Raw genomic sequence first — 143353 nt, forward strand, 5'->3', positions numbered from 1 at the left:
CTCTCGGCTACAAACGCAAACAGAGGAAAATTCTTCTCTGTCTGTTTTCAAAGGTGAGGAGCTTATTAATTATTATTATTTTTTTTTTTTTACTTTACAGCAGTAATTTCGTTAGTATGCGCTCACGCGAGTGTGACTAGCAATGTTCCTTGCTAATTGTTAAATGGTTTTAAAAACGGTCTCTGCATTAATGTGTGTGTGCATGTGTGCACGCACATTACACACACACACACACACACACAGCTGCTTCTGTTACTTGCTCCCATTCTACCATCTTTCTTTTTTTTGAAATGCCCGCAGAGAGCCCACCAAATAAAACTTTTTTTCGGCCCTCCACCTCAGACAGCAGTACCTCCATCTCGCAGTCGGTGAAGTTTCTTTTTTTTGCTTTTCGTTTCTGTTCTTCCATTTTTAGCCAAACAGATCAATGACAATTATCGGTCGTATTAATATCCATGGAGATCATACATATTCAAAATAGGCGGTCTTAACCTCCAAATATGGTTATTTCGGAAGGAGATTGGGGTAAGCTATAAGCACGTGCACCTGCGCACAATATTCAGATAATTGTGATTTATAAAGCGAACCTTGCGCAGGTTCTGGCGTACGTACGGTTTTATAAATCTGAAAACTTTTGTGCGTACGCAAATTCTGCCTTATGTGCGTACGCATACTTTAAGGATGAAATCTACGCAAAGTTTTATACATGAGGCCCCTGAAGTTTAAATGCCATCCTGAATTAATATTTCCTAATCAAAAGCAAAAGACAAGAAACTTTTCAGTGTCAACCAGATATGAAGCCGATTGAGATGCACATTTTTAAAACTGAAAACAGAGATTTTGAAATAGTTTATGCAAGAATATCATTACACACCTAATATGCATAGGCCACAAAAAGCTAAGACATTTTAACCTAAAAAATGGGAAATTAACATTGCTTGGCCAGAATACACATGTAGTACTACAAAAGAAAAGCAAAAATGCTAAATCACAAACTTGTCCCAGTCAGAAATCATTTCAAAGTAACCACCTTCACACATTTAATGGAGTAAGCTGCCAAAGGGTAAGAATCTAATAAATCAGCAACTTCAACCAAGGTGGGATTTATTCTTGTGGGATTTATTTTAAAGGAACGGGTTTTGTTCTCTGTACCATGATGACAGCCTCTTCACAATGAAGCACAATCTTTCCTGGACCATGCAGATTTGAAGGATCTCACAAAAGTCTGGCAGCCCACTTGTGGAGCCATATGAAACTATCATTCCATTTCTGAACTCAACACCCCTTAATGATCACACATTTGGTCAGGTGTACTTCAGTTGTATTAGGATACTTCAATTAAAGCTAATTCTCAGCAGCTGCCTGACTCAAAACATCAACTGAAACTGTTGATACATCATGAGCTTCAAAGCCAAGCGTCAGTAGGGAACAAGGCCTTGTGTAGTAGGAAATTGTCAGCTGGTGTTTCACTGCTAATGGCATTGGAACATTCTTGAACCATTTTGTATGCTTTGAGACCTTGTTGAAGAAGCTGTGCTTAGCTTCAAAATGCATTGTCCACTGCCTTACAAGTGGACCATATAACTTTATGAGCTCAGGGTAGTGTTCAACAAAATGATGTTTGGGTTAAAAAATAATTACTGGAAAAAACTCTGTGTACTTTTGTCTATGCTCAGTAATTGTGCATTCAAGATATGCAGTTGTGTGATCTGTGTGAAACCTAGCAACAGAAAGCTCTACAATGTCCTTCAAATCCAAAAGAACATGCCATGCCCATACAATTTTCATGTCCATTGACCCCAGTGGTGTTTCTTTTGGAAAAGTTCACTTGTGGTTATCACGTGTGGTTTGTTTTTCTTATCTGTTCCTGTATAAGGGAATTTTACAATGATTTTGTTGAGATGTCCAACAGTGACATATTTTTTAGACACAAGAACTGCAAGACACTGTGCAAGCTTGATTGGCACGATTCCCTCCAAAAGATCATTTAAAATATTTGGTGAATAACCAGAGGCACCTGAGTGTGTAAGATGCTTTGTGAACACACACTCTTTTTTAACACAGAAGGATGCAATCTTTGTCTGCTTAGCCAGCTTCACATGAGATTCATGACCTTCTTTTGACTTGCATATACAGTGGTGTGAAAAACTATTTGCCCCCTTCCTGATTTCTTATTCTTTTGCATGTTTGTCACACTTAAATGTTTCTGCTCATCAAAAACCGTTAACTATTAGTCAAAGATAACATAATTGAACACAAAATGCAGTTTTTAAATGAAGATTATGTTATTAAGGGAGAAAAAAAACTCCAAATCTACATGGCCCTGTGTGAAAAAGTAATTGCCCCCCCCTTGTTAAAAAATAACAACTGTGGTTTATCACAGTTAAAAGTTCAATTTCTGTAGTCACCCCCAGGCCTGATTACTGCCACACCTGTTTCAATCAAAAAATCACTTAAATAGGAGCTACCTGACACAGAGAAGTAGACCAAAAGCACCTCAAAAGCTAGACATTATGCCAAGATCCAAAGAAATTCAGAAAAAAATGAGAACAAAAGTAATTGAGATCTATCAGGCTGGTAAAGGTTATAAAGCCATTTCCAAAGCCTTGGGACTCCAGCGAACCACAGTGAGAGCCATCATCCACAAATGGCAAAAACATGGAACAGTGGTGAACCTTCCCAGGAGTGGCCAGCCGACCAAAATTACCCCAAGAGCGCAGAGACAACTCATCCGAGAGGCCACAAAAGACCCCAGGACAACATCTAAAGAACTGCAGGCCTCACTTGCCTCAATTAAGGTCAGTGTTCACGACTCCACCAAAAGAAAGAGACTGGGCAAAAACGGCCTGCATGGCAGATTTCCAAGGCGCAAACCACTTAAGCAAAAAGAACATCAAGGCTCGTCTCAATTTTGCTAAAAAACATCTCAATGATTGCCAAGACTTTTGGGAAAATACCTTGTGGACCGACGAGACAAAAGTTTAACTTTTTGGAAGGTGCATGTCCCGTTACATCTGGCGTAAAAGTAACACAGCATTTCAGAAAAAGAACACCATACTAACAGTAAAATATGGGGGTGGTAGTGTGATGGTTTGGGGTTGTTTTGCTGCTTCAGGACCTGGATGGCTTGTTGTGATAGATGGAACCATGAATTCTACTGTCTACCAAAAAATCCTGAAGGAGAATGTCCGGCCATCTGTTCGTCAACTCAAGCTGAAGCGATCTTGGGTGCTGCAGCAGGACAATGACCCAAAACACACCAGCAAATCCACCTCTGAATGGCTGAAGAAAAACAAAATGAAGACTTTGGAGTGGCCTAGTCAAAGTCCTGACCTGAATCCTATTGAGATGTTGTGGCATGACCTTAAAAAGGCGGTTCATGCTAGAAAACTCTCAAATAAAGCTGAATTACAACAATTCTGCAAAGATGAGTGGGCCAAAATTCCTCCAGAGCTCTGTAAAAGACTCGTTGCAAGTTATCGCAAACACTTGATTGCAGTTATTGCTGCTAAGGGTGGCCCAATCAGTTATTAGGTTCAGGGGGCAATTACTTTTTCACACAGGGCCATGTAAGTTTGGATTTTTTTTCTCCCTAAATAATAAAAACCATCATTTAAAAAATGCATTTTGTGTTTACTTGTGTTATCTTTGACTAATAGTTAAATGTGTTTGATGATCAGAAACATTTAAGTGTGACAAACATGCAAAAGAATAAGAAATCAGGAAGGGGGCAAATAGTTTTTCACACCACTGTATATATTTTTCTCAAAGCTACAACCAATAAATACACACTGGACTGTCTTATTACTCCTTAAATGTGTAGTATGATGCAGGAAAAAATACCCTTTCAGATGAAAGATGACTACATGCACATACATGGCGACTAAACATTGACAAAGGGATTTGTTTTTGTGGTGTGTGTGTTCTGTGGACTCTACTTAAATGTATACAAAGGCTATTCCATGTTTTAAAGGTACAACGACAAGTCAAGAATGAACATGGATAAGCCTGCTACAAGTATAATGTCTATGCTTTAGTCTGTAATGTTTAAGCAACCTAGATCTACTGGATTCCACAACAGTATACTCTTTACACTTCCACATGCACTGTGGGACAAAAATTAAGAAAACAATTAGGGAGGGGATGTAGAATTTCTGGACCAATATTACATAATTCATTTGCACCCTCTAGTCCATTACAGTAAAAGCAATTCCTTTAAATGATGACAGTGTACTAAAGCCTAAAATGAGAACAGGATATAAGTTATAACCAAACCTAAATATAAAAACAGATTGATAACACTAGGTTGTAAGAGTATTACACAAATCCTAAAACATTTAAATGTAAAACTTAATATAATGAAATGTAATATTTTGCAATGATAATGTACAGAGTATTTCTGACACCATGCTATTGTATAACTTAAGAGTGAGAAATAGATTCGTTTTAACAGCCTTCCTGCTAATGTAAAGACCTGATTATGAAATTTGTTTTATAATTATTTAAATACAAATCGTTCCTTACATGAAAAGCTTTTAAACGCCATATTATTTCTTTACAAAAAAGTGGACAAGGAGACTTGGTGGTGGAATGAGGAAGTCCAGGAGTGTATACAGGGAAAGAGGCTAGCTAAGAAAAAGTGGGACTCTGAGAGGACTGAAGAGAGTACACAGGAGTACAGGGAGATGCAGCGTAAGGTGAAGGTAGAGGTGTCAAAGGCCAAACAAAGAGCATATGAGGACTTGTATGCTAGATTAGATAGTAAGGAGGGTGAGGTGGATCTGTACAGGTTGGTGAGGCAGAAAGATAGAGATGGGAAGGATGTGCAGCAGGTTAGAGTGATTAAAGATAGAGATGGAAATATACTGTCAGATGCCAGGAGGTTAATGGGAAAATGGAAGGAGTACTTTAAAGAGCTGATGAATGAGGAAAACGAAAGAGAACAAAGAGTAAAAGAGGTGACTGTTGTGGAGCAGGAAGTAGCAAGTATTAGTAAAAGTGAGGTGAGAAGGGCGTTGAAGAGCATGAAGAGTGGAAAGGCAGTTGGTCCTGATGACATACCTGTGGAGGTATGGAAGTGCTTAGGAGAGGTGGCAGTAGAGTTTCTAACTAGTTTGTTTAACAAGATCTTGGAGAGTAAGAGGATTCCAGAAGAATGGAGAAGAAGTGTATTGGTACCGAGTTTTAAGAACAAGGGAGATGTGCAATTACAGAGGCATAAAGCTAATAAGCCATACAATGAAGCTGTGGGAAAGAGTAGTGGAAGCTAGGTTAAGGGCAGAGGTGAGCATTTGTGAGCAGCAATATGGTTTCATGCCTAGAAAGACTACATCAGATGCAGTATTTGCTTTAAGAATGCTGATGGAGAAGTACAGAGAAGGTAATAAAGAGTTGCATTGTGTCTTTGTAGATTTAGAGAAGGCGTACGACAGGGTGCCGAGAGGAGCTGTGGTGTTGTATGAGGAAGTCTGGAGTGGCAGAGAAGTATGTTAGAGTGGTGCAGGACATGTATGAGAGCTGTAAGACAGTGGTGAGATGTGCTGTAGGTGTGACAGAAGAGTTCAAGGTGGAGGTGGGTCTGCAACAAGGATCGGCTCTAAGCCCCTTTTTGTTTGCTCTGGTGATGGACAGGATGACATATGAGGTTAGACAGGAGTCTCCATGGACTATGATGTTTGCAGATGACATTGTGCTTTGTAGCGAGAGCAGGGAACAGGTGAAAGAAAATTTGGAGAGGTGGAGGTATGCTCTGGAAAGCAGAGGAATGAAGGTTAGCCGCAGTAAGATGGAATACATGTGTGTAAATAAGAGGAACCCAAGAGGAACGGTGAGGATACAGGGAGCAGAGGTAAAGAAGGTGCAGGACTTTAAATACTTGGGGTCAACAGTCCAGAGCAACGGAGAGTGTGGGAAGGAGGTAAAGAGGCGGACACAGGCAGGTTTGAATGGGTGGAGAAAAGTTGCAGGTGTGTTGTGCGATAAAAGAGTATCAGCGAGAATGAAAGGAAAGGTGTACAGGACAGTGGTGAGACCAGCGATGCTCTACGGCTTAGAGACAGTGGCACTGAAGAAAAGACAGGAGGCAGAGTTGGAGGTAGCAGAGCTGAAGATGTTGAGGTTCTCCTTGGGAGTGACAAGGATGGATAGGATCAAGAATGAGTTAATCAGAGGGACAACCCATGTTAGATGTTTTGGAGATAAAACAATTTCTCACCATTTAACACCTTTTTAAACATAATTTCCAAAATAAGTCCTAAAAACTCTCGTTACCGCAACTCTTTTAGAAAAGTAAATAAAATTTTAGATTTTTAAAAATTGATTATTAATATTTAATTCACTTTCAATTCAAATTTATTTGTATAGCACTTTTAACAATTGTCATTGTTGCAAAGCAGCTTTACACAATGAAAAGAATTATTTAAGTTTATATGGAATGTGAATGTGTATGAATCAAAATAAGCAGATCGTCCCTGGTGAGCAAGCCGAGGGCTACAGTGGCATGGAAAAACTCCCTGAGATGGCAATAGGAAGAAACCTTAAGAGGAACCAGACTCAACAGGAAACCCATCCTCATTTGGGTGAAACAGAAAGCAGCAATTGATCTGCATTAATACTGTGTGTTAGGTGGCAGGCAGTTCAGCATAACAGTTGATGTTAATTTATGTTAATATGCCGTCCAGGTCGTTATTGGAGGCTCAGGTAGATTTGTAGGAAATTCCAGTCCTAAACTATCGAGCGACTACAACCAAGTCAAGTCCTCAGATGTCAACATCAGTCGAGGCCAGAACCTTCCCAAGACACAAGATGCATTCCAAAGAGACACACGGGGCATCCATGTGACGAGATCTCCAACCAAAAGCGGGGCACCAGGATGGGTCAGACAGGTCCAGATGGCAGAGGGAGTCTGGATCACTGGCAGCTCAGGAACGAAATGTGTAGCTCGACAGAGAGAGGGAAAGAAAGAGAGGGGGAGAGAGGGAAGAGCAGAAGAGGAGAGATTGAGTTAGGTATGGTCACAGTCATAAAATGTATAAGATGAATGTATATATGATGTAGAGTGCAAACAGGGACTCCGGCAGGACTAACTATAACAGCATAACTAAAAGAGAAAGCCAGAAGGAAACACAGACATGAGGGCTCCCTGAGATGTAAAGCAAACAATCACCTCACCGTCAACAAACCTGAGTGATCAATGAGAGTGGGGAAGACAGCATCAAAACATACAGATGGAGCCACGTCAAATAGCCGCGACTGTGTGAATGGCTCCGTGTGAATGGCTCCGCGTGAATGACGCTGTAATCTCCCCTCCTTTTCCTTCCAGAAAGTCGTGTCAAGATTTCACAGTAAACACGCCCATTTAAGCCCTATTTATTTATTTACCTGGTTCCACCACTAGATGGTGCTTCGTTCTCAAGAACACGTTAACACAAGCCAGCAATTTAGCTAAGCTGAGTTGCAATCACGTGATTTTAACAACCCACCGCCTCCCCTGCTGAACTGACCCTACCAAACTGCACTACAGAGATGAAGATGGCGGCTTAATGGACTATTCGCGGTAAGTGGTGTTTTATTTTATAAAATTTGTTTGGGATTAGTTTACAGTTTATTTCCCAGTTTAGTTTTTTATTTGCCGTTTTGAAAATCACTGGCAGCACCAGCAGCGGTCAGATGTAACTTTAGATAACTTGATGATCTGTTTACTAAGTCTGGAGTTAATATTACAGCTTACTGTCAGTGTCACAAACTCACAGTGTCACTGTCTGCAGGTTATTTCTGTGGCTGGAATATAATGTGATGCAGTTCATGAAGGACACAAGCTGAGGGTAGATGTACAGAAGCTAGCTAGCTAAACCCCTTATAACCGGGTTTATATTTTTCTGAACTTGGCAGTGACTTTGCGCGGTAGCGCGAGCGCTTAGTTAACAAGCTGGATAAAAACTCTGAAGTGTCTATCAGTTAAGGAGTGGGGGGGCGGAGGTGTGTGTGTGGGGGGGGGGGGGGGGGTCTTTAATACTCGGTAAGTTATAGTTTGGCTTCAGAGGTGAACTAATGCTCATATACAAGTGTTATATCGCTTAACTTGTATGAAAAGCACATTAAGTAAATTTTCGGTTAATGTGATGCAGACGATAATACAGACAGACAGTGGTTAACACTAAAAACTTCAATGGTTAACATTAGCACAGGCAGTTTATTTACATTCCAGAGTTCCTAAAACAGTATTTCACACACTCTGCCATGTAGGTTTACTAATATCTTTTATATTTATTACAACTAAATATTCTGTTTAGATATTCTAGTTTATTTATCTTTGTCTTTACTGAATTCTCCTGTTGTCTTTAAGCAGAGCTCCGCTGTGGAGGATTCGGGGGGGTCAGACGGGTGACTCCTGGCCTTTTGGTGATACTGGAGGAGCCTGAACAAGCTGTTGAGGGAGCTGTAGGAGAGATGACGTCACAGTGCAACAGCTTTAGAATAATGTTTGGTCTACTGTATATTCTGAACATAGAATTGCAAAACGTCTACTTTAGGGGAAAAACAAAGAATTAAACTGTTCCATCTTTAATATTTTTTAAAATTGATATTTTAGTATAAAAGAACTAGATAGAGACTGATAAGCAGCTGGTGTTATCCGGGTATTTTAATGACCTTTAAGCAAAAATACAACATGTATTCACCTGTTTCATACAAATTACTGTTTTAACTTTGACTAGTTTTGGAAGAATAAATTTTATTTTTAAAGTCATGTGTGCGTGTTTTAATTGTTAGGGGATTGTTTGGGTATTTAAAAATACATTTACTTGAACCAACAACTTCAATGGGCAAAAAATTGGAGATGACGTTGTTTTAAATAGTCAAAGAGTTGGGCTAATAATACAAACCGGATTCCAAAAAAGTTGGGACACTATACAAATCGTGAAAAAAACCAAATGCAATGATGTGGAGGTGCCAACTTCTAATATTTTATTCAGAATAGAACATAAATCACGGAACAAAAGTTTAAACTGAGAAAATGTATCATTTTAAGGGAAAAATATGTTGATTCAAAATTTTATGGTGTCAACAAATCCCAAAAAAGTTGGGACAAGTAGCAATTAGAGGCTAAAAAAGGTAAATTTGAGCATAACGAGGAGCTGGAAGACCAATAAACACTAATTAGGTCAATTGGCAAAATGATTGGGTATAAAAAGAGCTTCTCAGAGTGGCAGTGTCTCTCAGAAGCCAAGATGGGTAGAGGATCACCAATTCCCACAATGTTGCGCAGAAAGGTGTTACCCAGCGAAAAATTGCAAAGACTTTGCAGTTATCATCATCAACTGTGCATAACATCATCCAAAGATTCAGAGAATCTGGAACAATCTTTGTGCGTAAGGGTCAAGGGCGTAAAACCATACTGGATGTCCGTGATCCCCGGGCCCTTAAACGACACTGCACCATAAACAGGAATGCTACTGTAAAGGAAATCACAGAATGGGCTCAGGAATACTTCCAGAAACCATTGTCAGTGAACACAATCCACCGTGCCATCCGCCGTTGCCAGCTGAAACTCTACAGCAAAGAAGAACCCATTTCTAAGCAAGATCCACAAGCTCAGGCGTTTTCATTGGGCCAGGGATCATTTAAAATGGAGTGTGGCAAAATAGAAGACAGTTCTGTGGTCAGACGAGTCGAAGTTCTTTTTGGAAATCTGGGACGCCATGTCATCCGGACCAAAGAGGACAAGGACAACCCAAGTTGGTATCAACGCTCAGTTCAGAAGCCTGCATCTCTGATGGTATGGGGTTGCATGAGTGCGTGTGGCATGGGCAGCTTGCATGTCTGGAAAGGCACCATCAATGCAGACAACATATGCTCCCATCCAGATGTCTTTTCTTTCAGGGAAGACCCTGCATTTTTCAACAAGATAATGCCAGACCACATTCTGCATCAATCACAACATCATGGCTGCGTAGGAGAAGGATCCGGGTACTGAAATGGCCAGTCTACAGTCCAGATCATTCACCTATAGAGAACATTTGGCGCATCATAAAGAGGAAGGTGCGACAAAGAAGGCCCAAGACGATGGAACAGTTAGAGGCCTGTATTAGACAAGCATGGGAGAGCATTCCTATTTCTAAACTTGAGAAACTGAGTCTCCTCTGTCCCCAGACGCCTGTTTAGTGTTGTAAGAAGAAGGGGAGATGCCACACAGTGATGAAAATGGCCTTGTCCCAACTTTTTTGGGATTTGTTGACACCATGAAATTTTGAATCAACATATTTTTCCCTTTAAATGATACATTTTCTCAGTTTAAACTTTTGTTCCGTGATTTATGTTCTATTCTGAATAAAATATTAGAAGTTGGCACCTCCACATCATTGCATTCAGTTTTTATTCACGATTTGTATAGTGTCCCAACTTTATAATAATGCACTCTAAAATCGTCACTATCAAACTTGGAAATGATAAAACATCCAATCAAACATCACAATATTAATCAATACGTTAATAATTTACACCACGATAACATTAGTGCAGAAGGATCTATCTAAGGATATCTTCGAACCGTAGGCAGTGTTTATTTTGCTAAACATTACAAAACAACCATGTCCAATAAAACAGTGCATCTTTAATAAGCCACATTGGTTTCGAGTTAAAAGTAAAATTACCGAAAGACTAAGAAGCCCCGTAAACCTGACCCTGACAATAATAGTCAATTGTTTTTATATTTATGTTTTTTAAATATATTTTTAAATGTTCAAATGAATGTTTCAGACTATATAATTTGTCATGTCATTTGTTTACAACGTTGGCTGATTTTGTGATTGAGACCCATGGGTTACATTAAAATAATTTTTATTAGTAGTAGTAAGCCAGGCTTTAGTAACCTTGGATAAATCACATTATAAGCCCTCTCTCGTGCACGCACTCTCTCTGTCTCTCTCTCACTCTCTTACACACACACATATACACACACACGGAAATAACACATGAAATCGCGTAAAACCAAATGAAACTATGGCAAAAATATATAAGCAGTGAAAAATACAGTAGTACCCTGTAGGTGATCCCTGTCCTGATAACAGGCGCTAACCCTCTGGAACTGTTTAGTTCTGTTAGTATTGTTTTCAAGTGTGAATGTTTACGGGGAATCAATCTGTCTTTGCTGCTGCATCTATTCACCGTTGTGATAAATGATTAATGTCCCATCAGATCTTTGATGGGGAACGTTATGCTGGTTAAATGACTAAAGACATACTGATCCGTATGGACAGATATTTGTTCCAGATATTATGCGTTATTAATCGATTTGTTATGCCAATTTTTGACTATAAGCGGAAAAAAAAACATCAGCGAAAACATCGAAAATATATAACGAAAACAAACCCAAGCAGAAGTTAAATTTTAAGCTTTACTTTGCAGCAAAATATTATCTACCAGTGTATTAAACGGAAATAGATAAAATACACCGTAATGTAAAATACTGTACATACTCCGCATCTGTATTCTGTACGTACAACGACTGGTATAAATCAATTAAAGATGTTATCGTGTTTTTAAGGATTATTAAGTATGGCTTGAAAAATATTGCAGTAAATAGTTTAATTAACCACACAGCGTTGAACACCAAGACCAGAAAGGGGTGGGAGCATCTGAGAGTGACATCAGCCCTTTATAAACTCACCGGTGACTCTATCAATATCCTGTCATCAATACAGGGAGTATCTAACTACCCTGCCACAACTTCATTGTCCAGGATGTGCTGTCTCATTTCTGTAAGGTGAAGGACATCTCTGTTCCGGATCTAAGTGACAACAGCCCGCTCTTGTTTGTTAGTCGGGTCTACCTCTGCCTCCACTATTTGGTTTAGTCTGAATTCCATAGAAAAACTTACAAGAGAAACAGGACTTCACACTGTAGAAAACATTTCCATAGTCACATACAGTAACATGCTTTGTGTGTCACATTGACATGGAGTATACTCCAGAGTCATCTGACAATTACAATGTCAGTAGCCTACAGTAATGTAATGTTCACTGGAGTGTATGCTGAACACTTGCCAGGTTTTATTGTGGAAAGTTGAGACAATTAAGGCCACAGTTGATCTTCTGAGGGTTGGTTGAATCATTCCAACTGCCTCAGCCATTGTCATACAATGATTTATGAAATGATCTACAATAGTGATGTGTCGGTTTAAACGATACGGCTCTTAGAGCACGTTCTTTGAAGTAAACTACCGGAGTTGGCTCATGGCTGGGAGCCGCTTTCGCTTTTTTTTTTTTTTTTTTTTTACCCTCTTCTTTTTTCAGTTCAAGCCGCACATGATTGGTCAACCACATTTTATGTGGTGTGGTGTTGGGTGTGTTTGTGTCCACATTAAGCAGGAGAGAAGGGGCCGGGTTAGACAGAGAAATGGTGAAACAGGAGAGAGGGAGACGAGATACCGTAAAAGGTGTAAAAGTAAGTGACAGCAGGATACGCAACAAAGTTTGAATGCTTTTCAAGTCGTCAAGTCAAGAAGGCTTTTATTGTCATTTCAAACATATACACTTTAGTACACAGTAATGTTCCTCCAGGACCACGGTGCTACATACAACATAAATTAACAACATAAATTAACAAAACTAACTAGCTAACTAAGAAACCTCATTTTCTGACTAACTGAGACGAGACAGATTGTCATATTTAAGTCCTATTTAATAGAAAAATGTCTAAGTCCTATAAAGAGCGACAAAGTGACAACATAACAACATGACGCATTTCAATACTTCGTGCTAATGAGGTAATGAGTTGAGGTAGCAGGAGGAGAAACAGTAAACATTACTTGTAAATAGTAAACATTTCATTTCATTGTAAATAGTTTATAAAGTTTATAAATAAATTACATACAGTACAGTACAATCAGAGATTGGCCTTTTTTGTCTAAACTTGTCTTATTTTTTGAAGAACTCTGCTCCATGTTGAGTAAAATATGCCATATAAATAATAATACTGTATATTATAATATATAAGAAATAATGTATTTTTCACATTAGTAATTAATTTTTTTTTACACATAATTAATTTATGATTAATTTAAGCAGCAAAAAATATGTGGAGCCACTTGGGAGCTGAAAGAGCCTGCTCTTTTTAGTGACCAGAGGCAGGAGAACCAACTCTAAAAAAAAGAGCCAGAATTTCCATTACTAATCTACAACTGTTGCTCTGATCTTGTGGGATACTCTTTGCTGTTGCTTCCACTCTCTCAGTCTGTGGCCTTGTCTTTGACTATGTTTTATTAGACCTATTCCACCGGGCCCATGGTCACCTCTCTAGTGGTGCCCAAGCCTTCTTCTAAGACAAGGCCCATGGCCATCTCTTAGAGATGGTGCTTGTCCCCTTTCATTTCAGTGACTACTTGTTTAAACTCATACCACAGTTTCCATAAAACAATGCTTTACAAAGAATGCAACAGCTTCTTTAGTCTGAAGTTGGTAATTTCACCTTATTTAATTCCTAAAAGGTCAGATGATCCTCCTCTCTCTGAAAAGAGTTGCTACTTGAGCAATGGAGAAGGTGAGAGTAGGATGAAGATTCATTCTGTGTTGTAAGTTTTGACTGTATTGGTCTGTGGCATTTCATAGACTTCTGTTTTTGGTTTCCCTATGAAACTAAACGTATGGGTAAGATATGTAGATCAAACCTGGGTGAAGTTTAAGATTCAGGAAATACACAGAGCAAATTAACACAATTGACACAAATATACTTGACCTTTCTGGACTATACAGTGCTCATAGGAAATGATGGGGAAACTAAAAAAGAAAAGTCGATAGAAAAGTCACACATCCCTTAAATTTAAACAAATGAGCATAATTATCTAAAGGCAGCACTCAAGACCTGTGGATATCCTGATTGTGTCTTCAACAAAATAGCAGTTATAGAACCAGCCTCTGCAGAATCAGCCTCTTTATACTTTTATATAATGTAACTTTATTCTTTCTGTTTTTGTCAAAGTATGTTTTGGTGAACAGAGTGTAAAAGTTATTTCCAGTAATGTAATCTTGTCAGACCTGTTAGTATTTATTTAAGCCAACTCCCTGTCACAGAACAAGCCAGATAAGCACAGATTTTGATCTCACGCTTCTCTGTACTTTAGAATCTCTCTGGCAGGCATAAGATGTCATACTGTCATGAAGCATAACCTGCTCTAACGTTGCAGTTATTTCACTCTATTTATACTCTAAATATATATTTATGTAAATATTTTTTACTACACAAATGTCCATATTTCATATCCAGATTGTATAGTATACATTTATACTGTTAGTATTTTTATTTTATTTTATTTTACTTTATTCTGTTGTTTCTTAATTTTTAACTTTGTACTGTCCACTTGCTGCCGTGGCAAAACAAATTTCCCACTTGTGGGACTAATAAAGGTTTATCTTATCTTATCTTATCTTTTCTTATCTCTTGTTCCCCCACATTCCATCCATGTCATACTGTGACCATCATGAAACTGATAATAACATTCCAAACTGCATAGACATACAACTGTAAAAAACACATTCCACAGATGTTTTTACCTTTGCCAGCACCAATCAGACAATGAGGTGAATTATTTTCTTTTCCCCAGTATTTATGATAATCATTCAATGCTTTTACACTGCGTGTTTTTAACCACTCAATCTTATATTTATCTTCAGACTATTTGGTTTTCAACAAAATACATGGCAACAAAAACATTTCTTGTAATTTGCTAGGTTGATGTTTAAACAGTTTTCTTGGCAGAACTAATCCGTCTGCTCAGATAATACCTCAGTAATTTTACACACATTTTGCCTCTTACTTTGCTATTGTAGTCTGACCCTACTCATTCAATGATGGCGAAGGGTACCTGCCATTGTGCTGGGAACTAGCAGGAGCACTTGATTTCCCAGTTGGAACTTGAGCAGCTGAGGCGGATGGTCCTAGACTTTACAATGTTAAATTTGTACTTGCTCCATGGGCTCTTTAAGTAAAGGAAAGTAAACGGCTAATTTCTCCGTGCATGTCTTGCCTTTACTACGCTATAAAATGGAATGGGGAGGGGTTGCTTTTCCCAGATATCCTTCACCACATCAAGCAGGTCTCCTTTTAAACATTAATTCAAACTCAATGAAAGCTTAAGGGGTTCCTCTGAGTGTGACACAAAAATCCTTGACCTTCCTGTACTGTACAGTACTCATAGGGAATGATGGGAAACTAAAAAAATTAAAGTCTATGGAAAAGCCACACACAGACCAGTATATGCAGAGGCACAGATGCGGTGAATTACGTGCACATTTATTAACAGAACTGATGAATCACACACGTGTTACTATGCCTACGACTGCCAATTCTTGGACAGATAGGAAGGGAGTAGATCCAGCCTGCAGGCGGCGAACGGCCTGGGTCGAAGAGGAGGCACGGTGTAGCGAAGCGGCAGGTTCACGCGAGCATAGCTCCCTAAAAACCGTATAAATGACGTAAATTATACCCTTTACTTACCAACACGCGCCGCCCTTCATCAGGAGCGATCAACAGGTGGAGGGTAGATTCCTTCCTGTGGCCGATGCTGGTGAATGGTGGCGCCCCACCCCTTTTTGGGCATGCGCATGGTTCCTGCTGGCTTTTGTTGTGTATTGGGGATGGTTTTTCTTAGGCAAGTGAGAAAGCTTTTTTCTTATTGTGTGCACTGGGCGTAGTTACACTAAAGATGCATTAATGAACACTGTTAACAATTTAAAGTACATTAATGAGATGAAAATTGTGTCAAGTTTAGGGAGTTGCATTAAAGAGGTAGAAAAATGCTATTGAATAATATATTAATATGACACTACTGCTTTTATGTACACATGCATGATGATTTATATAAACATGGGAATGAAACTGTACATAAGGTTCACCAGAAAATGTTAATGGAGAGAATGAACCAGCAAGTATATATGCAAAAATGAAAAAGCGGATGCAATGAATGAAGGATGTGACCATTGTACATTAAAGACAGAATGTATATGAGCATATGTATTGTGCTGTCAAAAAAGGAGATCCCTCTTTAAAAAGTGTAATTGCAGTTTGTAGCCTTTTTTGTCACATGCGGAGCTGAAGCATTCTCCTACTGAAAGTTCTCTGCTGTTTAGCAAGTTGTGAAGGGGATGTGAGGTTTTGGGCATGACGAGGGTTCTTCTAAACAGTAATTCAAAGGGGTGAAGCCAAATGAAGCTTAAGGGGTTCTTCTGAGTGTGATGGGAAAATAATGTATTGAATGTAAAGATCCTTGAAAATTGGAATATACATAAATAAACTTGTTTTTAGCAAAAAATATAATATGTGTTTCTTGAAACAAACATGAGACGTCAGCTGGCAATGATTTCTTAGGGCTTTGCTTTCTTAGTAGGCCTCCAGTCTGTTTTCCTTTCCCCAGTGTCCACAGTGTTAAAACCCAAAAACATGAGTTCTTGTGTAGCGCTCAGTTAAAATAAAATTAAATTATGTTACAAAAAACAAGAGATCTTTGTCTTCGTGTCGGAGTGCTTTTTTTTGTGTTGCGTGTGCGCACAATAGCCAAGGAGGACTCAGACCTAGCTCTGGGAAGCTGACTCCTGAGGAAGCTGAGGACCTGTGAGCCCGGAGTAGCATGAACATCCAAACTATAGAATCTAACAAATGTGTGCGGAGAGTACCAACCTGCCGCATCACACACTTGCTGCAAGGGGACACCCCTTTGCCAGCGCAATAGATGAGGCAATCCCCCTGGTCGAATGAGCCCTGAATCCTAGTGGCAAAGCGTGACCACGCGCCTCGTACGCTAGGGCAATAGCATCTCTCACCCGATGTGACAGCGTTTGGCATAAAAAAGGCTGCTTTGACTTACGCCACTGGCTAGTGCGGTGGACGTAAATCTGAATAGTGCGTACTGAACACAGTAAGTGTTAAAAACCCAAAAACATTAGTTCATGAATGCACCCACAAACTGTCACAAGCCAGCCAGATCGGCAAGCTCTTCCAGGTCAGACTCCACTTCAGATTTTCCCCTGGTGCTCCACTGCGCACCTGAGCTGGATCAAAAAGCAGAGAGGTTAATTACTTGAATTAAGCTTCATGAAATAAATCTTCATTCAAGTAATCAACCATTTTTCAAAGCTGAAAAGACAGCAGTATCTTGCTTGTGTGCCCCGCATTTCCTTTGTCATTTTTCATTGTATTCTCGATTTAGTGATTGATTAATAACAGGCTAAATTTTAAAATATAAAGTACTGCAACATAAAGAAAGAGATTACAGGAAGGGACACACCGTAAAATAAATCTTGTTACAGTAAACAGCTGGCAGCTAGATTTTCCGGCTTTTAGCTGTAATTTTACAGTGCATGTACTGTAATATGGAATGACAGTTTATCACTGTAAAATATAGTACAGTACTGAACTGTAAAAATATATGATGTATAGTATAACACTGTCATTTATTGGTTAGCATTATACTGTTTTAGTATGTATTAGGTTATGTGGTAAAATTATTTTTATTTATGTTATATTAATGTTATTTATGATTTAAATTCAATTTCTTAATTTCTTAAACAAATTGCTTGGACAAAAGATGGCCTTAAAACATTAGACTTTTATTAAATCCAGCATATAAAATACATTAACATAGTTTCCTCTTTAAAAATATGTGGACATTAAAATAATGGACAAAATACAAAATATATGTTCTCAACATGTAAAATAGCAGCATACTGAAATCCTGTGAATTTAAACAAATATGTTATTGCAAAAAGTGCTGTAATTTCAGATTTCACATGCAGAACACTGTACTGACTTTGCATGAACAACACTTCCAAAGACTTCGCATGAACACTCAATTGCAGAAAACTGCACTGACTTCAAATAAACACTCTATTGCAGACCACCACACTGACTTTGCATCAAAACACCATTAGGCAGAGCACAGCACTGACTTCAGATCCAAAACAGGATGTTGAACATGTGCTGTACTGACTTTTTACATTTTACTGGGCTGTACCTGACTTTTTACTTTATTACTGAACAGAGCCCCACTCAAAGTACAAAAGATTTTTTTTTTATCAGGGTGGCTACATGGGCATTTACAGTTGCAGTCTTTTTATGGACAAGTTCCCCCGCCTTTCACCTTCACCTGGCTGCCCTTTGTCCCTCTCTCAGGATTCAAACCAACATTGCTAAAAAGTAATGTAGGAATAACATACATTAGGTTTGGTAAGTCAAGACTATTCAAAGATGTTTACTCATGATAATAACCCCTGTGTATATTCATTATGAAAGAATTATCTCATTTCAGTGTCCTGACTGACACGTGTGACGGATGTAAAATGCCACCTTGGAATCAAATGAAACTGCCATATTTTTTTCTCAACTGTAATGTAAATACCAATTTAATGTCTTCATTATTTTACATTAAGTGAACACAATATGTGCATGAACTAACTGCATGATTTGTATGGCATTTCTGCCATATGAATAGTGTAACAATTGTAAAAAGTGTATTAATAAAGCACTACATAAAAAAATAGGCTTGTATTAAATATGGATAATATATTTTTTCAAACTTAATAATGTGTATGAGAACAAACTTTACATTATGGAGGTGCGTGGTTTGTCATTGACAGTTCTCTGCTTCCTGTTGCACAATTTATATTAAATGACAAGTTTTTAAAACTGACCAAACACACACACAGCTGAAAAATATTACAGCAAATACCTTTTTTTGTTATTCTGTTAAAAAAATGTTTAAAAAAATATCAGAAGAAAATTGTTGTAATGTCAGTACATACAGTCAGTACAGCAGTAAAAGTCTATGACGGAGGTCACTCATGAGATAGTTATCAGTGTTTCGAGTAGCTGCTTGAGAGAAAATATTGAAACACAAACACCCAGAATTAAACTTTAATACATATTTAAGACACTTTTATAGTGATGTTAGTTCATTTCAAGTTACTGTGAAAATATGATTTATGATTTATATCAACTTAATAAAATTTATTCATCTTCATAAAGTGACACTCAGAGCCTGGAAAGGCATTTTCAATAATAAAGCACTACCACAATAAGATTTAGAGAATTAGCAGTTCGAAGATTCAGTCTGTCTAAACCCCTCCTTTCCGTGAGCCCTCACTGCTGTGATTGGTCAGATGGCACGGTCCTTTATGATTGGTCTACCGCTACAGCGTGTGAACTGAATGACGGCTCTGGAGATCCATCAATACATAGAAAAGATGGCGTCGGTTTTATCGTATCAATTCAAGCCGGAGTCTGAGGATGAAACGGTTGAAGTGGCACATCGACAAGAAACTGTTTTGCTAGCACCACATGATAGGGGCACTTTAAACACTATTTATTAGTGATCTGCTCATAATTGACAAAAAAAGTAAAACCTTTTTTTTATAATCAGGTCAAGAACAAATCTCTTGAAATTAAGTTGTATAATAATAATGCTAATAATAACACTGGTGAGAAAGAAAAAGCAAGATTATCACTGGGTTTGTGTTTAATATGAGGCACATTAGCAGTGTATGAGGAGTGTGTTCATTTATAATTTACACACAAACAGTTTAGTCTTCACTCTTGTAACATTAATATGTTTTGTGAAATAAACTGTAAGAACTATGATGGAGGCGGGGACATAGGGACACAGAGACCAGTGGAACAGAGAAACATGAGCTCTTTAATTAACCAACGCTTGAAATGTGGAGAATCCAGTGCAGTTAGTCCAAGTACTGGAGAAACAGATGCGTCTTGAGTCGTCATTTAAAGATAGTCAAAGTCTCTGCTGTACGGACATCTAGAGGAAGTTCATTTCACCACCTAGGTGCCAGAACAGTGTCAAGAACTAACCTGAGATGACCAGAAGACGTAGCTTTAGCGGTTAGCCCTTTGTAGCGTGAATGGTAAACCCAAACGCGGAAGAGCACGAGTAGGCAGGATAATCACGCTTTTAATCTAAGGACTCTCACAAATGGGGAGCAAGGGAAAGACACAATCTAACCCGCGTCCTATAAATACACACTCGATCAGGAATTGAAACCAAAAGGGTGAGTACTCACAGTTAGATGGAGGAATCCGACGTGGCATCGGCAAAACTCAATGACTGAGCGAGGTGCTATGGTTTGTTTACCTCTTTTATACTTCCTGGTTTGCGACCGCTTAACCTCCGGGTCCTAGTGCCGGTCGCGTTCCGAGTGTGCATGACAGTACCCCCCTGTCCAGGACCGGCTCCAGACGGTCCTGAGGTGGAGGATACCCTGTGACGGTAGTCCCGGATGAGCTCAGGGTCGAGGATGAACCGTGCTGGAACCCAAGATCGCTCCTCGGGGCCGTAGCCTTCCCAATCGACCAGGTACTGGGTGCCCCTGCCCCGAGGGCGCGAATCAAGGATTCGTCGCACGGTGTAGGCGGGACCGCCGTCAATGATTCGGGGAGGAGGAGCAGGGGGGGTGGGTGGAACCAGAGGTGACGTGATGAAGGGTTTTAGTTGTGAAGTATGGAAGACTGGATGTATCCGGAGCGCCGCAGGCAGCTGGAGCCGGTAGGTGACAGGGTTAATCCGTAAAGTGATGCGGTATGGTCCGATGAACCTTGGTGATAATTTTCTTGACTCAGTGTGCAGATGGAGGTTTTTAGTTGATAACCATACCTTGTCACCTACGTGGTACAAACGTCCCGGCGGGTGTCGGCGGCGATGCTGAGCGACGTAGCTGGTGTTGGCTCGCTGGATGGCGTGATTAGCTTGGTTCCATATCCGCCGACACCTACGGACCAACTGTTGGGCCGATGGTACATCAACCTCCGGTTCTTGATGGTTGAACATGGGAGGATGGAAACCATGGCACACCTCAAATGGGCTTAGGTTGGTGGCTGAGGAGACGTGGAGGTTGTGGGACAGTTCGGCCCATTTGAGGTAGCGGGCCCAGGAGCGCTGGCGATCGGAAACGAAACATCTTAGGTAGCGCTCCAGTTGTTGGTTGGTCCGTTCCGTCTGACCATTAGTCTGGGGGTGGTAGCCGGATGACAGACTACAGGTGGAATTGATCAGACGGCAGAAGGCCTTCCAGAACCGGGCTGTGAACTGGGGCCCTCTGTCCGAGACGATGTCCTTTGGGAACCCATGCAGTCGGACTACGTGTTCCAAAATCAATTCTGCTGTGTCCTTTGCTGAGGGGAGTCCGGCTAGGGCCACCAGGTGCACGGCCTTGGAGAACCGATCAACGATGGTTAATATGGTGTCCTTACCCTCAGAAACCGGCAGGCCCGTGATGAAATCCAGGGCGATGTGCGTCCAGGGCCGTCGAGAAACAGGGAGTGGTTGAAGTTCTCCTGGAGCTGGTTGATTTGTGTCCTTTGCCCTGGCGCACACCGGGCACGCCTGAACGAACTCGCGGACGTCTCTCCTCAAGGAGGGCCACCAGAATGCCCGTTGAATAAACGATAGGGTTCGTCGGGCCCCAGAATGTCCGGCGATGATGGACGAATGTCCCCATTGAAGAACCTCCGCTCGTAGATGTTGGGGCACGTGGAGTCGTCCAGGCGGCACACCTGCCGGTTCGGTCTCCGCCGCCTGTGCCTGGCGGACCCTGGTCTCCAAATCCCAGCGGAGGGGTGCGAGGATTCGAGATGGATGGATGACAGGCACGGGTTCCGCCCGGGGGAGATCGTCCTCATGCTGGCGTGATAGGGCGTCGGCTTTGGTGTTCTTCGACCCCGGGCGGTAAGAAAGATGAAAATTATATTGTTCAAAAAATAGTGCCCACCGTGCCTGCCGTGGATTGAGCTGTTTGAGGTTCTTGATGGTGATCAGGTTTTGGTGATCGGTCCAGACGATGAATGGCTCACTGGCGCCCTGGAGCCAGTGACGCCACTCCTCCAAAGCCCACTTTATGCCCAACAGCTCGCGGTCCCCTACCCCGTATCGCTGCTGAGTGGGGTCAAATTTTTTGGAGAAGAAACTGCAGGGGTGCAGTTTCTGGTCTGGACCTCGCTGGGAGAGAACTGCGCCGGCGCCCACATCCGACGCGTCCACCTCCACAACGAAGGGTTTGTTGGCATCGGGATGAAGAAGAATCGGTGCGGTGGTGAAGCGATGGCAGAGTTCTTTAAAGGCTGAGATGGCAGTTGGATTGAGCTGAAATGGGTGAGATGAGGGCCTGGTCAAGGTGGTTAATGGTGCTGCAACTGTACTGTAGCCCCGGATAAAGCGACGATAGAAATTCGCAAACCCGAAAAACCGCTGAAGCTGTTTGAGTGTCCTGGGTAGGGGCCAGTGACGTACAGCTTCTAGCTTCTGCGGGTCCATGGCCACACCCTGGGGCGAGATGACAAAACCCAGGAACGTGGTGGAGTGCTGGTGAAAAGCACATTTTTCCAGCTTGCAGTACAGTTGGTGAGCGAGCAATCTCTTTAAAACAGCACGTACGTGTTGGACGTGTTCTTCCAGGTGGCGGGAGTAAATGAGAATGTCGTCCAGGTAGACGAACACCCATCGGCCCAGCATGTCTCGGAGGACGTCATTTATGAATTGTTGGAAGGCCGAGGGTGCGTTGCAGAGTCCAAATGGTATGACCAGGCTCTCATAATGTCCGGTGGGTGTGATGAATGCAGTCTTCCACTCATCACCCTCTCTGATGCGCACCAAGTTGTAGGCGCTCCGGAGGTCCAACTTGGAGAACACGGTGGCACCAGAGAGGGCGTCCAGGGCGGAGTTGGTCAGTGGCAGTGGATGTCTGTTCTTGATGGTGATGTTGTTTAGCCCCCGATAGTCGACACATGGGCGAAGTTCGCCCCCTTTTTTCTTGACGAAGAAGAACCCCGCGGCGGCAGGCGAGGTGGAGGGCCGGATGGTTCCCTGACGGAGGGCGTTGGTGACGTATTCCTCCATCGCCTGCGTCTCCGAGGTGGATAAGGAGTAGAGATGGCCGCGGGGAGGGACGGAACCCGGCTGAAGTTCTATCGCCAGGTCGTAAGGGCGATGAGGTGGGAGGTGGGTAGCTCGTCTCTTGCAGAAAACTTCAGCCAAGTCCCGATAGGCGACTGGAATGGCGTTGGTGTCGACGTCGGGGGCCTCGGACTCCCTGGAACACGTCCCAGTCCGTGCCTGTAGGCAGAGTTCGGCGCAGGTCGGCCCCCACTGGAGAATCCGGTTCTGGGTCCATGAGATGATTGGGTCGTGTTGTAGCAGCCAGGGATAGCCGAGGATGATGGGTGGTGATGAGATGGGTGTAAGGTGAAATTGGATCTGCTCCTGGTGCTGGTCTATGGCGAGCGTGATGGGTTGGGTCTGATGGGTGATAGGGCTGGAGGATAAGGGCCGACCGTCGACCGAAGTGATTTTTACCGGCTGGGATAACGCCTCAGTCCTCACCCCCAAATCTTTGGCATAATTAGAGTCAATGAAGTTACCCGCGGCACCGGAGTCGATGAACGCGGTGCTTCGAACTCGTTTGTGGCCAATTTGGAGGTTTACCTGAACCGTGAAGCGTGAGATGGTGGCGTCGATTGTGGAGGAGAGGTGGAGGGGGCCCGGTGAGTCTCCTCTTTCACTCACCGGGGCTGCGCGTTTCCCGGCCGAATCGGACAGATAGCTCGGTGGTGCGCCGCCGACCCACAGTAGGCACACAGCCCCTCTCGATACCGTCGTTCGCGTTCCGCCACGGTCAGGGAGGCGCGTCCTACTTGCATGGGTTCCCCGGCTCCGGTGTCAACCACGGCAGGAGGTGGAGATCCGACCGGTCCAGTAGTGGAGGTGGTGAAAGCAGTAGGTGGTCGTGGTGAGGTGTAGGAGAAGGTGGGTGCAGGCGGCAGGGTCCTAGGGGCTGGCTTCGGGCGAGAGAGGATGCGTTGATCAATACGGAGGGCGAGCTGGATCAACCCCTCCAGGGTAGCAGGAAGCTCTCGCCCGGCGAGCTCGTCTTTGATGCGTGGAGCCAGTCCCTCGTAGAAGGATGTCCGGAGCGCGGCATCTCCCCAGTCGGTCTGTACAGCGAGGGTCCGGAACTCAGCAGCGTACCGGCTCACGGACAATCCTCCCTGCCGCAGATGATAGAGTTTGGTGTCGGTCTCCACCTCGCCCGCTGGGTGTTCGAACGTGAGTCTGAGTTGGCGGGTGAACTCATTGTAGGAGTGCGCGGTATCTGAATCCGCCCGGAGAACTGCCGTGGCCCACTCAGCTGCCTGCCCGGATAGCAATGAGACCAGAAGCGCGATGCGTAGCCGATCGGTGGAGTACCTGGTGGCATTAAACTCAAACACCAGATCAAGCGCTGTTAAAAACACATTACACTTCCCGTCTGTGCCGTCCCATTTATCCGGGAGTGCCAAGAATACATCAGAAGGAGGGGGGGGGGGTTGGTGCGGCGCCGCGGCCGCCGCGACGGGAGACCGGCTAGCCGCGCTATCTACAGCCGCCCGGAGATCCGCGTTCTCCTGCCGGAGCTCCGCGACCTCGCGGCGCAAGGCCGCAACGTCTTGGAGGTCCCGGCGCAGATTAGCGATCTCCCCGGTTAGCGTGTTGATAAGCTTGGCATGCTGATCAACCACATCGCAGAGGTGCGCGTAATCCGCTGGGTTCACCGCGGTTGGCTCAGTCATTCTGTCAAGAACTAACCTGAGATGACCAGAAGACGTAGCTTTAGCGGTTAGCCCTTTGTAGCGTGAATGGTAAACCCAAACGCGGAAGAGCACGAGTAGGCAGGATAATCACGCTTTTAATCTAAGGACTCTCACAAATGGGGAGCAAGGGAAAGACACAATCTAACCCGCGTCCTATAAATACACACTCGATCAGGAATTGAAACCAAAAGGGTGAGTACTCACAGTTAGATGGAGGAATCCGACGTGGCATCGGCAAAACTCAATGACTGAGCGAGGTGCTATGGTTTGTTTACCTCTTTTATACTTCCTGGTTTGCGACCGCTTAACCTCCGGGTCCTAGTGCCGGTCGCGTTCCGAGTGTGCATGACAAACAGAAAAAAACCTGGATGAATGCCGCCCTCGAACCCTGAGAGATGGTGGGATAAGGCGAGCAGCACTTTTAAAAAAATTAAAGTTTATAGATTAAAAAGAAATATGATAGAAAATAAATTTAACTAGGATAAAAATAAAATTATACTGGACAAATAAGGGACATTCACAACATAGCAAAATATATAAAATATAGAAGAAAAAATTGAAATTTACAAAAATTTTGAAATTTAGAGTAAATAAAGAATAAAATGAAGTAAACCGCAACAGAGAGCAAAGTCCATTGTTGGGATGGCTGAGGTCGTTCACGATCTTCCTGGCCTTGGTCCAGCACCGCTTGCTATAGATTAAGTGCAGGTCAGGGAGCTCAGTGCGGATGATGTGCTCAGCTGATCGCACCACCCTCTGTAGAGCTTGTCTGTCCTCCATGGTGCTGTTTCCAAACCAGGTCGTGATGTTTCCCGCCAGGATGCTCACTTCATGCTTCTTATAGATAAAAAATATATTGTCGCTAAATGATGCAGAAAAACTAGTTCATGCTTTTATCACCTCTAGGTTGGATTATTGTAATGCCCTACTGTCTAGTTGTTCAACTAGGTGCATACACAAGCTTCAGTTAGTCCAGAATGCAGCAGCGAGAGTCCTCACTAGAACCAGAAGATACGAGCACATCACACCTGTCTTATCTTCACTTCATTGGCTCCCTGTGAAATTTTGCATTGATTTTAAAATACTACTTTTGACATATAAAGCATTAAATGGTCTCACGCCGCAGTATCTGAGTGAACTGCTAGTGTCTTACGATCCGCCACGCCTACTTCGATCAAAGGATGCAGGCTGCTTGTCAGTACCGCGTATTATGAAAACTACAGCTGGGGGCAGAGCTTTTTCTTACAAAGCCCCAAAGTTATGAAATAGTCTTCCAAATAGTGTTCGGGACTCAGACACAGTCTCAGTGTTTAAATCCAGGCTAAAAACCTATTTATTTAATCAAGCATTTTTATAAATAGATTTGCCTTAGGTAAAGGAGCAGATCTGGGGGACTCATGGACGTAGAGTATTATGGTGAACTGGTATGTTTAGATGTTGTCTTCCCCACTCTCATTGATCACTCAGGTTTGTTGATGGTGAGGTGATTGTTTGCTTTACATCTCAGGGAGCCCTCATGTTTGTGTTTCCTTCTCGCTCTCCCTTTTAGTTATGCTGTCATAGTTAGTCCTGCCGGAGTCTCTGCTTGCACTCTACAGTAAATATACATATACATTATACATTATGTGACTGTGACCAGACCTAACTGTTATCTCTCCTCTTCTGCTCTCTCTCCCGCTCTTTCTCTTCCCTCTCTCCCCCTCTCTCTGTCGAGCTACACATGTCGTTCCTGAGCTGCCAGTGCTCCAGACTCCCTCTGCCCTCTGGACTTGTCTGACCCGTCCTGGTGTCCCGCTTCTGGTTGAGATCTCGTCACATGGATGCCCCGTGTGTCTCTTTGGGATGCGTCTCGTATTTGGTGATGGTTCTCTCTACCTAGAAGACGGTTCTGGCATCGACTGGTGTTGGCAGCTGTTTCTCTGAGGACTTGACAGTTCAATAATTTATACAAGTCTACCTGAGTTTTCAATTACTAACTGGACTCCATATTAACATCAATTAACATCAACTGTTATGCTGAACTGCCTGCCAACCAACACACAGTATGAATGCAGATCAATTCCTGCTCTCTGTTTCACCCAGATGAGGATGGGTTCCCTGTTGAGTCTGGTTCCTCTCAAGCTTTCTTCCTACTACCATCTCAGGGAGTTTTTCCTTGCCACTGTCGCCCTCGGCTTGCTCACCAGGGACAATCTGACCATTTTGATTCATACACATTCAAATTCCATACAAACTTAAATAATTCTTTTGATTGTGTAAAGCTGCTTTGGGACAATGCCAATTGTTAAAAGCGCTATACAAATAAAATTGAATTGAATTGAACTATGGTGCAGGAGTAGAAATTCCTGAGCACCTTGGAGGGCAGTCTGAAGTCTCTCAAGCATCTGAGGTGGTAGAGATGCTACCGGGCCTTTTTTACCACAGTGTTGATGTGACAAGATCATGACAGGTCCTGCGTGATGTGAACACTGAGGTATCAGAAGCTGTCCACTCTCTCCACTGGGCTCCTGTTGGTGATGGGGGTGTGGTAGTTCCTCTCCTGCTTTGTACTAAAGTTCACTATCAGCTCCTTTGTCTTACTGACGTTCAGGAGGAGATTGTTCCTCTGGCTCCAGTTCTCCAGATTTCCAATCTCTTCTAGGTAGGCCGTCTCATCATTGTTGCTCACGCAGTCGTGAGCGTACAGCAGGGGGCTCAGAACACAGCCCTGGGGGGCTCCAGTGCTGAGAGTGAGGGAGGCTGAGCCATGTCCGCCCATCCTTACTGACTGTGGTTTGCCAGTTAGAAAGTTTGAGATCCACTGACACATAGATGAGCTGAGTCCCGGGTGCTCCAGCTTGGTGGTGAGTTTGGAGGAAATTATGGTATTAAATGCTGAACTGTAGTCGATGAAGAGCATTTTAACATAATTCCCTTTCCGAGTGTCCAGATGTCTGAGTGATGTGATGTAGGAGTCTCTGACCAGCCGCTCAAAGCACTTCATCACTACTGAGGTGATGAAGGGCTACAGGGCGATAGTCATTGAGGGAAGCAGGATGGGGTTTCTTCGGGACAGGAACAATGAAGGACTCCTTAAAGCATGTGGGATTCACCAACTGAGATAAAAAGAGGTTGAATATCTCTGTGAACACAGGTGCTAGCTGGTCTGCGCAGGCTCTGAGGATATGACCTGAGATGCCATCTCGTCCTGCTACTTTCCTGGTGTTCATTCTCCTGAAGGCTCTCCTCACATCTTGCTCGGAGGTGATGAACGCATTTCCGGTGCTGGCAGTGTCTTCCTGCATTAGCATCACTAGCGTCTTTAGCTGCATCCTCGAACGAGCATAGTTTCTCTAGTTTTCTGCCGTAGTGCTGCTTCGCCCCTTTTTATGACGCTGCCTTGTATGGTTCATGTCCCCCGACGTAAGCCCCGCGTTATAGGCAGCGGTGCGAGATCTCAGAGCGTCGCGGATGGTTTTATCCACTCCCAGTTGGGAAACGTTTTGATGCTCGTTTTTTTTCACAGTATCATCCGCTAGTTTCCGTATACATGTTGATGTCATCGGAGCTGTTTCGGAACACGTCCCAGTCTGCCTCATCAAGTGCGTCCCCTGTAACGCGACCACAGATTGGTCCGTTCAGCGCGCGACTTCACTCTGAACCGGAACTTCCTGTTTGAGCCATGAGGAAGATGGCGGCATGGACAGATTTCCCAAACGGATGGCGAGATTGATGATCCTGATGGGGAAACCAACTTTGACACAACACCAGTGAAAAAAATCGCTGAAAATTTACTTAAAAAACAAAAACAAAGAAAAGGGGGTCGTGATGGCAGCCGACCTCACCGGCGCCATCTTGCATCTCTGTGGTCTGGTGTAGTGAAAGAATTTTCCAGTGTAACTGCAGAAAGAACACAACATGAGTGAAGCTCCAAGAACATCACTCACATCACTCACCCATCTGACAAACGAGGGTGAAGCAACGACCACAAGGTAGTACTTCAGCTCTTCTAAAACCCACTTGATCAGCTACATACACCCGCCTCGGCTAACTGGTAGAGGAGTAGGCGTCGCAGTTATTTACAATGATAATCTGTCTATCGTACAAAAACACGGACACAAATTTAATGCATTTAAAGTTCTCTATAGTAACATAACAAGTGTAGATACAAATATTAAGTCTGCTCAGTCACGCTTTCAGTGCTTTCAAGCTGATCAAAGACCACTTCCGCTTCTTGACATTTCTGTTCCCACGCTGTCACGCTCCTCATCACACGCCCTTGTTTTCCCATGCTGTTTCCCCATGTCATCCAGCACAGATTTCTTTGAGTTATAAGGAAGCGCAATATGCCACATACTGTATATATATATATATATATATATATATATATAGCATGCATATTTATACATTTGGAATCTGCATCTACATTTTCTGTTACATGTATAGAATTAGTTTCAGCTGAATCAATGATCAATGGTGTTAGGGTACTTATGTTGTGATAATTAGTTTATTAATAATAATAATAATAATAATAATAATAATAATAATGATAAAAAAAAAACTAACCTGGATGTTCTAATTCTCAAAAAACGTTGAAAAAATTCTCAAAAAGTTAAGTTGTTCAGCTGTTTACTGTTACTATGTCATAAACAGTGAAACTTAAATAAGTAAAACAAAATAAAATATCCGTAATCCAGATTTTATCAATCAATGACATAACATTTATCTTAGCTGGATGTTCTAATTCTCAAAAACGTTTAACCTAAAGTAAGACCACACTGTAACTAGAATATTTACAAAACTAAAAGGTTAGCTTATGAATAAAAAAAAATCTAAGTTAAAGCAGATGGGCTATAGAACAGATCATATTAAGTTTTTTTTTTTTTTTTTTTTATATACTATATATATATACAGTCGTTTTGAGAATGACAAATATTGGTTTTCACAAGGTTTGCTGCTAAACTGCTTTTAGATCTTTGTTTCAGTTGTTTCTATGATGTACTGAAATATAATTACAAGCACTTCATATGTTTTAAAGGCTTTTATCGACAATTACATGACATTTATGCAAAGAGTCAGTATTTGCAGTGTTGGCCCTTCTTTTTCAGGACCTCTGCAATTCGACTGGGCATGCTCTCAATCAACTTCTGGGCCAAATCCTGACTGATAGCAACCCATTCTTTCATAATCACTTCTTGGAGTTTGTCAGAATTAGTGGGTTTTTGTTTGTCCACCCGCCTCTTGAGGATTGACCACAAGTTCTCAATGGGATTAAGATCTGGGTAGTTTCCAGGCCATGGACCCAAAATTTCAACGTTTTGGTCTCCGAGCCACTTAGTTATCACTTTTGCCTTATGGCACAGTGCTCCATCATGCTGGAAAATGCATTGTTCTTCACCAAACTGTTGTTGGATTTTTGGAAGAAGTTGCTGTTGGAGGGTGTTTTGGTACCATTCTTTATTCATGGCTGTGTTTTTGGCCAAAACTGTGAGTGAGCCCACTCCCTTGGATGAGAAGGAACCCCACACATGAATGGTCTCAGGATGCTTTACTGTTGGCATGACACAGGACTGATGGTAGCGCTCACCTTTTCTTCTCCAGACAAGCCTTTTTTCAGATGCTCCAAACAATCGGAAAGGGGCTTCATCGGAGAATATGACTTTGCCCCGGTCCTCAGCAGTCCATTCACCATACTTTCTGCAGAAGAACAATCTGTCCCTGATGTTTTTTTTTGGAGAGAGGTGGCTTCTATGCTGGCCTTCTTGACACCAGGCCGTCTTCCAAAAGTCTTCGACTCACTGTGTGTGCAGATGCGCTCACACCTGCCTGCTGCCATTCCTGAGCAAGCTCTGCACTGGTGGCACTCTGATCCTGCAGCTGAATCCTCTTTGGAAAACGATCCTGGCGCTTGCTGGACTTTCTTGGACGGCCTGAAGCCTTATTAACAAGAATTGAACCTCTTTCCTTGAAGTTCTTGATGAATCTATAAATTGTTGATTTTTTTTTTAATCGTAAATGAACAGCTCTAAGTAGATGAATATAGTCAAATTTACTATAGTCTTTTACTATAGTGGATTCCTGCCAACAGGACAAGAACTTAAAAATGTAACGCTTAGCTTAGATTTGGTTTATGATAATCTTATAGTAGAAAACACGAGGGAAATTTGACTATATTCATTTACTTAGGCTTTTGTAGGCTTGTAAGTTCACTAACAAGGTATAACTACTATTACTGGGGCAGCAGAAAGGTTTTTCTAGTTAAAATTGGTTACAATTTTTGCTCATTATCTTGTATTTTAATAGCTAGTACTGAAAATAATGTGTGATGTTAATACATGGACCATGTAGTGTTATCTTTAAATGCATTTACATACAAGAGACAGCAATAATCAATTTATTAAAAACATGTAAATTTTCCATTTATTAAATATCTGCTGTGTTGTATAAAAACACAACATATTTTTTCCTATAATTGCACTGACAATAAATGCATATTTAAAAAAAAAATAAACAATTGAAATCATTTAAAACAGAAAAAAACAGCATAAGCTTGACCATCAATTACACCAGCATACAGTATGTTTTCTTTTGGTGCTGGTATGCAGGGGACCAACATCAGTAAGATGACAAAGCACCAGCATCATGGAATTGGCGCTTCCGACGGCGGACTTGCATTTTTTCTGGTAACCATGAAAATAACTTAAAATGCTCCATAAGTTTTAATCATACACATAAGTGTAATAGATCATTTGCATCTGTCAAGGGTCTACGTTTGTTAGTGATCACTCACATATCACTTATCATACGTAATAAATATTTCTATGTTCTGTATCAATCTGTGCTGTTGCCTTTTTTTTTCTGCTGAGAATATAAATGAGCCTTTAAATCTCCTTTGTTAAATGCTTTACAAAACATCAGTAGTCCTCACTTTAGATTAGCTGACAAAAATATTAACTAGCAAATACTAAATGATTTTTTTTTTTAAACTTGAATAAATCATGATTTATAAGCAGTGATCTGTGTTTATAAAGTACTTGTTAACAGAGTATCAGTATGTCTAAACAATTAGGTGTATATTTAAATAGTTTATTAATCTTTTACTTAAACTTTCTAAACAATCTTATGAACCACTTACAACCTCTCAATAACAGGTTTATATTTAATTTAATGCTTCTTAAAAATATATTAATTGATCAATAATAAAGCATCATGAATGCAATTCTTAAAGACATTATAGATATGCTTTGTAATCAGTACTAAAGCATTTATAACAGCTTTTATGAAGTGCTTGCTAATGTAAACTAATGTTGAAGGAATGATTTCTAAATGATGAACTAAGTATTTACTCATGCTTAACTAATGCTTCATACTGCGCAGTTCTTAGAAAGTGTTAACAAAGTGAAATGATTTTATTGAATACATGTATAAAGAGTCTACTTGTATGACTCTACTTTGTGACTGTGTAATTCAGAATAAAGTGTGTAGTGTTTTGTGTAAAATTCCTGCACATTTCTCAGCCATCTGTCTCACTAACACACAATCCAGCTGCAACAACACAGATCAATTTAACACCAGTCATATTAAATATCAAACATGATCTCTTTAACTGTAGTATTATAAAGTTCTATCTGTGAGAAATATAAAATAATTTTCACTGTATAGTTCTACTACTTAGTCTGTAAGAAATAACTTTAGTGCTTTGAATATGATATTTGTCTTTTCCTCATGTCTTTCCACATGAAGTTTTCTTTAACACTGCTGTATGGAATTAAAACAATTTAATGTGAGTTTCATTAAAAATAAAACTAAATAAATAAATTGATAAATTACTATGACCAAATTCTCTCCAGGTCATGACAAAATGTAAACTTGAAGAGTTCACAATTACTGAATGCTTTCTGCGTGTTTTATAAGAACAGACAATAGAGGTTATCAAGCGCCCTCTGGTGGAACAGTGTGAGCTAGGGTTAGTAGTTCATAGACCTATTTATATATTTTTTATTCGTTAACAAACAGCTTTAAAATAATGTTACTTTGATCACTGGAATACGGTGGCCCAGAAGGGCAAATCATCTTTCCCGTATATGTTTTTTTTTTTTCCCCTTGTAAATGTGTGCTTTTTCTCTTTTGTGCGCAACTACTTTTTTTTTTTCCGTGTGATAACTCTCTTTCTCCCATATTTTGTAAGCTAAAAGCTAAAGCTAATGCGCAAAGGACTATGGGAGTGGGGTCAATACGCAACTGAACACAGAACCTTTCCGGATATCAGCTCCAGGACTCAACATCATGGAGTATACAGTGAATTATAGCGTGATATCGTTATCATTTTCACTAAATTATATATATATAAATATAATTGTGTATTTGGACACATATACGTGATGTAAACAGTTAGCTCCATTGTTTCTGTAAAATGCCTGTCCAAATATGGATCTATAAGCAAGTTAATATAATTATGCTAAGCGCTAGGTTACTAAAAGAGCTTAGATAGCAGACTATTAACTGTTACCTAACTATTGGTAATTATCCCTGAGCTGCTCCTGTTATGGGTTAAATGTTACAGATGGTTAATGAATTGTTGTATGTAGTTTATTGGATCTCCTTGTCATGAACGGGGTGTTGTGGCAGGTGTTGAACGCCGTGGGCGGAAGGAGCAGGCATAGAGGCAGAGGGGTGGTGTAACCAAAAAAAGAGTCTTTTTAATAATGAGTAAACACAAAGTATAAATAAAGATACAAACAAAGGAACAAACAAACTCAAACCATACTTAACTTTGTGCTAACAGGGGCTCTCTGGCAAGACACAGACAGGGGAACAAACACACGCCCTGTGGCGAGACACAGGCAGGGGGTTACACAAAACACGTCCTGTGGCGAGACACAGGCAGGAGGAGACACAAAACACGTCCTGTGGCGAGACACAGGCAGGGGGAGACACAAAACACGTCCTGTGGCGAGACACAGGCAGGGGGAGACACAAAACACGTCCTGTGGCGAGACACAGGCAGGGGGTTACACGAAACACGTCCTGTGACAAGACACAGGCAGGGGGACAAACACATAACTGGACACAAACGAGGCGTGGAGCTGAAACTGGACACTAGAGAAGAACGGGAGACACTAGAGAAGAACGGGAGACACGTAAAGACTAGAGACAAGAGAGGGACGGGACGAGGGCTAAAGACATGGCAATCAGCTAGGCATGGCTTTTAGCTAAACATGGCTAAGCAGTGCTTAACCATGGCAGTTAGCTACACATACACCTAGCTAAGCATGTCTTTAACACTCAAAGGCCAGGCCAGGCGACACTCAAAGGCCAGGCCAGGCGACACTCAAAGGCCAGGCCAGGCGACACTCAAAGGCCAGGCCAGGCGACACTCAAAGGCCAGGCCAGGGGACACTCAAAGGCCAGGCCAGGGGACACTCAAAGGCTAGGCTCACTGGGCAACTAGGGAGGTAGGAAACACAGGACAGCTAGAGACACAGAGGGGCTATGGCTAGAAGCATGCTAGTACTGTAACTGTACTATAACTCAACATAGAATTTAGCTAATCATGCTCCTAGCCACACACACACCTAACTGCTTACCTGCTCTAGCTAACCACAAGAACACAGGAGGACAGGACTGAATCAGCTCCACAAACACAGACACACAAAACATACACAGAGACATTGCCAATAAGAGAGCCCAAGTCAACACAACTAAAATCAAAGTACAAATTAAACAGATAACAAAACAAACCAAAATGCCCACATAACTGACAGTGGTATTACCAAAAATGCTCGACCCAGTTTCCCAGTCTAAACAGCTATTTATAGATTGATGGCTACCTCGGTTCAGGTGTGCACTGCATCACCTGACCGAGGTGCCTGCTGGGAAACTGAGTCGGCCAACAAAAACTACAAAATAAAAACAGTGACCTCTAGTGGAGGACCCTTACAGTACCCCCCCCCCCCCTTAAACCGCTCCTCCGGAGCGCTATTGGTGGTCCCAAGGCACTTCCCTGGTGTCCCTTCACCCGACCTCGACTGGCTAGCTCCCGTAGTCAACTGTGTGGCGGAGGCAGCACCGGATCGCTGTTGTAGGCCGGGCGGAGGGGGCAGCACTGTATTGCTCTGAGAAGTAGAGCCCCTGAAGACAGTGCTGTGTTGTCCCCCAATCCGGGCGGCCGATGCAGTACTGGCTTTTCCTCCGCCGTGCAGCGGTGGGTGCCCGACATCGAAGCCGGGTGCTGGACGCTGTGCTGGGGTGTCGCTCCGAAGGCGGCGAGCCTTGAATAAGGGCTACTGGACGAAGGTGGGGACCTCCACATGAGGCCTGCTGGTGTTGCTGGGACCTCCTCGAGGCGCTCGGCGGCTGCTGCAGCGGTGGCCTCCACGTGAGGCGCGAAGCGTGCTGCAGCGGTGGCCTCCCCGTGAGGCGCGAAGCGTGCTGCAGCGGTGGCCTCCCCGTGAGGCGCGAAGGGTGCTGCAGCTGTGGCCTCCCCGTGAGGCTGCCGCTTTAAAGTCCCAGCCCCCTCTGCTATGCCTTGGTGGGTCGAGCATTCTGTCATGAACGGGGTGTTGTGGCAGGTGTTGAACGCCGTGGGCGGAAGGAGCAGGCATAGAGGCAGAGGGGTGGTGTAACCAAAAAAGAGTCTTTTTAATAATGAGTAAACACAAAGTATAAATAAAGATACAAACAAAGGAACAAACAAACTCAAACCATACTTAACTTTGTGCTAACAGGGGCTCTCTGGCAAGACACAGACAGGGGAACAAACACACGCCCTGTGGCGAGACACAGGCAGGGGGTTACACAAAACACGTCCTGTGGCGAGACACAGGCAGGGGGAGACACAAAACACGTCCTGTGGCGAGACACAGGCAGGAGGAGACACAAAACACGTCCTGTGGCGAGACACAGGCAGGGGGTTACACGAAACACGTCCTGTGGCGAGACACAGGCAGGGGGACAAACACATAACTGGACACAAACGAGGCGTGGAGCTGAAACTGGACACTAGAGAAGAACGGGAGACACTAGAGAAGAACGGGAGACACTAGAGAAGAACGGGAGACACTAGAGAAGAACGGGAGACACGTAAAGACTAGAGACAAGAGAGGGACTGGACGAGGGCTAAAGACATGGCAATCAGCTAGGCATGGCTTTTAGCTAAACATGGCTAAGCAGTGCTTAACCATGGCAGTTAGCTACACATACACCTAGCTAAGCATGTCTTTAGCCCCAACATGCACTAAGCTACACTTACCTAATAGCTTAACACACACTAGGGAATGGGTCACAGAAACACAGACAAGGGATACCCAGTGGCTAGGCGAGGCAGCCCTCCAAGACTAAGCGAGGCGGCACTCACAAGCTAGTCGTTACTCCCCAGCCAGGAGGGACAGCACTCTAAAACTAGGCGCACTGGGACAATAGGGGGAGAGGAAACACAGGACAAGGGATACCCAGTGGCTAGGCCAGGCGACACGCAAAGGCTAGGCCAGGCGACACGCAAAGGCTAGGCCAGGCGACACGCAAAGGCTAGGCCAGGCGACACGCAAAGGCTAGGCCAGGGGACACTCAAAGGCCAGGCCAGGGGACACTCAAAGGCCAGGCTAGGGGACACTCAAAGGCCAGGCTAGGGGACACTCAAAGGCCAGGCTAGGGGACACTCAAAGGCCAGGCTAGGGGACACTCAAAGGCTAGGCTCACTGGGATCTAGGGAGGTAGGAAACACAGGACAGCTAGAGACACAGAGGGGCTATGGCTAGAAGCATGCTAGTACTGTAACTGTACTATAACTCAACATAGAATTTAGCTAATCATGCTCCTAGCCACACACACACCTAACTGCTTACCTGCTCTAGCTAACCACAAGAACACAGGAGGACAGGACTGAATCAGCTCCACAAACACAGACACACAAAACATACACAGAGACATTGCCAATAAGAGAGCCCAAGTCAACACAACTAAAATCAAAGTACAAATTAAACAGATAACAAAACAAACCAAAATGCCCACATAACTGACAGTGGTATTACCAAAAATGCTCGACCCAGTTTCCCAGTCTAAACAGTTATTTATAGATTGATGGCTACCTCGGTTCAGGTGTGCACTGCATCACCTGACCGAGGTGCCTGCTGGGAAACTGAGTCGGCCAACAAAAACTACAAAATAAAAACAGTGACCTCTAGTGGAGGACCCTTACACTCCTGAGTGACATATAATGTACACTGCTGTATAATGTAGTGGTTTTATCATAGCTAGAGATCTTCTGAGTAGTTATATATGAGCTTACACAATGTATGTAACAGTCAGAGGCTTCTGTTCAGGTTCTATCTATTCTATTATAAAGTCATTAAATATATGTTTATACTCCTTATAATATGCATGATTGTGTTTTTCTTCTCACAGTGAACTGTGTGTAAATCATCAACTGCCTGTGTATCAGCTGATTTCTACACCAGCTTTACATCCTGAGCAGAAGGTGAGTGCTCTGAAGTATTTACCTCTCTTTTCAAAAACACCACTGAGCACATCTTAATTAGGGGACAGGGACACATTTCTCTTCATGGACATGATGTGTGTGTTAATGAATGGTGGAGATGGGGCCAAATTTTTTTAGCAATCCTTAATAGCAAAACTAAATAATTGGTTTTAATACACAGCATTACTAAAAGCTTTTTAAAAATTTTGTGTGCGTGCCTGCCTGCGTGTGTCAAACTGATGTCATATGATGTCAAACATCATGAAGTGATATTAACTTGCTTATAAACCCATATGTGAATGTATATTACAGAGATGCCATGGAGCTGCATAGTAACACCATGAAGTCTTTTTACTAGACACTTATAATAACATGTCTTTATTTCTCCCCTGTTGTAGATTGTCGTGGAGAGGTCGGACCCTTGATGCTCTGCCTTTTTTCACCACCAATACATACATGTATTTTATTAATTTGTAAATAAAGTCTTTAATGTAATTTACGTATAGTTGAGTATTTATTTCTAGTTTACTTATTATTTAGCAAAACAGTTAAAGTGCATGTAAAGCATTGCTGTAAATGACACTGAATAGAATCAGATGTTACTCCACTCTGTGTGAGGGTACAGGCTTATATACAGTATGTGATTTTAGCATCATTAATGTTTTTTTCTGCTAACTAAAGCAAGCTGCCTTGGAGATATTAGTGACATCCTTGTTTCAGTTCGAACAACATATTCCATAATATTTATGAATACATTAATCCCATATGTTCAGCAGTTAAAACAGAAGTTCTTAAACATTTTACAGCGAAGGACTCCTTTAACTGTAAAACAAACACCTCTGCATACATTTACTTATAGTGCATTTCCAAAAAAATATTTTTGTTATTCAAAAAGTAAAACTTTTTGTTTTCATTTAAATGATTACTGCTTACACCTCTATGAAAATCAAAAATCTATTATGTCAAAATATTAGACTATTTAATTATTGGGGAAATATTGGGGAAGACTGCTGACCTAACAAGTTGTCCAGAAGATGATCATCTACACCTTCCAGAAGGAGTGTAAGCCCCCCAAGGTCAAACTTTACCACCAACTATTTACTATAGTAGCAACTTATATATATATATATATATATATATGTACTGTGAATGGAATGTTCAAGAATAAGAGTATGATAAATTGGCAAATAATTAAAATACACATGTAAACAATGAGTGTGACATTTACAAGGAAAAAAAACACATTTATAAGGGAAAAAGCACACATTTATAAGGGGAAAAACACATTTTCAAGGGAAAAAACACATTTATAAGTGAAAAAGGACATTTATAAGGGAAAAAACATACACATATACGGGAAAGATGATTTACCCTTCTGAGCCACCGTACTGGAATTACAAAACAGAGGAACAATAGTTAATAATGCTTAATGACTCCACAGTATTCATTAGTGTGTCACCAAAAATAAGGTCATTTATCATATCGTTAACACCTTCGCAATAGTTCTTTATAATCAGTAGCGTCATATTAATTTCTCTTTATGACGGTACTGTTGTTACTGGTTTCATTATCATTTATTTAGGTCTCAGTAGATGATTGTTAAATCCCTTAATGGCTGGATATTAAAATGTTATGTCCATAACCCGCTTTTATTTCTCATACTGCTCATGTCAAAATGTGCTGTAGAGTCATTTTCATGTCCTTACTAATTTGTTTCCATTGTTAATGGCTCGACCGGAGGTCGCTTAACTTGAAAAATTAACCGAACCGATAGAGACCGCAAGGACTTCGGGACATCAGAAGAGGTCGTTAGCTAATTCAGTTCAGTGGAATGGGGGCCTCATTGTGTAAAAACTTAGAGATACTGGCAAAATCACCCTTTTTACATCAATCTCTGATCATTGTAAACATCCTGAATCTGTGGAATACTCATTACTGTCTCCTACCTGTTACAAGCTCTACAGTCTAGGGTTAGGAAGGACCAGCAGCATTTTTAGAGTCATGCCATGGAAGTAAGAGATCCCAACCATTCATCTCCAAAAAGGCTTATCAAATACTTAAAATTAATCTAGTAATGTTAAATTTACTAAAATGTGATTTTACACACAATTAGGAATTGTGGTATAATACAAAGACAGACCAGAAAAATCTGACAGAGAGGCTGGACAATGGATGGTGCTGAAGGAACGAACTAATGAAAACTAAAGCTCAGCTTCACTTGATTTAAACAAACATGATTTAAACACATGCTTAATCCATGCTAATCATTCTTTCTACATTAAAAACTAACAGCAGTGTTGTAACCAGTCAGTCTTATTTTATTTACATAAGTGTTTGTGAGCTGGTAATGTAATGAAATGCATTTACCATATGAATATTCAACTCTAACACTGAGTTAATTGTAGTTGATCTTTGTGATGTAAAAACTGTATACACAAACTATACCAGCAGTTCCCAGCCATAGACTGTATAAGAACTGGAAAAACACTCGATGATGTCACCCACAGGTTTTAATGAAAAACGGTTTTGACGCTCTGGTTGTCACCATCATGAAGGTGCTCATCATCAGGAGCTGACCCAGCCTAAACCCTAGTTAATCCCTAAAAGGGCAAATGGTTAAAAAAAATTTGCATGGCATGTTTGGAACAATCCTACATCCTGCAGTTACTACAAGCTTGCTAGGTTTAGCTTACGTCTTAACCAAAATGCTAAGAGAGCTAACATTAATTTATGCTTATCTTACTTTGCATTGATGAAACTCCTTCATCCATACTGTATATGTGCAGAGCAGGGAACCTCCAGGACCAGGTTAGTAAACACTGAACTGTACATCAGAATCACACAGACGTGCATCCTGTTCTTGGTTTGAGTCGGTAAAACTTGATTTCCGTTGTAATTAACTCAGACTGCGCAAAAGGTGTGCAAAGCTGAGCTACTCGAGCCCTCCTGCAGGGCTGTAATTTGTTGAATGGTGAGGTCGCATTTGTTTGGCTAATGAGTACAAGTGACATTTTTTTGAGACTTTGCTGGTAGGCTGGAGCCGGGAAAGTCTCAAAAATACACACACAAATCCAGCGAATATTCACACAAGTAAATCGATTTTCACGTGCACAGCCCATGATGCACTCGTAAATTTTAAACATTCAAAATTTTTTACACAGTTGTACCTACAGTATGTGAATTGTATATTATGAATATGTATATTTTTTATGCACGTGAATGTGTTTTTTTGTGAATAATTTTTTTTTTCGTGCACGTGAATTGCGTTTTACGCGAATTATTTATGAGACCGATCTGCCTCCATACTTAAGGGGGTTACACGTGCACAACCTCTCGAGGGTGAGGCTTTCTCTGAAAAACCTTTTATTTCGGGTAATGTGGCAACTTTCAGTAGAGCCTCTGTTTTACTGAATAATCCTCAGCTTTTCATGAATATGTAAGACCTATTGACACTTCTCAACTTTCAGATGACACCGCACACACACACACACACACACACACACACACACACACACACACACACACACACACAGAAAGCAGACCAAACATCATCAACACGTCCCTCCTCCAAACAGTGCAGCAATGAGCATTTACTTATCTGAACAAAGTTATTTACATAAATCACTGATCAATAGCTCATGATACATATACTCAGCAAAAAAAAAACGTCCTCTGACTTTCAACTGTTTTTACTTTCAGTAAACTTAATGTGTAAATATTTGTATGAACACTAAAAGAGTCAACATCATAAGACATAAACTAAAAATGTTTCCCAATGTGTCCCTGAATGAAGAGAGGCTCAAAATCAAAAGTACCAGTCAGTATCTGGTGTGGCCACCAGCTGCTTGAAGTACTGCAGTGCATCTCCTCCTCATGGACTGCCTATTGCGGACAGTCTGAGCACTGATGGAGGGATTGTGTGTTCCTGGTGTGACTCGGGCAGTTGTTGTGGCCATCCTGTACCTGTCACGCAGGTGTGATATTCGGATGTACTGATCCTGTGCAGGTGTTGTTACACGTGGTCTTCCACTGCGAGGATGATCAGCTGTCCTTCCCGTCTCCCTGTAGCGTTGTCTTAGGCGTCTCACGGTGCGGACATGGCGATTTATCGCCTTAGCCACATCAGCGGTCCTCATGCCTCCCTGCAGCATGCCTAATGCACGTTCACACAGATGAGCAGGGACCCTGGGCGTCTTTCTTTGGGTGTTTTTCACAGTCGGTAGATAAGTCTCTTTAGTGTCCTGCGTTTTTAGAACTGTGACCTTAAATGCCTCCTTTCTGTAAGCTGTTAAGGTCTTAACGACCATTCCACATGTGCATGTTAATTAATTGATTATGGTTAATTGAACATGCATGGAAAACATTGTTTAAACCCTTTACAATGAAGATCTGTAAAGTTATTTGGATTTTTACAACATTTTTGTTGAAATACACAGTCCTGAAAAAGGGACGTTTCTTTTTTTGCTGAGTATACATTTAAACAATTTATTTATACACATGTATGTGTTTTACATGGAAATTTACAGGCTTGTCACTAAACGATTTACCCTGACGAAGGGCCGTATAAGAACAGTGTCAGCTGGCACACCTAAAATAGATGCAGGATTATTTTTATAGTCTAAATAAAAATGCTTTTCTAAACATGGGCTTTTGTTATTTATTGTTATTTACAATATTTGTTCATTTAAATGAGGTCTGTTTATTATTATTATTATTATTATTATTATTATTATTATTATATACATATATATGTATATTATTATTTATTATTTAAATGAGATGTTGAGCATCGTGATCTTTAATTTCCTCCTCTTTAATTTTAACCGCACGCATAAAGTTTTCCAGAGTGGACCGGCAGAAGTGGACTAATGTGTCAGGGAAAAACAGCAAGGAGACTGAGTCTGAGCATTTTAATAATTTATTGATAAATTAGTGATGCCTTTGGTTTCGGCTGTGATGAAGGTAATCATGTCATCTTATCATCTCCACAGCAGTGGACGCACCTGTAATTCACTTTTCATTCGACTTACATAATCTGAAATTTCTTTTCCATTAGTTTATATAAAAGCAGGCATTTCGCTCTCTATAACTATATATTTTTCATGTCTATGAGGCGAGTATACACAGAGATTCGGGGTCCTTTTTCTGATGCGCTCAAGTTCACTGAAACCAGAATAGCGCACCCTGTTTACCTTCATTATTTAACAAAATCATAAGGTTTTGTCGTCATTGTGAGTGTACTTAAATAAAAGTAGAGTCTTATAAAGGCTATGTATGCTGTTAGTTTTTATCGTGTTTCACATGATAAAATTTAAAGGCTCACTGTGTTAACGTTCACTTTGCTTAAGTTCGATCCAAATAAGATTTAATTTCATTTAAATTCTAAATTTGGACTGTAATTTTAGTACTGTGATTATAAATTCGTTTAACTACAACGTTTCACTTGACTTTATCCGCTAGTACGTGGAGCTCTAAAGGAGCTGCGGCTCATTATTTCTTAAGAGAATGATCTAATGCCTGAGGCGTCAGTCTGTAGTTATGTAGCGCATTATATGCATATATATATATATATATATATATATAATTGCAGCGTTTACGCGAATGTATGAGAAGAAAATCAAGTCAGCCGACCTGCTACACTGCTACGGCTTTGTTTCAGCATTAAGCAATTTTGTTGGCCCAACTTCATGTTCTTACGTTCAGTCAAATTAATTTTATTAGGTTCATTTAACTTATTTACTACAGCTGCGTCCAACATAATTTAATACTGTTAAGCCAGCATATTTTAAGGTTCATCCAACATAAATGAATAGGTTTGGTACAACAAATTGTTCAGTTGTAAATAAAGTTGATCCAACAAGTAAATTTAGTTGGTACAACAGAATTGCTTAATGCTGAAAGAAAGCAGCTGAATCACGTGGAAATTCTTTTCATGATTTAATTAAGTTCATTCAACGCGTTATTTTTGAGTAATATCGAATTTTAGTAAAAATATCGGCAGCAGAGATCTTTAAAATATAGACAGGCCAGCTACCTTAAGTTACTACCAGCTACAGTGGGTGGATTAAGAAGCTGGTGAATTAAAGACTTTGCTGGACACTGGCCAGCCATGAAGAGCCCTGGTCAACAGAATTATTTAAAGAAAGCATAAGACAAACGGGATAAACACCAACAGAAACGTTTGGTACTTTAACTGTTCGTTATGACTTTTAAATATGACCGTTAGAGACGGTTGGTCAGGAAACTCCTGAAGTCAGATGCAGACAGGACACTTTCACTCACAAACTCCTGTGAAAAAATACAGAGATAGATTCAATAAAAATTCATGATACTTAATTTAGCAAATAAACAATATTTATACTTTGTTCCTCTCGCTTCACAACTCATGAGAACAGACTGGAACCAGAACCGAACCGCAGATTAAGCACGCGCATATAACCGTCCGTATTTTAAGCGTGATTAAAAATACAAGAAATAAAAAAAAGCATAAACCAAAATAATGTGACTAAACATCGTTAAACAGCAGGTGACATTTATGTTCAGTATTTCGTTTCTATTTAGAAAGATGGGAATTAATTCCTGCTTACCCTATCCACACGCCCGCCAAACGTTTGTCTTCTCAACAAGCTGTGTTCTCTTCTCGCGATGTTTGCTTTGATATTTCCGGTTTTCATAGTGCCAAGATCTATTTGGTTTATCTCAACATGATTGAATCTAATACATGTTAAGATGTTGAGTTTCATGCAAATACAACATGATTTAATCATTTTCATCTTGGAAACATGAAATTATTGTGTACAAAACACATATTACATTTTAGTACATGTAACAGGTAGCCAAGTTAATTTTTTTGAGTGTATATCTAACTGATTCCGAACAAACTCGTCTTTGAGATGAACGTTTTCTAACGCATTTTTAGTCAATAAAATGTTAATACAATAGTACATAATTTGACCGTTAATTTTGTGACATTATAGGGGAAGCTGAGCTTCCCTTGCAGTCTTAAAGAAATCGCCACTGCAGTACATGATTGCTTTCTTAAGTTCAGACTCCTTTTTCAAATCCAAAATTCATACAAGTGCTGTTAACTTGGTTTCTGTTTCAGCTCTTCCAGGCGTTGCCAAGATTTATATTTTTTAAAAAAAAATAATTTTCAGCACTTTCAAGGTCACAGTTGATGGTACAGATTATGTTAATAGCATGTTTGTATAAGTGGGAAAAAGTTCCCCAAAACATTACTGACCTACTTACTGAATAATGAGGTTTCATTCCTCTCTACTGACTATGACCGGTGGTATGTGGAACAGCTTCTTTGCTATGAACTGTCCTCTACTAAATTAGGACATCATCTCTTTTACTTCTCTTTTACATTACTTTTATGACAATTCGGATTATTCTATTTTTCAATATCATAAGACTTGGGTCACTATAAAAATTTATACCTCGTATGCTGAATAACAATACTATAAGTACAGAATAAAACAACTATGTACACTTACACTTCAAAGTCACAACAGTATTTGCTATCCATCAACAATAATAAACAATAACTAAGCCTATTTAGAAAAATATATATTTAAGTTTAATTCAACAATAAAACAAATTATTTTGTTGGTTCAGTTACAGAATACTGTTTGACAGTGATACATGTATCTTACATGTACCACCATAAAATGACACATTTATTGGTAGATAAGGCCTATTGTGTAGATCCATGTACATTCTCTGTATATAAAATGTGTATCAAATCGTAAAACATTTGCAAAACCTGGACAATTAATTTTTGATGATTTCTATAAAACGGGGCATAACACACCCCTGGTTTTTATTTATTTTTAAAATAGGGTGATGTGAAGTAACCCCTATTTTTTTGAGTAACATATATACATGCAGACCTTGGGTTCTGGGGGGTCGAAAAGGGGTACCCCCCAAAAATGTTTTTTTCAAAAATATCTCCATAACCGCAGCAGATAGCCAAATTCTGATTGCAGAATCTGAATCTACATAAAAGAATACATAAATATACCCAGTTTCATCTTCATATGGCATATAGCAAGTGAGTTATCAAGGAAAAGAGGATTTCAAAAAGGGGCGTGGCATGTCTTGAAGCACTTTGAGGCCAAAAATTAAGATGGCTGCCATTTTTTAACGAGTGGGAGTTGGGACAAAAAAAATGGGGGTTTTTATTTTCATGGCAATACCAACAATTGGTGAAAAAATCAGCAAAATCTGTGATCATGTGGTGGAACCCACTGGTTGATTTGAGATGGAATCACCCATGAGTAAATAAATAAATATATAAAAATATCGAAACTCAGACGGTCTCTCTCTCTTTCTCTCTCTCTCTCTTTCTCTCTGTGACTTCAGGAAAATGGCTGAGGCCAGTATTTCAGTAGATCAGTTTTCAGTGGACCAGTTCATCTGTCCAGTGTGTCTGGATCTCCTGAAGGATCCTGTGACTCTCCCCTGTGGTCACAGTTTCTGTAAGGTGTGTATTAATGGTCACTGGAATCAGGAGGATCAGAAGGACGTCTACAGCTGTCCTCAGTGCAGAGACACTTTCACTCCACGGCCTGTTCTACGCAGAAACAACATGCTGGCTGAAGTGGTGGAGAAACTAAAGAAGTAGAGGGAAGTCCAAGCTGCTTCTCCTGCTCACTGTTACACTGAACCTGGAGATGTGGAGTGTGATTCCTGCACAGGAAGAGAAAACAAAGCCATCAAGTACTGTCTGATGTGTTTAGCTTCATTTTGTGAAACTCATTTGGAATCTCACCTGGAAGTTCCTGCTTTGAAAAAACACACATTAATTGAAGCTTCAGCAAAACTCCAAGAGAAGATCTGCTCTGAACATAACGAACTGATGAAGATCTACTGCCGTACTGATCAAACCTGCATCTGTTATTTGTGTACGATGGATAATCACAAAGGACACGACACCGTCACAGCCGCAGCAGAAAGAGCTGAGAAACAGGTGAGAATGAGAAAGATTTTCAGGATGAGGTTCTTAATTATAGTTTATATCTATTAAAATAAAGGTGATTTAATTCAGTAATTCAGTTTTAAAAGTAAAACTCATATTATATACATTGATTACACACAGACTGATATATTTCAAGTTTTTGTTCCTTTTCATTTTGATAATTATGGCTTACAGCTGATAAAAACCCAAAATTCTGTACCTTAGTAAATTAGAATATCACTTCAGATCAATAAAAAAAAGAAAAGATTTTGAACACAGAAATGTTGGAGTACTGAAAAGTATGAACATGTACAGCACTCAGTACCTGGTCAGGGCTCCCTTTGCATGAATTCCTGCAGCAATGAGGCGTGGCATGAAGGTGATCAGTCTGTGGCACTGCTGAGGTGTTACTGTAACTGTATGGAAGCCCAGGTTGCTCTGAAAGCGGTGTTGGGTATCTGGTGTCTCACATCTTCTTTTTTACAGTATTCCATAGATTCTCTATGGGGTTTAGCTTGGGTGAGTTTGTGGGCCAATCAAACACAGGTATACCAACTGGGCATCTGACATGGATTTTACATTTTCTTATCTTATCATTTTTTTAACTGGCTCATCTCAGGACAAACCATTTCATCATAGGAGTGTGTAGACTGGTTTTATATTATTTTATTTTTTTTACTAATTTTACACAAACTAGAATCAGGGCACCAACCATACGGTGGCATGAAAAATGTAACCTGCATTGAAGGAACAGTAAACTGATCACACAAATGTCACCACCATTACAATTTATTTATTATTGTTTCACGTCTGCATTGTGCTGCTTCACCAACATGCTGTTCTGTGTGGCTGCCCATGGCACCGATATCTAAATCTGACTGTCAGCTTCTTATGGTTCCACATTTTGACCGAACTTACCACAAGCGTAACGTGTCACTCCACATTTGAATATGTCACATGATATAAACATTCCTCTACATTCTGATAGGCGTATGTGTCACGGTCACCATCACTGCATGTGCTCTAGTGAATTACAGTGGTGTAAAAAACTATTTGCCCCCTTCCTGATTTCTTATTCTTTTGCATATTTGTTACACAAAATGTTTCTGATCATCAAACACATTTAACTATAAGTCAAAGATAACACAAGTAAACACAAAATGCAGTTTTTAAATGATGGTTTTTATTATTTTGGGAGAAAAAAAATCCAAACCTACATGGCCCTGTGTGAAAAAGTAATTGCCCCCTAAACCTAATAACTGGTTGGGCCACCCTTAGCAGCAATAACTGCAATCAAGCGTTTGCGATAACTTGCAACGAGTCTTTTACAGCGCTCAGGAGGAATTTTGGCCCACTCATCTTTGCAGAATTGTTGTAATTCAGCTTTATTTGAGGGTTTTCTAGCATGAACCGCCTTTTTAAGGTCATGCCACAACATCTCAATAGGATTCAGGTCAGGACTTTGACTAAGCCACTCACAGTCTTTATTTTGTTTTTCTTCAGCCATTCAGAGGTGGATTTGCTGGTGTGTTTTGGGTCATTGTCCTGCTGCAGCACCCAAGATCGCTTCAGCTTGAGTTGACAAACAGATGGCCGGACATTCTCCTTCAGGATTTTTTGGTAGACAGTAGAATTCATGGTTCCATCTATCACAGCAAGCCATCCAGGTCCTGAAGCAGCAAAACAACCCCAGACCATCACACTACCACCACCATATTTTACTGTTGGTATGATGTTCTTTTTCTGAAATGCTGTGTTACTTTTATACCAGATGTAACGGGACACGCACCTTCCAAAAAGTTCAACTTTTGTCTCGTCGGTCCACAAGGTATTTTCCTAAAAGTCTTGGCAATCATTGGGATGTTTTTTTAGCAAAATTGAGACGAGCCTTAATGTTCGTTTTGCTTAAAAGTGATTTTTGCCTTGGAAATCTGCCATGCAGGCCGTTTTTGCCCAGTCTCTTTCTTATGGTGGAGTCATGAACACTGACCTTAATTGAGGCAAGTGAGGCATGCAGTTCTTTAGATGTTGTCCTGGGGTCTTTTGTGGCCTCTCGGATGAGTTGTCTCTGCCCTCTTGGGGTAATTTTGGTAGTTTTTGAGGTGCTTTTGGTCTACTTCTCTGTGTCAGGTAGCTCCTATTTAGGTGATTTCTTGATTGAAACAGGTGTGGCAGTAATCAGGCCTGGGGGTGACTACAGAAATTATACTCAGGTGTGATAAACCACAGTTAAGTTCTTTTTTAACAAGGGGGGCAATCACTTTTTCACACAGGGCCATGTAGGTTTGGATTTTTTTCCCCCTAAATAATAAAAACCATAATTTAAAAACTGCATTTTGTGTTAAATTATGTTATCTTTGACTAATAGTTAACGGTTTTTGATGAGCAGAAACATTTAAGTGTGACAAACATGCAAAAGAATAAGAAATCAGGAAGGGGGCAAATAGTTTTTCACACCACTGTATATGATTTAAACATCAATTTCAAATTTAAATAGAGAGAGAGAGAGAATAAACATAAACATAAACAAAGCAGATATAATGTGCTCCAGTCCACTCTTGTCATCATGCTGGATAAGGGTTTGTGTTTTTTAGATCCAGTTAAGGAAAACTGTAACACTAAAGCGCACACACACACACGCAAAACTTTAATGGCTATGAGAAATATGAAAGTTTGTATGTAATGAATTATCTTACTATGTAAGTACTTTATAAAAAGCTGAATGTAACTGTTCTGTCCTCAGAGTGAGTTAAAGGAGGAGCAGATGAAATCCCAGCAGAGAATCCAGGAGAAGCAGAAGAAGGTGCAGGAGCTGAAACAGGCTGTGAACACTATAAAGGTGAGCAGTGAGCAGAGACAGAGCTGCTCCTAGAAACACACACAACATGGACAACATGGAGTCATTTAGAGTCGCAGTAAGAGAGGGAATGATAGATGAGCTTTAAATCCTGTGTGTGTGTGTGTGTGTGTGTGTGTGTGTGTAACAGCTGAGTGCACAGACAGCAGTGGAGGACAGTGAGAGGATCTTTACTGAGCTGATCAGCTCCATGGAGAAAAAGCGCTCGGAGGTGACGGAGCTGATCAGAGCTCAGGAGAAGACTGAACTGAGTCGAGCTGAACGACTCCTGGAGCAACTGGAGCAGGAGATTGCTGATCTTCAGAGGAGAGACACTGAGCTGGAGCAGCTTTCACACACACACGATCACATCCAGTTCCTCCAGGTAACACTCACTGTCTGATCTACACACACAGCTGTTCCTCACACACTCTCTAAAACACCTTCTGTTAATGGAACAGTGAATGTCCTCTGATGTCACAAGTGTGTTTTACATTTAATCTGCTTTCTGTAGGCTTTAGCTTCTGGACGTCAGTCTCCTCCAATGGACAGACCAGACTTTCAGACATCCAGCATCAGTGTCCATCAACATCTCTTATTTGATGGAGTGAGGAATTCTCTCTCAGATCTGAAGAAGAGACTCGAGGAATTCTGTGAGGAGGAATTCAACAAAATCCCTCTACATGGTAAGAGGAGCTGTTCCTGCTGGAGAAACACAATGATGGACGTCTTTACTCGCTCGGTGAAGTCTTATTTCTTAGCAATGCTCCTGCTGACCTTCCTGCAGACAGTTTGAACTAAAATACTGATTTAAAATGAATAAACTGACTATCACTTTAAACTGTTTCCATCTTTTACAACCTGATGATGCTTTTCGTCTTCATTTCCATTTTCCTTTCCGCAGTAGTTCAGATCTTTTCACCACCAGAACCACAGAGGAGAAAAGATTTTCTAAAATGTAGGTCTCCTTATCTTTCTCTCTTTCTCACTCACTCTTTACATGAATATACAGTATTCTGTGAATTAAACCCAACATGTTCACATTATTCAGTTTGTTTTTCTCTTTTATTTTAGATTTCTGTTATCTGACTCTGGATCCCAACACGACACATCGTAACCTCATTCTGTCTGAGAAGAACAGAGCGGTGAGATACATTGAGAGAGAGCAGCAGTACTCTGATCATCTAGAGAAATTTGATTACTGGTGTCAGGTGTTGTGTAAGGAGAGTGTGTGTGGACGCTGTTACTGGGAGGTGGAGTGGAGCCATGAGAGTGTGTCCATATCAGTCTCATATAAAGACATCAGCAGGAAAGGACAGGGTGATGAATGTGAGTTTGGATACAACAATCAGTCCTGGAATCTGTGGTCTTCTTCTCTCTCTTTCTGTCACAACAACATTAAGACTGATCTCAGAGCTCCATCATCCTCCAGAATAGGAGTGTATGTGGATCACAGTGCAGGAACTCTGTCCTTCTACAGCGTCTCTGACACGATGAAGCTCCTCCACAGAGTCCACACCACATTCACTCAGCCTCTGTACGCTGGGTTTGGGCTCGACTGGTGTTATGGCTCTACTGTGAGATTGTGTGATCCAGAATAAAGTGTGTAGTGTTTTGTGTAAAATTCCTGCACATTGTCACATTGTTGCTCAGTCATCTGTCTCACTAACACACAATCCAGCTGCACAAACAGCTCAGTAATTTAACACAGCGACAATTAAAGAGTAAATATTAACACTAAATATAGTTTAATAAAAATAAACAGATGTATTATTAAATGTATTAAATGTATTATTATAAAGTTGTATCTGTGTGAAGAGCCGTGGTGAGATTCGGCACATCAGACGTCACTTTAGAATAACTTTATATGTACATTATTGAAAGTAGATGTTTAAAACTAACCACACACGCACGCATGCGCGCACACACACACAGTTCTGCTCCAGAATTGTTGTTGTGTTGATGTGATTTTGCTGCCCCCTAGTGCGGTTGGTTTCAGTCCAATGTTTGGATGCCATCCTTTGTTTTGTGTTTATAAATGCATCATCTGTAAGTTAATTTTTCATTATATAATATCTAATTATATATATTTGCATATATTTGTAATATCACATTCATTCGAAACTTTAATTTTATGTAATATGTGGATTGCCATTAGATATTAGCCTAGCCTACTATATCAGTATTTCTTGCTATTTTCTTTGCCTACTGATTGTTTATTTGCTATTTCTTTTAGTTTTACTCTTAATTCAATCCTGACTCGTCTGTACTTGGATGGAGTTTGGCTGGCTGTTAAATTTCATGCGTAGATGCAAGGAGAACAGTACAGTAAAAAGATGTAAATACTACAAGCAAATCAAGTTACATGGCAGAAGAACACAGTCATATTAGTACTATGAACTCAGATGAGAAGCCAGCAGCCTCTACAGAGGAATCCACAGAAGAAGCCATAAGCACAGTTGACAGAGCTTCTGAGGCAGGTTCAAAACTTTCTCGTTCAACACGTTCATCGCGATTATCAAGGATGTCAGCTAGTATGGCAGCAGCCACCGCACAGGTTCAAGCAGAAGCAGCACGAACTCGTATTTCATTTGTAAGAAAGAGAATGCAATTAAACTGGACAAAATTAAATTAGAAATGGCCCATAGATTGGACAAAGCCAAAATAGAGGCAAATCTGGAGGTGCGTCAACACGAAAGGGAACAAGCGGCTGCTCTGGCCCAGGCAGAGGTGCTAGAAGCAGCTGTAGCAGCAATTGAGGATAATATTTTCAATGCTAGTTTCTCAGTGTTTTCCCGCAGTAAAGTGAAGCGCATACAAGACTATGTCGAATCACAAAATGGGACAGTGCCAAAAGAACCAGACATGCAGAATCCAAATTGCAGTGACATACTGTACCCAGATGCCTTAGACTCTAATGATACTGCTACCAATCTCATGCATCATGTCCAGGATGCCTTCACTAAACTCTCATCTCAGCCAATCAATCCATCATTCAGATCTGGAGTCCAGCAGGAAGCTTACGATCCTCATACCTTCATACCTTTTTCAAAAAGAACCTGTCTAAGTACAGCAGCACTCAATGCCATCCCACCAGCCAGAAGCCTTAGGTATGATGGCCAAATATTTAGCAGGTCGTGAGCTTGTAAATACAAGCCTTGTTAAGCCAGTGAAATTGTCTACAAATATATACAAAGACCAACCAAACCAAAAGGACAAAGCAATAATCAAAGTCAATGGGAGGCAAAAAGTCAAAACCTGAATACACAACCAAATATCAAACGCCAAAATCACAATCTCTTTCCTCTTTCCCGCGTCTCTCTTCGATTTATATATGGTCGCGCTAGTCGATGACATCACTTTCAGGGCGGAAGCGACCGCGTGGAAGGTCAGGTAAATGCCGATGTGGGGACAGTCAGAAAACCTGGAGTGGAGTCTGCAGCGGCGCGCGACCAGGACATGATAAACACACGCGAGCGCAACGAAGCATTTAAACAAAGCATAATATTTTTATTATTTTAGCATTTTCATTTATTTTTTACTCAGTAGCGAAAATGATTAAAAATGTAGTGAATTACAATACTTTAAACAAAACGTTCTTAAGTAAAAGTAAAATAACAGATTTTAAAAACTACTTTTAAAAAAGTAGAAATACACAAAAAAAAACTACTCAATCACAGTAACGCGAGTAAATGTAATTAGTTACTTTCCACCTCTGAGAGGTTGTTATGGTGCACCTGAGATAATTGAAAATGCGCTCTTGCAAAGGCTTGACAACTTTCCCAGGGTCCCTAGTAAGGACTTCATTAAGTTAAGAGAATTAGGTGATCTCCTAACAGAACAACAGGCAGCTAAGCAAGATGGTTATTTGCCTGGGCTAGCATATTTGGATACTGCCAGAGGAATAAATCCCATTGTGGAGAAGCTACCACACTTTCTCCACGAGAAATGGCTCTCTCATGGCATGAAATACAAGGAACAGTATAATGCCTCCTTCCCTCCTTTCTGGTACATTGTCAGCTTTGACTGCTATGAGGCGAAAGCCAGAATCGATCCAAGCTTTACTATTGCTGGTCATACTTAAAGTGAGAACTTCCTGAGTAAGCAAACTCAGAGGATGCCCATTTCCGTTCATAAAGTTGTTTCCCAAAAGGCCCATCCTAGTAAGGAATCATGCACCACAGAAGAAAATCCAAATAACTGCCCAATACATAATAAACCGCATCCATTAAGAAAGTGTCGTGGGTTTCGGGTGAAGCCACTGGAAGATCGAAAGGCATCGAAAGGAACATGGTATCTGCTTTCGATGTTGTGCATCATTTTCTCACATAGCATGCAATTGCAAAGCTGCAGTGAAGCGTATAGAATGTGACAGTGAAGTCCATACCTCTGCTCTTCACCCAGGACCAGCTCCATGGATACCCAAACCCTCAATCACCTCTTTAGAGCACGGCGGGGAGGAAGTCTGTGTTAAGGTGTACGTTATGCTGGATGACCAGAGCAATAGGTCATTGGTAAGTTCAGAGTTTTTAGACTATTCAGCATAAAGAGTCGAGCCTTTCCTTACCTCCTGAGAACTTGTGCTGGAACTATTGAAGCTTCTGGAAGGAGAGCCGATGGATTTCAGATAGATCTAGTTAGTGGAGATATAAGCTTGACACTACCTACTCTAATTGAATGCAATGACATTCCCAATAACAGGGCAAAAATACCTACCCCGCAGGTCGTTTAAAATCATCCTCATCTTAAAAGGATAGCCTCCGAAATTCCAGAAATGGATGATAATGCACAGATCCTCATGTTGCTGGGTTGTAATGCTCTGAGAGTCCATAAGGTGAGACGCCAAATAAATGGGCCTCATAATGCACCGTTTGCAATCAAGACAGATTTAGGCTGGGCTATAGTTGGAGATGTATGCTTAGGTAATTCTCACAAACCAAGTGTGTTGAACTACAAGACACATGTGTTGGACAATGGTAGAACGTCATATTTTCCTCCATGCCAAAGTCACATCAACTTGAAGGACAACTTGAGTCTCAGACATGAAGAACAAGGTATCCCTCATCTCTATAGGGGTGTGTGTACAAGCAAAGAAAATCACCTTGGCTGTTCTGTGTTCAAGCGCATAAAAGATGATAACAAGGCTGCTCTATCTGTTGAGGATCATCTTTTCCTGGAGATCATGGACAGCATGTTTTCCAGAGACAGTGACAATAGTTGGGTAGGTCCTCTTCCCTTCAGGCACCCTAGGCCTTTTCTACCCAAAAACAAAGAGCATGCTCTTACTCGACTCTGCTCTCTTCGTCGCACTTTGTTGAAAAGACCAGAAATGAAAGAGCAGTTCATAGATTTTATGCAAAAGCTGTTTGAAAATGATCATGCTGAGTATGCTGCTCCCCTAAGTGATGACCAGGAACGGTGGTATTTACCATTCTTTGGTGTTTATCATCCAAAAAAGCCCAATCAAATTAGAGTGGTGTTCGATTACAGCTCCCAGTATCAGGGTCTCTCCCTGAATAGAGTCCTTTTGACAGGACCAGACTTGAATAACAGCCTGTTAGGAATGCTGATTCGATTTAGAAAGGAGCCTGTTGCTGTGACTGCCGATATACAGCAAATGTTCCACTGTTTCACAGTGAAGGAGGACAACAGAAATTATTTGAGGTTCCTGTGGTTCCATGACAATGATCCCAACAAAGATGTAATCAAATGTAGGATGAAAGTCCATGAGTTCGGAAAAAGCCCCTCGCCAGCAGTTGCGATTTATGGTCTTTGTCGGGCTGCCAAAGAGGGAGAGGTTATGTATGGAACTGATACTTATAACTTTGTGAAGAGGGATTTTTACATGGACGATTGTCTGAAGTCATTTCCCACCACCTTCAAAGCTATTGACTTACTTCAGAGGACACAAGCGTCCTTGGCGGAATCGGATTTAAGGCTTCACAAAATAATGTCAAACAGTCCATCAGTTTTGGCAGCCTTTCCGTCCGAAGAATGTGCAAAAGGCGTCAAAGATCTGGATTTTAAAGATGAAATCGTGCCTACTCAACGTAGTCTCGGCTTGAACTGGAAAATATCGACAGACACTTTTACTTTCCACTCTCCAGATAACAGCAAATCTCTTACTCGTCATGGAATTCAGTCAACAGCTTGTATGATCCTTTGGGTTTCGCAGCACCTGTCACTATTCATGAGAGATTCCTGTTAAGAGAGTTGTCAAGATAGGGATGTCTTCTCTCCCCGAGGAGAAATGCAGGGAGTGGGAAATGTGGAGAAATTCATTACAAGACCTAGAAAAGGTTCATGTTCAGAGGACATATAGCTTGAAATCGCTCTCAAAGGCCAAACATACAGAGCTTTGCATATTTTCGGACGCCTCTTTCAAGGCCATTGGAGCAGTAGCATACCTCAAGTCTAATCATGAGGATGGACAAATCAATGTTGGGTTTGTCTTAGGTAAAGCTAAATTGACACCTCCAGGCGAACCTACCATCCCTAGGTTAGAACTTTGTGCAGCTGTGCTAGCTGTTGAGATATCGGATCTAATCCTGGATGAGATTGACTTTGAGCCAAACTCTGTTAAGTTTTTCTGTAATAGCAAGGTCGTATTAGGTTACATACACAATGAAAGTAGGAGGTTCTATGTATATGTACACAATCGGGTTTAAAGAATCAGGCAATCTTCGAAGGCTGAGCAATGGTACTATGTCCCTACTGAGAATAATCCAGCTGACTGTGCTTCAAGGTCTGTTTTCGGCCTTTCGACCAAGTGGCTGACAGGACCAAACTTTTTTTTATGTAACCTCAGAAAGCAATGCAGCCTTGCTAGAAACGTTTGAGCTAGTGGATCCAGAGACGGATTCAGAGGTTCGTCCTTTACCTCAAGTGAACACTGCTGCCTCAGGTATAATCGGGAAATCACTTTCCCTGGAACGCTGTGAACGCTTTTCCACATGGAAGTCCCTGTTGAGAGCAGTGACGTGCTTGATCCATGTTGCCAGGTCATTTCACTGTAATTCGAAAGGGCAGACATGCAAATATATGGGCTGGCATAAGTGCCTTAAACCTTACTGAGCTAAGTGAGTTGGTTGAAGCCAAAAAGTTCATCCTTCTTTCTGTTCAGAAGTCGGTCTTTCCTGAAGAGTATAGTGCTCTCATGAGAAATGTTAAAATCACTCAGAACAGTCCTCTACTAAAGTTGAATCCTGTTCTTGGTAAACAATGGACGGACTAATCAAAATTGGTGGTCGTCTAACACATGCACCTGTGGTCAGTGATGAGATAAATCCATTGTCTTACCTGGACGTCATGTTATCTCTACCTTACTAATTCGTCACTTCCATGAGCAAGTAAAGCATCAGGGCCGCCTCTGTACTGTAGGGGCTGTACGCAGTGCAGGATTCTGGCTAATTAATGGAAAGAGATCGATTAGTAGTGTCATACATACATACATACATACATACAGTCAGGATTTAGGCCCCATCACAGCACAGAGACAGCACTCGTTAAAGTAGTAAATGATCTCCTAGTGGCCTCTGATCAGGGTTGTGTCACTATACTTGTGTTACTCGACCTCAGTACAGCTTTTGACACTATTGATCATAATATTCTCCTTTACAGATTAGAAAATGTAGTAGGAATTAAGGGAACGGCCCTCTTATGGCTCAGATCCTATTTGACTGATCGTTATCAGTTTGTAGATTTAGATGGTGACCATTCCTCATGTTCTCAAGTTGAGTTTGGTGTTCCACAGGGTTCTGTTTTAGGCCCACTGCTTTTTTCCCTTTACATGCTTCCTCTAGGCAACATAATTCGTAAACATGGTATTAGTTTTCATTGTTATGCTAATGACACACAAGTATATGTTTCAGCAAAACCAGATGAGAAAAAACAGCTTACTAAAGTTGAGCAATGTGTGCAGGACATAAGAGATTGGATGCTAATTAATTTCCTTCTGCTTAATCCTGATAAGACAGAAGTTCTAGTTATAGGACCACAAGCAGCTAGAAGTAAGCTTTCTGATCACAATGTGATTTTAAATGGCCTTTCTGTTCCATCAAGTGCAACAGTAAAAGACCTCGGTGTGATTATAGATTCAAGCCTTTCATTTGAAGCACATGTAGATAATATTACCAGGATAGCATTCTTTCACCTCCGAAATATTGCCAAGATAAGAAATATATTGTCACTAAACGATGCATAAAAACTAGTTCATGCTTTTATCACGTCTAGGTTGGATTATTGTAACGCCTTACTGTCTGGTTGTTCAACTAGGTGCTTAAACAAGCTTCAATTACTGTAGTCCAGAATGCAGCAGCGAGAGTCCTTACTCGAACCAGAAGATATGAGCACATAACCCCTATCTTATCTCCATTGCATTGGCTTCCTGTGAAATTTCGCATCGATTTTAAAATACTACTCTTGACGTATAAAGCATTAAATGGTCTCGCGCCGCAGTATCTGAGTGAACTGCTAGTGTCTTACAATCCGCCACGCCTACTTCGATCAAAGGATGCAGGCTGCTTGTCAGTACCGCGTTTTATTAAAACTACAGCAGGGGGCAGAGCTTTTTCTTACAAAGCCCCAAAGTTATGGAATAGTCTTCCAAATAGTGTTCGGGACTCAGACACAGTCTCAGTTTTTAAGTCCAGGCTAAAAACCTATTTATTTAGCCAAGCTTTTTTATAAATAGATTAGCCTTAGGTAAAGGAGCAGATCTGGGGGACTCATGGACGTAGAGTATTAGGTGAACTGGTATGTTTGGATGCTGTCTTCCCCACTCTCATTGATCACTCAGGTTTGTTGACGGTGAGGTGATTGGTTGCCTTACATCTCTGGAAGCCCTCATGTTTGTGTTTCCTTCTGGCTCTTCCTTTTTAGTTATGCTGTCATAGTTACTGTAGTCCTGCCGGAGTCTCTGCTTGCACTCTGCACTAAATATACATTCACTTTTTACATTGTTCGACTGTGACCATACCTAACTGTTATTTCTCCATCTCTTTGCTCTCTCCTTTTCTGCTCTCTCCTCTCTCTCTCTCTCCCTCTCTCCTTTTTCCTCTACCTATCTCTCTGTCGAGCTATACATGTCGCTCCTGAGCTGCCAGTGATCCAGACCCCCTCTGCCCGCTGGACCTCTCTAACTCATCCTGGAGTCCTGCTTCTGGTTGGAGATCTTATCACATGGATGCCCCCGTGTGGTCTGCCTGAAATGTGTGTGGTGACTGGGGTTGGTTCCATTTTTCCATGAAGGTGGTCCTGTCCTCGACTGATGCAGACAGCTGTTCTCTGAGGACCTGTGACTTCAGTCACTCAATAGTTCAGGACTGAAATTTTTCACAGTCTACCTGAGCCTCCAGGAACAAACTGGACTTTAATCTTACACATCTCCTCTTATATTGAACTTTCAGTCTCGCATATTATTATGCACATCAATCCCTGCTATCTGTTTTCACCCAGATGAGGATGGGTTCCCTGTTGGGTCTGGTTCCTCTCAAGGTTTCTTCCTATTACCATCTCAGGGAGTTTTTCCTTGCCACTGTCGTCGTCGTCCTAGGCTTGCTCATCAGGGACAATCAGGTACAATCATATCATTTTGATACATACACATTCACATTTCATACAAACTTAGTTCTTTTGATTGTGTAAAGCTGCTTTGTGATGATGTAAATCGTTAAAAGCGCTATACAAATAAAATTGAATTGAATTGAATTGAATACATAAGTGTGTTGTATGTAGGAAGTTACGTGGGAATACAGAAAGTCAGAACTGGTATTCTTCAATATGGCGAATGACCCAAAGATGCAAGAATACCTCGCCAATTGCTCTTGTTCATGGGAATTTAATCCGCCCCACGCTTCACACATGGGGGGAACTTGGGAACGTTTGATAGGTGTAGTAAGGAGGATCCTGGACTCAATGTTTCACATGAGGTCTTACGCACATTCATGGCCGAAATTTCTGCAATAGTTAATGCAAGGCCCTTGGTTCCAATCTCATCAAGCCCCGAATCACCTCTTATGTTAACTCCGGCTATGCTCCTCACTCAAAAGGTCGGGGCTCCTCCATCTCCTGGGAACTTCTCAAGTAGTGACATGTTCAGGCAACAGTGGAAGCAAGTGCAGAGTCTTGCCAAAAACTTTTGGTATCGCTGGAGACGTGAATATCTCCCAACACTACAAAGTACAAGTGTTCTGCTCCAGCATTGTTGTTGTGTTTAGGCGATTTTGCTGCCCCCTAGTGGCAGTTGCTTCAGAGAGAGAAAAAAAAAAGACAAGTAGAGTTCTACATGCGGTTGGTTTCAGTCCAATGTTTGGATGCCATCCTTTGTTTTGTCTTTATAAATGCATCATCTGTAAGTTAATTTTTCATTATATTATATTATATTATTATATTATATTATTATATTATATTATATTATTATATTATATTATATTATATTATATTATATTATATTATATTATATTATATTATATTATATTATATTTGTAATATCACAATTATTCAAAGCTTCAATTTTATGTAATATGTGGATAGCCATTAGATATTAGCTTAGCCTACTATATCAGTATTTCTTGCTATTTTCTTTGCCTACTGATTATTGTTTATTTGCTATTTATTTTAGTTTTACTCTTCATTCATAAGGTATCTGGCATCTTATTAAAACGTCAAACACTAAGATGAATCCTGACTCGTCTGTACTTTATGAATGGAGTTTGGCTGGCTGTTAAACTGCATGCAAGGAGAACAGTACACACACACACAGCTGAAAATATTATGACGAAGCCTTTTTTTTGTAAATCAGTGTTAAAAAATATTATTATTTTTTAATTTTTTAAATAAATATATTTATACTGTATGTATGTAACTCCTGTGTAACATTCCCAGCTGAACATAAGCATTTTACTCTGTAACTGATGTTTAAAAAGGGTTCTAATATCCAAAACACTGTAAGAGCTGAATAAAAACAAAACAAACAAACAAACAAGACATTTGCCTGGTAATGGTATGAATCATAACCAATGTTAATAATAAACATATACAATAATTTATACATATTTACACACAAAAAAATTAACAAGGCAGGCTGGGGACTTTACATAATATAATTATTTTCAGTATACTCATAATAATTGTATTTGTTAATTTAAAATGTTTTTTTTATATAATTAAGGTTCACGTAATTATGTCTCAACTTGACCGTACAAATTCCTAATCCGTTGTCTAATCACAAATCATTCATGTTAAGGGGGTCATACAGTCCTACATGCACTTTTTCAAGCTGTTTGGACTGAAATGTGTGTTAGGAAAGTGGGTACACAACCACTTTACAATGATAATGAGCCGCCCAGTGATTTTCTTTTTATTTATTAAAATAAGATGCCCCTTCTGAAATTAGGCCAATCTCAAAGGCCTGTCAGTGTACAGTTGTTGGGTGTAATAGCGAACACAGCAGTCGTCATTTACTACCGACATCTGAGCCGCTGAGGATGCAGTGGCTGAATCTTGTTTTTGAAGCTAACGTCCCCGCCGATCTACCGAAATGCGTTCATGTTTGTGCTAATCATTTTTCACCAGACTGCTTTATAAACGCGGGTCAATATAAAGCAGGTTTTACTAGAAAGCTGCTCCTGAAAAATGTCTCTGTACCAACGCTTCGTGTTCCTGCTTCATCTTCACCAGGCTCAGTTTGTGTAATTTCCTTTTCTATTAATCTTTCCAGATCGTCTTTTCTAATAATCACGATGAATGCAGAGTGTAAGTTAACTTACACTCTCATAGAACACGGTTATAAGTCTTCTCTATGTACATCAGTCTCTATTTAATTCCTAATAGCACGTTTATAATAAACAATGCATTAAGGTGATTGTCTAGTTGCAAACTGTGTACGTAGTCGGAAAACTATATTATGCTTACCTTTGTAACGCTAGATGGTTTATAACGGTGTATGTCAATGATTAAGACACACATCAGTAAACACATCACGTTCGTATCTCTCTCAGTACGCTACTTACCCTGTGTTAGCTTCTCCGCTTTTTTTTGTCATTGCTCGCGACAGCGTAACAGCCCATTAATTCATGCCCATGTAGTGATAAGAAAGACAAACGATTATTACACAATTCCGGGTGGGTTCTGTACTTAAAACAGGCTCAGGCTCTATATTCCAGCTTATCTCACATTTTCGCGTTTTCGCAATTTGGACTGCATTACCCACAAAGCATTGCCCGCACTGGACTACACTCCGCGGGCAGTGTGTTGTGAAGACATGCCCCACAGAACTGGGGGGCGGGCTCAGCAGAGGTCATGAGCATTTAAAGGCGCATGTACTGAAACAGATTGCTGATGAACAGTGCTACTTTTTACAAGGTAAAAGTAGTGTTTTTTTACACAACCATTGAGAATTTTTAATTAAAGTATATTTTAAACTTTTCATTAGGACCCAAATGAATCATATTAACCTATGAAAAATGGGACTGTATGACCCCTTTAAGTCAACATTTCATACATACAGCAGGGGGTAGTAGCGAGACGCCAACCGTCATGAACCGCAAGACGAATCAAACTACACCTGCGAAAAGTTAACTGACTCTCCGCCCTCGTGCGTTACCCCCTGCAGTTCTGTCCGTTTAGACAGTTGGAGGTCAACACACGAAAAAGGGCAGATTTTTACTCAGATATTAGTTTTTTTTCACCAGTACATATTTTTATATGTAAAAATAATAATAATAATATATCTATATATATATATATATATATATATATATATATATATATATATATATTTATTGTATTTAACGTTGGCCTGCTTTTCCTAGTCCTTTTCCTAGTAGTTTTCCTAGTCCTAGTGTTTTAGACATTATTTGGTGAAAAGTATATAAGTAGACAAGTGTATATAGTAATAGTTAGTTATTATGTTATCTTAACTTATATCTGTGGTTTGAACAAAACAACATTGTAATAAGATGTTTGATAAAACGGCTGGTGGTACATCAGTAATGATACAGATATCTTTATTTAAAAGCAGTGTTCGAGTCTCCATTGTTACAATACTCTCTCTCTTTCTCTCTCTTTCACACACACACACACACTCACACACCTAAATCCCTGAAAAACTGAATTTCTGCAGCATTAACTTTAAATTGGTCTGAAACTTGTGTATAATTACCAAGTTTTGAGGGACCATGAATTAAACATTAGACTGTTTTTACAGGGGTATCGTACACAAATAAGTGATAAAAGTACAATATAAAAATGGTCTTGAAATAAAATAGATATTTGTATATAATTTGCTAATTTTTATACTTGATGTTAACCTAAATAAAATATTAACATATTTATGATTTTTTTTATCCTTTGCAGTTTTTTCTGGTCCTTAATAAAAGGTGTGCTTTACTCACAACAGGTACAATCTGCTACATCTACTAATGGAAATACTGTTTCTTACACGACCATTTAATTTGTTACTTCTGAGTAGCTTGTTACTTTTTTTATTTTCTTTAGTTTTAATTGGCTGTAGCAATTGATAATATATTTTTTTCCAAATCCCATTAAAGCCTTAAATTTAAGAGTTTAAGAGTTTTATTAAATTTACCTCCTGTTTTATTTTTAATTAGTGGTGTTGGTGCTGTGAACGATATATAGAAATTATATAACATGTTTCACACAAACACACAAAATCAATCAGTTTTAGTTTCTTTTATATATTTTTTAAATTTTCTTTATATTTCATAGCTTTAGTTACTAGTACAGTACTTAGCACATTTATTTTATTACATCTGCCGCTGCGTGCTCAGTGTTTAATCATGTTAAAAAAATACTCACATACAGTAACGGATAAAACACTGCCAGAACCCGGACACTGCACCTCATTTCTGCTGTTTAAACCTGCTTTGAGTTTCTTCCTTAAAGTGTCGGAGTGACCGAGCAGACTCGCGGTTCAGTGTGTGAGGTGGACAGTTACACATGCGGTAATTATTTGAACATGCTAGTTTTATATCCTCACCACAGTGGCGGTTGGCTGCGCAAAATCACCGCATTTGGCGGGAGAAATTCAAATATTGCGGCACAACCGCCGCCGGTTACACCGAGAAACCCGGAGGAAACCCGGACATGCACGTGCTGCTGCTCGGTGTTAAATCTCTCCTTTTACGGCAGATTTTAAGTGTATGTATTAACGCCGCTTTAGCTGAGCAGTTTGGTGGTTGGAACAAACAAGCTAAATCACTATGAACCCCAGGACTGGCCTGTTGCTAGCTATCGTTAGCTCTGGAGCTCGGCTGTGACAGGATTCAGAACAGTAACTCACACCCTATAAAGTTGTGTGTGCGGGCAGACAGAGTCATTATTACAGTAACTTGTGTTAGCTGTTTACTCACCAGGATTTATAAGGAATGTTCCAGAATGTTCCAGGTGCTTCATGTCCATTCTCACATCTTCACAGCCTTCTTGTCTCTGATGTTACACCAGACTTCCCATGAGCACTTGCACAGAGCAATTTACTCAATTATTTAAGTTTTTGTTGTTAAACATAAAGAATATTGAGTTGGAATAATTTATAATTGTAGTTCTTGAAACTAATCAGTACAATTACTTCATTACCAGATATTTTGATTAAAATGTGTCAAAAATATTAAGTGCATGTTAAAAATATAATTAAGTTAGTCAAATGCTGATTTTTACTAGTGAAGTAAACTTAAATTATAGTGTAAATTTAAGACAAAATTAATAGTTGTTTTTTTAGGCATTTATTTTGATTTGTCTAACTCAAACAATCATGAATTTTACTTTTAGAGATTTTTTTAAGGTAACATAATTTTTTTTATAACTGTGAAATTTACAAGGCCACAAAATAATTTTTAGAGTGTATTTATTCAATACCAAAGACCTTCTATTGTATGTACGTAAATACTGTATGTGTTTACCATAGCAGCCTTTTAGATACCCATTCATTATTATTATTTTATTATATTATAGCCATAAATACATAGAAAAATAAACTGATTAAAATAATTGCTAAAAAAATGCAATCCTTTTTATAAACTTTTGATTCAATTTGTGCTGCAAAAACACAGTGTATCATTTAAAACCATGAACACCCCCCCCCCCCCAAAAAAAAAAAAAATAAAAAATAAAAAAAAGTTGAATGAACGTAACTAAATTACGGAAAATTGTTCCACACAATTTATTTGCAGAATTAATCAGTTTGAAATTATCTGTTGTTATCTTGTTATATGAACATAATTTAATCAAATTAAAACTTGGTCATGCCATGCGTACTAGAAAAATTCTGGTCAGATTAACTACATTTAATTGCGTAATGAATAAAATATTGCCGTATTACAGTAACTGCATTCAATTTTGTCACATAATGTCAACTACATAAATTTTTGTCCTCCTTACAAGATGAAATTATATCTACATTACTTACTTCCAAATAAGATACTTTAAATTAAGTTTAAGTAAATTAAAAACATTTATGGTCTACTGTAAATAAAATATGAATAAACAAGTCAATATATTATGGAAATTTTTTTATTTAAATGAAACACAAGAAAATATAATAAACAGTAACCTCTGCTCAAGCCAATGAGGAAACATGAAATAACAATAAACAATTTCACTTCAAAGTGCAAAATATCCAGTGCCAGTACAAAAGCACAACATTCCACAAAATAAATTATTTTCCAGAATTTAACCTCATAAATGTTAACAAAAAAATAAATGAGCAGTTTAGTTTTCATGAGAAAAATTATTTTGACAAAATGTTTTTTATACTGTAACTGAAAATGTTTTTGTTAATAAAACATGAGATTAAAAATGAAAAAAAAAATAAATGAAAAAATTATAAATGCCCTTTTCTTATAAAATAATGTACAAAGTGCAAAAGTGAGAAATCCCACACATCACGGACACAAAGGGATCCTTAAACATTTCCATAAGTCTTAGGTGGAGAGTTTGGTTTTCTAAAACTTTTTAGAGAACTTAAAGTCAAGTTCCAGGAAGACTTCCTGCAGCACCTCAAATGTGTAACAGTCAGAGACAGATTTCAGATTCATGAACTTATTAAAGACTTTGTCCATGTACTGAAGACAAAATAGCTGACCTAGGAGATTACATTCAGCTTTTATATTCTGCCATCAATGAACGTGAGCTTCTGTGAATTTTCATTTTCCCATATGACCTGAAGTTTGAATGCTATCCTGAATTAATCCTTCCTAATCAAAAGCAAAAGACAAGAAACTTTTTAGTGTCAACCAGATATGAAGCCAATGGAGATGCAAACTTTTAAAACTGTAAACAAAGATTTTTAAATTGTTCATGCAAGAATATCATTACACGCCTAATATGCACAGGCTACAATAAGCCAATAAATTTAATTAATTTAACAATGAAGCACAATTTTTCCTGAACCAAGAAGATTTGAAGGATCTCACAAAAGTCTGACAGCCCACTTGTGGAGCCATATAGAACTATCATTCCATTTCTGAACTCAACACCCCTTACTGATCACACATTTGTTCAGGTGAACTTTAGTTGTATTAGGATACTTCAATTAAATTCTCTCAGCAGCTCCCTGATTCAAAACTAAAACTGTTGACACATCATGGGCTTCAAAGTCAAGCTTCTGTAGGGAACAAGGCCTTGTGTAGTAGGAAATCATCAGCTGGTGTTTTACTACTAATGACAGCAGTACATTCTTGAAGCATTTTGTATGCTTTGAGACCTGCTAGAAGAAACTGTGCTTAGCTTCAAAACACATTGTCCACTGCCCTACAAGTGGACCATATAACTTTGAGCTCAGGGTAGTGTTCAACAAAATGATGTTTGGGTTGAAAAATAATACCTGGAAACAGTTCTGTGTACTTCTGTCTATGCTCAGAAATTTTGCATTCAAGATATGCAGTTGGGTCATCTGTGTGAAACCTAGCAACAGAAAGCTCTACAATGTCCTTCAAATTCCTTCAAGTTATGCGAATTTATCCTTTGGAATCAAATGACCCAACATCAATGGAAGCAACCTTAACTGTGTCCAATATTTATGTCCATTGCCCCCAGTGGTTTTTCCTTGAAGAAAAGTTCACATGTGGTTATTACATGTGGTTTGTTATGTTTTTCTTATCTGTTCCTGTATAAGGAAATTTAACATGATTTTGTTAAGATGTTCAACAGTGACATATTTTTTAGACACAAGAACTGCAAGGCACCGTACAAGCTCGATTGGCACGATTCCCTCCAAAAGATCATGCAAAATACAGTAGATCCCTCCAAAAGATCATGGAAAACCAGAATGCCTCTTACTGTCGCACTCACCGCCGTGAGAAAATGGCAGCAGCCAAAATAAATCAGTTCCATTTTAAAGTCATTCGTGAAATGACCGCCAGGTGGTGCAAAGTGACATTTTTCATTCGACGCAGTATTAAATAGAATTAAGTCATACAAAAAAGTCTTAACAATATGTTGTATCGAAGAAATACTACAGTGATTGTAATTTCCACATCTGAGAACTTTATACAACAAAAATGAAAAATCTGAACCAGGGATATTGATATATTTATTGATATATATTGATATTAATTGTATAATAATGAGTCAATAAAAACAAACATTGGTTAAATGTTGTTTGGACAGATGATCAAGTTCAGTAGATAATAATTTTATTTGTACAAAGAATGTACTGTTATATAGCCTATCTCTGTTTGTTTATTTTTTTTGTTTTTTTTATACATTCAAAAATACATCTTAACTTATTTCTAAATATAGAAATATATAAAATAGACTTTCTGAATAAAACATTACAATAACTCAAAAAAGATGCACTAAAAATGCTGTGTTGTTTCTGTAAACACATCGTTGGGTGGTTTATGCTGGGTCAAAATTCTGGGTTTTTTCGGGTACTTTAAACACGTTGTGCTGCTCATGTTGGGTCGTATGAGATGTAGTGAGTCATTTACAAATGAACACCTGGTTGGTTATTTTGACTCAACAACTGGTTTATTCTTTATTCTTTGGTTTCTCCAAACAGCAGCCTGCAAAATGTTTGAAAAATTTTTGTTATTGTGTCACAAGTGTAGTTTTCGGAGATTTGAGCTTCAGTGCATCCCCCGGCGTTCTGCGCATAACACTGGCCCAATGCAGCCTCGGAAAAAAATTCCAAAAATTTTCGAAACGTGGGCTATTGTTGTTTATTTACAATATTTGTTAATTTAATTTAAATGAGGTTTGGGCTTGGGATTTTTTTTTAAGCCGGTGTGAAGGAGCGAAGGAGTAAAGGGGCCGTGGGAGCGTGAGGATCAAATGGCGGAATTCCGGTGACCTGTTCAGAGTCCCTGGGGCGCGTTACATCGCCCTACTCGCATGCCACTCTTTCCTGCTCCACAGCATCACGTACTTCCCGGACTCAACTCCGCGCCTTGCTTTTATAATGCGGAGCAAGCCCGAGATCCTATTAACATTATTTATCGCCAGCCGGCCTGAAGAGAAGCGGCTCCGTCCCTTTGCATACCTAACTAGGGAGCCCACGGAGTGAGCGAGGAGCGATAGTAGATTTGGACACACGCCCATCACAGATGCACACCATGACATATCGTGATCCTCTTTAACTTTCTACGTAGTCTTATCAGCGCTCAGCTGCGTGCATAAAGTTAAAAAATGCGTTGCGTGGAAAAACAGCAAGGAGACTCACCCTGACCATTTTAATAATTCATTGATAAATTAGTGATTTCTTTAGTTCCGGCTGTAGTGATGCAGGTAATCCTGTATTCCCGTCATCTTCCGCAGCAGTGGATGCGCATATAATTCAGTTTCCATACGAATTACATAATCCAAAATGTATTTTCCATAAGTTTAAAAATAGACATTTTGCTTTCTATAAGTATATATTTTATCACGTCTGTGAGGCGAGTATACACAGAGTTTTGGTTCATTTTCTGACACGCTCAAGTTCACTGAAAACAATACAGAATAGCGCAGCGTTAACTTTCATTGTTTTACAAAATCATAAAGTTTTTTCATCATTGTGATGCCTAAAAATAGATGTAGGATTATTTTATATAGTCTAAATAAAACTGCTTTTCTAAACGTGGGCTATTGCTGTTTATCTCCTCCACTTTAATTTCCTACGTACAGTAGTCTAATCAGCGCTCAACCACATGCATAAAGTTTTCCTGAGCGCGGAGAAATTTTGTTGTACTAAATAATATTTAAGCAGTATAATCAGGGCCTCTTATTCTTATTAATCCTGGGTTGTTGTTCTTTTAGTGTTAGTGTGTGTGCTTTACAATGCCGGACAACATTCAAATGCAAATTTTTCCCCCTTCTCAGGTGTGAATCAGCTGTTCTCACCCATACATTCAGATAAACTGGAATGCACCTTTCCACACTTTAAGACCTAAATTCTGAAGACCTGCAGTGATTCAGGCCTTTTTTTTAATTTGTGCAAATTTTATCTTTTGGATTCTAGATTCTAAAATTGACATTACTGTTTTACTGGAATAGAAGTAATAGAGATTTTCCTTATCATAACATAAATTGTATTGGTTGTAATCACTCTATACACAATCTTTTTTTTTTGGTATTTTTATAAAATTTTGAAAGTTAAAATTTTATTTTAAAAAATGAAAATAAACAAAAATAGATTCCATTTGTATTTTTCATCTCTAAAAGAGCATAAAAATCACGGATTGTGTATAGAGTGATTAAAAACAATACAAGGCATGTTATGATGAGGAAACTTTCTATCTCTTCCATTCCAATGATTAAAAAATGGTAACAGTGTAAATTTTAGAATCTGCAGAAGCTGAGTGGTCTAAGCACAACCTCTCGCAGGGTGCTTTTCTCTGAATACGCTGTGTTCACGGTGGTGGGGCTAAGAAACGCGCATCTCGGTTTATTAATTTTACCCCCTTTTATTTGGGGTAAAATTACTGATGAGCCTAACATTTTTTAGCAGAGCTTCTGTTTCACTGAATAATCCACTATTAACACCTTTAAACACACACACACACACTAAGACTCCGTCCACACGAAGCCGATGCGTTCCCTATCCAATCATTTTTTTGCGTAAACACAGCATCGTCTCAAGAAAAATCTGCGTACACACGAAACCACTGAAAATGGTGTAGTATATATGCCAGACCAGTATGGGGCGCTTTAATTCTGCCATAATGATACGCTATACACGAAGAAGACTTTAAGCATGCGCATAACCTTCGCGCTGTATACGAACCAAGATGGTGTTGTCCATTATCGCTTGTTGCTCATAACAGTTGCATAGAAGCAATAGATTTTGCTGTAATAAAGCTGGTAGGCTTTGTAGCAACACGAACACAATCATGTAGTCCGCCATTATTGTTGTTGCTGTTACGTGTGACGCAGCCAACACGTGATTTGATGACATCATCGTTTCACAAAATATATGGATTGGCCGTACACACGAAGACGCAAGGGTGTCGTTTTCAGATTTATCCACTTTGGGACCCGGTTTCAAAAAATAGCGATTTCAGTCTCCTAAAACGCCGGATCCGTGTGAACGAAACGCCAATACGATAAAAAATGTATACGTATACAGCGAAACGCGTCTCCGTGTGGACAGGCCCTAAAACACAGAAAGCAGGCCAAACGTCATTAGCACGTCCCTCCTCCAAACAGCACAGCAATGAGCCTTTCTTCTCGTGGTCATGTTGTCATTTCATACGAATTACATAATCCAAAATTTGTTTTCCATTAGTTTATATAAAAGCAGACATTTCACTTTCTATAAGTATATATTTTTCACGTCTGTGAGGCGAATATACACAGAGATTCAGTTCATTTTTTTAACGCGCACCTAAATAAAAGTAGAGTCTTATAAAGGCTATGTAGCTTATATAGTTTTACTAAATAGTTTTTGCAAATTAATCTGACAATGTTTTTATTTTATGGTCATTTAGTTTCATTTATTTCAGTTAATAAATCTACTACAAATTTAAAGAACACAAAATATAAGATGACACAAGACCCTACACGTGTAGCTTTTCTAATTACACATAAAATCTAAAGGCTTAGTGTGTAAACGTTGCTTAAGTTCGATTCTAAAAATATTTAATTTTAATAAATTTGTAAATTTGTACTGTAATGTTACTGCTTTGTTTATGAAGTTGTTTAATTACAATGTTTCACTTGATTTTATCTGCAACTACGTGCGGCTCTAGACGAGCTGTGGCTCATTAATCCTGGATTACGAATCCTAGAGAACGAACTAAGGCCTGAGGTGTCAAGCTGTAGTTATATAGGGCCACTCAGCGGTAAAAGCCAGCGAACGCAAAAAACCCAAATGCTGTCGTCATTCGCCATGCACCATGCAACATACAGCTTGTCCACATACTGTATACCCACGTCCCCTGGTCTCTGAGTCGACAAAGGGAAAAACTTCCCAACACTATAAATAGATAATAATATAAACTATGAATAAATTCTAAGGAATTGAGATACTATATTTTTCATTTTCATGAGCTATAAGCCATAATCATGGTATCTGATGCAACAGGAAAAACAAAAAGCCATCTGACGTGTCTGGATTCTTACTGTGAACCACACCTGAAACCTCACCTCAAACAAATGGTTAACTTTTGGAATCATAGAGCAGGGAGGAGTTTACACACACACACACACACACACACACACACACACACAAAAAGTGTTTTCTTTTATTCTAAACAAAAATTATGGTTTTCTCATAGTAAATTGTCTCTTTTCTAGGGACACATAAACATATTTTGTGAATTAAAACCAGTGCTCTGCCCAATTCTTTATTCTATTATAAAAGCTTCCATGAAGTATGTAAAAAGTCTTAATAATAAAAAAATAAAAAGTTAATTAGTCACTGCAAGCTGTGATCTGGTCAAACCAGTTAATGGAAATTTGGGTAAGTCTTAACATTGTGTGTATAATTACTGTAACATGCTAGGAGAAAATGAGAAACATTTCCACAACAACATCATTTCTTTATTTGTATTTGTGAGAGAGTTACACAGTCTGCACTGCAAAAATAACATCTAGACTATACAAATAAACTGTATTTTAAAGATCTCTCAGTTTTATTTTCATGTTTGGACTTTATTTTGCTGTGTCAGTCTGCTTAGATTACAAGATGCAGAAACCAGATAACACACACACACACACACACACACAAACTTCTGTCTGTCCTCTGTGTTAGTTTATGTTCCAGCAGAGAATCCAGGAGAAGCAGAAGAAGGTGCAGGAGCTGAAACAGGCTGTGAACACTATAAAGGTGAGCAGTGAGCAGAGACAGAGCTGCTCCTAGAAACACACACAACATGGACAACATGGAGTCATTTAGAGTCGCAGTAAGAGAGGGAATGATAGACTGAACGACTCCTGGAGCAACTGGAGCAGGACATTGCCAATCTTGAGAGGAGACTCACTGAGCTGGAGTAGCAACATTGAACGAGTAAGATGTCTATGGTAGGACACTACAAAGGAAGCCACTGCTTACTAAAACAAACATGGCTACAATCCTAAAGATTGTGAAAGGCCACATTGACACTTAACAGAGATATTGGCAAAAAAAAAATCAGTTTTGTGCACCGATGAAACTAGGATTGAACAATTTGGAAAAAACATGCAGCACTACATCTGACGTAAAAAGGGCACTGCATATCATCATGATATCATCATCCCAAGTATAAATAGTAGAAGAGACTTCATTATTTGGACCTGCTTTGCTAATCAGGGCCTGGAACAGGAAAAAAAAAGCAATCTGACGTGTCTTAATTCTTACTGTGAACCACACCAAAAAACCTCACCTCGAACAAATGGTTTACTTTTGGAATCATAGAGCAGGGAGGAGTTCAGACACACACACACATACACACACACACAAAGTGTTTTCTTTTATTCTAAACAAGAATTATGGTTTTCTCATAGTAAATTGTCTCTTTTCTAGGGACACACAAACATATTTTGTGAATTAAACCCAGTGCTATAAAATATATAGGTTAATCAGTCACTGCTAGCTGTAATCTTGTCAATCTGCAGCACTACATCTGATGTAAAATAGGCACTACATATCATCATGACAACATCATGACAACTGTAAAGTATGGTGGAGAAGACTTCATCGTTTGGGCCTGCTTTGCTGATCAGGGCCTGGACAACTTTTACTTATAGTGGGAAAGGTGAATTCCAAAGTGTATCAAAAGATTCTTTAGGACAATGTAAGAATATCTGTACATCAGCTGAAATCCTGTAGAAGTTTGGTCATGCAATGGGACAATGACCAAAAAAACCAGAGCAAGTCTACAGCAGAATGGCTTCAGGGAAAAAATTTTTTTTAAAGTGGCCTAGTCAGAGCCCAGACTTCAACCCAACAGAGATGCTATGGAATGACTTGAAGAGCGTAATACACATGAGAAATTCAAGGAATATGACAACACTCAAGCAGTTCGACAAGGAAAAATGGACTAAAATCCATCCTGATTTAATAAGGGCATGACTGATCAGAATTTGTTATGTTCTTATTTTAGGCACATTATATTTATTAATACCTTTGACTTGACCCTTGATAGGTTCAGACTTCCCCTGGACAATGACAGGCTTCTGTCATTGTCCGCAGGTCAGGAGTAGCTTGGTCCTAGCAACACAACAGCCACTCCTTTTAACAATGACCTTACCCTGGACGATGTGGGTGTTGTTGGTGATTATTAACTATCAAGTCTTTTCTGTGATTGTGGTTGTTTGTACTGAACTAGACTAAGCTGAGAAATATTCATTATTTATTTGGTTGGAATAGTAATTTTCTCAAACTATTGTAGGATTACAAATGTATAAAATGTTAAATCTAGCATCCAATTTAATAGTACAGTATATAAACTAAAAGAGTTATGTACAGTGGGTTTTACAATTTAAGGTGAAGATGATGACATTCTAAGAAGATCAAGTCTGGTAGCCCAGATGTCGGAAACATTAACCAATTGTCTTTATGTACTTTCTGATCACTGGGTAGGGTCCCAAGATAAAGGTAAATGCTAATCTCAAGCCCAGACTGTGTCTTTGTCTCTATGATAAGGTGAAGATCTGGGTGATACTGTCAGGCTGATTAGATTAGCATCTATGCATTTGAAAGGCACTGTTATGCTGATGAGATCAGGGCTGGGGAACTTCCATTACCAGGCTGATTTCTGTACTACACTATGCTTTGCTTATGGCGCTTTTCCACTGCGTGGTACGACTCGGCACGGCTCGTTACGGCACCGCACGGCTCAGTTTGACTCGGTTTGCGTTTCCACTGCAGTTTAGTACCGCTTTAGACTGGCCGGGATTATTCACGTGTCGTTATAGTTGCGCCGCCTCTACTGCCGTGACATCATCATAAACGCACCACAACAAACACACAACAATGGAGCATATCGACGGAATGGTGTTCTTCATTCTCAGTCTGTGGATGTTTTTAACAGCAAGACGAAGGAGTTTGTTTCAAAAGAGGCTGATGGCAGCCAAAGAAAACACAGCTAAAAAAGACAAGAGTTTGGGAACTTTTACAACAACACGAAGACACCGACAACTTGTTATCTCGACGACGCACAAGGGTAAGCATCTAAAAAAAAGCTCATAACTAGCTAACTTTTATCACTGTTGCAAAGCATATAATGAACTTAACTGCCAGTGTAACATCAAAATGCAGATCCAGTATATTACAGATCTTCCACATTTTGCAAAAAAGTCGCCGCAACAGACCATCTGTTTGGACATTTAACCGTGCTTCGGAGTGGTGGGATGTGATTGTTCCCGGTTTTACAAACAGTCAGTGGCTGGAGAACTTTAGAATGTCTGAAGAAACATTCATCCATTTATGCAACAAACTGCGTCCAGCGATGGAGAGAGGGGACACAAACTTCCGCGTGTGTGTACCTTTAAAGAAAAGAATAGCCATCGTACTGTGGAAGCTTGCAACCAGTGCTGAGTACAGAAGTGTTGGACATCTTTTTGGTGTAAGCATAACAACTGTGTGTCGGTGTGTTCAGGAGTTCTGTGCAGCAGCAGAAACCCTGTTGGTCCCAGAGCTAATTCGTTATCCAGATCAGGATTAATTTAAAGAAATCGCTGCCTACATTGAGAACAGGTGGGGGCTCCCACACTGTATTGGTGCTGTTGATGGATCACACATCCCCATCATAGCACCAGAGGAATATCACTGTGACTATTTCGCAGCAGAACAGCAGGTCTACAACATAAAAATCTGCAGAGTACGTAGTAGTTGTTGAAAATGCCTTCAGTCGATTAAAAGGAAGATGGCGATGCATTATGAAAAAAAATGACTGTGCTGTCAACCTTGTGAAGTCCATGGTGCTGACATGTTGTGCTCTACATAACCCTTGTGAGAGTCATGGTGAGGCCTATGAGAATGCTTGGGATTTACCCCCAGCAGCAGAGACGGTGGTGGCAGTGCCACAGGCTGTAGAGGAGGAGGGCAGGGATGTCCGTGCAGGTCTGATGCGTTACTTAAATAGCTAACTATTCACGTAGCATGTTCTGTAAAGTGTATTATCTAAAAAATTTTAATTTTAATTTATTTATTTTTTTTATTAATCATTTGTCTTTATCAGGAGGTACATTACCTGCTCATACAATAATAAATCTTTAATATAGTCTCGAGGTACCTGTATTCGATCAGATTGTTTTTATTAAAGCAAAACACAATTATAAATGTAAAAATATGAACAGAAAACACAAAAAATCTACAAAGTGCAAAAAGTATATACATAAGGCATAAAGGAAGTTTAAACTACAGAACAAAGAGCAAACTTTAAACAATGTGCAAGTGTACCTTGTGCGACATCTGCACAATTAACTGATATAAATTAAAAACGTTAAAATATAATCTGCAAACTTTAAACAGTGTGCACATGTACGTAGTGCACAACGGATATACAACAGACAAATACAACAAAAATAAATTTTAAAGTAAACAGAAGAAACTGTTAACAGTGTGCAGACATGTAGTGCAAACATTATCAAAAAACAAACACAAAAACACAAATGCCTATGGCATTAGTCAGCAATAGAGTTCTATTCCCGTCGGCTACTCATTGCCTGGACAAGCATCTCCATAACATTGAGGAATGCTTGATTGAGAATGTTCCTCTGCCCTCAAGGCCGCTTCCTGCTCCCTCGCTTGTTTGGCCTCTTCCAGTGCCATCTGCAAGTGGCGCTCCCTCTGGGCACGGTTGAGCTCCTGCTGCTCAATGTCTGCCACCTGCATCTCTCTTAATACAGCAAGATGTTCCTGATGGTACAGGCTCCGTTTCCTCTTGCCTGGACCAAAGCGTAGAAAATTGGAGTAAAAATGAGAGAAATTATTTTGAAAATTATTTTGATTTTACATTTACAGTATTTATGGTAGTATTATTTATGGTATTATACTATTTATGGTAAGCAACAGGAATTCATGAGACACGGTATATAAGGATATATATCCTATATTATGATATCCTATTTGTACATATTATGATATATGAAATATCAAATTTGTATTATACCCGTTACCACACGCTGCGGTGTCATCGTGCAGCTGGAGGTTGATGGTGATGGTGTTGGCGGGCGTGGTGGAGACGCTGATAGCACCGCTTGGGAAGAGGAGTCGTCGTTGCATGGAGAAAGTGCAAGTGAATCGATCGTGACAATGAGTCTGAAACGCAAAGTTTGTCTAATCAGTTGGGAATGCACAAATTACGGCCACACACCAAAAAAAAAAACATGAACATCATGAACAATAGCACTACCACTGATAAATTTTAGCTACTAGGACTTCTTGCTTCATTACAGGTTTTACAGTCAAATTGCGATATAAAATAATATATATGACGGTCAATAAAATCAGTAAAGTTAAGATTTCAAGCGTTATATAAACACAATGTACCATCCTCGATCGTGTTCTCCAACAACAATGGCGTGGCCGAGTCCAGGGCACCCTCCCTTCCATTGCTCGTTGGTCTACCACCGTAGATTGCGTTGATTGCGTCCATTTGGTCGAACCACTTTCACGATTGCCTGTTTGAACCACTTCGGCTGTTGTGGTCCTTTATACTTTTGTAGTCGCTCTTCAGTTTATATAACTTGTCCCTACACTGTTTGTAAGTCCGATGGTAGCCGTGTGCGGCCAAGAGCTTAGAGACCTCCTGAAAAACTTTTTCATTCCGCGTCGCCCCATCAAGCTCTCGCTGGATCCGCTCCTCGGCTACCAACGAGAGGAACGTCTGTACTTTCTCAATAGACCACGAAACAGCCATTTTTAGTTAAAACAAAAAGGTGCGTCCGATCCTTCGCTGGCTGTGCTAAATCTAGCGGGTCTGTTGTGTCTCGTGTCACAAGTTCAGTGACGCAGTACTGACGATTTTCTTCGGCCAATCAGTGACCAGCAGAGTTTACACGTCACGTTTTGGTAACAGTTCCGCTCGCTTGGAACCTCGGCTCAGGTGGTACTAAAAAAAGGACCAGGTACCAGGTACTGTTCCCAGTGGAAAACCCCCCAAAAGTGAGCTGTACTAAACCGTGCCGTGCCGTTCTATGCAGTGGAAAAGCGGCTATGGATCGTCGCCACCTCTCTGTATCGCTTAAAGTATAAACTCTCCAGTGCTGACTTTTAATCAGACTTGGATAACTACAGCAACACACTGTGAGACTCAATAAAGAGTAACTTCTGCTTAAAAGATATCCCAACGTCCCCTGGTCTCTGATTCGACAAAGGAAAAAACTTCCCAACACTATAAATTAATAATATAAACTGTAAATAAATTCTAAGAAATTGAGATACTATATTTTTCATTTTCATGAGCTATAAGCCATAATCATGGTATCTGATGTCTGCAACAGGAAAAACTAAAAGCCATCTGACGTGTCTGGATTCTTACTGTGAACCACACCTGAAACCTCACCTTGAACAAATGGTTAGCTTTTGGAATCATAGAGCAGGGGGAAGTTTAGACACACACACACACACACACACACAAAAAGTGTTTTCTTTTATTCTAAACAAGAATTATGGTTTTCTCATAGTAAATTGTCTCTTTTCTAGGGACACATAAACATATTTTGTGAATTAAAACCAGTGCTCTGCCCAATTCTTTATTCTATTATAAAAGCTTCCATGAAGTATGTAAAAAGTTTTAATAATAAAAAAATAAAAAGTTAATTAGTCACTGCAAGCTGTGATCTGGTTAAACCAGTTAATGGAGATTTGGGTAAGTCTTAACATTGTGTGTATAATTACTGTATCATGCTAGGAGAAAATGAGAAACATTTTCACAACAACATCATTTCTTTATTTGTATTTGTGAGAGGGTTACACAGTCTGCACTGCAAAAATAACATCTACACTATACAAATAAACTGTATTTTAAAGATCCCTCAGTTTTATTTTCATGTTTGGACTTTATTTTGCTGTGTCAGTCTGCTTAGATTACAAGATGCAGAAACCAGATAACACACACACACACACACACACACAAACTTCTGTCTGTCCTCTGTGTTAGTTTATGTTCCAGCAGAGAATCCAGGAGAAGCAGAAGAAGGTGCAGGAGCTGAAACAGGCTGTGAACACTATAAAGGTGAGCAGTGAGCAGAGACAGAGCTGCTCCTAGAAACACACACAACATGGACAACATGGAGACATTTAGAGTCACAGTAAGAGAGGGAACGATAGACTGAACGACTCCTGGAGCAACTGGAGCAGGACATTGCCAATCTTGAGAGGAGACTTAAGTTCATTAAAGGGACAAACCATGTTAGATGTTTTGGAGATAAGGTCAGACAGGCCAGATTGAGGTGGTTTGGACAGAAATTTGTGAACATATTGGTAGAAGGATGTTGACGTTGGAACTGCCTTGCAGGAGTTCTAAAAGAAGACCAAAGGTGAGGTGTAGGGATGCAGTGAGAGAGGACATAAAGTTAGTTAATGTGAGAGAAGAGGATGCAGAGGATAGGGTTAGATGAAGGCAGATGATTCGCTGTAGCGACCCCTGAAAGAGAACAGCCGAAAGACAAAAAGTATGAGCAAACTTTGTAAAATCACTATGATAAAACTGTTACCTTTAAATTCATCAACAGTGGCAGAGGTTTTGCCTTATGTGTCTGTAAAATTTTATAAAAATAAGATTAACTTCTCCACATATGCATAGAATAAAGGAAAGTGAAACGATTAACAGAGGAGTTTCATAATTTCTGTCTCTGTGCTCCTCCTTCTTACTCTCTCTCACTTACTCTCACTCTCGTACACATAGTGAACCAGGAAATTATTGTCACATAAAACAAAACTCAAAGTGCCTTGTTCTTTCTGTCAGTGTGTCTTAGAAAAATGGCCAAGGTCAGTATTTCAGTAGATCAGGATCAGTTCATCTGTTCAGTATGTCTGAATCTCCTGAAGGATCCGGTGGCTATCCATTGTGGTCACAATTTCTGCAATGTGTGTATTAATGGTCACTGGGATCAGGAGGATCAGAAGGACGTCTACAGCTGTCCTCAGTGCAGAGACACTTTCACTCCAAGGCCTGTTCTACGCAGAAACAACATGCTGGCTGAAGTGGTGGAGAAACTGAAGAAGAAGACTGAAGTCCAAGCTGCTTCTCCTCCTCATTGTTACGCTGGACCTGGAGATGTGGAGTGTGATTTCTGCGTAGGGAGAAAAACCAAATCCATCAAGTCCTGTCTGACGTGTCTGGTTTCTCTTTGTGAACCTCATCTGAAACCTCATCTAGAACTTCCTGCTTTGGAAAAACACACATTAATTGAAGCTTCAGCAAAACTCCAAGAGAAGATCTGCTCTGAACATAACGAACTGATGAAGATCTACTGCCGTACTGATCAAACCTGTATCTGTTGTTTGTGTACGATGGATAATCACAAAGGACACGACACCGTCACAGCTGCAGCAGAAAGAGCTGAGAAACAGGTGAGAATGAGAAGTCATCTTATCTATAGTTTCTAGCTAGATACATGTGTGCAGTGTTGTGCAAGATACTCATAAAAGTAAAAGTAATGTCCTCATCGCGGAGATCAAAGGGGTGGTATTCCGGTCTCGCCTTTAAAGTCTCTGGTAAGAATAACATCACCCCGCTTGCATGCCACTCTCTTATAACTCCACTGCACAACTTATTGCTTTGTTTCCAGTCCTCGGACAAAACTCTGCATCTCTTGAGGTTGATTTATTACTTTTTTTATGATAAGGGCATTTTCCACTGAAATTTTTCTTCCTGTGGGCCAATTGCGATGAAACAAAACCTATATGTTTCCTCAAGATTATCCAAATATACAAATGAAACTAAATTGAGTTTAGTAGTTTTAACATGATACAAGCAAAAAACAAACAGATAATCAGACGGACAAACAGGCTGACAAAATTTCCAAAACCAAAAATAGAAATATGTTTTATTACTTTTATTGTGTAAAACTGTAAAATCATCTGTTCTGTGTTAACCAGTGTAATGTAAGCTAGCAGCACAGCACGACATGTTAACCCACATAGGTGTTATACTCACCGTAACTCCTTTTACAGTGGCATGAAAAAACTTTGTGCTGCTTCACCAACATGCTGTTCTGTGTGGCTGCCCATGGCACCGATATCTAAATCTGACTGTCAGCTTCTTATGGTTCAACATTTTGACCGAACTAGTGACAAGATTCACTTGTCACTCACATTGTCATGATCTCTGGGTAAAGGAATGGACGCAAGATGCAGGTATGGGTTGAAAACACACGTGAGTCTCTTTTTATTGTTTTTTGGTAAGCTTTCCCATGTATCTTGAACTCTTCTTAAACTGAGATGATATAAACAAAACCAAATAAACACAAACACAAAACAGCCTCCTCAGGCTGGGTCTGCAGGCGGGCATGAACACACAAGAGCTGAACAGCAAACTAACAGAAATGTCACGTGGGCTCTACGCTGCGCTTGGCTGGCGTCTTGACCGTGACCTTGACCCTACTGCCTGGTTACAAAAGGCCTTAACCCGACCCTGCAGACTCGGCTTAATCCTGAGGAGGAGACAGGAGGTTACAGTGAGGTTGGGAAAACACGTGCAACACAAACATAGCAACAACAGTGAACGGACAAGACACTACGGGTTTGGCTGGCTTAAATACAGACACACAGGGGAGAGACACAGGTGTAAATAGGGAAGGGGAAGACATACCAACGTAGACACACTAGGGGGAGACAAAGCCTCGGCTCAATAGTCCGGGGAACCGGATCTCACTCCCCCGGACTGTGGTGGCACAGGTGTGACACACATCTGAATATGTCACATGATATAAACATTCCTCTACATTCTGATAGGCGTATGTGTCACGGTCACCATCACTGCATGTGCTCTAGTGAATTATATGATTTAAACATCAATTTCAAATTTAAACAGACACAGCTCTGAGAAATATGAATGTTTGTATGTAATGAATTATCTTACTACAGTATGTAAGTACTTTATACAAAGCTGTATGTAACTGTTCTGTCCTCAGAGTGAGTTAAAGGAGAAGCAGATGAAAACCCAGCAGAGAATCCAGGAGAAGCAGAAGAAGGTGCAGGAGCTGAAACAGGCTGTGAACACTATAAAGGTGAGCAGTGAGCAGAGACAGAGCTGCTCCTACACTCAAAACATTTTTTAATTAGTTGATCTAACCCAACACTGTTTTTTTTACCAGTTCCACGAAAATGTTTGAATAACCTAGACGTGGTATGATTAAATAAACACAAATAAACTGGACAAATAAACCAAATGAACCAAATCAGGTTAAATCAACCAAAGCTAATCATGTAACAACAGAAACAGTTTGTTGTGTCGCTTTAAAGCCTACAGTGTAATTAACTTTATTCTTCTCGGTTCAACTTAAGTAAAACACATGCTTTCAAATAATCAAATGGAAAAATGCATTTCCAAGATGTCAGGAGAAACAAGCAAACTGCTTTCAAACACTTTCAATTGTTGTTTTAAAACATTCAGTAATTTTCCTTTTTTCATATTCAGTACAGTTTTCAGTCAAACAAATATTAGCAGCATATAAATGAACCAAAAAAAAATCCTTTTAACTAGCTCTATTAAGTCACAGTTCTACTCAACAAAGCAAATTTTCCAGATTCTGTATTTCCAAAAATAAAAGCAACTGTAACTTACATTAGGAAGATTCACAGGAAATAAATAAAGGGGAAAAAACATAGCATAAATATTATTGCAATAAAAATACTGAATAGTCTGGTACTGATATTCTTTGTTGCCATGCCCCCTTTTCTTTTGAAGACTCTGATCAGCTGAGTGGAGTACTGATCAAGCAGGTGCATAAACTTTGAAACCAAAGGAATGGTGGTAATCCTGGTGAATTCAGCACTCAACTACAACACAAAGTTCACATCAACTTATAGGCGCTGTACACTGCCATCTCAGTTATTATTTTAGATCAAGTTGGCAAAGCACTGTGAGCTTAAAGTGTATTTTCATATAAAGTGTATTTCAGGCCATAATGGCCATGGTCTAACCTGCAATGTTTGAGCAGGAGGGACCTTGAGAATACATTCATGAGAATACACTTGAGAACATTCTTTGCACTGCCACATTAAAGCCCTGAAGGAAATGAATAAAGGAGAAAAAACATAGCATAAATATTATTGCAATAAAAATACTGAATACATTTAGGCATTTGGCAGACGCTCTTATCCAGAGCGACTTACATTTTAATCTCATTATACATCTGAGCAGTTGATGGTTAAGGGCTGCGCTCAAGGGCCCAACAGTGGCAACTTGGTGGTTGTTGGGTTTGAACCTGGGATCTTCCGAACCGTAGTCCAATGCCTTAACCACTGAGCTACCCCTGGCCCGAATGAATAAATTAAGTCAATGATAAGAGCTTTACTGTACCTAAGTAAATTTTAACTATTTGACTAGGGTTGTGCCAATACTGAGTTTTTCTTTATCAATCAGTTTCCCTAAAAAATCTTGATTATCATCATATCTATTTAGGCAAAATACTACCACACTATATTTCTAGCCTATTTTCATTAAGTTCAACGAGTAAACACAAACACCAATTTCATATGAAAAAATAGGAAATGTTGCTTGTTAACACCATTAAAAATAATTAAACAGTTCAAAATAGTTATAACTCAGAAATAACTATTATGTTGTTTAAAAAGGATGAATATACTGATACTGTAATGTTAGCGTATCAGTAAGCAATGTGTTTAATTCCAATTTGGCCGGGAGAAAATTCATACTCTACTGCCGCCCTCACCTTGCGCTGTCCCCTCACTTACTCTTCCTCTCGTGTGCGCGCTTGCGTCCTCACAAGTTTTTTTTTTTTTTTTTTCCGCAAATTTCAAGGTAATTCATAACAGGATTATACCAATACTTTATACGAAATACTGTAAGGAACGTATGTGATTTTAACACTAACATATCAATCGCTTACCACTATTTCGAAGGATACCAGTTGCTTCAGGAACAGTGCAGTGCAAACACAGTCTGGTGCTTCTGTGGTTAACTTAAAAAAAATAACACAATAAAGCATGTTTACAACCACACAGCTAAGCTAGTTTGAACAATGCTAACCATCAAATGTTTAGCATGGTAAATTAAAATTAAATCCATAAATGTAGTTCTGAAGACGAGTTTACTAACTCAGATTAAACCACAACCCATTCACCTATCATTTATAAAGGAAACATTATGATATACTCTATAGAGACATATGAATCTTACCTAACATAAGATGTCCTTTTCAGCATGAAGTTTTCCTCAGGTAGATGCCGAAACCCGCACATGCGCAGTGCACAAAATAAGACGGGCCAAACAGGACGAAACAGAATCACATTAAGATAACATAAAACAGCTTAGTAAATTTGATGTGAAGAGTTCTTAAGTAGGAGCAATCTAACTCACGTATTTTTATAAAACAGGTATTTATTGGATTATTTAAATGTTATCTGCCTTCTTCAAATGAACTGCAGCAAAAAAAACATTTTTTTGAGTGCAGAAACACACACAACATGGACAACATGAAGTCATTTAGAGTCGCAGTAAGAGAGGGAATGATAGATGAGCTTTAAACCTGTGTGTGTGTGTGTGTGTGTGTGTGTGTGTGTGTGTGTCCTATCAGCTGAGTGCACAGACAGCAGTGGAGGACAGTGAGAGGATCTTTACTGAGCTGATCAGCTCCATGGAGAAAAAGCGCTCGGAGGTGACGGAGCTGATCAGAGCTCAGGAGAAGACTGAACTGAGTCGAGCTGAACGACTCCTGGAGCAACTGGAGCAGGAGATTGCTGATCTTCAGAGGAGACTCACTGAGCTGGAGCAGCTTTCACACACACACGATCACATCCAGTTCCTCCAGGTAACACTCACTGTCTGATCTACACACACAGCTGTTCCTCACACACTCTCTAAAACACCTCCTGTTAATGGAACAGTGAATGTCCTCTGATGTCACAAGTGTGTTTTACATTTAATCTGCTTTCTGTAGGCTTTAGCTTCTGGACGTCAGTCTCCTCCAATGGACAGACCAGACTTTCAGACATCCAGCATCAGTATCCATCAACATCTCTCATTTGATGGAGTGAGGAATTCTCTCTCAGATCTGAAGAAGAGACTCGAGGAATTCTGTGAGGAGGAATTCAACAAAATCCCTCCACATGGTAAGAGGAGCTGTTCCTGCTGGAGAAACACAATGATGGACGTCTTTACTCGCTCTGTGAAGTCTTATTTCTTAGCAATGCTCCTGCTGACCTTCCTGCAGACAATTTGTAACGTTTGGATTTTATATGTTAAGCTAGTTACACCTATATGGGTTCTAGGATCTTTCGGTATTGCGCAAGCGTAGCGAAACAAGGAAAGACGCGACACAACAGTTCAAAGCAAAACCCAAAGTGTATTAAGTGAAAAAACAAACAAACAAAGGTGAACCAAAAAACAATATTTACAAAATATATACAAATATAAATATTTGTGTGTGTGTATGTGTGTGCGAGTGAATGAGATAAATGTCCAGAGTACGGATTATTGAAAGCGTGTGTGTGTTGGGAGTGATGAGTCGGTCTCATCGGCAATAATGAAACGTTCCGGGAGCACGACAACGGAGTAAGATGGTAGTGGAAATGTCCGGCAAAGATTAATCCAAAAACGGTAATCCAATTTGCCACTCTGTCTCTTAACAAAAAATATACAGCGCTGTTTTCTCCTCATCTCTTTCCGCCAGGGGCGGACTGGCCATCGGGAGCACCGGGACATTTCCCGGTGGCCTGACGGTCGTCCTGGCCTGCCGGCTGCTGCTGTGCAGACGATTAGCCTGGCATGTAATAGGCTGGTGTATAACTACGAATTAATTGACGGATCTCTCAATCTACAAATCAGGCAATGGAAAGGGAGGGGAAGATTAGAAGATCAGGAGGGGAAATTACACTCCCACATCACATGACCCAACGTCAGCGACGCACTGCCTAATATCTGGCTATATCCGGAGACAGGGTATATCTGACTAAATCGTTCAAAAAATGGAGCGTAAACGCAAAGGAGGAGCTGAGAGTCAGCGTAAAAAAAAAAAAAAAGCCCTGGCCGGAGACGCAGCAAGCTGCTGCAAAATCCCAGCCATGTTCGCCAGGAAGGGAACAGGTCGGTCAAGATTACATTTACATTATATTTATAATAATTTGGCAGACGAACACTTTCATCCAAACCACTTAGATCATCACAATCGATAAAACTAAACCAACAAACGAGCAACGATATGTAAGTGCTGCTGTGCTGTGTCAAGTCTCGTTTCGTCTGAAAAGGTGACGAAGGAAGCAGCAGTAGCACTAGTGCAGCAAATGCTCCTGCTGTTGAGCTAGAGGTGGTGGACAGTTCAGCGTTTGAGTCAGAGCAGGGACCTTCAGGTAAAGTTAAAGATAAGCAAAACTAAACATGCAGGCAGCAGGCTATACTTTTTAAACAACATGTGCTTTTTTATGATTTATAAGATCAGTAGTAGGACTGTGATTTTGGGGACATACAACTGATGGCTGCACAATTATAAGTACAGATTATTGAACACGCTTATTTTATATTGCAGAGCAACTACATGTGCAGAGTGAGAGAGAGAAGGATTCAGGGAAAGATTAAGGAGACAGTGAAAGCCTTTATATCTCTTTTGATTATTTTGCCTGTCCACAGTCTAAGGATTTAGATTTTTTTTTTTAAGTATCACCCAATTCAAATGCCTACTGGTGTACTAGTAGTGCTAATTACTTACTGTTTACTCTTACTGGTCTGTTCCACATAATGCCATAATTGAGTAAACATTGTTATCTGTTACTTACGCTGTCATAGGTTTTGTTAAGTTTATTTGTGTTTGTGTTTCTGATGCATTTGATATACTAGAGTTGAGCACTGAAAATACTTAAAATGTAAATATTTCAACATGTGAATGTGTCTCTTATTATCTCTTTTAAAAAGCCAATTTTCTATTTGTCATTGGTTTGGTAGTATAAATGGTGTATTCCTAGTGAGTTGTTAAGGGCTATTTTTTTATTCATTTATATTGCATCTGGTAGTCTACCTGTTACAATAATAGGGTTAGCCTACAAGTTTATCAGTCCAGTAGATTACATGAATAGGGTGGTGGTGACTGCAGCAGCAGAGGTGGCCTGGGAGTGGAGTCAAATTCCCGGCCCGAATTATTGTCCCAGTCCGCCACTGCTTTCCGCCCCTCGCTTCTTCGCCGATCTCTCGCTACCTGTGCACTCTTTCTTGCGAGAGTACCTTGATGGAACACCACCAATTGTCCGGAGTAAAGGAAACCCCTAAAGGACCCTTATGGGTGCATGGCTGCTTTACCTTTATAAGCATATGTCCTTTTATTTCCCCCTATAAGAAAAAGCCCTTTATGTGTCTGCAACACTTTAAACCATATAATTTCTCTACGCAGGTGAGCTTTATCAGCTCCTTAATTATTAGCCCGCTATCTATAAAATGACTCTTATGTGGCCGAGCTACAAGTTTGAACTAAAATACTGATTTAAAATGAATAAACTGACTGTATCACTTTAAACTGTTTCCATCTTTTACAACCTGATGATGCTTTTTGTCTTCATTTCCATTTTTCTCTCCACAGCTGCAGCAGTTCAGATCTTTTCACTACCAGAGCCACAGAGCAGAGAAGAGTTTCTGAAATGTACACACATACACACACACACACACACACACACACACACACAGGTTTCTTATGTCTATAGAGTACAATTTTCTTTAAAAGCAGCTTAGAAAATATTAAATACAGACAAGTGATTTGCAGAAATGTTGTGTGATTTAAAATAAAAATGTAATTATTATTAGTTTATTTGTGTGTGTGTGTGTGTGTGTGTGTGTGTGTGTGTGTAAGGGAGAGAGAGAGAAAGAGATAGAGTGAAATATAGAGAGAAATTAATATTACACACATAAAAGATGTGTAAAATAATAATAATAATAATAATAATAATAATAATAATAAAGTATTATATCTTCCATTAGCAGAATAGAAAACACTAAATACTGACAAATTGGAATAAATAACAGTTTTTTATTTCTTTGGATTAAAATCTGAATGAACATTGAGACATTTCTCCCTCAGATATCAGCGCACACAGACAGCTGTCTCACTCTTCACATGAATATACAGTACAGGTGTATGAATAAGTAAAAAAAATGTGTGTTTGTGTGAGAAAGAGAGGGAGAGAGAGTTCTACATCTTCCATAAGCAGAATAGAAAATACAGACTACTGAAAAGTAACAGGATTTCTTTTTTAATTATATTTGAATGAACATTGAGACATTTCTCCCTCAGATATCAGCGCACACAGACAGCTGTCTCACTCTTCACATGAATATACAGTATTCTGTGAATTAAACCCAACATGTTCACATTGTTCAGTTTGTTTTTCTCTTTTATTTTAGATTTCTGTTATCTGACTCTGGATCCCAACACGGCACATCGTAAACTCATTCTGTCTGAGAAGAACAGAGCGGTGAGATACAGTGAGAGAGAGCAGCAGTACTCTGATCATCCAGAGAGATTTGACTCCTGGTGGCAGGTGTTGTGTAAGGAGAGTGTGTGTGGACGCTGTTACTGGGAGGTGGAGTGGAGCGGTGAGGGTGTGGACATATCAGTCTCATATAAAGGCATCAGCAGGAAAGGACGGGGTGATGAGTGTCGGTTTGGACGCAACAATCAGTCCTGGAATCTGTGGTGTTCTTCTTCTCTCTATTTCTATCACAACAGCATTGAGACTGATCTCAGAGCTCCATCATCCTCCAGAATAGGAGTGTATGTGGATCACAGTGCAGGAACTCTGTCCTTCTACAGCGTCTCTGACACGATGAAGCTCCTCCACAGAGTCCACACCACATTCACTCAGCCTCTGTACGCTGGGTTTAGGTTTGGGTTTAGACTCAACAGGTGGTCTGTCTCTACTGTGAGATTGTGTGATCCAGAATAAAGTGTGTAGTGTTTTGTGTAAAATTCCTGCACATTGTCACATTGTTGCTCAGTCATCTGTCTCACTAACACACAATCCAGCTGCACAAACAGCTCAGTAATTTAACAATTAAAGAGTAAATATTAACACTGAATATAGTTTAATAAAAATAAACAGATGTATTATTAAATGTATTAAATGTATTATTATAAAGTTGTATCTGTGTGAAGAGCCGTGGTGAGATTCGGCACATCAGACGTCACTTTAGAATAACTTTATATTTACATTATTGAAAGTAGATGTTTAAAACTGACACACACACACACACACACACACACACACACACACACACACACACACAGCTGAAAAATATTATAGCAAAGACTTTTTTTCTAAAATCTGCTAAAAAAAATCAGTGTGAAAAAAATATCAGAAATAGATTTTTGTAATGCATTGAATTTTTAAATATTCTAAATAAATATCTTTATACTGTATGTATGTAACACCTGTGTAAACACAGACTTGTATCATTATAAGTAATATTTATGTGCCATGAATGTCACTAGGAAATTAATAAAAAATAAAATAATTTTGTAATAAATTAATATCTGTGGTTTAGTACTCACACAGATCAGCTGTTATAAATTCCAATAACTTTAATATGTATAATAAAACTTTAACACATATTTAAGACACATTTTAGTGATGTTTGTTCATTTGAAGTCGCTGTGAGGAGAAATTAATACATTTTATCAAGTCGATCTAAATCAACTAAGAGACACAGAGCCTGTAAAGTCAAAATATTTCTAAAATCATAAAAAATGTAATGGAAATGTATTTCCAATAATAAAGCACTATATTACATTCTGTGATATAAACTGTAAGAACTATGATCGAGGCAGGGACACGGGGACACAGAGACCAGTGGAACAGAGAAACATGAGCTCTTTTATTATCCAAAGCTAGGAATGTGGAGAATCCAGTGCAGGCGTCTTTGCAGTGCAGGCAGACAGTTGAGAAGCAGTGACTCAGGTGGCAGTGTAGAGTTACCTGTGTCAGTACACCAGTAAAGGCGGGGTGGCAGCCAAGTCGAGGCAGTGAGGCAGCCGGTTCTCTGTGGTCTGGTGTAGTGAAAGAATCCTCCAGTGTAACTGCAGAAACAACACAACATGAGTGAAGATCCAAGGACATCACTCACATCACTCACCCATCTGACAAACGAGGACCAGAGAGGTAGTACTTCAGCTCTTTTAAAACACACTTGATCTTAGTGACATGTTGTTCAGCCAGTTGGAGTTTCCTGAATTTATTTATTTTTTGCAAATTTACTATTTATTCAATACCAAAGACCTTGTATTGTATGTATGTAAATACTGTATGTGTTTACCATAGCAGCCTTTTAATTACCCACTTTTTATTATTATTATTATTATTATTAGAAAAAATATCTATTAAAAATAAAAACATAAAAACATGTACTGATAAAATAATTAATTGCTAATAAAATAAGATCCTTTTATAAACTTTGATTCAATTTGTGCTGCAAAAACAGTTATAAATCATTTATAACCACACAGTTTCCCAACAGCACCAAGTCAGCACCTTTCATGTTTTTATAACAGTTAAAATCAATAAAGATATAAAAGTCACATAAACGCCTTAACTGAGACAATACTATGCAGTTCTCTCGACGTCAGGTCACCTGATTTCTTATTTAACAGTAGTTTGTAACAGTGTCCAATATTCCTGATAGTGCTGCTACTACTAGTCCACTAACATGATTTAGATCTGTATTTCTACTACTAGTTTTTGAAGGTAGTTTAATATAGACAAGTTTGTTAAAATCATAACATTTTAGTACCAACAATGAGGCAATTTTATTTATTAAAATGTCATTTGATCATTTAAAACATCTTTTCCTGGCCCTTAAATATAAGAGCAGTCTTCAGCTTTTTTTTTTTCAAAAAAAGGATATTTATAAGGGAAAAAGCACATTTACAACAGAAAAAGCATAAAGTTTCAAGAGAAAAAAAACACACTTATAAGGGAAAAAACACATATATATGGGAAAGATGATTTGCCCTTCTGGGCCACCGAATAAAATAATTTTTCAGACAGAGATTATTGCAGAGGCATTTTATTTAATTCCACCTGTTATTATTTCAAAATGTAATTTTTTTCAAAGTCAGTATTTATTTCAAAATCCCGTTTTTCACGATGGCCTCTTTATTTCATAATGCGACTTTTCAGCAGAATGAGTCATTCTGTCAATCAAGAGTGATAGGGCAGAGCCAGCTGTGTGATTGGTTACTCCTTTATTCAGATGTAAGTATTAGCGCATGAAGTATCTATTTAGGTCTAATGGTGCAATACGTATTTTATGAAGTAGGTGGCAGTACAGTGTCTACTGGTAAATTTATGCTAAAATTAGCAGAACTGACTGAAGTTCACACCAGTCCGCCATCTTCCGTGACTTTTGACTTAGCACACAACTTACTAGTATAAAAATATAACGCAATACAAAAATAAATGCTTTTTAAGCATATTATTTGAAGTATCTCTGAATACTATATACACCTGAGTTCAATTTCTGTAGTCACCCCCAGGCCTGATTACTGCCACACCTGTTTCAATCAAGAAATCACTTAAATAGGAGCTACCTGACACAGAGAAGTAGACCAAAAGCACCTCAAAAGCTAGACATCATGCCAAGATCCACAGAAATTCAGGAACAAATAAGAACAAAAGTAATTGAGATCTATCAGTCTGGTAAAGGTTATAAAGCCATTTCTAAAGCTTTGGGACTCCAGCGAACCACAGTGAGAGCCATTATCCACAAATGGCAAAAACATGGAACAGTGGTGAACCTTCCCAGGAGTGGCCGGCCGACCAAAATTACCCCAAGAGCGCAGAGACAACTCATCCGAGAGGCCACAAAAGACCCCAGGACAACACCTAAAGAACTGCAGGCCTCACTTGCCTCAATTAAGGTCAGTGTTCACGACTCCACCATAAGAAAGAGACTGGGCAAAAACGGCCTGCATGGCAGATTTGCAAACCACTTTTAAGCAAAAAGAACATTAAGGCTCGTCTCAATTTTGCTAAAAAACATCTCAATGATTGCCGAACCTTTGGGAAAATACCTTGTAGACCGACGAGACAAAAGTTTAACTTTTTGGAAGGTGTGTGTCCCGTTACATCTGGCGTAAAAGTAACACAGCATTTCAGAAAAAGAACATCATGGAGAATGTCCGGCCATCTGGTCGTCAACTCAAGCTGAAGCGATCTTGGGTGCTGCAGCAGGACAATGACCCAAAACACACCAGCAAATCCACCTCTGAATGGCTGAAGAAAAACAAAATGAAGACTTTGGAGTGGCCTAGTCAAAGTATTGACCTGAATCCTATTGAGATGTTGTGGCATGACCTTAAAAAGGCGGTTCATGCTAGAAAACCCTTAAATAAAGCTGAATTACAACAATTCTGCAAAGATGAGTGGGCCAAAATTCCTCCAGATTGCTTTAAAAGACTCATTGCAAGTTATCGCAAACGCTTGATTGCAGTTATTGCTGCTAAGGGTAGCCCAACCAGTTATTAGGTTCAGGGGACAATTACGTTTTCACACAGGGCCATGTAGGTTTGGATTTTTTTTCTCCCTAAATAATATAAAAAATATCATTTAAAAACTGCATTTTGTGTTTACTTGTGTTATCTTCGACTAATAGTTAAATGTGTTTAATGATCAGAAACATTTTGTGTGACAAACATGCAAAAGTATAAGAAATCAGGAAGGGGGCAAGTAGTTTTTCACACCACTGTATATATCTCAACAAAACCAGACGAAATACCTAAGTTGTCTAGATTAACCGAGTGTGTCCAGGACATAAAAGATTGGATGACCAATAACTTTTTTTTACTAAACTCAGACAAGACAAAGATATTACTCATCGGCCCAAAAACCAGCACACAACAGCTTTCACAATTCAGCCTGCGTTTAGAAGGATGTACTGTTACTACTAGCTCAACAGTAAAAGACCTGGGTGTAATATTAGACAGTAACTTGTCCTTTGAAAATCATATTTCCAATATCACAAAAACAGCCTTTTTCCATCTTAGAAATATTGCCAAACTCAGGAGCATCTTATCCGTATCTGATGCAGAAAAGCTAGTTCATGCATTCATGACCTCCAGACTGGACTATTGTAATGCATTACTAGGTGGTTGTCCTGCATCCTCAATAAACAAGCTTCAGTTCGTCCAAAATGCAGCCGCCAGGGTTCTCACCAGATCCAGAAAATATGATCATATAACCCCAATATTATCATCCCTGCACTGTTCAGTTTAGAATTAATTACAAAATAGTATTACTTACATACAAGGCTTTAAATGGTTTAGCTCCCACATACCTAACCAGTCTTCTGATATGCTATAATCCATCACGCTCCTTAAGATCACAAAACTCCGGACTTCTGGTAGTTCCCAGAATTTTAAATTCTACAAAAGGGGGTAGGGCATTTTCATATTTAGCTTCAAAACTTTGGAATAGCCTTCCAGACAGTGTTCGGGGCTCAGACACAGATTCCCAGCTTAAAAGTAGACTCAAGACTCATCTCTTTAATCTGGCATACGCGTAACTCATCCCATAACCTCATACTTCAGTACATCTATCCTGAATGGCAACTACGCTAATTCTCTCCATCTGTTCTGTACTTTTCTACGCATCTCGAGGCATCTGGAGATTGTACCAGCTTCAGTAGACAAAGGCCAACCCTGCGACGATCCTGAGGCATCTAAAGAAGGACCAGCTCCAGCTGGATTCTGCCTTATTATGGTTGGAACTACACATCCTGCTCCTGTGCTCCCAGTGATCCAGACTCCATCTGCCCTCTGCACCTACTGACTCATCCCTATGCTAGGCTGGACTTCATGTTAATTTAAAGAAATTCTGTTATATTGTACTTTCAGCTGCATAACACACGATATTATATAATCTCTATCTGTTATCACCCAAATGAGGATGGTTTTCCTCTTGAGTCTGGTTCCTCTCTTGAGTCTTTCCTCTTGAGTCTGGTTCCTCTTTCTTCCTATTGCCATCTCAGGGAGTTTTTCCTTGCCACTGTTGCCATCACCCTTGGCTTGCTCATCAGAGACATTTCATTCATTCATCTCATTATTATCTTCACACATCTTTCTCACACATACACAATTTAGTATTATTATTATTATTATTATTATTTTTTTTTTATGAATTTCTTTCATTTTTGTGAAGCTGCTTTGAGACAATGACCATTGTTAAAAGCGCTATATAAATAAAGTTGAATTGAATTGAATTGAACTTTGGCTGAACGAGTATGCCGCCGAGTTGTCACTCACTCGCCCTGCTGTGAGAGCTCTAATGCCGGAGTCGGGGGCTGGTGTTATTCCTGTGGCGGACAGTCTGGGTGCCGCAGGCAGAGTCGGGGGCTGGTTGTCTCCGCCTGCGGCACCCAGACTGTCCGCTACAGGAATAACACTGATCTCTAACCCTCTCTAAAGTCTGGATGCGCTCCTCTAACGCTGATATCTTCTCCATCAGAGAATACTAACACACACCTATCACAAGTAAAATTACCACTAACGATGGAGGAAGAATGTCTAAACATCCTGCACTCCAAGTACTGGAGAAACAGATGCATCTTGAGTCGTCGTTTAAGGATAGTCAAAGTCTCTGCTGTATGGACAGCTAGAGGAAGTTCATTCCACCACCTATGTGCCAGAACAGTAGAGCCTGGATGAATGCCGCCCTCGATCCCTGAAAGATGGTGGGATGAGGCGAGCAGTGCTGGAGGATCGGAGGGAACGTGGTGCAGTGCGTGGTGAGCCTAGAGCAGAGAAGTAAGTGGGTGCTGGGCCATTTTTATCTTTGTAGGCAAGCATTAGCGTTTTGAATTTGATGCGGGCAGCTACAGGAAGCCAGTGCAGAGAGCGGAGAAGTGGGGTGGTGTGGGAGAACTTGGGAAGGTTAAAAACGAGATGTGCTGGTGCATTCTGGATCAGTTGCAGAGAACGAATCGTGGACAGAGGCAGGCCTGCCAGGAGTGAGCTGCAGTAGTCCAGTCTTGAAATAATAAGGGACTGAACAAGCACCTGAGTAGCCTGTGAAGAAAGAAATGGGCGAATTCTTCTGATATTGTAAAGAAGAAATCTACAAGAGCGGGTAAGATTAGCGATGTGTGGGAAAAATGACAGATGATTGTCCACGGTTACCCCAAGATTGCGGGCGGTGGCTGAAGGATTGATTTGGTTGTTGTCCAGTGATATCACAAGGTCTTGACATGGGGATGAGTCACAAGGGATAAACTACAGTTCGGTTTTACTGAGATTGAGCTTCAGCTGATGAGCAGCCATCCAGGATGAGATGTCTGCCAGACATGCTGAGATTCAGGTGGAAACCTGAGTGACAGAGGGAGGAAAGGAGCGAGTAAGTTGGGTGTCATCAGCATAACTTTGGTATGAAAATCCATGCGATGATATGACCTTACCAAGAGACCGGGTATAGAGGGAGAACAGAAGAGGACCAAGTACTGAGCCCTGCGGGACACCAGTAGAGAGTCTACGTGGGGCAGATGTAGACCCCTCTCCATGTTACCTCAGTAACTTAAGATGTAGATCCCCTCCATGTTACCTCAAGTACTTACCCTCAATATCAAGGATACAGAACTATTAGACACAGAGATTCAAACCGCTCACAAAACTCCACTTTCAGCCATTTGGATCCGAATGTTCCCGAACGCTCTGCTGCGGTGCTGAGCATGCGCAGTGACTCAGCAGAGAGAGTTGTCGATATGACGCGCCTCAATCTCATTCATGCAGAAAGTGTTGATCTAATTCATTCTTCTTTTTTTTTTATTCTGTTACAAATAACAAGAATTAATCATTTAGCAGAAGAAAATATTCTTATTAATCAACATACTTTTATTTTACAAATCAAGCAAGTGGTAAGTTGACTTTTTTAAGTGTATTTAAACCCTGAAACTACAGTGGAAGCCACTTAAAACATCCTTTCCCAGCTGAATGCCTTGCAGTTATGATGTTACTCAATGTGATGTCACTGAACATGATGTCGCTGAACGTGTCACTCAATATAAGACCACACAGAAAGTTATTCATCACTTTTCGGCGTAAGTTTAAGGCATTGTCACGTCTGACCCGTTTGACATATCAGAAAACCCTCTAAAATTTTGCATCCTCAATGTCTTTAGATCACAGCGCTGCCAGTTTCTCTAAACAAACAGTGAATCTGTGAAGAATACAACATTTAGAAGACAAAAGATGGTCATGGGTGTGAATTCTGCTTTAATTAGAAAAGTGGTGGTTTATTACTAAACTAATCTGGGAAGCTGCAACAGTTTAAACAAGAAACATGCGGTGTACTACATGACATGAGTGAGATATAATTATGAAAATAAAGTGCCATTCTTAACACTAGAAACGCCGAGCAGCGGTCATTTGACCGAAAGGGGGTAAAAAAAAAAAATATTTCACACTCGATCAAATTCCAGGACCCTCCTTTTATGACTTTTCCTAGTTCTGTGATCTTAATCACTCTGTATGCTTACATTTTTAAAATCGCACCAGTAAAAGCCAGTATAAAGCTATATATATATATATATATATATATATATATATATATAGTGGAAAGACTTTGAAGCAGTTGCAGCGTTTTTTCAGTTACAACAAGCACAGCGATAAGTCCACGTTGTTTCACTGGTTATGACATAGTGACATTAAACAGCTGAACAACTTCACTTTTCCGTTTACCTCTGAGAAAAAAAGATGGATTTTGTTTGTTTATATTCAGACTAACACCTTCCAACCACCTCTCATAGTCTATTGTTAGTTTTAATGATTTGGCAGAAACTAATTATCACTACATAAGTACTCCAACACCATTGATCATGAGTTTCAGCTGAAACTAATTCTTTACATGCAACAGAAAATGTAGATGCAGATTCCAAATGTATAAAGATGCATGCTATATATATATATATATATATATATATATATATATATATATATATATATATATGTATGTGTGTGTGTGTGTGTGTGTGTAATCGAGGCTGGCTCTATTCAGGGGCAAGAGGGGCAGCGCCCCCTCAACTAAATGTCTGCACATGTTAATATATTCCTAAAATTAATGTATTACAAGTTGATAAAAATCCAATGAAAAAGGGACACTACACAATACAATATTAGATCCCTCATTATTTGCTTTGGGTGAAAGCGCCATCTAGCGATCATTGTGTGTCAGCAGCAGCTTTCCATTCAAAACAATAGGCGGTCAAATGACCGCTGAACCGCGTTATAAGTAGGTGACACTGGCGCGGCGCTTCTAGTGTTAAGACACGACCCGGGGATCCCCTGCCTTCAGTGTACTGTAGATGCTTTAACCATTTCACCACATGGAAAGATAAGTGAATTATTGGCTGAAACGTTCTTTTCACTCCCATCAATGTACATGAAGAATACAACATTTACAAGACAAAAGACAGTCACAAGTGTGAATGTGCATCTCTTTGTCCACAGGTGTGACTTTATATAGTGTTAATATACGTCTCTATACATAGTAACACACTATGTTAAAGAAAAAAAAAACACTCTTAATTACTCATGACCCATTACCCATACTTAGCTAAATTATGTATTTATGTAAAACATGCTGGTGCAGCATTATTACCTACTACATAAAAATACATAATTGGCTGACATTTTAACATTTCTTATATTATTATTTGAAAGTGTATGAGAGTGACAGAGCGAGATGACATCCTTGATGAAGTGATGAAAAGTATGTAGACAATGCAGTAAAGTCCAGTGGCCCGGTGTGGGTCTATTAAAGCATAGTTAGTGACGATACTCAGACACTGACACTGTATATATCTCCAAGATGACAAGCTGGATTTAATCATGAACATATGTTGACAAGGCAAGAACTGCAGCAGACTAAGGCCTTGTTCACATGGGCGTTAAAATCGAGCGTTTTTCTTGCGTCCGTATCGTCCGGTGAGCGCGGATCAAGCGCAGAGTGTTTTCTACACATAAGAGTCAATGAGAGTGTTCACACGGGCTTTGGTGACGTGCGTTTGTCCGGCTGCGCATTTATACGGCATTAAAAAAACTTTGCATGCAGCTTTTTCTTGGCGTTCTAATCCCAACGAATGCAAGGAAAACGCTTCTAGTGCGTTTTCTTCACATTCATTTTACGCTTCGGAAAACTGGATATATCCGACGTTGTGCAGTCAGAGCGGGCATTCATATCCAGTTCCAGACACTGCCTCCACAGGTTAACACACAAACTACAATTTGGGCTGCAAGCTGACGTAAGACAGAGACAAATGTAGTAATGTAATGTAGTGTCAGTAACCTGGAGAAAGTCCTGTAACCTTGTGCAGTTTTGAAGAATATGTAACAGTTATTTAATAGACCATCTTTTAGTATAAACATAAGATATTTATTATTAATAAAAAGTTACAGACATGTTTGTGTATGCTGTTAATGCCGTGAGGGTAAAAGCATTGTGAGCATTTTGTGCCCAATTCAGTCTTGTTTCACTCACCAACTAAGCAAGAAAAAATAATGTGAAATATAAAACCATATCTATAAATAAATAAACTGTTGAAAATGTATTCATTAACAAGACCAAGGAATTACTACATATGTTTTTTAGATAAAAACAAATTATGTCACCACATATTCATGGACTAAAGGGAGATGAAATGGTTAACACAGGACTATTTATAACCTCCCTCTTTTTTAGCTCCTCCTCTCACACTCTCTCTTATACACACAGAACCAGGAAGTTCTTGTCAAAGAATACGAAACTCAGACTCTCTCTCTTTCTCTCTCTAAGTTTATTAGTGCAGGAAAATGGCTGAGGCCAGTATTTCAGTAGATCAGGATCAGTTCATCTGTCCAGTGTGTCTGGATCTCCTGAAGGATCCGGTGATTATCCACTGTGGTCACAGTTTCTGTAAGGTGTGTATTAATGGCTGCTGGGATCAGGAGGATCAGAAGGGCGTCTACAGCTGTCCTCAGTGCAGAGACACTTTCACTCCAAGGCCTGTTCTACGCAGAAACAGCATGCTGGCTGAAGTGGTGAAGAAACTTAAGAAGAAGACTGAAGTCCAAGCTCCTTCTCCTGCTCACTGTTACGCTGGACCTGGAGATGTTGATTGTGATTTCTGCACCGGGATAAAACACAAAGCTGTCAAGTCCTGTCTGACGTGTTTGACTTCTTACTGTGAAACTCATATTACTCCTCACTATGAGTCTTTTGAATTTAAGACGCATGAATTAACAGAAGCTTCATTAAAACTACGAGAGAAGATCTGCTCTGAACATGATGAAGTGCTGAAGATCTACTGCCGTACTGATCAAACCTGTATTTGCTCCTTGTGCATGTTGGATAAACATAAAGGCCATGACGCTGTAACAGTTTCAGTAGAAAGAGCTGAGAAACAGGTGAGAACTAGAAATTGTTAATATATACAGTATATATGAGCCTATATGGAGGCGTTGCCAGTGTGTGTTAATACGGTGGCTTCAGACTTCAAACTACGCATTTAAGTTTCCAGATATGTCAGGTAGAAGAAAGGTTATCATGTTGCAAACATGTAGAACTCTTAAAATGATGTTTTATTGTGGATACAACCAAAAACAAAAATAGAAAATATTACCAAATATTAAGAATATGATGACATTTTTTGCTCAGTCACATTTGTATAGTTCATTAAAATGAAATCAAATTTATTTTATCATATAGTATATTTTGTGCTAGAAAAAAATGTCACTCTATTCTGCACAATCCTGAGCCCTATACACTATGTAAAAAACAGCAAAACAACACATTTCTTCCACTACACTCATTCTTTTTGTCAATTCATGTTTCAGTCAGTTATCAAATTAAAATGCAGCATTAATGGCCCCATTCAGCAAAATAATTTTAATTTGTCTTAAAATGAATGTGTTTCAATAATAATGCATTAAGTGACTCAGTGTTAATCAGGTCAGAATAATCAGATATTTGGATCATAAAGCATGAAGAGTTAGTGCAGTAAAGTGTTCAATGTATTTACCATTATACAGACAAAGTCATCTTAACACCTTTAACTTCTAGGTCTAATTCATTAGTCAGTATTTTGCACATGGACTATGAAGTCAGAACAGCATTAAACAAAACTGAGTGTTAAATAATAATGTGTGTGCATTATGAAGAGCTTAATAACTGTTTTATGCCCAGACTAAGTTAATAGAGGAGAAGATAAAGTCATGTTTGTCATTGTAGTCTTTTATACAAACCACATGTGGTCAAGTGATCATGGCTTTATGTCTCGACTCTTTAGTTAGTTATAAACATGCAGAAAACGCGTCAAATATGTGGACATTCAACAAGGCTGTGTTGTGGATTGTTGATATACATTTACACATACAGTATACACAATATTTATTAAATTGTTTTATCCTTAGAGTGAGTTAAAGGAGAAGCAGATGAAATCCCAGCAGAGAATCCAGGAGAAGCAGAAGAAGGTGCAGGAGCTGAAACAGACTGTGAACACTATAAAGGTGAGCAGTGAGCAGAGACAGAGCTGCTCCTAGAAACACACACAACATGGACAACATGGAGTCATTTAGAGTCGCAGTAAGAGAGGAAATGATAGATGAGCTTTAAATTCCCTCTGTGTGTGTGTGTGTGTCCTAACAGCTGAGTGCACAGACAGCAGTGGAGGACAGTGAGAGGATCTTTACTGAGCTGATCAGCTCCATGGAGAAAAAGCGCTCGGAGGTGACGGAGCTGATCAGAGCTCAGGAGAAGACTGAACTGAGTCGAGCTGAACGACTCCTGGAGCAACTGGAGCAGGAGATTGCTGATCTTCAGAGGAGACTTACTGAGCTGGAGCAGCTTTCACACACACACGATCACATCCAGTTCCTCCAGGTAACACTCACTGTCTGATCTACACACACAGCTGTTCCTCACACACTCTCTAAAACACCTCCTGTTAATGGAACAGTGAATGTCCTCTGATGTCACAAGTGTGTTTTACATTTAATCTGCTTTCTGTAGGCTTTAGCTTCTGGACGTCGGTCTCCTATAATAGACAGACCAGACTTTCAGACATCCAGCATCAGTGTCCATCAACATCTCTCATTTGATGGAGTGAGGAATTCTCTCTCAGATCTGAAGAAGAGACTCGAGGAATTCTGTGAGGAGGAATTCAACAAAATCCCTCCACATGGTAAGAGGAGCTGTTCCTGCTGGAGAAACACAATGATGGACGTCTTTACTCGCTCTGTGAAGTCTTATTTCTTAGCAATGCTCCTGCTGACCTTCCTGCAGACAGTTTGAACTAAAATACTGATTTAAAATGAATAAACTGACTGTATCACTTTACACTGTTTCCATCTTTTACAACCTGATGATGCTTTTTGTCTTCATTTCCATTTTTCTCTCCACAGCTGCAGCAGTTCAGATCTTTTCACCACCAGAGACAAAGAGCAGAGAAGAGTTTCTGAAATGTACACACACACACACACACAAATATTAATTAGATTTATAGATTAATGTTCTCTTTAAAAGTAGTTTAGAAAAAAACGAATGCAGTATAAGCGTATATTAGGAATTTTATTTGGATTAAAATGTAAATTAAATAGGTGTATGAATAAGTAAAAAAAATGTGTGTTTGTGTAAGAAAGAGAGGGAGAGAGAGTTCTACATCTTCCATAAGCAGAATAGAAAATACAGACTACTGAAAAGTAACAGGATTTCTTTTTTAATTATATTTGAATGAACATTGAGACATTTCTCCCTCAGATATCAGCGCACACAGACAGCTGTCTCACTCTTCACATGAATATACAGTATTCTGTAAATTAAACCCAACATGTTCACATTGTTCAGTTTGTTTTTCTCTTTTATTTTAGATTTCTGTTATCTGACTCTGGATCCCAACACGACACATCGTAACTTCATTCTGTCTGAGAAGAACAGAGCGGTGAGATACAGTGTGAGAGAGCAGCAGTACTCTGATCATCCAGAGAGATTTGACTCCTGGTTTCAGGTGTTGTGTAAGGAGAGTGTGTGTGGACGCTGTTACTGGGAGGTGGAGTGGAGCGGTGAGGGTGTGTCCATATCAGTCTCATATAAAGACATCAGCAGAAAAGGACGAGGTAGTAAGTGTGTGTTTGGACGAAACAATCAGTCCTGGAGTCTGGAGTGTCATTCTTCTTCTTCTTTCTCTTTTTATCACAACAACATTAAGACTGATCTCAGAGCTCCATCATCCTCCAGAATAGGAGTGTATGTGGATCACAGTGCAGGAACTTTGTCCTTCTACAGCGTCTCTGACACGATGAAGCTCCTCCACAGAGTCCACACCACATTCACTCAGCCTCTGTACGCTGGGTTTGGGCTCGACTGGTGTTCTGGCTCTACTGTGAGATTGTGTGATCCAGAATAAAGTGTGTAGTGTTTTGTGTAAAATTTCTGCACATTGTCACATTGTTGCTCAGTCATCTGTCTCACTTACACACAATCCAGCTGCACAAACAGCTCAGTAATTTAACAGAGCGACAATTAAAGAGTAAATATTAACACTGAATATAGTTTAATAAAAATAAACAGATGTATTATTAAATGTATTAAATGTATTATTATAAAGTTGTATCTGTGTGAAGAGCCGTGGTGAGATTCGGCACACATCAAATCTTCTAAATAAATATCTTTACTGTATACTGTATGTATGTAACACCTGTGTAAACACAGACTTGTATTATTATGGGTCACTCATTAGATAGTTATCTGTGTTTCGAGTAGCTGCTTAAGAGAAAATATTGAAACATTAACACAATTAGAGTTAAACATTAATACGTATTTAAGACACTTTTACAGTGATGTTAGTTCATTTCAAGTCGCTGTGAGGAGAAATGAATAAATGCCGTCCAGCACCTCTCTACTTCTGCTCTCAAAATCTGCTGTACAGATTGCACTATGGGAATATACTGATATGTTCGGTTTTCTTTAAAATCAAGAATGTATTCAATTGGCTCTACAACATGAAAATGATATTTGTAATACTTCTTGTGCAGGTAATCAGCGCTAATGAGACGACCCTTACTAATAGCTTTGACCAAGGGGGTAGAGGACGACGCTGCTGCAGCAATTTCCTGTAGAACTGCTTTAACGCGCAGGTGTAGTTTGATTCGTCTCGCTCTTCTGTTCCTTTAGCGGTTCATGACAGCTGGAGTCTCGCTACTGCCCCCTGCTGTATGTATGAAATGTTGACTTAACATGAATGGTTTGTGATTAGACAACGGATTAGGAATTTGTATGGTCAAGTTAATAAAAATAAAAATAAAAACATTTTTAGTCAACAAATAGTTATTATGAGTAAACTGACAATAATTATATTATGTAAAGTGCACAATCTGCCTTGTTCATTTTTTTGAGTGAAGAAGAGCATGGAGACAGATTTATATTGTGATGTTTTTCTTTTTTTTGTACGAAGAAAAGGAACATTTCCACTGTGGGGAAGCAAAATAATATATAAAGGTTACCCTACAAAACTGTAACTAATTTGCCCTAATGTTGAGAAAACAGAAAAAACACAAGCAGTATTCTCCCAATTTCAATGACTTTAAAAACTGGCCAAAGGAAATACCACTATTGACCGCTGTAATAAATATCAGGAGTTTTACTGTATATTAATAACTACATTCTTTGAATAAAACCATGCATATGTATTCAATCATAACTTCAACTGCAATTTGTTAGGAAATTACAAATGGTTAACTGCATCAAATTCAAATTCAAAATTCAAATTTTTTTTTGTCACATACACAGTCATACACAGTACGAAATGTAGTGAAATGCTTACACGATCGCCAGTGACCTTAAAAAGAGAATTAAAACTTATAAGTAATAAATATCAATAGAAGAAATATGATAGAAAATTTAAATAAAAATTTAACTAGAAAAAATAGAACCTGAAAATAGAAATATATTGTATACATAGAGCTATAATTTTGTACAAGTATGCATAGAAAAAGTGACTTTGTGCAATGGTTATTAAAGTGACTTTGTGTAATGGTCCAGAATGTAAACGTGAACATGTAGTGTAGATGTGATGTGCGTGGAGTGCGTGGAGTCATAGATTTTATTATACTGTATTAAATAAGCTGGGTAGCATTATGTGGCAATTTGATTAGACAGAAATGTCTAGTTACACAGCGATTAAAGTAAGATTTTGCTGATATAAAACCAAGGCCAACGTTATTTATCTAATAATAGTTTTTCCGTTAAGCAAAATCTCAAGTAAGAAAGAAAAGGTCTTAACCAGGGGTGTCCAAACTTTGGCCCACGGGGTAACTGTGGCGATCTGTTTTTAATTGGCCCACAGCAAATTCCAAAAATATATCAGAACATGGCCCGACACATAAAGTTATTGGATGAGTTACGCGTATGCCAGATTAAAGAGATGAGTCTTAAGTCTACTTTTAAACTGGGAAACTGTGTCTGCTCCCCGAACACTGTCTGGAAGGCTATTTTAAAGCTTAGGAGCTAAATACGATAAAGCCCTATCCCCTTTTGTAGATTTTGAAATTCTGGGAATTACAAGAAGTCCAGAGTTTTGTGATCTTAAGGAGCGTGGTGGATTGTAGCGTATCAGAAGACTGGTTAGGTATGTGGGAGCTAAACCATTTAAAGCCTTGTATGTAAGTAATACTATTTTGTAAATTAATTCTAAACTGAACAGGTAGCCAGTGCAGGGATGATAATATTGGGGTTATATGATCATATTTTCTGGATCTAGTGAGAACCCTGGCGGCTGCATTTTGGAATAACTGAAGCTTGTTTATTGAAGATGCAGGACAACCACCTAGTAATGCATTACAATAGTCCAGTCTGGAGGTCATGAATGCATGAACTAGCTTTTCTGCATCAGATACAGATAAGATGCTCCTAAGTTTGGCAATATTTCTAAGATGGAAAAAGGCTGTTTTTGTGATATTGGAAATATGATTTTCAAAGGACAAGTTACTGTCTAATATTACGCCCAGGTCTTTTACTGTTGAGCTGGTACTGTAGTAACAGTACATCCTTCTAAACGCAGGCTGAATTGTGAAAGCTGTTGTGTGCTGGTTTTTGGGCCGATTAGTAATATCTTTGTCTTGTCTGAGTTTAGTAAAAGAAAGTTATTGGTCATCCAATCTTTTATGTCCTGGACACACTCTGTTAATTTAGGCAACTTAGGTATTTCATCTGGTTTTGTTGAGATATATAATTGGGTATCATCAGCATAGCAATGAAAACTAATCCCATGTCTTCTAATGATGTTACCCAAGGAAAGCATGTTTATTGAGAACAGCAGAGGTCCTAAAACTGACCCTTGTGGGACTCCATATTTCACTGGCATTACACCAGACGGTTCTCTAATTAGATCTACAAAATGGTATCGATCAGACAGGTATGATCTAAACTTTTTTAATGCCTGTCTCTGAATATCTATGTGATTTTGTAAGTGATCTATAAGATTATTATGATCTACAGTATAGTGTCGAATGCAGCACTAAGATCAAGAAAGACTAGTACTGAGATGCAGCCTTGGTCCGAAGCTAAAAACAGGTCGTTTGCAATCTTAACTAGTGCAGTTTCTGTACTATGATGGGGCCTGAAACCTGACTGAAATTCTTCAAGGATGTTGTTTTCCTGCAAGAATGTGCATATTCAAGCTGATACTACTTTTCTAATATTTTTGATATAAAGGGAAGGTTTGAAATCGGTCTGTAATTTGTTATTTCATTCGTATCCAAATTAGATTTTTTAGGAAAGCGACTTAATAACTGCCAACTTGAAAAGTTAAGGGACGTGACAGATATAATGAGGAATTAATAATTTTTAAAAGTGGCTCTCCAACCGTGTGCATCACTTCTTTTAAAAATCTGGTTGGGATTGGGTCTAACAGGCACATTGTTGATTTAGCTAAGGTGATAAGTTTATAAAGCTCTTCCTGTCCTATACCTGTAAAGCATGTAAATACTAAATGTGAAGCTTTAGGCTGAACTAGATCATAAGATGCTATTAGAGGTTGAACCTCTGTTATTTTCTTCCTGATGCTATAAATTTTTTCATTAAAGAAGTCTTCACTACTAAAATGTTGTGGAGTACTCTCTGCAGGCATCTTAGGTTTTGTTAGGCAAGCTACTGTACTTAACAAGAACTTGGGATTGTTTTGGTTTCATGCTATCAGTTGGCTAAGATGCTCGGTCCTAGCTGTTTTTAGAGCCTGTCTATAGCTGCACATACTGTGTTTTAAACGCAATTCGAAAAACTTCTAATTTAGTTTTTCTCAATTTTCGCTCGAGGTTACGGGTTGCTCTCTTTAGGGCGCGAGTATGACTATAGTACCAAGGTGCAAGTGTTTTATCTGGTGTTTTTTTAATCTGATGAAAGCAACAGTGTCTAATTTATTGGTAAAAATAGTAGCCATGCTGCTAGTCACTTTATCTAGATCATCTGCATTAGGGGTCTAATAAGAAATTGGGACAGATCCGGCAGATTACTTGTGAATCTGTCTTCAGTAGTTGGATTTATATTTCTAACAAATCGATAACATGGGGAGACACAGCTAATCTGTTCTACGGGTAGAATATATATCAGGAGCTGATGATCTGTGATATCATCACTTTGAGGTAAAATCTCTATATTAGAGACATCCATACCATGGGATATAATTAAATCTACCGTATGATTACAGCGGTGAGTTGCTCTACTTATATTTAGTTTAACCCCAAAGTTATTTAGTAAGTCCATAAATTTAACAAATTTATTCTTTTTTCTCACTATTCGGGGAACAGACACAATTTCTATAGGACAAGCTATGTGTGTGCGTCTATTAGTATGGTGAGTTGTATTGTGGCTAATATCTAAAGAATCTAAGGTATGACTTAGCGCCAGTCAGATGGTTCGTAGTGTCCTGGAGATGTTGTCAGAGAGGACCGCTGCTCCAGCTCTGCTAGGGTGCAGGCCATCAGTGTGGTAGAGCCTAGGACGCTCCCAGAAAACATTCCAGTTATTAACAAAGGGTAATCTCTGTTGTTGACACCAAGATTGTAACCATTCATTAAAGGCAAATAATCTACTGAACCTCTCGATTCCTCGCTGAAATGTCAGAAGTGGTCCAGATAAGACGATCTTTGTTGTGGGTGATGTGCTGCGGACCTTCTCAACCAGCCTCCTGAAGTCCTTCTTTAGGATCTCCATCTGCCTCAGCCTGGTGTCGTTCGTGCCAGCATGAAGGACCACAGCTCGAATGTTCTTCCTAAGCACTGTAGAGAGAGGCTACAGGATCCAGTATGTATTTCTTGGTTTCCAAGAGAAATGGGGGGCTGCGCTATCCAAAAATGACAGGTTCAAAAAGCTTGACTGTCAAAGGGATTGTTTCTCAAATCCAACCAGAGGATTGGTTCGTGACAATCGATCTGAAGGATGCATATTTTTACATAGAAATATTGCCACAACACAGGAAGTTCCTGAGGTTCGCTTTCGGGGGCGAAGCTTACCATTATCGGGTGCTTTCATTTGGCCTAGCTCTGTCACCCGCACATATACAAAATGCATAGATGCAGTTCCTGGCTCCTTACGACTCCAGGGCATCCGTCTTTTGTGCGACTGGCTGATTCTGGCTCAGTCACAGGGGCTAGTGCTCCGACATAGGCATGTCGTCCTAGCTCATCTTGATTCTTTAGGATTGAGACTCAACGCCATAAAAGCGTTCTCTTTCCTTTTCAGAACACAGCATATTTGGGTGTCATGTAGGATTTGATCGCAATACAGGCACAGGTGTCTCCTGTGCGTGTCGAATCCATTTCCAACACCCTGAAGGAAACCAAGCTTGGCCAGAAAGTGACTGTTCATCACTTTCAGAGATTTTTAGGTCTCATGGCAGCTGCATGCACTGTAATGCCTTTGGGCCTTCTGCACATGAGATTGTTTCAGTTGTGGCTAAAAGGAAGGGGATTTTACTCAGGGCCAATCCCCGGGGGCAAATAAGGGTTACCAAGGGCTTTGTACCATTTGTATGTGGTTCAGACCCCGGTTTCTGACTTTGGGTCCCACTCTATGTGCGTTTTGATGGCTTTATTTTGGCCCTGAAACACCTCCAGCAGTTGAGGCTACCATGTTCTAGTGCGGGTGGACAACACTCGTACATAATCGCCAGGGTGGACTGTGCTCGCGCCACTTGAAAAAGCTAGTGGACTAGGTTCTGCTTGGGGCACATAACGAGTTCCTGTCCCACAGGGTGATGTACATTTTAGCTAAAAGCCAGGGGATTTATTTAGGGGCTGGGGTGCGGTCTTAGATCAAGGTCAGGGTATTTAAAAGTGGTGCATGGCGAAAAATGTAGACCCAGTCAACTGCCGAATTGTTTTAGTGTTGGAGTTCTGGAAGAAAAGTTGTCCTCGGGCTTATGCCCTAGTACCCTCAGAATGTACGTAGCCACTATTTTGGCTTGTCATGTTCTGACTGATGGGGTCAGGTTGACACCCCGTTCCAAACCACTAGAGATTTGGAGATCTGTAGGCTTCCCGTCCTGCCTAGACTTTGCCCCTGGGCTAGTCAGAGCTATTCTGCATCCTCACCCAAACTATTTTCATTTTTGACCATGCACCCAGTTTTCCTCGAAGCCTCTGTCCTCCGCCTTTTACAGCTCTGGACCAGGAAAGGTTTCACTTACTGTCTTTAGTACGCACTCTTCAGATTTACGTCCACCGTACTAGCCAGTGGCGTAAGTCAGAGCAGCCTTTTTTATGCCAAATGCTGTCACATCGGGTGAGAGATGCTATTGCCCTAGGCTACGAGGCGTGTGGTCACACTTCGCCGCTAGGAATCAGGGCTCATTTGACTAGGGGGATTGCCTCATCTATTACGCTGGCAAGAGGTGTCCCCTTGCAGCAAGTGTGTTATGCGGCAGATTGGTTTGTTAGATTTGTTAGATTCTATAGTTTGGATGTTCATGCTTCTCCAGGCTTACAGGTCCTCGAGTCAGCGTCCCAGAGCTAAGTCTAAGACCTCCTTGGCTATTGTGAGCACACGCAACACAACCCTGGGGGTCCAGACACTTGCAGTCCAGCAGCGTTGGTATTCTTGTTCTCATAGAGTTTTCATGCAACATCAAATGTAGCTTTTGAAAGGGAACGTCTCGGGTTACTTTGCCGTAACCCTGTTTCCTGAAAATGCGGGAACGAGATGCTGCGCTCCAATGCTGCACTGCTTGCGTGACTAGACATTCATTCAGACAAAAATTGATCTAAGTAATGTTTTTAGTTCACTCCTATTTTTAACCTGCAGTTGCGCTTCATCAGATGACGTCACCTGACCGAGGTTATATAAGCCAAAAATTTGGCGTGTTTGATACACACATGCTTCACCACCGGCAACACAAAAAGATGTTCCCATAGCGTTTTCACGCAGCATCTTGTTCCCGCTTTTTCAAGGAACAGGGTTACAACAAAGTAACCCCGAGACGCTTCTTCTGATCAGAAAAGATCTCCTCTCTTCTTTTCACTGAGATGAAGATTGCCACCTCAGAATGTTCCTCTCTGGCCATTTTATGGCTGCCATGGCTGCCACGGAAAGACCTGTGGCCTAACCTCACTGGCATCAAGGATAAGGATCATACGTTCCTCCTTGATGCTCCCATCTCACTTTCTGGACTATTTGGCGAATTTGCACATCGTCCCCTGCGTTTCAACAATGTGGTCTCCACTTCCGTGAAACCGGAACAAGCTCAAGTTCAAGTTCAAGTAGGCTTTATTGTCACTTCAACCATATACAGTTAGTACAAAGTGAAACGAAACAACGTTCCTCCAGGACCAAGGTGCTACATGCAACATAAACTTACAACATAAATTAACAGAGAAGCTAAACTAGCTAACTAAGAGGTCTAGTTAGCTGGCTAGCAGAGACAAGACAGATAGTCCTAACATAAATTACAAGATAAATTAACAAAAACTAACTAAAACTAACTAACTAAGGAAGACTACAGGTTTTACAGACAACAGACAACATAAAGTGCACATGCAAATGTGCAAACGAGCAACAACAAAGTGACAGTGCGACAACGACATATCAGAACATAAAATATGGTGTTGAGGTAGTAAACATAGCAGCAAGAAATTGAGGAATTAGTGCAAAAAGTAATAAATATTGTGCAAGAAAGAGATAAACAGTGAAGCATTTACAGATGTGTGTACGATAGTTTGGTGGTGTAGGTCAGTGTGTCTGCGCTTGTGTTAATTTGTCAGTCCAGTCTGTTTTGATGTATTGATGTTTTTATGTAGTTGAGTTAAGCTGAGTGATAATGTTTGTGTGTGTGTTTGTGTGTGTTTATCAGTTCAGTCCTTTTTTAGTAGTATTTGTTGCATAAGGGCATTTGTTGACAATAATTGCAGACTTTGCTGGAAATAGGGGCCATAGAACATGTTCCCCTGCCAGACAGACAGTCAGGCTACTACAGCCGGTATTTTCTGGTTCTTGGCATCCAATTCTAAATCCATTGCCTCGAAATGATGGCTTAATTTCTGGCCCTGCAATACTTCCTCCAGCAGTTGAGAGGCTACCATGTCCACCTGCACTAAGACATGGTACATAAAAACAGGAGGTGTACTTGAACCATGAGACAGGAGACGTTGGTCGTGGTGGCGGAGAGCAACTCACCGGGCCCCCTGGCAGAGAGGGCAAATAGTTCTCTGATGCGCCGTGGACCCACAATACACGTAGAGCCACTCTAAGTGCATGGATTCTCCCGCTCCGGTGTCAACCACGCCGTGAGGTGGAGATCCGAAAGGTCTTGTGGCTGTGGTGGTAAAGAAGCGTCGAGCTTCAGGAACTGGGGTGTGGGAGAAGAAAGTTGAGAATCAGGGCATGGTGTGGGACAGTGGGCTGGTGGCAGGGACGGGGGGCTGGCCTCGGACGAGAGAGCAGGCATTGGTCTATCCGGAGGCGAGCTGGATCAAACTCTCCAGTGTAGCGGGGAGCTCCCATCCAGCAAGTTTATACTTGATGCAAGAGGCCAGTCCCTCGTAGTAGGTCGTCTGGAGGGTGGAGTCTCCCCAAGTCATCTGGACGGCAAGGTTTCGGAAGTCGGCCGTGTAATGGCTTACAGACGACTTTCCCTGCTGCAGGTGATACAGCTTGGTGTCGGTCTCCACCTCACCAGCAGGATGTTTGAAGGTGAGCTTTAGCTAACAGGTGAAACGGCTGGGAAAACATTAGGTGCAGCAGCCACTGCGAAAGGTGGCAGACTGACCAAAAGAGAGGCAGCTTTGCAAAGCGCCGTGTTTTCCCGCCACAGCTCCGCCACCCCGCGGCGCAAGGCCGCAACGTCTTGGACGCTACTGCCAAGAGCTGCGACTTCACCGTCCAGCTGCTCAATCAACTCGGCGTGTCTGCTTACCAAGCTGCAAAGGTTAGCGTAATCCACTGGGTTTACTGCTGATGGCTCAGTCATTCTGTCACGGGCAACTGGAGGCGAACCAGAAGACCAGAAGAAAAAAAAAAATTTATTTCATTGCAAACAGTATGAACACAAAATAATTCATGTTTTTTTTTTCTGTCAACATCATTTGATTTGTAAATAAATATCCATTCTTGCCATCCAGGCTTGCAACACATTTTAAAAAAAGTTGGGACAGTGGCAATTCAGGGGTAGTATAACTAAATAATAATGTGATGTGATTCGGTACAAAAGCAGCATCGAGGAAAGGCCTACTCCTTTAGGAGCAAAGATGCGCAGAGGATCGCCAGTTTGCCACCAAGTGCGGGCAAAAATCTTTGAAATGATGAAGAAAAATGTTTCTCAAAGGAAGATAGGAAGAGATTTTTGCATTTCTCCCTCTACAGTGCATAACACAGTGAAAAGAATCAGGGAATCTGGAGAAATTACCGTGCGCAACGGCCAAGGGCGCGAGCCTAAACTGAATGGCCGTGATCTCTGAGCCCTCAGATGGCACTGCATTAAAAACATTTTTCAATTCATCAATAAATGATATAACTGCGTGGGCTCAGGACTACTTCAGGAAGTCAATCTCAAGCACTACAATACGTAGTTACATTAGGAAATGGCAGCTAAAACTGTACTGTGCCAAAAGGAAGCCCTACATAAATATTGTCCAGAAACGCTGTCGACTTCTCTGGGCTCGGAGGCATCTACAGTAGGATGGTCCATTGCGCAGTGGAAACGTGTATTGTGGTCAGACGAATCGGTTTTCCACATCTTTTTTGAAAGAATTGGACGCTGTGTGCTGCGGACCAAAGAGAAAAAGGACCACCGAGACTGTTACCAGGTACAAGTCTAAAAGCCAGGGTCTGTCATGGTATGGCGTTGTGTCAGTGCCTTCGGCAAAGGTAACTTGCTCTTCTGCGATGGCACCATCAATGCTGAGAAGTATATCTCAGTTTTGGAGAAACAAATGCTGCCTTCCAGACGACATCTTTTCCAGGGACGCCCATGCTTATTTTAGCAAGACAATGCCAAACCATATACAACGCGCATAACAACGGCATGGCTACGTAAGAAGAGGGTGCGGATGCTTGACTAGCCTGCCTGCAGCCCTGATTTGTCTTGGTCAACAAAGACCCCGTTCTGTTGCCCACCTAAAACATTGTTTGCAGGAAGAATGGGACAAACTAACACGTGCAACACTTAATCACTTGATTTCTTCATTGCCTACACGTCTTTTAAGTGTTGTTAAAAGACAGGGGAACTGTACAAAGTGGTAAATGCTGTACTGTCCCAACTTTTTTTGAAATGTGTTGCAAGCCTGAATGGCAAGAATGGATATTTATTTGCAATCAAATGATGTTGAAAGAAAAATAAACATGCATTATTTTGTGTTGATACTGCCTGCAATGAAATAAAATATAGGCAAGGCAAGTTTATTTGTATAGCACATTTCATACACAGTGGTAATTTAAAGTGCTTTACATAGAAGAAAATAAAATAAACAGGAAATGAAATATAAGATAATAGCAATAAGACATTTAACAAAAACTTTTAAATTTCATTTAAAATAAAAATAAATGCAGTTTGCAACAAAACTTTAAACTAATTAAAATTTAATTAAAAATAAAAGACTAATTAAAACTAATAAAAACATAATTTAAAATAAAAATAAAACAGTTTAAGAAATTAGATAAACATAGAATAGTACAGTCAGTTCAGACGTAGCACAGTGCTCATTGAATAAATGCACAGCTGAACAGATGAGTTTTGAGTCTAGATTTAAATGTGACTAATGTTTTAGCACATCTGATCTATTCTGGAAGCTGGTTCCAACTGCGGGCAGCATAATGCTCCCCTTGTTTTGTGTGAACCCTTGGTATTTCTAACTGAGTCGATCCTAACGATCTGAGTGGTCTGTTAGGGTTATATTTAGTGAACATATCTGTAATGTATTTAGGTCCTAGGCCATTAAGTGATTTATAAACAAGTAAAAGTACTTTAAAATCTATCTTAAATGTTACAGGAAGCCAGTGTAAGGACCTGAGGACTGGTGTGATGTGCTCAGATTTTCTGGTTCTAGTCAGAATCCTGGCAGCAGCGTTCTGGATGAGCTGCAGCTGTCTAATGGTCTTCTTGGGAAGGCCGGTAAGGAGACCATTACAATAATCCACCCTGCTGGTGATAAAGGCATGGACTAGTTTCTCCAAGTCTTGATTTGAGACAAAACATCTAATTCTTGCAATGTTTTTGAGATGATAGTATGCTGATTTAGTTACTGCTTTGACATGACTACTGAAACTAAGGTTTGTCTCCAGAATCACCCCAAGATTCTTGACTTGATTTTTAGTTATTTGACCCCTAGAGTGAAGGTATGCATTCACTTTCAGAGCTTCATCTTTGTTTCCAAATGCAATGACTTCAGTTTTCTCCTTGTTTAATTGAAGGAAATTCTGTCACATCCAACTGTTAATTTCATCAATGCATTTGCAGATGGGGCTAAATCATTTGGAGATAAGGCTAGGTAAAGCTGGGTATCATCAGCATACAGTAGCTGTGATAGGCAAAGCTGGGTATCATCAGCATAGCTGTGATAGGCAATTTGGTTCTTTCCCATTATCTGACTTAGAGGGAGCATATACAGGCTAAACAGGAGCGGTGCAAGAATTGAGCCTTGTGGGACTCCGCATGTCATGGACGTCCACTTGGACTTCTGCTCTCCTATACTCACATAATAACCTCTCCCTTCTAAGTATGACCTGAACCATTTGAACCAACTATCGACAGTGTCAAACGCAGCGCTAAGATCTAGCAGTACCAACACTGATATTTTGCCAGAGTCAGAATTTAAACGAATATTATTTATTATCTTTAGGAGCGCTGTCTCTGTACTGTAATGCGCTCGGAAACCAGATTGAAAACTGTCTAGGTATTCATTTGAGTTTAAATGGTTGTTCACCTGATGAAAGACAACCTTTTCAATAATCTTACCTGTAAAAGGAAGATTTGATATTGGTCTGTAGTTATTTAATACGGAGTTATGAAGATTATTCTTTTTTAGAAGTGGCTTAACAACTGCAGTTTTCAGACAGTTTGGGAAAGTCCCAGAAAGAAGTGAGGTGTTCACCACTTCTAATAAATCTGTTTCCAAACAGTTTAACACACTTTTGAGAAAAGATGTGAGAAGTGTGTCAAGGTCGCAGGTTGACGATTTAAGGTGCTGCACTGTTTCTTTCAAGATTTTGCTATCAATTGCTTGAAAGACCGACATAGTAACTGTTTTGTGAGGTTGTGTTTGAGTTTTTCTGATCTCTGCACAACTTGATGTGTTAATAGCCCTCCTAATATTACTGATTTTTTCTGAGAAAAAGAAAGCAAACTCATTGCATTTGCTGTCAGAGAGCATTTCAATAGGAATCTGACTTGGTGGGTTTGTCAGTCTCTCAACAGTAGCAAAAAGAGTGCGTGTGTTGTTTATATTGCTGTTTATAATGTTTAAGAAGAAGGTATGTCTAGCTTTGGCTAGCACGAAGGCTGTCTTTATAGATGCTATAGTGGATTTCAAGTTTCGTCTTCCGCCACATCCGCTCAGCTTTTCGACATTGTCTTTTCATATTCTGAACTGCTGTTGATTTTCTCCATGGTGATTTCTTTCTGCCCGCCTTTCGGACCTTTTCTGGAGCAATATAAATAACATTCTTAACTTTTGAGTTAAAGGAATTAAGGAGAAGATCAACAGAGTCTGCTGAAATGCTTTGTGTTAAAGATATAGCCTTCATAAATAGTGCACTTGTGTTCTCATTAATGTATCTTTTTCTGATAGACACAGATCTAGATTCGGTGGTAACAGAGATCAGTATATCAAAGAAAATACAGAAATGATCAGATAGTGCTACTTCCTTTATAATAATGGATGAGATATTTAGACCTTTACTGATGAGTAAGTCTAGAGTGTGTCCACGATTATGTGTGGGCCCGTGCACATGCTGAATCAGGTCCAAAGTGTTTAAAACACTTATCATTTATTTTTTAATATTGATTTCTACATTATCAATGTGAATATTAAAGTCCCCTGCTATGGCAAAACATTCAAACTCTGAGGAAATCATTGATAGCAGTTATGTAAACTCTTCAATAAAGTCTGAAGAATATATTGGAGGTCTGTAAATAATGATAAACAGAATGCGTGGGGCACCTTTCAGCAATATACCTGGATATTCAAAAGACAAATACTGACTGAATGACATTTGCTTGCATTGATAGACATCTTTAAATAGAGCAGCTACACCTCCGCCTCTCCTAGCAGTTCTGCAGACACTCATGAAAGTAAAGTTAGGAGGCGCTGTTTCTTTTAGGACTGTTGCACTGCAGCTATTATCTAACCAAGTTTCATTAAAAAACATAAAATCCAATTTGTTTGTGGTGATCAAATCATTGATTGAAAATGATTAATATTTTAGCTAGCGAATATTTAAAAATGCTAACTTGATGGCATTACTTTTTGTCCCCACAGTAATCTTAGTTTGATGTATAACAGGTCGGAGATTCGATGGGTGAGCTGTACGGCTTAAGAAGGCCTTGGGCTTTCTATCACGTGATAGAACAGAGATAGAGAAAGCTACAGGCGCACTGGGTTTCCGCTTGTTCTGTGAACATTTGTAAATGTTTCTGCTATCGTAGCGGGGACCCGACACACATCAGTGAGAGCTGCTATCTGTTTGTTTTATTTCACCTAGACCAGATGGAGGAGGGGGGTTCGAGCCATGGCGCTGTGGGAGCGGTCGAAAAGCTCTCACAGGAGGAGGAGGACGAGCTGGGCCCATAGGCCTTGGTGGTTGTGGAGCCCACTGTTTTTTAGTTGGCATCTGGGGGCTTGCAGCAAAAGAGTGGGAGAGTTTGGTCCCAGTGTACACCAGTTCCTCCATTTTCTCTGAGAAGCTTAGAAGTGGAGAAGCTGGAGAGAGGGATACTGTGTCTGGTGAGATGGGCTCTGGTTCTGGTGTTTCCCGTGGCTTTAGTATATTGTCTTGAATTTACTGGCTGTTTTCCAGAAGGTTATCTTGAAGCTGTTGTAGTATGTCACAGTCTGTCAGTGATGAGCTTTGCGGGCAGGACTGAGCCGGGATGTCCATGACTGCTCATGGACATCCCGGCTCAGTCCTGCCCGCAAAGCTCATCACTGACAGACTGTGACATACATTGTTTTGGCTGCGTACATTGTTTTGGCTGCGTCGTGTTATCAATGTCCTTGTGGGATTCTTTAACCCCATGATGACTCGATAACTGTCTGTGGTCACTCATACTTCGCCCAGGCGTACATGTGCCTTTCTCTGCTGAAGGATGATGGAGGGAGAAATAGATATTTTCCTTTAGCACCCTTGCACCGAGTTTGTTTGGGTGGAGACCATCCAGTTTAAACAGTTGTCTATGGCCCCAGAAAAGATTAAAGTTGTTGATGAAGTTAACTCCTTTTGAATTGCAGGTTTTTTGTAGCCATGTGTTCAGCCCAAGTAACCATGAGAACATGTTAGTTCCCCTTGCTGGGAGTGGTCCACTGATGAATGACTGAACTTTAAGTCTTTGAAGTGTTTCAAAGAGTTCACTGAAATCCTTCTTTAGGAGTTCCGACTGCACTTTCCGAATATCATTTTTCCCCACGTGGATAATGATTCTGTTTGCAGTCTTGTGCTCCGTCAGAATGTTCCGAAGTTCCCTGTTCACATCAGAGACGGTTGCTTGAGGAAAGCAGCATGATGTTGTTGTTCTGCTGCTAATGTTTCTGATAGTTGAGTCCCTGATTATCAGAGTCTTAACCTTGGTTTCGCTCTGAGCTGAATGCCGCTGTCTGCTCGACTTTGAGCGCCTGTTGGTAGCGACATTAGTTTCTGGCTGATCCAATCCATACTCAGTCACATTTTCCTCACCCACATTCATTAACACTTTAAATCTGTTTTTAAGATGAATAGGGGGTGGCAAAATACCAGTGTTTGCAAGTCTTTTTATAGCCATATCTGGGGAAGAGGATGCTATTGCAGCAATGTGAGATACTCGTGACAATCTGATGTCTCGAGTGCCTTTGGGTCTCGCTCCCTGTTTGTGCCACCGATGAATCTGTCGATCAGTTTCGACATGTTCCTTTACACTTGGTATAAACTGTTGAGATCTGCTAGATTTATGAGACTCACCAGCTGTATGCTGAGGTGGTCCATGATGACGATCTGCTGATTGTTCTGCCTGTTTTGGAAGTCCAGCAAGTAACTTTATTTCAAGAACTGCAATCCTTTGTAAAAGTGTTTGGCAGGTCATGGAGCAGGTAGATTCCACAAAAGGCATTTTCTTTCTAGTCTGTTTGAAGTAGGCAGCTGTGTTTTCTCGTATCTGGAATGTAAGCTGCTGGCAGTGGGAGGAAGAAGTCCCCTTTTCGTCTAATCACAAAAAGTTTTTAATTTTAGTGTTTGTGCCAAAAATGTTTTGTTTGAGCACTGTGCTGATCTGCTGAAGTAGAAATCAAAGAAAAGTACAGATATAGGGAGCAAAGCAAGCAAAGCGCAGAGCAGTAAGCAGGAACGTCCAAACGGTAGCAAAGCCGGAAGTATGTATAAGAAAAAAATATAAGAAAAATTTATAACTTGCTTTTTTCTGTTTTTAATCACATTTTCCACCCTGTACCAACTTTTTCTGATTTGGGGTTGTACTTCCGGGTCCTAGTGTCGGTCGCGGAGCAAGTGCGCATGACAGAAGGTTTGGCTGAGACCCCTTTCGAACCTCTAGAGTCAGCGCCTGTTAGGTTTCTGACCCTTAAAATAGTTTTTCTTATAGCCATTACTTCTTTGAAGAGAATTGGGGATTGGGGATTGTCACCCTGACTAGACTTAGCCCCTGGGCTGGTCAAAGCTATTCTGCATTCTCACCCGAATTATCTTCCGAAAGTTCCATTCCCAATCATGCACCAAGTTGTTCTCGAAGCCTTCTGTCCTCCGCCATTTAATCCTCCGGAGCAGGAAAGACTTCATTTACTGGGTCCAGTACGTGCTCTACATATTCACACCCACCACACTAGTCAGTGGCGCAAATCGGAGCAGCTCTTTATATGTTATAGGGGCCGCAACCTGGGAGGTGCTGCCACTAGACAAACTATGTCACATTGGATGAGGAATGCTATTGTCCTAGCCCATGAGGTGCGTGGTCACACTTCACCTCTAGGAGTTAGGGCCCATTCAACTAGGGGGCTTGCATCGTCAATGGCTTTGGCAAGAGGTGTTCCCATGCAACAAGTGTGATGCAGCAGGTTGGTCTTCTCCACACACATTTGTCAGATTTTATAGTTTGGATGTCCAATGCTACTCCAGGCTCACGGGTCCTTGAGTCAGCATCCCACAATCAGGTCTAGACCTCTTTGATAATTGTGCACACACGCTACACAACCCTGGGGCCCAGACACTTTCAGTGCGGCGGCATTAATATTCTCGTTCCCATCTCATCGTTACCATCTGTAGATAGTGCTTAATGTAGAGGTGTTTAGGGCGCAATGTGAAATGAAGAAAAGTTTGTTAAATGTAAATGTCTGTGTTCTGCGATCTTTGAATCAAGAAAATCAAGAGAATCCTCAGTGAACTTAAATGCCAATGTCATTTCTAAAATATCTTTTAGAAGCAAAACAATTTCCCATGTTTGATTATTTTGAGGGATACCTGAGAATTTGTAAGGAAACTGCTTGATAGCTTGATTCAGAGATTCAAGAGAAATTAATTTCCTTGAGACTAAATCATTAATGCACAAGGACATTTCAATAGGGATGACACCCTCCATAAGGTCGTGCATTATGTCAGGTGGAAAACCACCAACTGTGTGAAAATGTTCCAACCTTTCATTTAATACTTAGCCACCTTTCACACCATGCTTTTTTACCAAACTCTCATTGTGTAACACTTCAGCTACTTGTCTTTCATGCTCCTGCTTGGTTCTTAGTTCAAATGCTCCCGACCAGGCCTCCAGTTCCTGGATTTCACTTTTCTTTGCAAAGCAGAATCAACATGGGTGCTCAACATTGAAACTCTCCTGTAGTCCTGCAAAAGAATGTGCACCAAGATTATCAGATGAAACAAAAAGCACACTTCCTTTCACATAGTCTCCCAACTGTTCAGTGTATACACCATGCTTTTCAAGAATTTCAAGGTCCCGAAAAAGTTGGCGCAAGATTTCTGTGTAACCATGCTGTTTAACTGCACTAGCTCTGCATAAAATTGCTAGCTGAATTGACTGAAGTGATGAACGATCTTTTGAGGGAAGGTTGGCTTAAACCCAATAGAGAGCGAACATTTTGTGGTTTTTTTTCGAGAATGGCAAAGGGGACTGGGCAGCTCAAATTCATTAACACAAAGACCCAGGACAATGTGTCTCAGTGTTGAAAAAGTTATTTTCTTGATAGTAAGTGCAATCTCTGTCTTAAATTCATTAACTGATCGATTATTGCAAAGAACCATATTTGGAATGTCAGCCCGATTTAGCATTTTCTGCAACATTTGTAGGACTGACACATTAGAGATTGACTGGGAATCAAGCTTGTATTTAACTGGCATGACGATCAGAAATTCACTTTGAAAATATGATGCTTATTTGCTTATTATGGAAAGAGGCTGACCATCTCTGGTCATCGTCAAAATTGGGTTAGTGTCTATTACTCCATTCACTATTTTTCTCACTAATAAATTACAGCCATTCAGTCCATGTTCAAGGAGAACTCACTGACCAGCATAGTAAACAAGGGGCTCTGAAAGAAGTCAAATTTGATTTATTTTTTTAATTATTTTTTTGCGCAGCCAAATTTCAAACATGCAAAATCGCCTGCATTTTAAGAGTGAGACTAAATTATGTTCCAACTGATGATACAATTCATCAAAGTTTTCATTCACTATATCATTTTCCTCCAAATGTTCATTTACAGGATCAGTGGTCAGAGGCTGTTCTTCTTGCATATTATCTACACTGTGTGTAGCAACATACAAAAGAACGTCAGATTTCAACTGCCTCTCATCAAATGCTCCATGCTCTCTAAATTTATGGAAATTAAATGTAGAGTTGACATTGCTCTCAAAATTGCAGTTGTTGTATGGACACTGCACAGTTTTATGATTTTTGAGATGCTGTCGCAAATGAGAAAAAATAGACTTTGTGCAGGGCTCCGCAAAACTGCAAAGTGGGCAGTGTAATATCAAAGGGATGTCATCACATGGACTGGATTGGCCACCATGTGTCGGACATGAAGGATTTTTTGTTAAATGCACCCTTAGTGCATTAAATGATTTTAAATGAGGACAAACAATCTGTGTAGAGACATGGCATTGAAGTACCTCTAGTGTAGCTTCTATGTTTTAATCTGTGGTGTTTCAACAGCCAAGCCCTCTTTTAATAGCATACACTAAATAAAAAACACAAAATATGTTACTTGCTTGTTAATTAAGATATCTTCATTCAGGCATCGTGTCGTTCATTTCCATGTGAACGACACATGTGGATCGAACGTTCTAGAAAGAATGTTCATGAAGGCCCCACTGGTTTTTACACATCACTAATGATAAACTTACAACCGATTAAAATAGCTTACAAGCTGTGAATAAAACGAGTGTTCAGTAAAAATCGATTTTTGTAGCTAGTAAGCCATTGGTCGCATTCCACATAAAACTATTTCAATGTGCCTTTTTATGTATTTTCCTCTTTCTTCACAACTAGCAAATGAAAATTATATAAATTTTTTTAATGAGCAATACAATGACACTGGGGTTTATAAACAGCTCAGCAGGAGTATACTTACTTCTTGTGCCACGCTCAAGTTCTTGTTCGTCGATGTTGTCCCCAAACACTTGTGTTCCGTCATATTACGCATGTGTGAGATGAAAGCGCGTTTAAGAAATTAGAAGAGTTAGAATAGTTGTTTCGCGCTATCCTGATATTTAACCAAAGTCCAGTAAATATATCAAGCTCTGTTCATACATATATGTTAGACTGAGAAGCAGCAGCACCTGATTGTCAATCAATCACCTTTTGTCAATCAATCTTCAAACTGGATTCCCAGTTATTTTATAGTGTAAAGGAAAAAACCTTTACACTAGAACCAGAACCTATGAACCTATGAACAAATAAATAAATAAATAAATAAATAAATAAATAAATATACATGCGTGCACGTGGTAAAAGGAACATAAATGTTTGTGTCTCTTCCCCTTTTACTGTGCGTGCACACACATGCACATACATGCATGGTAAAAAAAAAAAAAAAAAAAAAAAAATCATAAATTTGTGTCGCTCTGCAAATAGAAACATATGTACATAATATTATACACATATTATAAAACATTGTAGATAGATAGATAGATAGATAGATAGATAGATAATTTAATTATTTATATATTTAATTATTTTCAACTTAACTTTCTAATTGTAGGGTATTTACTATTTACTAACATACATTTGCAACAGTGTGAACATGCCTTCAGCACACAACACACTCAACACTCTTAAGTACTATGTACTAAATTTGTTTAGTTTAACCACTGCATCCACCAAAAAGTTCACACTACTAATCTAATCAAGTTAAATCAACAAATTTTCTACAGTTAGTTAAATTTACAAGCTTTTCTTGAGTAGATTCAGCAATTATTTTTACAGTGTTAAGTGTTTAGCAGGAATTTAATTGGGATTAAAATGAATGAGTATAAGAGTGTGTGTGTGTGTGCGTTTGTGTGTGTGTGTGTGTGTGTGTGTAAGTGTAACGGTTAACCCCTAGAGGGCGCCAAAGCGCCTGGGTTTGTTTGTTTTATTTTGATATTATGTTTAAGTTGGACTGCATGTCCCAGACTGCACCTCGGTCAGGTGACGTGGGAGTTCACCTGAACCGAGGTAAGGTAATTAAGTTGATTATAAAGAGCCTGACTGGAGCACAGTCAGGCGTCTAGCTTTTGTTGTCCTTGTGGTTGTTGTCGTTATTTACTTGATTGATGTTTATTTATGTGCTTTATAAATAAAAGCCGTATACTAAACCGCCAGCTCGCCTCCTGCACATTATGCCACGCACACACACGCCAGAGGAAGAATCGTGACAGAAAGCTAGACCGTCGTAGTGGCATAGCGGAGGTCGCTCCCCCAGACGTTTTTTGGGGGGGCGCTATCACCATCTCGCCCGAGCTGGCGGAATGGCTGGAGGACAGCGAGGAGCAAGGGGAGAGAGAGCTCTTGCAGAGCTGGGAAGGCTGCAAGCTGAGCGAACCAGCGGACTGGCTGGAAAACAGCGAAGAGCAGCGAGAGAGAAGAGCGCGGCAGAGCTGGGAAGGCTGCAGACTCGCCATTCGGCGGACGCCGTTCAAGGGTGAGGCAGCGGGGAGATACACGGTCCCAACCACCATCCAAGAGGCACGGGCCGAGGAGGCCTGGCAGGACGGTGACGTGGACTTAGCGGAGGAGGACTACACGTTGTTGGCACAGCTAAACCGAGAGCGCATTTCCGACCTGCGGGAGCAGGTGGCGCTACTCCAAAGGCTGCTCGTCCAGGTTCGAGAGAACTGCGCTGTAGCTCCGGACACTCTCCCTCTCTCTAATCTGGACGACGCGCTTCTCCTCCCGCTCCCGGCTGTAGTCAACACGGAGGTCGACGCGCCGCCGTCTCTGCCAGACGTGGGAAACGTCGCTCCCGCTCCACAGCCGCCAAGCGTCGTGTGCGGCACTACCGATCTGCCGCCTCCAAGCGGCATGAACAGCGAGCCAGCGCTTCAGTCGGGCTGCGAGGACGGCCTGCTGCTTCCTCCGCCTCCCGGCTTTGAGGACATCGCGCCAGCTCAGCAGCCGCCGATGGAGACAGCGAACGACGCTCCGGCTCCTCAGCCAGACTTCCAGGCCGGCCTGCTGCTTCCTCCGCCACCTGGCTTTGAGGACGTCCAGCTCCGCCGCCGCCCAGCACAGCGAGCGTCGCTCCAGCTCCTCAGCCGCCGCCCAGCACAGCGAGCGTCGCTCCAGCTCCTCAGCCGCCGCCCAGCACAGCGAGCGTCGCTCCAGCTCCTCAGCCGCCGCCCAGCACAGCGAGCGTCGCTCCAGCTCCTCAGCCGCCGCCCAGCACAGCGAGCGTCGCTCCAGCTCCTCAGCCGCCGCCCAGCACAGCGAGCGTCGCTCCAGCTCCTCAGCCGCCGCCCAGCACAGCGAGCGTCGCTCCAGCTCCTCAGCCGCCGCCCAGCTCAGCGAGCGTCGCTCCAGCTCCTCAGCCGCCGCCCAGCTCAGCGAGCGTCGCTCCAGCTCCTCAGCCGCCGCCCAGCTCAGCGAGCGTCGCTCCAGCTCCTCAGCCGCCGCCCAGCTCAGCGAGCGTCGCTCCAGCTCCTCAGCCGCCGCCCAGCTCAGCGAGCGTCGCTCCAGCTCCTCAGCCGCCGCCCAGCTCAGCGAGCGTCGCTCCAGCTCCTCAGCCGCCGCCCAGCTCAGCGAGCGTCGCTCCAGCTCCTCAGCCGCCGCCCAGCTCAGCGAGCGTCGCTCCAGCTCCTCAGCCGCCGCCCAGCACAGCGAGCGTCGCTCCAGCTCCTCAGCCGCCGCCCAGCACAGCGAGCGTCGCTCCAGCTCCTCAGCCGCCGCCCAGCACAGCGAGCGTCGCTCCAGCTCCTCAGCCGCCGCCCAGCACAGCGAGCGTCGCTCCAGCTCCTCAGCCGCCGCCCAGCTCAGCGAGCGTCGCTCCAGCTCCTCAGCCGCCGCCCAGCTCAGCGAGCGTCGCTCCAGCTCCTCAGCCGCCGCCCAGCTCAGCGAGCGTCGCTCCAGCTCCTCAGCCGCCGCCCAGCTCAGCGAGCGTCGCTCCAGCTCCTCAGCCGCCGCCGAGCGTCGCTCCAGCTCCTCAGCCGCCGCCGAGCGTCGCTCCAGCTCCTCAGCCGCCGCCGAGCGTCGCTCCAGCTCCTCAGCCGCCGCCGAGCGTCGCTCCAGCTCCTCAGCCGCACCAACCCTGCTCGCGAGAGGGGATCGACCGCCTCGGTGTTGGGGGTCCAGACTGGGACCGCTGGGGAGGGAGTCCGGGTCCTCCGGTGACGCCCAGGAGGAGTGTTTTTTAGGGGGGGGGTACTGTAACGGTTAACCCCTAGAGGGCGCCAAAGCGCCTGGGTTTGTTTGTTTTATTTTGATATTATGTTTAAGTTGGACTGCATGTCCCAGACTGCACCTCGGTCAGGTGACGTGGGAGTTCACCTGAACCGATGTAAGGTAATTAAGTTGATTATAAAGAGCCTGACTGGAGCACAGTCAGGCGTCTAGCTTTTGTTGTCCTTATGGTTGTTGTCGTTATTTACTTGATTGATGTTTATTTATGTGCTTTATAAATAAAAGCCATATACTAAACCGCCAGCTCGCCTCCTGCACATTATGCCACGCACACACACACGCCAGAGGAAGAATCGTGACAGTAAGTGAGATAAAGAAAGAAAGACAGAGAGTAGAGATTTCCTGAAATGTATATACAGTATCTCTCTATCTCTCACACACACACTCTCACACACACACACACTAATAATAATAATAATAATAATAATAATAATACTTTTTTTCATCAAATACTATATCCTCCAAAAGCAGTTTAGAAAATACTAAATACTGAAAAGTATGATCGATGATTTTAAATGTAAATTTTTATTAACATTGAGACATTTCTCCCTCAGATATCAGCGCACACAGACAGCTGTCTCACTCTCCACATGAATATACAGTATTCTGTGAATTAAATCCAACATGTTCACATTGTTCAGTTTGTTTTTCTCTTTTATTTTAGATTTCTGTTATCTGACTCTGGATCCCAACACGACACATCGTAACCTCATTCTGTCTGAGAAGAACAGAGCGGTGAGATACAGTGAGACAGAGCAGCAGTACTCTGATCACCCAGAGAGATTTGACTCCTGGTGTCAGGTGTTGTGTAAGGAGAGTGTGTGTGGACGCTGTTACTGGGAGGTGGAGTGGAGTGGAGAGGGTGTGTACATATCAGTTTTATATAAAGACATCAGCAGGAAAGGACGGGGTAATGAGTGTGGGTTTGGACAAAACAATCAGTCCTGGAGTCTGTGGTGTTCTTCTTCTTCTCTCTATTTCTATCACAACAGCATTAAGCCCTGCGGTGTGGTGGTGCTGGAGGTGCAATTCTCAATCCGCACTGACTGAGGAGGGAGGTGTTCAGGACCAACAGGTTCAGCTTCCTGATCACGTGTTGGGGGATGATAATATTAAATACTAAACTAAAATCTATACTGAGCTTCAGAGCTCCATCATCCTCCAGAATAGGAGTGTATGTGGATCACAGTGCAGGAACTCCTTCTACAGCGTCTCTGACACGATGAAGCTCCTCCACAGAGTCCACACCACATTCACTCAGCCTCTGTATGCTGGGTTTGGGCCCAACTGTTGGTCTAACTTTACTGTTAGCAAACAAACATTACTGCTAAAGAATCTCTGTGAAGATATACAGGATATAATAAGATATACAGGATGATCCTTTCACATTACTGTAGCTCACAACAAAGTTAACTTCGAATGCTCCTCAAGTCTGCCTACTTTAAGGCACCATATAATTTCTCTGTTCAAAATACAGAAGAGAAAACTATTTTATAGCATGCATTATATTTATTTGTAGCTTTATTGTATTTTACAAGACTTCTACTTGTATTTCTATGCATTTATTTATTTATTGTCTACATCTGTATGATTAATTCACAGTGTACGTAAACACTTTATTTTTGTGATAAAAAGTAAATATTTAAAATAAATAAATAACATTATGTGCTATGACCAAATTAATGTCTATTCAGTGCATTTTTCATAGTCCCTCTGTGGAAGATGGTAAAAAATTAATGGTGGAAGCTGGACTTCCTTCAGCCTTTTAGGAAGAAAAGTTGCTATTGGGCTTTCTTGTGCAGAGAGCTGGTGTTAATAGGCCCGGTAAGATTCTCCTACAGATGGAGACTCTCCTACAGATGGACTTCACAGGAGAGCCATTGATGTTTATTGGAGAATGGTCACTCTGTGTCCTTCTGAAGTTAACAGCCATCTCTTTTAGTGTTATTGACATTCAGAGACAGGTTGTTGTCTTTACACCAGTCTGTTAGCCTTTGTACTTCCTCTCTATACGCTGACTTGTTGTTCTATACTGTATCTTCTTCTTTGTCTTTCGGCTGTTCCCTTTCAGGGGTCGCCACAGCGAATCATTTGCCTCCATCTAACCCTATCCTCTGCATCCTCTTCTCTCACACCAACTAACTTCATGTCCTCTCTCACTGCATCCATAAATCTTCTCTTTGGTCTTCCTCTAGACCTCCTGCCTGGCAGTTCCAACCTCAGCATCCTTCTACCGATATATTCACCATCTCTCCTCTCTATACTGTATACAGCAATCAAATGTAGGTGTCCTTCATGTCTAAGTGTGAGAGCCAAGTTGAGTGTGGTGGAAATGGTGTCATCTGTTAAATAGTCAGGGAAATACGCAAACTGCAGTGGATCCAGTAAGTTGGGCAGCAAGGTCTTGATGTGTCTCATGACAAGCTGTTCAAAGCACTTCATAATGATAGTTATGAGTGCAACAGGATGGTAGTCATTAAGACAGGACACAGAAAATGTCTTTCGCATGGGGATGATAGTGGTAGTGGTCTTGAAGCACTTGAATGCACTATTTGTCTCTAAAATGGCCCAGGAAAGCTTGACCCTTGCTGTTTTTAGGGCCACCTTGTCCCCCGCTCTGAGTCTCGGGTCTTCAGAAGTGCACACACTTCTGCAGTAATTCATGGTTTCTGGTTGGGGCATGAGAGGATGTTCTTAGAGACAGTATTATCATCAGTGCACTTGTTGATGTAGCTGGTCACTGATGACATGTAATTCTCCAAGTTAGTGAAGTCGTCGTAAGTTGCGGACGAACAGGATATGTTTAAGATGTACAGCTCTTATCATTTAGGGTGTACTCTCTTTTGTTGCCAGCTATTTTGACAATAATGTATTGTTGAGTTGTTTTCAGAGGACAGTAAATCTATACTGTTATAGAAGGTGCACACTGTTCTAAAAGATTTCATTCATTTCTATAGTATTTTTCGGTGAGAAGATATATTAAAATGTTTCCTGAAATTAGAGGGATGCACTCACTTTTTTTGAGTACATGCTACTCCGCTTCTCTCTCATACACACATCCAGGAAGTAACTCTTCATTACAGAGAAAACAAAACTGATATTTTGAAGTAAAAGCAAGAAAATGGCTGAAGCAAGAAAATGGCTGAAGCCCGTGTTTCAGTAGATCAGTATCAGTTCCTCTGGATTTCCTGAATTAAATATACAAATGTACGATCTAGTGTATTTTTTGTACTGTAGTGAAATATTTCTATGTTTCGGGCATGGACAGTTGTATAAGCATTTCATTGCATATCATACTGTGTATGGTTGTGTTTGTGACAAAATTTAAATGTGAATTTATCCTGCTTTGTGATTAACCATTCTTAAAAACACTATACAGACACACCGAGAAAGAGAGAGTGAGACAGAGAAAAGCTATAATTTTTTCACTAGGTGAAACAGATATTAATATTTTGTTAAACATTTCCTCATCAAACCTGCTTCATTAAATGCAGACAATCAGCTTTCAAAATACACAAAGTCTTATCCTGATGCATTATACATTATAGAAATATCAGTAAGAGCTGGTCATCAAACATGGACAAAAACAATCAACCAATAATAGTGATAAACTTTTTGTTAAACCTGATGCAAACTTTTAATGTCACTGTAAATATCTACATGTATATGCCTTTTTTTTTGGTAATAATACCCATCCCTCACTCATACTTTTAATGGTCCAGCTTGTGTGTAACTTTGCAGTCTGGAAATGAATTTTAATCTTGTTTAATGTAATTTATTTATGTTTTTTGTTTGTTTATTTATTTGTTTATCTTTTAATTAATTTATTTATTTATTTATTTATTTATCATATGGTTGATTTGGTCATCACTACTATGACCATTCCAATTATTCTCTATTGTTTTGCATTTAATTGTTGTTTCCACACAGCTGTAAATGTGTGTTAATTATAAACTGAATTGCACGGATATTCTTTTAGCGAAAAAAACGCTGTAGTATCATTCCTGTGCCCTCTGCCCACACTACACCTGCAGCATCATGCAAACATGCAAATAACTGCTGTAGGACAAGCATGTCTTAAAAAATGTTTCTATGTTCAAAAAATAAAATAAAAAGTAGTAAACTAGTAGTAATTAGTGAAACACCTTCAATAACTAAATAATTGATGTTACCCTTTGCTTAAAATATAGTCAATAGTACAGTATGTGCAGTTTTATAAGGAAGTGAGCTGCTTAGTTGTACAGAACATCCTGCAGAACCAGACACAGTCTTTGCCTTTTCTTTTTTGCATGCATGCAAAACCCAGCAGCTTTCATTTTGTTTTTTCTTTTTTTTTCTGTAAAGCATTTTTTTTTTTGCTTTTGATTCTGGCCTACAGACAGTTTCCTGTATTGGTTTAGTTCATTGTTGTTGTTGTTATTATTATTATTATTATTATTATTATTGTTGTTGTTATTATGATTACTATTTTCATAGTCACATACTGGGGACAGAGTGAGGGTGTCTCTTTCATTTTTATTCCTTTTGAATGAATGTCCATGCATAGTCCTGGTTAATATATTTGATTTTGTGGAAATGCTGCTTTTTGAACAAAAATGTTCTAATACAATATTTAGCGATTATGTTGGGAGGGCAATCCATGGCAGAGGGGCATTTTAGCGCATAACATTTGCTAGTGTCATAAAAGAAAATGAAGATAACTACGCTAAAGATTACCAGTTTGTAAGATGTTCTTGTACTTGACTTTTACTTGTTCCCATGTTCAAATGGGTCCACTGCTGGCTCTGACATTTAAGATGACAAAAAGAGGAATTAAGACAAATAGGATTTGATATTATTATTATTATTATTATTATTATTAAAGTTTGAAATTCTCCATAAACTTCTAATAAAAGTTCTTGCTCTGCTTGAGAAAAAAAAAATTAGCCGCTCTTTTGCCATTTTGTCAAACAATCGAAGGGGTTGTGATCAGTGTTTCTACTGTCGATGCATATCGCCTTTTAAACCAACGCACGAATGCGCAATAATCCTAGACATCTCGAACCAGCTATACTAATCATCAACAATAGGTGAGCTTGAAGAACCGAATTAGCCACATTGTAATTAGTACGATGATCTCATCTTAGATGTGTCAATTCATGTCGGATGTGTCAAGCGACGTACGAAGAATGGAACCCTGGAATAAAATGTAAACAAGACAGCGAGGGATCCCTGGGGTTAATGATGGTAAAAGTGGTAAGATATTCTACAAAGAGTGGTCAGAAGGTGGTTTAACCCTTAGGTGGTGTTTGGGTCTATGGAACTCGTTTTCATGTTTAATCAAATTATAAAAAATATATGTAATTATTTATATTATGGATAAAGAAATAATATACAATTAATATTTTTTTCGAACTCATACTTTTCTTTCTTTGCTCATTTTCTGTAAAGTGCATATATCAGAAAATATTTTCAATGACCACACCCTGTACAAACCCCCCACACATTTATATTACATAGAAGATGTTCAGGTCCACTGAACCCGTGCCTAATAAAAGTGTGAAAATTGTATGTCTTGTGTACCTTCACTCCTCACTGGGCCTGCTGTAAGTGTGTTTGTGTGTGTGTGTGTGTGTGTGTGTGTGTGTGTGTGTGTGTGTGTGTGTGTGTGTGCATATGTATGTACGCGTGGAAGTTTTGTCTTTTGGCCTTGTCATCCCACACAAGGTTGCAAACATTGTCTGGCAAACATTGTCTGGGCCAGGCGTAGCTCAGTGGTTAAGGCATTGGACTACGGTTCGGAGGATCCCAGGTTCAAACCCCACAACCACCAAGTTGTCCCTGTTGGGCCCTTGAGCAAGGCCCTTAACCCTCAACTGCTCAGATGTGTAATGAGAAAAAAATAAATAAATGTAAGTCGCTCTGGATAAGAGCGTCTGCCAAATGCCTAAATGTAAATGTAAATATGATATTTTCATATCCCAAATTGTTGGCTGAACGCAATGTGGTTCCTTATCACAGCTTCTCAATATGTCCAAAAGATTCTCTGTTCAGAAGACATTGGAATTGAATTTGGAAAAGAGTGATGCTTTCGATGATGTAGGAAAAGAAGGTTCAGAATGTGAGGATTACATTTCTTGAAATTCAGAGTCTGACGGTGACTTTGAAGAAAAAATTGAGAAATGAAAAATATGTATGTAAAAAAATTGTGAAATTGAATGGTCTTGTTGCCCAATAAATGAGCCATCCTGCATGGCTGCCAATATGATAAGGATGCAACCAGAGCCATCAAGGACATCAAGTCCTCTTTTGAGCTATTTTTCCCAGGTTCCATCCTGAAAATTATTTTCAATCACATTGATTTATCCTTGCTTGAGTTTTCAGGTCCAAAGGGGAATCCACAGAATCCCGGTAGGATGCAGAATCTGGCAGGGAATATTTCCATCCAACCGTGTTGCTGGAAAACTTCCACATAATTTCCAGGATTATCCACTTTGATAAACGAGATGACAGACCAGCTTGATGGCAGTGAGGCAATCTATCAGGGTGGTGTGGGACAAGTGGGCGCACTGCCTCCACCTATTTTACAACCCTGGGGTTATTATTTTAGGTTGAGACCAGCAACAACAAAAACAGGTGCTGTGAAGTTTGTAGATTTAAGATGTACTAAGAAACACTATGTACATGCATCAAGAAGTACATATGCAACATATACACAGTAAAACTCTGCTCCTCCTGTGTGGTTTAAACTGGTATGAAAGGGAATGTGTTCAGAGGGGCTGATGTGTTGGCTAGACTGACATGGTTTAGCTTGTTCTGTGTAAAATGACGTGAAAATGTTAAACAAGCAATTAAGTTCATATGAATCAAAATCAATAGTTGCTTAATTTGTAAATCTGTTGATTTCTTTTCACTCATTTTGATAGTAATATTTTTTATTAAATTTTATTGAAAAAGAAAAAAAATAGTAGCACTTCAATTTATAAATGTGATCTAACAAAGGTGCATCCTGCTTGTAAGCAGGATGAAGTACACATATGTTGAGTATTTTAAAATAAAAATTATTGATTGTGTTGAACTAAAAACCACAAAATGCAGTGGGTCCATCAGACCTGAAACAGTGGCTGAGTAACAAAAATATGAACACCACACAAGGGTTAAGCAAGACCTTCTATTGTGCAAAATACCAAAAAGGTAATTTTGAGAGTAAAAAGATTCTTTATTTCTCTAAATGAGTCTCATGTTTTCATTTACCACGGATTTATCCAGTCCAAGTTCCGATTTAACTTCAGCACCCCTAATTAAAGACTTATTAAAACACATGGGTGGGCATTCAGGCGGATGTTCTTCAATGAGATATAGTGTGATCTGCACATTTAGTGTTATTATCATTATTAAACTTGTAAAGGAGTGAACACAAGCTCTCATGAAAGTTAGTCAACATAAATCTGACATGTGGAGGGATTATAAACCTTTTAAATTTGTTTTATAAATATACTTATGTACTAAAGGGAGATGAAATGGTTAACAGAAGAGTAATCATATATGCTCTCCTCCTCTCTCTTTCTCTCTCTCCCACACAAACACACACCCAGGAACTAACTCCTTATTACAGAGAAAACAAAACTCATCTCTCTCTCTTTTAGTAGTTTAGAATCAGTTCATCTGTACAGTGTGTCTAGATCTCCTGAAGGATCTGGTGGCTATCTCCTGTGCTCATACTGTTACACTGAACCTGGAGGTGTGGAGTGTGGTTTCTGCATGGGAAGAAAACACAAAGCCGTCAAGTCGTGTCTGATGTGTCTCACCTCTTACTGTAAAATTTACATTAAACCTCATCTAGAAATTACTGCTTTCAACTCAATTGAAGCTTCAGCAAAACTTCAAGATAAGATCTGCTCTGAACAACAAACTAATTGAGATATACTGTCAAGTACTGATCAAACCTGCATCTGTTATTTGTGTACAATGGATAATCGTGAAGGACACAAGACCATCACAGCCACAGCAGAAAGAGCTGAGAAACAGGTGAGAATGAGAAAGATTTCCAGAATAAAGTCTCCTTAATTATAGTTTTCTGTTTAGTTGTGTTGTGCTGTGCTAGTTATTAATAAAAGTAACAAGTTAGTATTACTCAATATATTTTTCAGTGAAGGTAAAATGTTACCATTCTTAGTCGCATTACTTTTGTGTTAAAATTTGCTTAAACCTTCACTTTAATCTCCCCCAGCCCCCCGCCAATCCAATTCCACCTTTATAATGACACCTCAATAAGTTACCCAGATCAGTACTCATTTAGGTTGTAATAGATTTCTTGCAGGTTACAGACATCATCGTGTAAAACTTTATAATAATAGTTATGTAAACTAGCAACACAGGACAACAGGCTAACCAAGATAAATGTTATAATCGCCTATTTCATTACGTATATAATATTATACTCATAAAGGGATGACATAGCTGCATAAATTTTTATTTTGCCTGTTTCTCCTCTTCATCATTTGTTTTTTGAAGGTGGGCATCAGATGGCTTTGACATTTTTTTTATTTAAACATATAATAAAAATGCACGTCTGTACATTGAAGATTTTTGTGAAAAAAATTATTTAAGGAGACATAAGATGAATAATAAAGCACATCAAAATGGTATTTGGAATTTTTCACCTTAATACTAGTGACTGGGGTATTTTAATTTGTTTGATGTGTATTTGGTTAAGCTTGAGGTCTCATATCGGCTTATTTGACTTTTTTTTTTTTTTTTTTTTAATGGAAAACGCCCTTATTTAAAAACTTTCATTACCACCGATGTCACTGGATGTATTCTAACCTTGCTAATAACTGATACAGAATAAGATATCCTAAAAAATAATTTATTATAAAAATCATTAGTTCATGTCAAAATTTAACAGATGGCTCTGGACATTTTTAAGTGCTTATGAGTGTGCTATTGAAATCTACTTAATAAACGCGATCTCACACCTTCATTCCGTGCACCTCAGTAATGTAAACATTTTAGTTCATTCCAAAATTCAAAGATAACATTGTACATTGTACTGCAAAAGAGGAAGAGGGAACTGCTTGCACAAATGTTGCCTGTCCATGTTGACCCTATCTATCTGCAGATTGTAATCGTTTTTCATGAGCAGAACTCGCAACTTCTACTTGTTCAACAATTTGACTCTGACAAGTTCCACCTATCACAGACATTTGCATGTGTCACATGACAAAATTTCCCCTTTGCATTCTGATAAGCTGATGTCTTTTGATGCCCCTTGTCACATGGAAGTGCATCAAACATGAATAATAAGTTCCACCAGACAAGTTCCACCTATCACAGACATTTGCATGTGTCACATGACAAATATTTTCCTTTGCATTCTGATAGGCTGCTGTCTTTTGATGCCCTTTGTCAAATGGAAGTGGATCAAACATGAATACCGTATGTAGTCATGGAGAGAAAATTCACAGAAAATGCTCATATACTCGAATTTATATTATTAGTAAAAATTGTATTACTCTAATACATTATTTTAACCACTGCATGTGTTGTAGTGAATTATATGATTTAAACATGATACTGTATGATTTGAGATTATTTTACACAGGTGTATGATTATGCTGGATAAGGGTTTGTGCCTCTTTGATCCAGTTAAAGAAAATTGTATCGCTACAGCATGCAGAGACATCCTGTACAATTTTATGCTTCAGACTGTGTAGCAACAATTTGGAAAAATCCTTCTTATGGGTATGATGAACAGGGTGCACATACTTGTAATACATTGTAGAAAAAATTAAAACTCTTAAAAAAAACTAAAAAAAGTTTATTAAAAAGACTATGAAATCAGCGAGTTACTCATGATAAACTGATGATGAGTGTGCAGTGGAACAGACACAGAGCAGCACTTAAACATGTTACTGAGAAGACTGAAGACAGGAGCTGACCTTCAGCATTTTATGGTTTTTATCAGTATTAGCAGCTCACAACAAACACACACACACAAACAAAACACAAACAGTATTTCAAGAAGTTGCCAGTAAGGTTGCCTGCCCTCAAGGCTGCCCTGACCCCTCGTTCTTTATTTTTGTTTTCAAAGATAAATTTCTATAACTGTAAGCCATGGCTCACATTAGGTATAACAGAGTCTTATTTCTATTGGTCTGTAATACTCTCACTATTCAATGATTTTAGAGGATCCATACTGGTCGAGTAAGATCTTACGAGGAAACAAAGGATTCAACCCAAAGTGGCAGCCCCAAGGCAAATAAGATGGCATTAAGGACAGACTGAGAGCTTGTGCATATCTCTGCCCAGCATCCTGCTCCCAATGTCCAGTAACTAAACACTGAGGCAAGTTTGCTTACTGACCAAATCAATCGACAGATGATTAAATTCAATTTTATTTAAATAGCGCTTTTCACGTGTCATTGTCTCAAAGCAGCTTCACAAAAATTAAAAGAACATTTAAAAAGAAAACTTATGAAGTGTGTATGTCTGAGAAAAATGTGTGTAGATAATAATGAGATGAATGAGGGAATGATGAATGAAATGTCTCTGATGAGCAAGCCAAGGGTGACGGTGACAGTGGCAAGGAAAAACTCCCTGAGATGGCAATAGGAAGAAACCTGGAGAGGAACCAGACTCAACAGGGAACCCATCCTCATTTGGGTTATAATGTATAGAAATTATATAACATGATGTGTGTTATGCAGCTTAAAGTTCAATATAACTAAAGTTCTTTAAATGAACATGAAGTCCAGTTCAGCAGAGGGATGAGTCAGTAGGTGCAAAGGGCAGATGGGGTCTAGATCACTGTAAGCACAGGAGCAGCATGTGTAGTGTAACCCACGCCACTAGAAGTGCACCATGGTTACTAGATTTTTCTATACGGCTCTATGTGAAAGGATATACTAATAGACCAGACAAGATTCTAGGATCGCTACAGGAGGGCACAAAATATGAGTGTTAGTTAACAACAGTAACAAAACAGACAGACCAAGAGAATGACTTAAAATTGCTTGTTTACTTTAAAGTAATAAACCAGGAAATTAAAATGAAAACATAAAATTAAATAGCAAACAGCACAGATAATATAAAATAATGCTTTCCCTTTAAAACTAAGTTTAAGCTCCTTGTAGATAGTTAATTTATATATTTTTATTGCACTATATCTATTTATTCCGTTAATAGTTAACTTGCTCTAGTTTTAGAATTATTACCTTTCCTATATCTGTTTACTTTTAATTAATTTATATTATTTTCATGTTTAAAGTCTTATAATAACTCTTTTTGGAGCTTTACTTAGGTTATTCGTCTCATTTGAATTAAATTTGTGAACCACAAATTAAAACAATTTTACAGTAAAGTCAATCTGATCTGAGGAATAATCAATTAACCATAATAATTAAAACACTCTAACAATTGTGATATGCAACAAGAAATTTGGGTCCATAGAATAAATGTAAACATGAAAAACAAACAAAACAGAAATGTCTTACTCTAAGTGACAAATTCAATTAACACAAGAGTCTTTATGTAGTGCAAATTCTTGTAGTGCTACTGTTCAGTTGTGCAAAATGCCAAACAGGGCAACGATCAGCATGAGGTAGTTTCGTGGAAAAAACACCACAGGAAAAAATGGATAAATTCCACCTGTAATACTGGACGAACTTCCAACACTTGCTGAATTGCAGGATTCTCTTCTGATTATGCTTTTCAAGATTCTCTAACTTGGTGGCTCGCCATCTCAGGATAACATCTCAACTTAGGCTCAAGGGAAAAAAACTGACCTGTTTATACAAACAGATGACTGCTAGACTGAACACATCTTCCACATGTAACCTTAAACTACTTGGGAAATACTATTTAAGCACTTAAAATCAGTTATGTGAGTGATTAGTTGCTAATTTACACTTTTGAGCTCTTCAGAATTACAATGCTAAAGTTACAACACAACATGTGACCAATAGATGCATATAAATTCACATAAAACATTTCAAAACATTAACACATCACATTAAGACTTAATTTAACAGAGTTGCATGTCATATTTTGAAACTCACCAAGTCCGGAGAATTTCAACACTCTTTAAATCAACCGTGTCAGAGCTGGCAGAGTTTACAATCGCACTTCATCCACTTTAATAACATCAATAATCATGCTAAGATGACCCAAATAAGATTTTTAAACATGTTAAAATATTATCTAATGCATTATTTATGCATTTTAAACAAAAATGACCGATATACCTGTCTTTGAATCAGTGCTGACACTCGCTCGTTAAAAAGCGCATGTTCTCTCTCCCTGCGCCTGTCCGTCACACTGATGACGTCATCACAGTGCGTACCTCACAAAACCCATAGTTATCCTAATAGTTTAAAAGTTCACAGCACATTAACAAATTTAAATACCCATTTAAATTTTAGCATTCCTGTTGTTTTTGCTTATTATTATTTTTGTACAATTACTTTAATATACATCTTTTTTATTTAATATTATTTAATATTATTTATTTATTTATTTTTGTTTTAAATACACTAATTTCTAACCTGGGTTACAGTAGCTCCAACCATCATGATGACATTTTACACTTTCTACACACAACACTAAACCACCTGGACACTATGGTTGGGGATTATGTTAAATGGTGTACACTTAAACGTTTAATACAGTAACCGCCTTACACTCATCACCAAGATGGAGTACCTGGGACTAGCCCATTTATGTGTCAGTGGATCTCCAACTTTCTACTTGGCAGACAACAGGCAGTATGCATGGGACGACATGTCTTAGCCTGCATCATCTTTGGCACTTGAGCCCCCCAGGGTTGTGACTGTACACATAGAACTGTGTGGCCACACAGTGCTCCAAGTTTATCAAGTTCGCTGATGACACCGTCATGATGGGCCTGATCTTGGATAACAATGAGACAGCCTACATGGAGGAGATTAAGAGAACTAATGCCAGAAAAACAACCTACTCTTTAACGTTCAGAAAAACAAATGAGATGATTGTGGACTTTAACACAAAGCAGAGGATGGGCTGCCAGACCCCGTCATCAATGAGAGCCCAGTGGAGAGAGTGGACACACTTCAGGTTCTTTGGTGTTCACATCACACAGGCCCTGTCATGGTCCTGTCACATCAACGCCACGGTGAAAAAGGTCTGACAGCATCTCTGCCAACTAAGTCACAACCTGATTTGGGAACAGCACCATTCAGGACAGACAAGCTTGAAAGAGGGTGATGCAATTATCTGAATGCATCGTTTGCAGACTAGATCTATTCTCTCTGTTACGGTAAGGAAAGTGCTTCCAGAGGGAGAAGCTTCTTTCTGCAGGCTATACTGACTTTCAACTAGACCACCACATAGGACTCAAATCATTGGCCTTGCCTTTGTTTTCTTCACATCTATGATGGAGCACATTTAATTTCTCAACAGATTGCACTTCTTCCCCAAATGCTCATTATGCACCAGATCTCTTGTTTCAAATTCAAGAGTCTAACTTGCACTTTAAATCCTGGGCATAAACATTGACAGTAAAACTGCTGCTGACACACAAATCACTTTATTCCATAACTCATGTTCCACTGGCACTGTATTTGGCATACCTACATGCCATATTTACTAGATTGCACAATATTGCACATTCTACACATTCACAATATGCACAGCCTGCTTAAAATATATGCTTAATTTATCATTTTTCTATATCCATATTTTTCTATTTTAATTTTTTAAAATAAATAAAATTTCTATTGCACCATTGGAAAGTGTAAATGTGTTCCTTTACTTCAAATTTTCATATTTTAACATTTTTCTATCTTTCTGGCTTTTCACCTTACCTTTATTTTTTTGGGTTACAAACAGTCATGTAAGCATTTTACTGTATATCCTACTGTATGGTTGTGTGGTTTTAACTATTTTTTTATTTTTATTTTTTATTTCACGGCTTTGAAAACCATAATTGTTCCTGTACTAGACATTATTATGCAACTACTTAGCTCACATTTTTTTAAAGGCTGAAAATTAATTAATTTGTCCTCAGAGTGATTCAAAGGAGGAGCAGATGAAATTGCAGAAAATAATCCAGGAGCTGGAACAGGCTGTGAACACTTTAAAGGTAAGCAGTGAGCAGAGACAGAGCTGCTCCTAGAAACACACACAACACGGACAACATCATTTAAGGCATTTTCACATTGGTTACAATTGTTCAGTCCTGTTCCCACAATTGCTCCCCCTCCCCAATCCCCTGTATTTATACAACATGATAAAGTAGGGGCTAATAGATATGTAAGACGCAAGCACTCGCATCATAAAGTGTGCAAAATCTGTTAATGCTCCATGTGGACGTTTTTACTTTTGTGACAAAACAACGGCCATCTCAACAGCATTAATACTCCCACATCTATCGCATAGCTCATAGCGTGAAATGAGCATGTGGTGCACAGATACAACAACTTTGTTCGAGGCTGGGGACCATGAGGAATGCTTTTACAACTCTACTCTGTAAGGTGAATAACCAGGTTTCTCTAGATTCTCTTATGATTTCCAGAGTGAAATTGAAATAACTTGAGCTCATCAAACAATATTTTTTGTCATAGCATATAAGCATTATTATTATTATTATTATTATTATTATTATTATTTTCTTTCACACTAAATAGCATTAAAATATTATCATTTATTTACACTGTGAATTAATCATGGATATGTACAAAATGAATAAATGAATCCAGTTGGCAAATACAGAAAATAAAATTAAGTGAAAAATTAAGTACTGTGAAACACAAGAAATGCTACAAATAAATATAATGTATGCTATAATAAAGTCCAATGAATAGCATAGATGCAAATAATAAATATATAATCATTTATTTTCTGTTCTCCTGAGGATCATCTGGGTTGAAGAGATGTCTGGTGTGTGATGGCAGCATGTCCTCATGACCAGGGACCAGGAATTGCTCCCCTGTGAAGAAGATAACATTTCTAAAGAGAGATGCTTGTGCTCTTTTTTCATTATCTTGTTAAGTGTAGTTTTTTAAACTCAACTAAAGTGCTGGAACTGTTAAATTTAAACCTCGATCCATGTTTATTGTGTGCAATATGTTTATATATATTTTTTTTTAAATAAATATACTTTATATTGTAAAATATTAGATAAGTGTGGATATTAGTGATTTGGAAAAGAGAAAAAATACTTCTTAAACAGTGCAAAAAATGTTTCCTTAAAAATTACTCAAGTAAAATATCTGAGTTGTAAGTGTTGCAAGTAAGTGTTGAATCAGAAAAGTAGCTGGCGAATACAAGAAAAATAAAAAATAAATAAAATGTAGCTTATTTCTATATTCACTTGTACTTGCAATCACAGATAACTATGAAAGTATAATAGTGCCAAAATAGCAGGTTGAATTACATACAAACGTGTTGCGATAAAATTTTTTTTTTTTTTTTGGCCACTGCAATTTATTGTGGTTGTATATTTCCAGTTAAAAATGTAATTCAAGCATTTAAAATTCAATTAAAAAATATTCAAGTTACTAAATTGCAGTTAAAAAATATTTTCAAGTGTTAAAAATACAATCTTCATTATTTTTCAATCTTACAAATTCAGGTTGCAAAAATTCAGGTAATAAAATTCAAGTCGCTAAAATGCAGGTCTTCACATCCGGGATATCACAGGAAGAGCAGTGGAGAGCCGATTGCTGCTGTCCGTGCTGCTGTCCCATAAGGATTTTTTTCAATTTAGATCAAATTGAAATGCAGAAAAATTCAAACATTTTTATTGCAACAAGTTTTTTTTTTTTTTTCATTTCATGTAATTTAACCTGCTATTTTGCTTTGAGGAATTTTGGCACTATTATACTTCCATAGATAACCTATAATTGTGTGTAGAGCTTATGTGGATCAGCTTCTCAATTTTAAAAGTGCCTCTAAGATGTGTTGGGGTTTTAACAGAAAGGTTATACATAAAATAATGTATAGTAATGAGTAATGTACCTGTATCTCTAATAACTTCATAAGCGCAACATATCACATTCTACTCTTTTACATTTTGAACACACTCTCTAAAACACCTCATGCTAATGGACCAGTGAATGTCATCTGATGTTACAAGTGTGTTTAACATTTAATATAATTTCTGTAGACTTTAGCTTCTGGACGTCAGTCACCCCCAATAAACAGACCAGACTTTCAGACCTCCAGCATCAGTGTCCATCACCATCTCATATTTGATGGAGTGAGGAATTCTCTCTCAGGTCTGAAGAAGAGACTCGAGGAATTCTGTGAGGAGGAATTCAACAAAATCCCTCCACATGGTAAGAGGAGCTGTTCCTGCTGGAGAAACACAATGATGGACGTCTTTACTCGCTCTGTCAAGTCTTATTTCTTAGCAATGCTCCTGCTGACCTTCCTGCAGACAGTTTGAACTAAAATACTGATTTAAAATGAATAAACTGTCTGTATCACTTTAAACTGTTTCCATCTTTTACAACTTGATGATGCTTTTTGTCTTCATTTCCATTTTTCTCTCCACAGCTGCAGCAGTTCAGATCTTTTCACTACCAGAACCACAGAGCAGAGAAGAGTTTCTGAAATGTACACACACACACACACACACACACACACACACACACACACACACAAATATTAATTAGGTTTATAGATTAATGTTCTCTTTAAAAGCATGTTAAAAAATGTGCAGTATAAGTATTTATCAGGAATTTATTTCAGATTAAAATCAATAAGTAAAAGTGTTTGTGTGTGTGTGTGTGTGTATAAAAGAGAGAGAGAGAAAGAAAGAGAGACAGAGAGTAGAGATTTCCTGAAATGTATCTCTCTCTCACACACACACACACACACACACAGTTCATAAAATACTAAATACTGAAAATTATGATCGATGATTTTAAATGTAAACTTTTATTAACATTGAGACATTTCTCTCTCAGATATCAGCGCACACAGACAGCTGTCTCACTCTTCACATGAATATACAGTATTCTGTGAATTAAACCCAACATGTTCACATTGTTCAGTTTGTTTTTCTCTTTTATTTTAGATTTCTGTTATCTGACTCTGGATCCCAACACGACACATCGTAACCTCATTCTGTCTGAGAAGAACAGAGCGGTGAGATACAGTGAGAGAGAGCAGCAGTACTCTGATCATCCAGAGAGATTTGACTTCTACAAGCAGGTGTTGTATAAGGAGAGTGTGTCTTTAAGTTCTTACTGGGAGGTGGAGTGGAGCGGTAATTATGTATACATATCAGTCTCATATAAAGACATCAGCAGGAAAGGACAGGGTTATGAGTGTGAGTTTGGAGGCAACAATCAGTCCTGGAATCTGTTTTGTTCTTCTTCTTCTTCTTCTCTCTATTTCTATCACAACAACATTAAGACTGATCTCAGAGCTCCATCATCCTCCAGAATAGGAGTGTATGTGGATCACAGTGCAGGAACTCTGTCCTTCTACAGCGTCTCTGACACGATGAAGCTCCTCCACAGAGTCCACACCACATTCACTCAGCCTCTGTACGCTGGATTCTGCCTCAGCTCTGGCTCTACTGTGAGATTGTGTGATCCAAAATAAAGTGTGTAGTGTTTTGTGTAAAATTTCTGCACATTGTCACATTGTTGCTCAGTCATCTGTCTCACTAACACACAATACAGCTGCATAAATTCAAAACTGCAAAAAGATCAGTAAGTTACCATGTTAACAATTAAGGAGCAAATATTACCATTAAATATCAAACATGATTATGGAGGACTTGCAGCTCACAAAACCTTAAAATTATTACATTTATCCTTAGACCTCAGCTCGGGCTTAACTTCGGGGTTACTTTACATTTACATTTTTTAAACTCTCAGTCAATGAGAACGTAGATGTTAAGAGTGAAAAGTGCTTAGTGTGACCAAGCACACATAGATCATTATTATTATTCTGTAGGACCAAATATTGTGGGACTTATATGTTTTTTTTTTTTTGTGTGTTTAGTTTTCTGTTTACTACTTTCAGGAAGGTGTGTGTGTATATTCAGCAAAGCCTTAATCGTAATATTCTCAATAAAATATATTTATACGTATATTTAGTTATAGTTTAGGGTAAAGTTTCATGTAGTACTGCAGATGGTGTATTTAACAAATTTTACCCCAGAAGACAGATAACTTAATAATACAGAGCAGTGGCAGACTGGCCATCTGAAGTACCGGGAGTTTTCAGTAGTTTTTAGTTGGATTTAAGTGCAGGATCCACCCGAAAGTTTGTACTATAACCTGACAATGCAGCAAATAAAAGAACGGGCATCGGCCAGTTTGTCCATCTCATCATTACACGCGTCCGGAAGGCGGTGAAAGAGGCGAAGCAGCGCTACGGGAGGAAACTAGAGTAACAACTCCAACAGAGTGACTTTAGAAGCCTGTGGCAGGCTGTGACAGTTACAGATTATAAAGCAACAACATCCGGTATGACGAACACGGACGCGACTCTGGCAGACGAGCTGAACACTTTCTATGCTCACTTCGAGGCTGCAGCTAAAGACGCTAGCGATGCTAATGCTAGCGGCGCTAACGGCTGCAGACAGGAAGACACTGCCAGCACCGGAAACGCGTTCATCATCACCAAGCACGACGTGAGGAGAGCCTTCAAGAGAGTGAACACCAGGAAAGCAGCAGGACCAGACGGCGTCTCAGGCCATATTCTTAGAGCCTGCGCAGACCAGCTAGCACCTGTGTTCACTGAGATATTCAACATCTCTTTATCTCAGTCAGTGATCCCCACATGCTTCAAAGAGTCCATCATTGTTCCTGTCCTAAAGAAATCTCATCCTGCTTGACTCAATGACTATCGCCCTGTAGCCCTCACCTCAGTAGTGATGAAGTGCTTTGAACGCCTGGTCGGAGACTTCATCATTTCTTCACTACTGGACACCCTCAACCCACTACAGTTTGCATACCGCCAAAAACGATCCACAGACGATGCAATCTCACATCTCCCCCACACATCACTTACTCATCTGGACACTCGGAAGGGAAATTATGTTAAAATGCTCTTCATCGACTACAGCTCTGCATTTAATACCATAATTCCCTCCATTCTCACCACCAAGCTGGAGCACCTGGGACTCAGCTCATCTATGTGTCAGTGGATCTCCAACTTCCTAACTGGCAGACCACAGACAGTAAGGATGGGCGGACATGTCTCAGCCTCCATCACTCTCAGCACTGGAGCCCTGCTGTACTCTTTGTACACATATGACTGTGTGGCCACTACCAGCTCCATCACCACAATTATTAAGTTTGCTGACGAAACCGTCATGGTGGGCCTGATCACCAACAACGATAAGACAGCCTAACTGGAGGAGGTTGGAAATCTGGAGAACTGGTGCCAGAGAAACAATCTCCTCCTGAACGTCAGCAAGACAAAGGAGCTGATAGTGGACCTCAGTACAAAGCAGGTGAGGAACTACCAGACCCCCATCATCAACAGGAGCCCAGTGGAGACAGTGGACAGCTTCAGATACCTCGGTGTTTACATCACGCAGGACCTGGCATGATCCTTTCACATCAACACCGTGGTAAAAAAGGCCCGGCAGCGTCTGTACCACCTCAGACGCTTGAGAGACTTTAGACTGCCCTCCAAGGTGCTCAGGAATTTTTACTCCTGCACCATAGAGAGCATCCTGACGGGAAACATCATGACCTGGTTCAGGAACAGCACCATGCAGGACAGACGAGCTCTACAGAGGGTGGTGCGATCAGCTGAGCGCACCATCCGCACCGAGCTCCCTGACCTGCACTCAATCTACAGCAAGCGGTGCTGGACCAAGGCCAGGAAGATCGTGAAGGACCTCAGCCACCCCAACAATGGACTGTTCACTCTGTTGCAGTCTGGGAAGCGATTCTGCTCCCTGAAGGCCAACACAGAGAGACTGAGGGGGAGCTTCTTCCCGCTGGCGATAAGGTCCCTCAACCACACCACTATGCAGAACTAACACAATCTTTTTACAATCAATCAATCTTTATACATCCATGGACACTATGGACAATTCCACGCACATCTATCTTCACATCTACACTACATGTTTACGTTTACATTCTGGACCATTGCACAAGGACACTTTTTTTTCCCAAAAATATAAAAATTTCACAATTTCTTAAACGTTCTTGTACAGTATATTTCTATTTGTACAGTATATTTCTATTTTTGTACAGCATATTTCTATTTTAGTTCTATTTTTCCTAGTTCAATTTTATTTTTATTTAATTTTTCTATCGTATTTCTTTTATTCATATTTATTACTTATTATAAGCTTTAATTCTTTTTTTAAGGTCACTGGCAGTCGTGTAAGCATTTCACTACATTTCGTACTGTGTATGACTGTGTATGTGACAAAT

The 143353-nt window shown here is 39.9% G+C and overlaps 2 protein-coding genes and 1 pseudogene across 2 annotated transcripts; all 3 read left to right on the plus strand.

Moving 5' to 3' along the window:
- The first annotated feature begins 45440 nt into the window (after window positions 1-45440).
- Window positions 45441-50697, plus strand: LOC128514974 (tripartite motif-containing protein 16-like; annotated as a pseudogene).
- Window positions 50698-78196: 27499 nt separating this feature from the next.
- Window positions 78197-87437, plus strand: LOC128515021 (tripartite motif-containing protein 16-like). The gene is made up of 6 exons (XM_053489006.1): window positions 78197-78805; window positions 80368-80463; window positions 82996-83229; window positions 83359-83530; window positions 85984-86043; window positions 86802-87437. Exons 1-6 carry the CDS (start codon window positions 78212-78214, stop codon window positions 87341-87343), a joined length of 1698 nt encoding a protein of 565 aa, XP_053344981.1. The 5' UTR covers window positions 78197-78211; the 3' UTR covers window positions 87344-87437.
- Window positions 87438-97197: 9760 nt separating this feature from the next.
- On the plus strand, window positions 97198-100861 carry LOC128515055 (tripartite motif-containing protein 16-like). Its single transcript, XM_053489069.1, has 6 exons — window positions 97198-97824; window positions 98830-98925; window positions 99065-99298; window positions 99428-99599; window positions 99820-99879; window positions 100285-100861. The coding sequence occupies exons 1-6, from the start codon at window positions 97231-97233 to the stop codon at window positions 100818-100820; spliced, it is 1692 nt and encodes a 563-aa protein (XP_053345044.1). The 5' UTR covers window positions 97198-97230; the 3' UTR covers window positions 100821-100861.
- The last annotated feature ends 42492 nt before the right edge of the window (window positions 100862-143353 follow it).

The sequence above is a fragment of the Clarias gariepinus genome, chromosome 2 (assembly GCF_024256425.1).
Source record: "Clarias gariepinus isolate MV-2021 ecotype Netherlands chromosome 2, CGAR_prim_01v2, whole genome shotgun sequence".
Lineage (NCBI taxonomy): Eukaryota > Metazoa > Chordata > Actinopteri > Siluriformes > Clariidae > Clarias > Clarias gariepinus.

What these genes read in the sequence shown, in the direction of transcription:
- LOC128515055 (XM_053489069.1), top strand. Translation starts at nt 97,231, where the DNA reads ATGGCTGAGGCCAGTATTTCAGTAGATCAGGATCAGTTCATCTGTCCA. An exon ending in ATCACATCCAGTTCCTCCAG is followed by an intron (nt 99,299 to 99,427) that starts GTAACACTCACT and finishes TGCTTTCTGTAG; the next exon opens with GCTTTAGCTTCTGGACGTCG. An exon ending in CAACAAAATCCCTCCACATG is followed by an intron (nt 99,600 to 99,819) that starts GTAAGAGGAGCT and finishes TTCTCTCCACAG; the next exon opens with CTGCAGCAGTTCAGATCTTT.
- LOC128515021 (XM_053489006.1), top strand. Translation starts at nt 78,212, where the DNA reads ATGGCCAAGGTCAGTATTTCAGTAGATCAGGATCAGTTCATCTGTTCA. An exon ending in CAGAAAGAGCTGAGAAACAG is followed by an intron (nt 78,806 to 80,367) that starts GTGAGAATGAGA and finishes TTCTGTCCTCAG; the next exon opens with AGTGAGTTAAAGGAGAAGCA. An exon ending in ATCACATCCAGTTCCTCCAG is followed by an intron (nt 83,230 to 83,358) that starts GTAACACTCACT and finishes TGCTTTCTGTAG; the next exon opens with GCTTTAGCTTCTGGACGTCA.